Here is a 112,433-nt window from a genome sequence, read left to right as displayed (position 1 = left end):
TGCTCTGGCCGGAGAGGCAAAATTGGATCTTTACAACCAAAGTTTAGGTTTTGCTCAAAAGGCCAAGCTTCGGACAATTTGGTCCGTGACAGATTTTAATTAGTAGGTCAAAAACATATAGCCAAAGCTGCCATGCGTCGCTGTTGAAGGAATAGCTACAACCGTAGCTGTTGATAATTTCTGTTAGGGCAATGGGCCTGTAAGTAGTCTAGCTATGTAGCACGATGGTCAACTGCTATATTTGATCACAAAACGGTAATTCGTTCCAACTAGATAATTTTCTTCTTTTCCAAATAATGTTGCAAGTACAAATGATTAAAATTAATTGCCTGTGGAAAAAACTTGGAAAATAATACTTGGACCCAAGAGATTAAATTCCCAAAAAAAACCACTCATCCATATCAGAAGTCAATCCAAAAGAGGCATGAGAGGGATGGTAAACGAGGTTTTTTTTTTTTTTTTTTGATAGAGAAATGCATGATTTGGGATATTTTTGTTCGACTGATCCTAATTATGTTTCTACGGTACACTTATACATAATTTAACAAGATCAAAGATAATTCTATGTTTCACTTGAAAAAGATATAAGTATAAAACATGTAAGTAATCTATATAAAACATAAATGTTAGTTACTTATGTCTATATATCAGACTAGGTCAAGTTAGGGTTAGGGTCAAGGTTGGGTTCGGTTAAAGCTCAATCCTAAGCTAATCCTACTTGAGATCAGGCTGGAATTGTTGAGCCCAAACCCCGTGGGTGGTTGGACGGTTGGATTCAGGTTGAATACTATCCAAATTATTTTGTTATTAGTATCTACATAATTATGTTTCTTTACATACTTAACATGCATTGCCTATGCAAATGGGCTGACAATTTCAAATTATTAAATTATTTAAGCCTCACGGCAATTTTATTATGATCTCTTCATGGTCCCCCTGCACATCACCATTTTTTCAACATTCTACTGCTTCAAGACTTGTTCTAACCACTTTCTTGGACCACATTTGATTCCAGTTATGGAAAGGCTGGTTCTAGATTCATTTTAAAACTATATTCAAGCCAGCACTCCCATGTTGACTTTCTTTTGTTCCCCTCGCTATATAATAATATTGCGCCATCATCACCATATCTCCTTGATAAGTGAGAAGGCCTTCCAACTACGACCTTACTTCACCTTCCTGATGACCCGGTCGAGTCGCGAGCCATGGTCCAGATAAGCTCATCCGCGACGACTTCATCGGTCCTTGAGACGCTGTTACTTTTCGTGAACGACCAGTTCACCTAAAAGAAATTGCAAGTCTGTTGTTTCCTTTCGTTCTTCCGATCATTTCAAGTTGGCCACGCTCTCGGCCAAACGTTACCCTCCATCTATAAATTCTCCCTGATCCCTCCGATCCATAACCCATTAGCCTCAGCCTCTTCGATCTTATTGTTATAATCTACGTACTCTTCTTTGCTCCTCTTCCAACCACCTGCTTGTTTTCTAGTAATCACGCATACATTACCTAGGATGGCATCCCAGACCATTGAGAGCTATCGTCAGGGCGCCGAGGTCCACCGCGGTGACGACCTCTGCAGGACGAAGTCCATCCAACTCCTCGAAGAGCTCGGCCTCCCTAGGGGCTTGTTTCCCCTCGAGAACGTCGAGGAGTTTGGCTACAACCGTGCGGCTGGGTTCATGTGGCTCGTCCACAAGAAGAAGAAGGAGCACACGTTCAAGAAGATCAAGCAGACGGTGTCGTATGCCACCGAGGTGACAGCCTTCGTGGAGCAGCGAAAGTTGAAGAAAATAACTGGGGTGAAGACGAAGGAGCTGCTGCTGTGGCTCTCGGTTGTCGAGGTGTACATCGATGATCCCTCGACAGAGAAGATCACTTTCAAGACTGGCACTGGGCTGTCCGACAGCTTCCCGGTGTCGGCTTTCGAGCTTGAGTAGATTGAACGAGGGGGATCCAGGAAAGGACTAGAGATTTGCATGGTTCTCTGTCGTTGCAAAATTTCTTGTTCTTTTCTATTTTATTTTTGTCTTTAAACAGTGCTGCTGTATCAAATAAAAGTTGCAATTAATGGGTTATTCTAATATATGTTTTGCTGAATCATTTGAATCAATCATATACATTTTCTTATCAGCTTTGGATCTTCATCTTCGAACATGAGCTCGTTCTCTTTGTGCCGGTCTTCAAGAATCCATTCCGATTCTGAATCTGATCTGATCCCGTCCTCCGGAATAAGTCTTTCGAGCTCACGTAGAATGATCGATGAAACCAACTGAATCCACTCTCGTGACATGATCAAAGTTCGATCCACCACTTTGAGGAAAGAGATGAGACGGTCAGTTCATAAGTACAGCAATGAGCACCATAGATGTACATTCTTGGTGATGTGTGTTCTACTACGATTTTTACCTGATATTTCCTCTGGCCAAGTGGCAAAGTATATATTGATCCTTTACAACCCAAGTTCCAGGAGTATTCTATATCTTGGCTGCATGGCAGGTCTTAAATAGATCAAAAACTATGTGGCTGAAATCCTGCTTCCTTCTAAAACTGGCAAGTCCTAGTATTTGGATGTGGCCAGGGGTGGCTCGAGGCCGCCTAAGGCCCCGGCCCGAGGAAGGCCCATTTTTTTTCCGCCTTAATGCTGCACAGCTTTCACATCTGAAAGGTAGGATAGGAGGACACCGCTATAGTGTCAGTGCGTTCCGGCGGTAGCAGGCTACGAGCTATAGGTGGGCGGGCGGAATTGAAACAACGGTCATTTCCTCCCCCTTCTCTGCCAGAGCTTTTTTTTTCTTTGCTGAACCTTCTTTTCCATTTCCCCAGGTCTCCTCAGCAGCTCGGCTCCTCCGACCTCCGGCTCCACTCCGGCTCCGCCCTCCGGCCTCCGGGCCTCCAGGCTCCCTCCATCCCTCTCGATCTCGTCAGCGCCAGCAGTCCACGGACCACGGTCCACGTCCGCCGTCCTCCGGCAGCCCGGCTCCGGCTCCAAGAAGGCAAGAACCTGGGCTCCCTCCATCCCTCTCGATCTCTTCAACCTCCCCTTTTAATCTTTTTTGATCTCTAATCTTGTTCTAGTCTTTTTTCTTTTTTTTTTTTGAGGAGGAATTTGCATGTATGGAGGAGGGCGATGCACCGCTTGAGGGAGGGGGGTTTTGGGGCGAGCGAGCGTGAGGGTGAGGTGGTGAGGGAGGAGGGGGTGGGGACCGTGGGGTGTCTTCTCGAGAGGAATGGAGGGAGCCAGAGAGGAATTGGTCAGGATGGAGGTTGAGGGGTTTAGTATGGTGGTGCCGTGGTGGAAGGTTTGGGTTGCATCTGGCTATTGAAGTAGAGGTGCATGGGGTAGATTTGAGATGCATTAAACTCAGAATATGGTATCTACTTCTCTTGATTCCAAAAGTTACAAGCTAATAAACGAAATCAAGCCAACCTATTAGAGTGTCAAAAAAGGTTAACTGATTATGGTCCTCAAGTGGGCAAGTTAGGTGGGGCAGATTTGTTTTAGTTTTTTTTGTGATTAATTAGCTTTTCCTCTTTTTTTCTGTATCATATTGTGTGGTTTGATGAGCTCAACCTCCCCTTTTTGTTTGTGATTGATTAGCTTTTCCTCTCTTTTTTTGTATTATATTGTGTGGTTTAATCATGGAATTGGTGTATGCCAGGTCCATAGGTCCACATCTACTAACTCTAAGCCGGTACCCGGGAGCATCCAAGTTCCAAAGGGATTACAGAAAGCATCCAATTTTATCTTCGCTGCCCAACTTCGGCGGTTCGGGCCTCTTCTCGCCGTCGAGTTCGACACTACTTATCGGGACCTGAGTTCGTTTTTTTTTTGACACAATCAAATTTTATTTTTTTCAACTTTTTTATATTTTGATTTTTTTAAAGATTTTTTTACTTACTTTGTTTGATATATTATTTTTAGATTAAAATGTCGAATAGAAAATATGAATGTGGGTACGAAAAACTAAAAAAAAAAAATTGATAAACTCATTGAATCTCAAAAGGAGCTCTAGACAGTATTTTAATGGATCTTCGGTATAAAAGTTTGATTAGTAATTTTGCATCTCAAAAAGCTAAACGAATAAATTTTAAATAAAATTTTAAAGTATTTTATATTTATTAAAAAAATCATCATTAAAAAAAAAAAAAGACCTCCTTTAGTAAGTCCGTCTTAGGCCCCCAAATGTTGGGAGCATTTTTTCATCATTTAAAAAAATTGATCGTTGGGAGCATTATTGATTACAATACCTATAAAATGATTTAGCTATCGTTCTTTATTAGTATGGGATACTGGGATCAACTGCTGTACCAGCTGGTTGCACGACCACACTTTGCTCTAACTTTCTCTGTAGCACGATGGTCAACTGCTGTATTTCATCACAAAAGGGTAATTTGCTCCAACTCTTTAGGAGGGAGATTAATTGTTCTTTCTTTTTTCCAAATAATGTTGGAATTGCCACTGATTAAAAATTATTTGCCTGTGAAAAAAAACTTGAAAAATAATACCGCCAAAGTTGAACCCTTTTCCAAAATCTCCACCCATGTGCACAAGAGATTAAATTCCCAAAATACCGCACGTCCATGTCGAAAGCCAATCCAACTCTCTTTACAGCACTTCATCCAAAAAGGATATCCCATAACATATTATTTAGATTTTTTGATACTATATAAATATCCAAAATTTATCCAATGCATTGCCGATATAAAATTAAACACATATCCGTATGGGTCCTCACATATAGGGGTGGCGATTGGGTCAGGTCAGATCGGACAAGAATATTGGTCGGATCGGATACATAATAAATCAAAAATTTATCAATTCGAACCCAATCTATTATTAAGTAGCGTTAACAACTCAGATCTAAATCTGACCATTTTATTAAATAGGTAATCTACCTTGATCTACAACGGGTGAAAGTACATTAAACAGGTTAAATGATTAAGTATTGCCACCCATACTTACATACTCTCTCTGTTTAAGTTCTAAGTACCTTCATTGGCTAAGGGTCCAATTCAGTCAAATTCAATTACAAGCATTATGATCAACCAATGGTCGGCTTTCAAAGGATATAGAGCACCGCATAATCAAAGCAAAATTCTATAGTTTGAGCCTCGAAACAGACCGATCAAACTAATTTTTTTTTTCAAGAGACTTTCCATAGGCACATCTCCCGGTCGGAAAAATTTGTGGGTTGTTATTGAGGCATAAATAGAGATTATATATTGTGCTTATTATTGAGATATAAATAAAGGTTATGTATCTTAATTTATTACCAATAATCCTTGATTTAAATGGACAAGCCGTTTAAAAACCAAGTTAGAATATATATATATATATATATATATATATATATATATAATATATATATATATATATATATATATATATAATGAGTTTATTTGACTTATCATATATATTCAGGTCATTAAATAATACTGCGATATTTCATATGTTAATCGTTATTTCTATAAAAAACCATTTTCTCTTTCATAAAAAAAGAAGAATATACTTACTTTATCTTATTCTTTATGATATTTTCAAAGCTTTATTGATAAAAATATCTAAAAATTAACTTTTGTGTATTCCTATATTCATATATGCGAGATGGGGTGCTGAAGGCTGAGTCTATCTTCTTTGAAGAGGACTCAGCTACGGTGATTGAATGGGATACAGGATGAGGAGCGGAGGCGGATGGTAAACCCATTGCTCGGCAATATTCATTGGTTGGCAAGCAATTGTAGTGCTTTTCAGCCTGTACATGTATAGCGAGAGGCGAACAAGATCGTAAATTGGATCGGCCTCCTTTGCTGCCCAATATTCTGAAAGAGGTCCTATAGACATATCATTTTACTGCCCTTCCATCTCTTCGTTCATCTTCTCTCCCTTGATTCTACTGGCTATACTCACGTTAGAGCTATGTGATCAGTCGTTCGTTGTACCAAAAAAAAAAAACTTGATTTGCACTGCAACTCTGCTTACAGCATACCAAAAAAACCTCTTAAATTAAAGCTTTATGAGTAGCCATCTTAGAAGTCATTATTCTACCCTTTAATATGCAAAAAAAACAAATTTTCTTTTCCCGGAAATATATCTTAGTTGATCCATGGCCTCCTTTCAGTGTGGGTGTCCTAAGTTTGAATAAACTTGTACGTTATGTAATGCCCTCAGGAACTCAAAATGAGAAAGATACCAGAAAAAAGGGAAAGAAACAAGAGATAACAAGTAGTTGGTAAATTATAAATCTCCCTAAGGTTCCTTTTAGTTCCCTAATTCTTTAGTTCTAATATTTAAACAACATTTACAAAGGTGTTTATTCATTGTTAACTAGGTAAACCATTAAACCTCTCTTATCATATAATTTTAATTTGGTTAAAATTTAAAATTGAATGCCTTAAAATGGTGCTTGTCATTTTTTTAAAACTCAAAACTCATTATTGGAATTTTATTTAAGTGCCAAAAAATATTTGGCTAAATAAATCCTAGAAAATCTTAAAAACTAGATTTTGTTCAAATTTATTAGAGAACAAAGCAGTGTCTAGGGTTTGTTTGGAAACATATTTAGAAAAATGCTTTTGAGAATTCATCTAATATGGGTGACTATGATTTGAGTTGGATTGGTACTTTTAGTGGCTTGACACTTTGTTGTGGGAGTTGGATCTATTACAGCTTTGGCCCTGATGCCTGAGCTGATCGGAATCTCCTGGTTTTTCCACATATTGTTTTATTCTATTTCATTTATTTTTTATTTCTCTTCTCTTATTGCTCTTTTTATTTCCAATTAAACGCACGGGTGGAATACTTCCACCGTTCTGCCTAAAAAACAAAAGAAGAAAAAGAAAATTATTGGTACTAATAACAAGGCAATTAGAATGAAATTTTCAGCAAATCTATAATATGTCAAAATTAAATAACAAGTTGGTCCCATGGGCTTAATATTATATTTTCCAGCAACATCACCATCCAAGTTTATGTAAAACCTTAATAAAATTTCATCAAATAGTTTACGCGGTGACTTGTTAAAGCTAGGAAATGGAAAAAATATGTACGAATTTATATTTTTTTCTTATTTTGACCAAAGCTATATCTCGTAATCCATTATTAATCTCATGGCTACCATTTCATCTTGTGCTCTTTGCATAATTGCTCCATGTAAGAGTAATCTAGAACTACTTTTTTATGAATATTAAATTTTATTTTTCTATTCGTAATGCGAATTGTGTATGCATGTTGACTAACACCTAGAAAACTATATTGCACGCTAGCACCAAAGCAATTTAATTATGATATCTCATTGTTTCCCCAGCCTTTTAACACTGACTTTTTCTAGCCCTTGCTTTGTATCATTTTTGGCCTGGGATAGCCGGATCTCAAGTGGAAATAGAATTACGTTAAAACCAGCCGTCCCATTCTGACCACTTTTTTTACGTTTCCCTATGCATTTATAATTGGCCTTCTTATTGAAAGATTTTCGTTGCATTCATATACGTTATGTATGATATTATTATTTTAGCAAAAAAAACAAAAAATCTTCTGGCATGCCTTGACATTATGTTCGCATGACCAAGCTGAGCTCAAAATATTTGATCGTTTCCAATGGAGACTGTGACCTAAAGCTTAGTAATGAAGCTCATCACCTTAAACATGCCTTACAGGCTTAAACCAAGCGCTAACCTTCATCTATAAATTCTCCCTACTCTCTTCAACCTTCAGCTCATCAGCCCTTCATCGTCCAAGCCTTTGCTTGTTTTCTTACATTGTTCTCTTAGTGAAAGCACAAATATCTGAGGTAAGATGGCAACCCAGACCATTGAGAACTACCGCGAGGCCGCCGAGGTGTACCAAGGTGATGCCCCCTGCAGGGAGAAGTTCACCCAACTCCTCGAAGAGCACGGCCTCCCGAAGGGTCTGTTTCCCCTCGAGGACATCAAGGAGTTTGGTTACAACCGTGCAGCCGGGTTCATGTGGCTGGTCCAGAAGAAGAAGAACGAGCACACGTTCAAGAAGATCAAGCAGACGGTGTCGTTTGCCACCGAGGTGACAGCCTTCGTGGAGCAGCGGAAGATGAAGAAGATAACTGGGGCGAAGGGGAAGCAGCTGTTGCTGTGGCTCTCTCTGGTCGAGATTTACATCGATGACCCATCGTCCGAGAAGATCACTTTCAAGTCCGGCACCGGACTCTCTGACAGCTTCCCGGTGTCTGTCTTCGAGCTTGAATAGCGTGTGTGAGAGAGAGAGTTGGTGGAGGGACTAGGGCTGGTTCTCTTTTCTCTGGGTCATGGGAAATGGAAATTAGCCTTGCTATCTATTGCCCTTTTTTTACTATTTCTTTGGGTGGAATCAATCGCTATCTGTCGTCGAAGTTACTAAGGTTATCTTGGGCAAAGCTGCTGCATCAACTAAGTGTTCCAGTTCATCATCTTAATATAAATATATTTTTAAATATACCAAATGATTCAATTGTATACACTTTGAGTTTGAAGTACAGCTCCGTACGTATTATAAACTTATTCTGACGATCGGTCCTTTAGGAACTTAATCATCTTAACCACGAAGTCCCGAAGTGGTTCAGCATGGCGACAGATCATTCCTTTGGCTTGGCAAACGGATCCTCCGCAACTTATGATTTAAGAATAAACCTTGATACATTTAATCCGAAAGTGATGATAATTACATATGAGATACTTGAATCTGGTTGACTTTTTTTTGGCGTTTTGGATAATTATATTCTCCTTACTTATTTGCAGTCATAATTTGGAGAGGGGGATAAATTAATGTCCAACATAATGATGAAGAGTATAGGATATTCAAAAAATCTTAGCCTGCTCTTTTTTCTCACGAGAAATCGATGTCCAAAATCTTAAAAGAGTGATCCTTGACTGTTCCATCAACCTGAAAGAGCTCGATGAATAGCATGTGAACCATAGGTCGGACGCCCCCACAATTTGAACATAAATCTGATAAACGATGCATAGCGTATACCTGAATAAATAAAGAAAGCATGAGTTAAGTGCACAATATCAAATGCCAAGCTTTAAGAATGTTTTAGCATCCTGGTGTCACACTAATTTCTGGAGAGGACGCAACAGAACCATGCCTATTGATAATAGAAAATCCTTAACGGTGATGTTGTAGCCAATAAAAAGGAGCATCAGAGGACGGTCGTTTTACCAAATAGACCAAGAATCTGATTTCCAGATAGGCAAGCGCGTTGGAGCAAGAGGCATGCAAAAAGAGCATTGTTTTGGGCTGCTAGCTTTACTTTTTGGGATTGTTGATGCATTCTTGGAGATGCAGAGGAGCCAAGTGGCTCTGAAATGTCACCTTGGTGAATGTAGAGATCCTCTACTGTGAGCATTCTCGACCAACTTCTAGCAGATTTGGGATGGTGTGGTTTCATTTCAATAACGGTATGAGCTAGTAAATGAAGGCCACTTGAGGTCACAAGCAGATTAGAGAAAGAAGCAATGCACTGCCAATGGGAGGCATGGAGCTGGTGTGAGGAGGAAGAAGATATTTTGCTTGCTTATGAAAGCTGGTATCCTTGACAACTATCTCGGCACTGACAAGGTTTAGAGCTAAGGCGAGTAGCTTAAATGAAGATTGAAGCTTTTTAGAGGACCAAAATCATGACATAAATGCATCACTAACCAAGAGAAATACTAACAGCCTCTGAAATACTCAAATTTTCTGAAGTGGATGGAGACGCTTGCAGTTTCATAGCATGCAAGTATAAAGCTCTCAGGCTGAGTGCTAATTCTTATTAGCAGACAAAGTCATCGAAAAGTTGGAATCCGCTTATATTGTGAAGGTAATGAGAGTTGCCTAGAAGCCAAAGATCTGAGGGCATATAAATGGCTCCATTCATGCCTTTGGAGAGGCATAATTCAAGTTATACATGGGAGGTGCATCAGTACTTGCTTTGAAGCTGACTTTTGGGTGCTACAGGTTGCATGCTTCGAGTTGGAGTCGGAGCTAGTTTGGTCATTCTGATGTTCAAAACTAAGCTTGGAGTTTTAGTACATGAAAGGAAGTGGTGTTTTGAGTCGAATTAAGAAACATTTTTAGTGGATTTTAGTTGAATCGATAGTCCTAAGCAATATAGGTTTGGTGTTCAAGTGTTCAGCATGTATTACAGGTAGTCTAGGAGCTAATTAGTAGCTTCATATATGAGAGAAACCATACCTCTGAATAATTATCTAATTTGTAAATAAGTTTTCTGCTTTATTGTATATTCCGTGAAACTTGTGGGTGCCCTTACCATTACCATACAGTTGGCCTCACTTAATGGTGCCTCATGTTGTGACTACTTGCTTGTTCCATTAAGTTGAATGTGCATTCGAAGCATACATGTGAACTGCATTCCGATGACCGATGATAATCTGCAGCCACAAATTGCAATTCAAGGCACAGAAGCATGGCAAGAGAGTATTACAACACTTTCAAATGGGAATACATGCACGCAAGGCAAAAGTTGATGCAGTAGATGGGTGAAAGGAAGTTAGAATAGGTTTCATGGCACCATGTAGAGTGAATGGAACAGAAAACCAGATCCAATAGTAGATGAAGAATGAGGTCGCATTGGTGTGGGGAAGGAACAGAAAGGAACCTTCCTCCATAGCTCCTAAAACAAAAGAACAAAGTTGGTGAAACTGAGAGCCAAGGAGAAATGTCATATATTCAGCAACTGCAGCCATTAAAAAGAAGTTCAAGAAGAGAATAGTTGAATCTGAGAATAGTTGAAGGGAAAACAGGGTGGCCCTCTAAAATATGTGCACATTTTTTGCACGCAAACAGGAGCACAACTAGAATATAGCCAGGAAGCTGCAATCTCAGAGAAAAATGAATGAAAGAGTGCAAGAGGGCAATAAAGGATGAGTTGAAGAGGAAATTCAGCTTAAGGAAAATAATTAGCTGATTTTGGGTGAAAGTGTGAAACTACACTGATATACATCAATTGGTTGGTGGCAGAGTTGTGCAAGTAACTATAGCTTTTGTTCTTTTAAGAACCTGATGAAATACCAAGTGACTTGTTTACTTGAGAAATAGAGTTATATCTCATCCTAATTGAATTCCAACTGTGATGTGCTGATGGTTAATTGAATTCCAACTCTGAGCCTTCTTAATGACTCTAGACCCTGATAATAACCTCATTTATAAGGTTGGACAAATTCTATTTTAAGTTACTTGCATAAAGTAAAACTGCATTTATCTTTTTTACATCTCAGTTTAGACTTGCCCTCTCTGAGAGTGTCTAATTTGGTACATTGAGTGCAAGAACTGGATGTGATAGGAGAAATTAGGTTCCCCATTTTTTTGATAGGCTTATCTTGCTGGTCGATAAGCTGCAGGTTTAAAACAACCTCAGCATTCAATCCAGTACAATTTAAGTCTAGGATTTATTCTCTCAAAAATTTGACTCTAGGGTTTATAATCCGAGTCCTCCAAGTTGAGTACAGATGGCCAATTTAAACCAGGCTGTCTGCCTTTCATTTTCTGATCATAGTTTAGTAAAGGTTATGTTACAGCATTGATTATTTAACATAACATTGCTGCTATGGAAGAGAATTTGAGGCATAATTTATGGCAAACACAATGATACTGAAGGATTTTATAGAGACACCCTACAATGTTGAGATAAGGCTTGTGGTTGTCTAATTGTAGTTTTAGTTTCCTTTCTTTCATCCTTTTTCTTTGCCAGTTTGAGAGGGGCATCTAATTGTACATTTTACAAGATTTTATATATCACATCAATATGCACATTCTGCACAATAATCATTTTCTCCTGGTGCTTCAAGCTGGTTAGGCAGCCATTCAATCAACCCCCCCTGAATTTATGAGCAATCATGGGTTCCATTATAGTGCTTACTTTTTGATATTAAATTGTAAAACTAAGACAAAAGTCTATGTCAAGTGGTTGAACCCATCTCCATATTGCTAGCTCAGCTCCATATCTATGAAATGCAGGACTTTGTGAAGCTTATAACGAGCTTTCACTTTGTCAAAGGAAGAAGAACAGCTGGTACCCTTTGGAAGCAGTTTCTAATCATGTAGGAATCCCCATGCTTGCAAATTTGTTGTAGATGCAGCTATTGGATCAGTTTTAAAGAATTCCACCATTGACATGTATTTGATCTACCCATTCATTTAATTACAGTGTTTTGACAATCCAAGAATATAGTTTTTGTTTCTCTTTTCTTTTGTGTTTCTTTCTTTCTTTTTTATTTTGCCAAGTGACATTGAGTTGACCATTACCAAAGAAAATGTGTGAGAGAAATGAGACTGTGGAGAGTTTAAAATGAAGTGACAGAGAGTAAAATAAAAGTGTAAGATCTGATGCCTCGTAGCCTTACCAATTGGGTCTCTAGGTTCATGGAGCAATGATAAGTAACATCAGTAGCTGAAAAGCCAACACAGGGGAGGATCAAAGCCCCTTCCTTGGAGGAGCCTTTTAAGGGTGCAATGATGTTGGCGTTGGTGGGGGACAAAGTATAGCCGAAAATGCTGCAAAAGGGATAAATGGGTCTGGTGGCATTTACTTTGCAACCTTGAGTTTATTCTCGCTCACTTCTTGGTGGAGCCCCTGAACCTGCTTTGCAACCTACCAGGTGGAGCCTGCTGGCAAAGTCGATCTGATGCAATACTAAATTAACAAGCGATTTTTGAAATAGAGGTCTAGGCCCGAATTATAACCACCCATGATCTTATCCAAAAAGACTTGCTGGAAGACATTTTTTTCAGTTCTTTAGTCCCATATAAATATTCAAGATCTCTCGGGCAAATAACTCATGTAGGACTAAACACATGCCCATACAGGGTCCTCACATACTTCTCCTATTTAAGGGTCCAAATATATTTAAATCTAATCATAAGCACCGCAATCGATCCGTAGTCAACCTCAATGAATCTGTGATTTAGTATCTCCTAGTCTACATTGGTTATCGGTAGAGTTCACTCTGATACTATTTGTAACAACACAACAAGATCCACAAAAAAAAACTAGACGGAAGGTATTTTTTGGGTTCTCTAGTCTTGTATAAGTATTCAAGATTTCTTCGACGAATAATCTATGTGGGACTAAATATACGCACTCACAAATCCTCACTAAACTCATGTTGAACCAAACATATGCCCGCATGGTCCTCACACAAATACTAAAGAAATAACTAACATTAAATTATTAGGTGATTATTGTCCGTAAGCAAGTAAGTATGACATCATTATGGAAAGCACCATGCTCAACCGACGGATCGAGATTCTAACTATTTAAGCCTTGGCAATGCTAAATTAACAAACAATTCTTACAAATACCAGTGTTTAGCCTGTTCAAAATTTCTCTTTGTAAGGGGCCCCGTCATCCAAGCACTCGATCCTTCAACTTAAGTATAATTACTTGGGAACCCTACTTTTCTTGTGGCTTGCTTGTGTCACTCGACTCATCATTTGCAAAACCCTAGTTTAACGAGCTCTGGTTCAGTCTATCAGGCATCATGGGTACGAGTAGCAGGTGTGGTTAATTAGAGCTTCTTCTAGTCCCAAAAAGATTAAAAAAAACAGAGCTTGGTTCACTCTAAAGTATCGACAACCCCAGCTATGATACTAACCATTACCTTGGACCATGCTCAAAACCTTAGACATGACACACGAGTGCCAAACACCAATTATTGGTGCGAGTGCCCCAACTGTTCAAATTGCAAAAAACCGCTCCATCATGATGAGGAATGGAGTAGCCTTTCAGATCAAGCATGTATTTAGAGAGGCCAACATGGTTGCTGACTGGATGACTGCTTACATAACTAACCATTTAGGATATATCTTATGGTTAGGAGAGGGAGAGCTGCCTCGGGCACTCCGCAAGTTAGTATTTTTTGGTGAATCCCCCGCTCCATCTGGAACCAAATGAGATAGAATCCGGACTTCGTGGCTGAAAGAAGCCGACAAGATGCATAGGTCCATAGCCCATTCCACACGGATAACGACCGAACTCGACCTTCTAGCGCGACAAAATGCCATGCCTACGGCATTCTGGGGACATTTTAAAAAAAAAAAAAGGGAAAAGAAAAGGTCCACACCACCGACACCTCTACATGGTTTCTTCTCCACGCCTTGGAAGCTAGTTTTCTTTAACGTCACAAAGACGTGACTTTAGTATCAACATTATTATAAGCTCATGTGTGATTTCTGTTTCCGACTAAGGGAGAGAGAGTGACCCCACATCTCAAGAAATCTCCCATACATGGAAAGGGATTATACCCCATATCGTATGCAATTATAACCACTCATCCCTATAAGAACAAGATTGGCGGCATGCATGCTGGATCGGTATAAAACATAATTTCTTTTTTTTTTGGTACAACAGCAGCTCACATATGTCAAATATGGACACAGCCAATAGAATTAGGCACCGCCATGCAATCGACCCTGATGAAGTATTTAGCATAGTGGGCTGTGAATGAAGCCACTCAACCAATCACACTATTCGCCTCTTTATAGACATGTATGGCTCGCAAAAGTTTATACTCAACTAAGAACCTACTAATATCGTGCGGTAGGGGTATAATTGATCGCTATCCTCATCCAATCAGTCGGCCTCTGACATCGTTGTCCGCTTGCCACCTTTAACGTGGTCCGAAGAGCACGAGAACGAAAGGTGGCAGCGACCCTCATCGGCGGAGTGGCAAAGTAGCGAGTTTGGTATGTTACGAGCTCCGCTTTCTTCTACTTTTCACGTGATGGAGAGGGGAAAGAAAGGAGATGCTTGACGTGCGAAATTAATAAATGTATAGGGCTCGTAAAAGAGCGTGGAAAGAAATGCCTTGCTACTGTGCTACGGGACCCAAAAATAGACGTTTGGAGCGGAGGAGCTTGGCGTATCTCACCTCCGAGCATCATACATTTGATCATCTCAGTGTTTCATATACTGACCGTACGATCCATGATGTTCATATGAATGTGGGGTTGTGATTTTTAGGGACAGAGAATCAATTAGTGGAGGTTATGCAGTGGAAGCTTCTGACCAAATTAATGAAATGGAGGCATATCGAGCAAGTAAGGTGAAAGGTCACTTTATCTTTGTTTATTACACACTGGAATGAGCCAATTTGTTTGTGCAATATTTGTGCTTGGTCTCAGGATGGGTTTTCTCAAACTAATTTGTTCGGACTCAAACCATTTTATTGAGTTTGAGCTTAGCGCTTGAAATGCTTGCTAGGTAGTTGAAATCTGAGTAGTAATTAGTTGACTTACATCATTAACTGGCTTATTTAGTATTTGATTCGCCTAGTTTGATCATTTATAATAGCTGAAACTCAAATTTTATTTTCCTTAAGGTACATTAATTATACATGATCCAAGTAGTGACTAGATGATTTCATAGGAAATGTCAATTTATACTGCCAACATGTGTCATTTAAATTTAGAAAAGAAACCTTAATTAGGTGCTCTTATATTAAAATTTATAGCTTTTTCACTTTGAAACATAAAAATTGATGATATAGATATTATGATGATCTGATTGTACTATCAGGTAACATCCAAATCTCACTCTTTGCTCCAGTAACTTAATTGTGCTTGATTGTAACGACACTCTGCTTAGGTTTTGGCTAAGATTTTTATCTTAACTAATATTTGTACCAGTATCATACACCTCTCTATATACTAAATAAATCTTGGTCACTAAAATTTGGGCCAGTGTAGTTTTAGAAATCCCATAATATTGAGTGATATCAAATCAATATATTAACTAGTATTTTAATTGTTTTATCTTTTATATGAAATATGGATTTGCAGTAGAATCCTGATCCTGACATAATTTTCATTCTCTCCGAGATGGTAATGATTTTAATGTTTTTTGAAAAAAAAGGTTGTATATTTTTGGTAAACAAAAAAAAATCTCAGTTCCAAGAACCACACTCTGAGGCACCTCTGTTCATGTTCTGTACTCTGGGACATACAGCTAATCTTCAATCTGGTAATGAGTATGGCGATAGGAGGGAATGACAGAAAAGTTGAACCAAAGATCTTAAAAGATTAAAAAAATGGATTCCCTGCCACGTGTCCTCTCGTTGGACCAAGCACTCTGCACTCCGACCGACGGCACCGAATTTACGGACCAAATGGCGGCATTCTCTGACGTCACATCCCCCCGCCGGTGAAAACCAATTTTGCCGACCAGGGAAGTTTCCACTCCCTGTCTCTCCTTCTCTGACTTCCACCCATGTCTCCACCCCGACACCCCCAGTTCTCTCTCTAACCTCTCTCCCAACCGAATCCCAAAGCCATGAGGCCAAGCCCTCTGATCCCATTCTTGGCCTCACTCTCCCTCCTCTTCTCCACCGTTCATTCATCATCCAACGGTCGGGGAAGCCGCAGGGTCCTCCACGAGCCCCTCTTCCCCATCCAGTGGACGCCTCCCCCTCCGCCTCTCGACTTCTCGGACCCTCCCCCGGCCCCCGCCGGCCCCTTCTTCCCCGACTCCCCCTTCGCCGGCCAAACCCCGACTGCTGCCAATGTCTCCACCCCATCCCCACCCTCCATTACCCACTCCACCGCCACCAAAAACATCGCCATCGGCATCTCCGTCTCCGTCGCCGCGTTGGCGATTCTCTTCTTCTCAGGCTTCCTCCTCTACCGCCGCCGAATCAGACGCCCGCGGGATTCCGCCAAGCTAATCACTGGCGAAGATGGCAGTGCCCGCCGGCTCAGAAACCCGGGCCGTCCTGCCGCCACCGCTGCTGCGTCGGAGTTTTTGTACCTCGGGACGATGGAGCCGGCGAGCCGGCGGGCGAGCGGCGAGCTGAATGGCTCGCCGTATCGGAAGCTGAGCTCGGAGCGGGTGGTGGAGGTGCACCACCCGAGCCCCGAGCTGCAGCCGCTGCCGCCGCTCGCCGGACCGCCGTCGCGGCGGGGGGTGGTTCATCCGCCGGCGGGGTCCTCAGACGATGAGACGTTCTACACGCCGCACAGGTCGGTGGCGTCAATGACTAGTGAGAGTCCGAGCTCTCCGGTGTCGCGGCACAGCCTCCCGAGCATGGGAAGCGGCGGGAAAGAGGTGCTCGTGCTGACGGTGGACTCGGCTCCTCCCCGGTCCCGGAGAACTTCGCCAAGAAGGAAGCTTTCTGGCGGTTCGGCATCCGAAGTCAAACAAATGATACCTCCAAGTACCCGACAACCTCCACCGCCACCTCCTCCTCCTCCACCACCGCCGCCGCCGCCGCCGCCGCCCCCTCCTCCGAAAACAGAAAAGATTGTCGGAGTACGGCCACCTCAGCCGCCACCGCCACCTTCGCATGCTGTGGGGAGAATTAAACCGTCTTCAGAGGCTCCTGCTGCGCCACTCCCAGCTGAACTATCTCAGAGGCGTCGGTTATTGAAGCCTCTTCCGCCCGAAGGTGCTCGGATTAACATCCCAGTTCCTGTTTCCAAATTTAGCAACGGAGATGGCTGTTCTTCGTCACAACCAGCTGATCGAACAGGGGACGATATGGAGGGTGATACGAAGCCAAGGTTGAAGCCTCTGCATTGGGACAGAGTTAGGGCGACTTCGGATCGGCCCATGGTCTGGGACCAATTGAAATCCAGCACATTCCAGTAAAGACTATAACTTTCCCCTGAAAATGCCACTTTTATGTTCTTTTCTTGTTTGTATCTAACGAAGCTCCATGGTCTCTGTTCTGTCTGTGTTTTCGGCAGATTGAATGAGGATATGTTTGAGACCCTCTTTGTAAATAATGCTACTACTCCAACTCCCAAAGACAATAACAGAAGGCCAGTTCTTCCGCTCCTCAAGCAGGAGCACAGAGTGTTAGACCCAAAGAAGTCGCAGAACATAGCAATACTTCTGAGGGCATTGAACGTGACACGAGAGGAGGTATCTGAAGCGCTTTTAGATGGTGAGGACTCTGATTCTCTGTCCTGTTCTTCTACCGCTATTCTTTGCTTCTCAGATCATATCATGTTCTTCATAAAAATGAAATAGGCTAGAAGCGTTTTATATCTAATCTTCCATGTTGATTGGCAATTGTTTTCTCTTCTTCACTGATGAATGGAGGTAAGTTGGCCGATGTCCTTTATTTAGGAATTGTATCTCATGGTCACTGTCTTTTGGGAGGAAGTTATTTTCATATCAAAGTGACTTGGAATATATTTGTTTGTGATATAGTTCCTTTGGCATAGAAATATCATTTTTAGTACATTCAATCTAGGGCTAGCAGTTTGCTATTGAAGAAGATTTCTAACACAAAAAGTTGGGCAGAATTCAGTAACAGTTACAAACCATGAAGGTCTAGGACAGCATTGGAGTTAAAAAAAGTTAGTCATTTGTTTCTTTTAATAGGATTAGGCAATTGGTCCGAACAAGAAGTTTCTGTTAATTCAATTGCTCCATAGGAAGAGAATGCAAAAAAGAACTTATTCTCCAAATCTACAATCGACGAATGGATGAAGCCAAAAGCTGCTTTTGATTTCAACCTAAATTTCTAGATGTTAGTGTTTAAAGTTTAATAAACCGCTTCAAAGTTCAAACCTTTTTCATATCACGTATTTTCATTTGTGTCATATCATCAGTTCGCTTTTCCCTAAAGATACTACAGCTTATCCCACAGTTTAAGAGTCTCTGGCCAGGTAAACAAGTCAACTTCTTTCATAGCGGTTTAAGGCGATAACTGATAGCTTTACAAATACTTCTTGACCAGCTTTAAAATTGTCTTTACAATGAGTAGTTTGGTGCCGATGTTAGTTCGTAGCGGTTTAAGGCTATAAATGATAGCTTTGCAAATACCTTCTTGACTAGCTTTAAAACTGTCTTTACAATCAGTAGTTTTCTGCCAATGTCAATTATTTTGACAGACTAGCACCAACAGTAAGATTGTTCCGCAGGAACATTTATTATTTTTGTTTACTCTCCGTCAAAGATTCTCCAAATTCCTCCATCAATTTTTCTGAGCTTGGAAAGATATCGGAGTGCAGATGGATTTTTTTTTTTTTGAATTTTACCCATAAAGGTTTTGTATATAATTAAGCTACACTTAAGAAGTGCTTATCAGTATAAGGGGCACAATGATCTTTTAGAACAACACTGAGACCTCGTAAAATTCAGAAATCCTATTAAAGAAACTTTTAATCATCAGCCAGAAGCACCTTTCATGCTCTCATATAGCATGACATCTCCTTTTAGCGAATCTGGAATACAATATCCTGTAGTTTTGTAATAGATCCGCAGCATAGTCCAGGTCAAAAGGAACCGATACAACCTTTAAATAATTTAATCATATAACAATAGAGATGTAAAAATTCAATGATATTCCTATCAAAAAGGGAATAAATTCATTCATTTAATTCTTTGAGCTGCTTATTATGTTTAGTTGGTTGCAACTTACTGTAATTTTCTAGGATAGGAAACACAATGTCAAAATGGGATAGAAACATAAACAGTGAACATGTTATGTTGATGGGTTGATGTTTTCTTTGTATTGGCACTTGCTTGATTAGTGTTAAAGGAGCGCCCTTGTCCTTGGGTTGGAGTCCATACCAATCCAATTAACTTATGAAGACATTATGAGCTGCTATGAAAAAGGAAATAAGCTAGACAAAAAACTTGCATTAAGTTCTAAGGGTTGTCTTTTGTCTTCCTACTCTCATTTTCTCTCCAAGATAAGTATTTTGAGTGAGAATAAAAGGTCATTAAATCATCTCTTTTAACAGGAAGAGCATGGCCACTAGTTCGAATTATATGCTAATAGTTCAAACAATGGATTTTTTTTTTTAAGAGATCAAAATGGTCCAAGATATGATTTTAATCTTTCAGACTCTTGAATGCATGGAGTCATGAGACATACATATCCATTAACCTTTAATGCATAAAGGTACTCTGGACCAAGATTTAGTACTCATGCTGATTGTGGGCTAGTATCAGTGTCATGCTATGCCAGTCATATGGCTGATAATATAGTAGGGGTTTATACCAACGCATACCATCCCAAGCAAATGCATGCCAAATTGGCACTGACTGGTACAGATGGATATGCACAATACAACGGCGCATATCTCTCTATTTTGCCCATAACTCTATGGAATTTCTATGCAATTATATGGTATCTACCAATACAGTAATTTCCGCTCACTGACAGACCAATACAGACTGGTATCCAGAATACATAGGTGCATACTTTTGTATTGTGCTTATTCCTGACCAATATAGTACATACCATATAATATGGTCCAGTAAAAAACAATGTTAAATATTTGGTCTGAAGTAAGCAACATACTTGGTACATAGCCTAAGATGTGAATGGTTCAAATCATTTCATTCAGGCACTTTCTCTGTGCATATTGTACAATACAGTCCAATTTATTTGCTATTTCAAACATTGCCATTTTTGTTCTATGACTAAATCATTTTTTGGGCACTCAGGGTGCATACCTTTTAGGAATCATAGCATTCCTTTTTAACAATTCCACCTTCTTTTTGACTCTTGTCTAGACTCTATATCATCAAGATGATTTTATCATGAAAAGCAATACAATTGGATATTTTTATATTGCATTAACATTCACACAATCTTTGATCCGCCATAAGTGTGAAAGCGGAAGGGGGCATAGAGATGTTGTATTTCTCAATATATTATAAATTTACATAATTGTTTAACCATGCATTGAAAAATCAATGTCTTAAGGATATACACCTTCAGAAGATGGTGATCTATGAAATCAAGCATGAGCCAAGGTTTGAAGTTTTGACTGCAATCTAGTTGAAACTAACTATAGTGTTTTTTCAACCACATTTTGTAAACTAACCAGAACTTGCTATGGATGTTATGTTTGTTCATTATATTGGTATATGGTGACATTATGAGTCGCTCATTTTTAAGCATATTTGGATAATAAATTTATCCTCTGAGAAGTATTTCTTAAAATTTAAGGTTTTCATCTCAACCAATATCTCAGCCAAAATATTGGCTCGTATCAATATCGAACAGCTACTAATACAAAATCTACAAAATATTGATATATATCATTTTGGTTGCTATAGACCAATAGATCTTAAAATATTGGCTATTACAATATCAATAAATCCGCCGATACTTGTAATCTCCATTAGATCATTTTAGGAGTTTCTTTCTTGTTCCAATTCACCTTTGACCAAAGAGGCATGGATCAGGTAAGGAATGTAGACTCAGCAATCTCCAGCATAAGGCATAGAGGTTCTTGCAAAGAGGCCAATGAGATAGGCCTTCACTTCCTCATGAGGTCCACAGAAGTGGAGCCCAGATCAGTTATTGGAAGGGCAACTTTTGATGAGGAGCACATCTCCTTCATTACCTCTTTTCTATGTCATAACTGGTGTGCCTCTCCATGGTGCCTATCATCAAAACTGGTTTCTGCCCTGCCTTCAATGCTATCTTTTCCAAATGGGGTCTTTAATCTTGCCCATGATTGAAAAGGCAATTGTATAATGGTATGTACTATGGTATATACTATGTCAAATTGTCCCATCTTAGCAAAACATGAGCAGATAATGGGTGCACCGTATTATATATTGTATTAAATCATAAACCTTACAAACTTATATATCGTATTTCAAACCAAGGTTTACTGTTTCAGTATCAAATCCCGTACTGGTACTATGCTAGTATAGTGTTGGCATGCCCATTATGGGGGGTGGTTCAGGGCATTACCAAAACTCACTGTGCCCCCATATTGAGTCTCAGTTCGGCATTGGTATGGTTCGGTACATCCAGTACAGAATGATATGTACCGGTACTATGAACCTTCTTTCAAAGCTTGATCTCGTTAAATGGCATCTTGAATGTGAACAATGGTTACATTTGCACTTGCCCACATATAAAGGATTAGTTAGATTTCATTAGTCTTGATGGTGGTGCACTTAGCAAAAGGCATAGAGGTTTCTGCAAAAGGTGCATGAGATAGGCCTTTGTTGCCTCAAGGTGGGCAGCAAAAGTGGAGTCCTGGAAGCAAAGTATGCTCATGTATTCCGCCATCTCCCAGGCAAGTTGCTAGAAGGACACCTTTTGAACAAGGAACATATCTTCTTCATTGCCTCTATCCTACATCAGAATTGGTGGTGCTCCTTTATGGTGCCCATCATCAAAGCTGATTTCACTGGCTTTCAGTGCAATCTATTCCATATCGGGTCTTTAATCTTGTTTAAGATTTAAAAAACCAAATGTATAATGATATCTATTGTCTTGTATACCATGTCATACTATTCCATCACAGCAAACCATTAGTAGATAATGGGTGTACCCTGTTACATATTGTATGGATACATAAACCTTACACATTCATATAGTTTTGAACCTTGATCCCATAAAATGCCATCCTAGATGAGAATTGTGGTTTCTTACATAGAGAGAGAGAGAGAGAGGCAAAGATAGGAAGAATGTTTTGAGAAAATAAAATGAAATCTAGTAAGGCATTTTTATTTGTAAAATGATCATTAATTATGATTTTTTTTCCAAATCATAAGATATTAAAATGCTGTATATGTGGAAGCAAATGCACCCACACATATGGTCCATTGATTGTGCCGCATTGCTTATATGCGGTTAATATATACGGTCATACTGCATATAGGATGAAAAGGGAGCCCACTAAGCTTCAAGCAATAGTATGTGTAGTCTATTTAGCACTGTAGGGCCAGATGCAACCAAAAACTCTCATATGGGCCCATGTGGACGAAGTGGCTTCAAGTTGATAGTTAGATGGGCCGGTTATGGACATTAATTATATAGTCATGTTAATTATCTTATAACTATTCCTATTAGATATTAAAGGCTAAATAGTAATCAGAATTATTAGTTAATATTATTATTTATCCAAAACATATTGTTGACATTATTGTTTCTTCTTTTGTGTCTAATATATTTTATTTATTTTAAATAGTTAAAAATAGTAACAGTATATGCTTCCGCATATGCAGCATGCATCGTGCATATGCACTATACAATACCTTGACCGCTAATATATGGCAGTTGCATCTTAAAATAACAGATATACTAATTTCTTATAGTTCGATTTTTGCTGAGATCCTAGGCTTATCATGCTTATTTTAATTTTTTCCTAATCTAATATCCGCCTTGATAAAATGGTATTTCTTTCCATCTTAATACTGGTCACCAATGAGATCAATATAAGAACCAAGAGAAAGGTAGCTTTTTCTAGATACGAGGGACTTGTTTGGGTCACAAGGCTTATGCTAAAGTTTACTAGATCTTAGATTAAAACATATAAGCATGTAAATGAGATTTATCTACTTGTGATTTATTTCATACTTCTTTAGTTATAAGTTACATGTTAGTATTTGATGAAATCGTAATACATTATCAAGTTCGCATTCATATTTGGTCTTATATTACTACAGAAAGAAAATCCAACATGGTACGTCGTACTGGCCCGAACCGGGCGGTATAGAGAATACCGTACTATATCGGTTCGATACCGGTACTCGGTACGAGTGGCATACCAACACTCAATACGCCAAAAAAATTTCGTACCATACCATACTGACACTATACTAGTGTGGCACCGATACAGCCGAGACAGCAAAGCTTGAAAGCCAATTGGAATCCATTGAAATGTCGTCGTGAAGGATGCCTTAGAGATTTCTTATCCAGTGGATGACTAAACCCCTAAAGTCCCTTGAAAAACCAACCATCGTAGTTGCCAACAACTATTAGCATAGTTTCTTGGTTCCTCATTCCTAAGGGCTTGCCCTTGCAGAGGTCCAGGGTTCAAATTCTAGGAATTACCATGAAAAAAAAAAATAGTGGTTTTGAAAAAAAATTCCAGACACTAGCCAGTGGACAATAATGAAATTCAGGAAATTCTTAATCAAGGCTACATTGACAATTATCTAGTATCTATTCTTCATGAAGTTGATTCTCACCATGTAATGATCATCATTAGTATCTATTCTTGTAAAATTTTAAATTTAGACAAGAAGCAATAGACTAGTACCTTTGTAAACAATGTCTGTCATATCTCTATTTGCAAACTGTTTTCTTTCTTACTATGATATTCTGTAATTTTCATTTATAAATCACACAAGAATCTATATATCAGTGGTAGAGTAATTCTGATTGTTACCTCTTACAGGGAATCCTGAATGTTTAGGTGCTGAGCTTTTGGAGACTTTGGTCAAGATGGCTCCCACAAAGGAGGAAGAACTAAAACTCCGAGACTACAATGGTGACATATCAAAACTTGGTTCAGCAGAGCGCTTTCTAAAGGCAGTGTTAGATATACCTTTTGCCTTCAAAAGAGTTGATGCAATGCTATACAGGGCCAATTTTGAGACAGAAGTCAATTACCTAAGGAAATCTTTTGAAACTCTGGAGGTAAAAAAAATTCCTGAATGCTCTGCCCATTCTTCCCCACTAGAGCTTGTCTACAAGTTAACATTCGAGGTTAGAACGTAGTAAGCAATATGACATAAAACCTCTTCCAATTAACTGTCCACATGTATAGACTTGTTATCAACACTCATCACCTCTAATTAAAACTAGTAGATGGTGCATCTTATGCCTTAATATATTAGCGATATGAACTACATCATATAGGACAGCTTGAATCATGACCTTAAAAAAAAAAAAAAAAAAAAATCTAATCATATTGCAACAACATCAGAAGGTCAGAGCTTTTCTGAATATAAATTTGTACACTTACAATTATAATCTTATTAGCTTTCTTCACAAAAGAAAAAGAAGAAGAAAATATAGTACTCTATGCATCAGACAACTAATATTTTCTCAAACATGCTTCAGGCAGCCTGTGAAGATCTAAGAAGCAGTAGGCTATTCTTAAAGCTCCTGGAAGCTGTTTTGAGGACCGGAAACCGGATGAATGTGGGCACCAACCGAGGTGACGCAACAGCCTTTAAGCTTGATACTCTTCTAAAGCTTGCAGATGTGAAAGGGACAGATGGGAAGACAACACTGCTCCATTTTGTTGTCCAAGAGATCATCCGAACAGAAGGATCAGGTTCTGAACCAACAGGAGAAAATCCTCCTAACAGTGCCAGGGAGGAGCAATTCAAGAAACAAGGCTTGAAAGTGGTTGCTGGGCTGAGCTATGAGCTTGGGAATGTTAAGAGAGCAGCTGGGATGGACTCGGATGTCCTGAGCAGTTACGTCTCGAAGCTAGAAACGGGGCTTGAGAAGATGAGGTCAGTCTTGCAGCTCGAGCGGTCATGCACCCAAGGTAAGAAGTTTTTTGAGACAATGAAGGTGTTTCTTAAGGAAGCAGAAGAGGAGATTGAACGGGTTAAGGATGAGGAGAAGCGGGCGTTAGGCCTAGTAAAAGAGATTACTGAGTACTTCCATGGGGATGCAGCAAAGGAGGAAGCCCACCCTCTCAGGATCTTCATGGTGGTGAGAGACTTCCTCTCAGTACTAGATAACGTCTGCAAGGAAGTGGGAAGAATGCATGAGAGGACAGCGATGGGGTCTGCTAGATCATTCCGCATCTCTGCAAATGCCTCTCTGCCGGTTCTCCATAGGTATGAAGCCCGGCGAGATGGAAGTTCAGATGATGATAGTTCATCATCATAGAACAAATGAGGAATATAACTAAACCACACAAAATTTATGCGAGGTGAATCTAATCAGCAGGAAGGTGGTTGCATGCCTGTACAAAAGGAAAAACAAATCAAGTTTTTGAAATTGTCAGGTTCATATCTGTACAAAAGGAAAATAATAAGCAATTCCACTGTAGTGGAAGGTGATATCATACATTTGTTCATCACATATCTGAGGTATAGCACAAGGGGAGAGTATCAAGGAAACATAAACTTCGCATGAAGGAGAATAGGAAGCATGAGCAGTCTTCCATGTAAGAGTTATTTACTGATAGTTACATTTTTTTTTTTCCCATTTCATGTAATTCTTTTCTACTTGGTGTGTCCTGAAAAGGGAACTAAGAATGAACTGCCTGAGCTTTTTGAATCTGAGAGCTGACAGGTGTGGTGCAGATAGTTTTCTGTAATGCTTTGCATTAAAAGAAGCTAGTACATTTATAGGATCCTAGAGATTTCTTTGGTATTGACCAACAGTTAAGTTTACAGAACAAGACCAAACCATAAATAGTAGAACTGGATCATTATATTTGGTTCATTGGATCTTGAGTGATCTATGTTTGATCCAACTAGATTTCAACTTAGCTTTTCTACATAGTCCCTATCTGCTAGGTCGAGGAGCCGTCCACATATAGAATCCATGGCTACCTTGGGATCTCCTCCATTGGCATGAGTGGGAGCTCGGGATCGTCCGGCAAAATGCACTCCACGATGAAATCGACGAGCGCTTGGGCTTTGATTGCCGGCCTCGGACGGTATTCGAGGTCGAACTTTCCGAGCTCGACTGCCCACTTGGCAATCCTTCCGGCGCGATCCAAGTGTTGCAGGATCTGCTTCATAGGCTGGTCGGTTAGTATGGCGAAGTAGGGCCGGAGCCTCCGAGCCGAGATGACTAGGGAGAAGATTGTTTTCTCCAGTTTGGAATATCGAATCTCGGCATCCCTTAGGACCTGGCTGGTATACAGAAATAAAATATTTAAGCACATATACCAATAACCTTTTATCTGTCAAGATTATATAGAGGAGGTTTCTACAAACTATAGTCACCTTTATCCATCTATGAATAGAAGCTTTCATGCATCATCCTTCTCTGTTCTGTTCTAACAGAGGGTGTGATAAAGAGAAAATAGCTGTTGTACTTCTCGAGAGATGAACCATTGTGATGGGAACAACTGACGAAGCTTCACGTTGCTCTCCCCTAATCATCGATATAGAGTGGACGTGCAAGGCAGGCGGGAAAGACAGTAAAAGAGGATGTAGATAAGTCGCAGGTGAATTAAAGGAAATTTTACGACACCTTTCCTTAAAACCCAATAAGGGTGCTCTAGCAATTAACCATATTAAGGCTAGCCTAATTATAGTTCTATAGAGATGCATGGGATTAATGTCCATCAGACCAAAAGAGGGACTAAGTTGGTATTCAAAGGAAAATGAGGAAACGTCGTATCAAAATCCCTTTGCATGCTCATGCAGCGAAATCCATCTCTACGCAGCTTGAACCGTATCTACCTAGACCTGACCACGATTCTGGAACCGGCGGTTCCATAACCACCTAGACCTGACTATGATTCTGGAACCGCCGGTTCCGGTTATGGAACCGCCGGTTCCGATTCCACAAAAACCTAGAACCTTAACTTGTAACCGAAAATAGTCAGTTTGGTTCCAGTTCTAGAACTGCCGGTTTTAGTTCCGGTTCTAGATGGTTCCGGTTCCGGTTCTAAATGATTTCGATTCCGATTTTTCAATATAAATTATAAAATTTTGAAAAAAAAAATAGATTGTGTAATTAATTTAGAAAAAAATTATAAATACAAATAGATTGTGTAACTAATACAAAATGATAATTTGTACCTCATTTTATTATTTACTATCAAAGTAAATTTTAATAATACAACTAGATAACATTATAAAAAAATAATAAGTTACATTAAATAAATTTGGAACTAATTTATTTTATTATAAATGAAAAAAAGAGAAAAAATTAGGCTTGAACTTAATTAAAATTAAGCTGCCTACGCATCCTCTTGGGGTTTAGAGGAATCAAAGCCCTCGTAGTTCACTTACCTTCATGGTTGAGCAATTAACTCCCTTACCTCAATGATCAATCACTATCATTGCTGCCGGCTGTAAACGATCCACTAGTTCCAATGTAAATAAGTCTTCACTGTTCTCAAATGTGTTATCTTGTAATCTACGTTCTGCCTTTCTCCAATCTTCAACACATGTTTGGGCTTCCAAGTTATTCGGCCTTAAACAAGATCGTCGCTCACCTAAGATTTGACCTCCAGCACTGAATGTTTGCTCAACAACAATTGTTGAGCACGGGCAAGCTAAAATCTCCTTAGCAATTGTTGAGAGGACTGGAAATTGGTTTGAATGCTCCTTCCACCACTTTAATATTGAAAATTGTTGATCTAAAATGCTATCACCAAACTCAAAAGAAGTGGTTAGATAATAATCAAGTTCCACACTAGAACTTGATGAACTCCTCGGGCACTTTTGGCGTTGCAAAATCATTTGCTGTGCAGCGCTAAGATTTGCAACATCTCCAATGCCTCCAATATTACTGGATTGTTGAGAAATGACATTTTACCATATTTTGCATTGTACTCATTATATAAATTAATAATATTATTTTTAACAGTAAAAATAATATTTAAAACATCAATATCGTCTTCAAAAGGACCTAAACAACTATAATATGCAAGCAAATAATCTGTCAAACCATCTAATTTACTATGTGGATCAAAAATAGATGCAACAAATTATTATCTTTCTCAAAAGTTTTAATAGCATCAGCAATATTAACACATTCTAAAACAAGTAAATGAGCAATAGGATAATAAATACCAGATAAATTATTAGTAGCATCATTAAAAACTTTTAAAACGGCCATAATTTTTTTGCAAACATTCCACTGCTGGGGAAATAAAACCACACTAAAAACATTATTTACAATAAAAGTATATAATAATTCTTTGTAAAGAAAAGTTTCATTTAAAATTTCATACGTGGAATTCCAACGATTTGGAACATCTTTAGAAAATTTTTTTGGCCTCATATTATGAAGCCAACAAAAAGAAAACCACTCCTTCATAATTTGTGGACGAAACCATATATACTCTAACGCATTTTTAATTGGCTGAGGATACTGACTACGGGATTTTAAAGCATCTTGAACACATAAATTTAAAACGTGACATGCACATCGTATATGAAAATATTTACCATCAAATGAGGGTTTACAAAGTTTTTCAAGATGAGGAATTGAAGCAGTATTTGATGGTGCATTATCATAAGAAATTGAAAATACTTTATAAACTAAATTATACTCATCCAAAACACACTTTATTAGTTTTCAAATATTTTCAGCAGTATGTCTTTCATCAAAACCTCTAAAAGTAATAAGTCTTTTTTGCATTTGCCATTCATCATCGATCCAATGACATGTGATACCCATGTATGAATGGACTTGCCAATGATCACTCCATATATCAGAACACAAAGAAACATTTCCATTAAAAGATGAAAAAAATTCAGATAAATCATGCTAGCCTTTTTTATATAATTTAACTATGGCACGTACGAGTGTAATCCTAGAAATTCGTTTAGCAGCAGGTTGTAAAGCTTCTTGAGTCATAGCAACATATTCGGGATGTTCAGAAAATCTGAATGACAAATGCATTGCTGAAACCATTTTTGCTAATGAATCCCTATATTTCGCATCATTATATTGAAATAATTGAGGAGAAGAACTAGATGCAGTGTACCCGGTCATTTGTGTTTGTGAGCGATCGATGCCTACTTCTGTTGCATGCTTGCTGTTAAGGTGCTTGGTGAGCGATCAATATCTACCATCGAGTTTAAATTTGAATGTATGACTGCAGTAGTTGCAAATTACTTGCCATGAACCATCTGTAAGTTGCACTTTCTTGAAATGCTTGACAAATATGTCGGATTTTGGAGACCTTCCTTTTGATTGTAGATTTGATGGCGGAACTGTAGAATGACTTTCTTGAGTAGCTGCATTTGGATGCGATTCTTGTGAATTTGCCTCATAATTTGGATCAATATCTTCGGAAGATTGAGTTAAATCAAACTCATCAATGGAGAGGGGTCGGTAATTTGGATCCCAAAAATTTGGGTTTGGAACATATTTTTCTTTGCCTTTATTTGAGCGGGAGGAAGACATTTTTGATAATTGGATTGGGAAAAATGAAAATATGAGAAGGTTATGGAATGTGTAGAGAATTGGAATAGATTGAATAATTGAGAGAGTGAAAAATTGAGAGAGAGAGATTGAAAGATTGACTAGTGTGGTGAAAAAATTGATTTGGAGAGGTATTTATAGTGTTGGGGGTAATTTTCGTTTCCCAAAATGACCCTCAAACTAGCCGTTTTTTAGTTGTTAGGAGGGGTAAAATATTCTTGACCCTTAAAATAGCCGTTGGCCATTTGGAAATTCAACGGTTGGCCATTTGGAAATTCAAATGGTCATCATGACCATTTGAATTTTAAGGAAGATGGCGCTATTTTTTTCATTTCTTTTTTTTTTTTCGGGTTCAAACCGGAACCGAACCGCCGATTCCGGTTCAAGTTACGGTTCGGTTCCATCAAACCTGAAACATTAACCGAACCGTATTTCTTAAGGTTCCAGTTCGGTTAAGAACCGTAAGACACGGTTCCGATTTCGGTCCGATTTTTTTCCGGTTCAGTTTTGGTCTGATTTTTCGATTAGAACCGGACGGGGGTCATATCTATATCTACCTCATTTGCCTTACCATATTGTAGGTCTAGTAGGGTTCTTTAGAATAAAATAATTTTGTTATAATGGCCATTTGCTTTGTGGGTCACCGTTTTGTACAGTGAACTTTTTTAAAAAGACAAAAGCAGCACCAAGCTCGTCCTTGGTTGTTTAGCCAAGCACGGCTGGTGCCTGGCATCTGTAGCGTCCTCAACTCCGAGTGACAGTTTGGGTGCCTTCTGCGCTGTATCTAAGCCACATCACAGTGTCCATTGTATGATGGCCATTATTAGCCAATAGAATGGAAAACATTATTACTCGTTATATCATGAAACTATATAGATCTTATGTACTTATATAGAACCAAAAAATTCAAATAATATCTTTCAACTAATTTTTTTCGGTGAGATTATGGATTGTTATAAATGATATCAGAGCAGACTCGGCTCATAATCTATATGGACTAGAAAACACTGCAGCACGAATCTATTGAAGCTGACCACAGACTGATCTTAGTATTTATGATTAGATTTATATAAATTTGAACTCTTAGTCTGACGATAACATCAGGACTTAAACGAGGCATCCCATGGTGCTCCTTTAGTTGGTGCTCAGTTGGCGCTCTCTCTACAATGACATTTAGATAGAGCTATGCTCCTAGCTCATTAGCGAGCATAGAGGGTTTCAAGCAATATGTTGCACGGACAACCACTTTAAACTTACAAATTTGCGCTCAAAATGAGCCAAAAGTATAACAACCCAGGATCTCACCCAAAATGGCTAGCCGAAAGTTATCATTTGGGTTCCTTGATACTGTATGAATACCCAAGATCTACCTAGCGAATAACCGATGTGGGTCTAAACACACGCCCGCACAGGTCCTCACATACTCCCCCCATTCAAGCCCTGACGTCCTCGTCAGGCTAATGGTTCAAATCTATTCAAATCTAATCACAAACACCACGATTGGCCCGTAGTCAGCCCCAATAGATCTGTGCTACAGTGTCCCCTAATCCACATAGGTTATGAGCCGGGTCCGCTCCGATATCATTTGTAACAATGCAGGATCTCATCCAAAATGGCTAACCGGAAGTTATTATTTGGGTTCCTTGATCCTGTATAAGTACCCAAGATCTACCCAGCGAATAACCGATGTGGGACTAAACACACGCCCGCACGGGTCCTCACATACTCCCTCCATTCAAGCTCTGACGTCCTCGTCAGGCTAAGGGTTCAAATCTAATCACAAACACCACGATTGGCCCGTGGTCAGCCCCAATGGATCCGTGCTGCAGTGTTCCCTAGTCCACATAGGATATGAACCAGGTCCGCTCCGATACCATTTGAAACAACCCAGGATCTCATCCAACATGGCTAGCCGGAAGTTATTATTTGGGTTCCTTGATCCTGTATAAAGTACCCAAAAAGCAAGCTCAGGCCACAGTTAATATTTTCGCAAATAATTTTAACCATCTTATTTCTCTATACTCTACAACTTGAACTCTCGAAGCCAAAACTTATTCCACCTTAATCCATGCATCACTTAATATACATCCCAGATTGTATCCAAAATTCCAGCCATCACTTCGCATGAAAAGATCTGCCTTTATTAGACACCATTACCTTTATAAATGAGAAGCCATCTTTTAACAAAATGGGAGCATATTCTTCTTGCTTTCATGTTGCAGTTCTGCCTTAATTCTTGGGATCCCATGAAGAACTGAAGCACCTATCTACATATCCAGGCCCTTTCGAAAGGCTTGATCCAAGCTAAGGCAGGCTGCATTACACAGTGGCAAGTACAGTAATGCGAGGCGCAGCACCCACTTCAGCTCAAGTATTGAGGTAAATGAGATGAAGGGCTACATGAACATCAGATGGACACTGGAGTAGTTGATGCGCCATGCGCTTGAGGCATGATAGAGTCAGCAACACCCAGCTTCCAATATTAATTACAAAATTATTAATCATGCTCGGTATCAGCATCTCTGTAAACCGTTCAAACCTGCTGCTTCTTTTTGGGTAACGAAGACCGAGTACACATAACATTGTAGTCACCCCTCAAAGTCAATATCGATGGCAGCATATCAGCGGATGGAGTATATGGAGGAATGGGCTTTGTGATTAGAGACCACCATGGTAGGGTAATTATGGCAAGAGGCCGCGACACTCCGGGCTTGACCGCCATTGAGGTGGAGCTTCGGGCAGCATGAGAGGGTATCTCTTATACGAGGAGGATATTTGGGGCTGATAGGGCATACCTCGAGGGGGACTCCTCGACGGTGATCGATTGGATTCAGAGGGTGGATCGCTATTGGGAAGATCACCCGATGATTCATGAGACCCGCAGACTGGTCAGAGAGATAGACTCATTCCAGATAGCACATGTTTACCGGAAGGCGAATAGAGTTGCAGACTAAGTTGCCACCTATGTTTCTCAGCACTCCAGAAAGGTCATCGGACTAGCATTGCGGATATACCGCCTTTCTTATATTTGTTACTTTCTTCGGATTTGGCAAGTTGTACTCATTTAAGAGCAATATAAAATGCCGCTTTTTAGGGATGCAAATGGGTCGGATCGGATCGGATCCTGAGTGATTCCGATCCGACCCGATTTTTTGTTCGGATCCTAATTTTGGACCCAGATCCGACCTGATTGAAGATCGAGTCGGGTCGGATCAGGTGCAGGTCGGATCCGGATCCGAGTCGGATCGGATCCGGATCTCGGATCCATTTTTTTTTCCACTTTTGAAAAAAAATTTGGATAAATCTAATTTGGTCATATTATAATTATGAGGTGCTGGGTGACCCATGACTTGAAAGATTTGTAATCGACCTCCCGTCAGAACAGATGACCCATGACGTACTAACTAAGTCGGTCTGCAAGCCAAATTCATATCACACTATTTTTTATCTGTATGACTGATTGGACGGAACTTGGTGTCTCCCAGCTACCCTCCCACGAGGGCAAAAAAAATCCCAGACCTTCCAAAATCCAATTCCGTTGCAGAAACTAGGCACACGACCCATTTTCAATTCAGCGTTCCCTCACTTTCTCCCTTCAAAAGTTAAAAGAAACAAAAACTAAAAAATAGAAGGAAAAAAAAAACCAGCTACCCAGACACCAAAAGTATCAACAGTGTAATAGATCGAGTGAGAAACTGAGAATCCTGACGAGCCGAGGTTCCTTTGGATTCTGTGAACCTATGCCTGTTGCTATCCTTTCAGGCTTCAACCCAACTCCTTTTAGATTTTTTCCTCTCTCTCTCTCTCTCTCTCTCTCTCTCTCCATTCGGATCGGATCAGATCCGTTCGATAAACCTAAATTCGATCCAGAAAATAATTCGGATCTAATTTTTGAATCCGACCCAAACCCACGGGTCCTAAAATTCGGATCGGATCGGATCTACGCGGGTCGCGTCGGATCGGGTCGGATCTACACGGGTCGCGTCGGATCGGGTCACGAATCGACCCGACCCATTTGCAACCTTACCGTTTTTACCAAAAAAAAAAAAGAAAAAAAAAAGCCGCGTACACATAACATTGTAGCAACAAATATTACATGTATAGTCTTCCAGAGGAAAGGCTTGAAAATCATCAGTTGGTAAAGAGAGAAATGTCTGTTTTTTATTCTAAATTTTGGCACGAAAAATTTAGAATAAGCGAGGATAGTATTAGGAAAGATGACCTCTTGAGAAGTTCTCGTGTTGTACCTTTTTATAGAACTCTGTAATTAAATATGCTTGGGCAAGAGTAGTACTAAGATGGATGACCTTCTAAAAAGTACTCGTATTGCACCTTTTTATAGCAGGCTTTGCCTCCCTCTTCAAAAAAAAAAAAAAAAAAAAAAAACACAAAAAAGTAACATAACAAAAAAACACAAAAAAGTAACATCTGCACCACCAATTTCTTCTCCTACGGATACTATTGCATGACTAAATCCATTCAGGAGATTACGTTACTCACCGCTTCAGCAGTTGCCGATAAAATAAAATCATCGAAACACATAAGGTGCTTCGCACCATTAGGGGCAATGGTGATAAGCAGCATAAACAAAGTGAAATAATACAGTAACGCTATGCTTGGAGGTTCTTAATTTCTTATGGACGATTCTGTTTAATTTACTCGATTCAAAAAATTTAGATTTTGAAAGCTGATTTTTTTTTCAATATAAGTTGTTTGGTTGTTAAAGTAAGAAAGATCTGAATTAGAAGATCGAGAAAGAGATGGAGAAATCATTAGGTGGAATTTTTCAGTTCCCTGATATCAGGCATTTTTGTATATTTTTGAGGAAAGGGACGTTTGGATTTTCACCTCACAACCTAATATGGATTTCTAAAATCATTATGTTAATTTCCAAAAACATATAAAATCACATAACATCATGACCTGAAGTACTTCTGTGCAAACCCTTAGAGGTACAATAGTCAAGCTTCGGGATGCAGCGAGAGCACCATTCCACGAAATTCATGCAGAGTCACACAACCCCCATCAGATCCAAAATTATGTTGAATCAAAACAAGTTCATTCACGTTTATATAATGTTTTGTAGAACCAACAAAATCTATTAAAGCCAACCTGACCTGAATAAAAGAAATTCTTTCAAGTACATCAAACAAAAAGTAAAATGCACTATTTAAAACATTATGTCTGTGGTGTTTTGTTTTTTCATATAGTCTCTTTAATAAAAATATAACAGATATTTTATATAATTTTTTTTAAAAAATACACATTTAACTAAATATAAGTCATTTTAAAAAGTATGTTTTCTATATCATTTTTTTATGGTCAACCAAATATGAAAATATCACTTTCTCAGATATTATGTATTCAGACATCAATTTTCTAGAAAAAAATGCTCCAATGATGTAAAATTCTTCCTGTAAACTAAATGAGTCCTCACACATTAATAGGCCGGGCCTTGGATATAGTGAAGCCATGATGATTAGATGCTGGATTAATTTCTAGATTATGGGCGGCATTTTTAGTTAGATCATTTTATCCAACCCAACCTAAACCCAAACTACCCAATCTGATTTGTTGGGCTCAGGTCAAGTATGGGTTAGTTGAACCCCAACTAGGCAAGGGTGTTAGGTTACGTTCGAGTTAGACTCACAACCTATTAGAACATGAGGTACATATTGAAAAACATAGTATATGATATAATTTTTTAATGGCTCTTTTTTTAAATGAGAAAACAGAGATAGAGAAGGGCTAAAAAATAGAAGTCCAAAATAGTATCTAGAAAATATAAAACTAATAATATAATATAATTTAAAAGATCTTTTTTTTTTGTATCTAGGTAATATTGCATATTTAGGGAGTATCTCATACTCCGTTCCTTCCCAATCATCCCTTTATGTATATTGATCAATGATAGTGCGACTCATTAATGCATGCATTGATCAAGATATTATCCTATTTTTTTCTTTTGCAGTTAACCACCATGAAAACCCTTAAGCTAAGCATGTTCTAACCTAGAGGAGGAAGAAAATATAACGAACTTTGATGATTAACATTAAGGAGGTGTCCCAATGGTCAATGATCAGGTGGCAAGCACTTAACTTTGATGGAATAGGGTCCAACATAAAAGTTCAATATTATATAAGAGGCCCTCCATAAAAAATGGAGAGTGATATAGCAGGCTTTACAAGAAAAGGGTAAGGGATCCTGAAGTTGGGATTGAATGCAGAGTAATTGCCCTAAATCTAATAACTATAATAGAGTATGAAAAAGCTTCTTCCTATTAGGTCTTAGGCTTTAGGAGGGATTAATGAGGTGTAATCAGTTAAGAACTGAGATGGTAGGAGGTTGTAGTTGTTGTGTTTGTGTACGATTGAATGGCTATAATTATATAAAGGAGAGAAGTTGGTTTAATGGCTTGGATTGAGAGTTGTAGGATCTAAGGATGACAATGGATTTGAGGTGGTATAGTTCTATTGGATGGAAGGGAAAAGGAAAGGACTCTCTCCCATCCATCTCCAGCCAGTATTGTGCTTGAATCTTTTGTGTGAATGAAGGATTCACCTTCTTTGCATGAATCTACCATCGAATCATTCACCACACCCATCTCAAAGCACTCTAAGTTCCATCATTCATCTGCCTGCATAAATATCAAGTGACCAATGGATGATCCAACTATAGATTACCACGAAGGAAGGTGAATTTTTCTTTTGTACAAAGATATAACCCCAACCCCTCTCAGTCCTAGCTATTAAACTGATTCCAATCCTCACCCTTTATTCATGTGATTTAATGACTATCATAGAGAGTTGAAAGATCTGCTATATCCTAATGCTTTTAGAGCTACTTTCATGAGAATTCTTAAATTTTCTTTCTCCTGCTAAAAAATGATATTATAAATTTTTTTAGCCATCGTAAGTTTGAAAAGTAAATTAATGGTGAGCATTATACCTAGAATGGCATTTGATTTTTTTCATTTTACAATACAGTTTATGAAAAAAAATTGCATGCTTGTGCATGAAGAGAGAAAAAGAGAGAGAGAAAGAGGCCATCTTAACATTTTAAAATTCGATATGCTATCTCTTTTGTGTACATGGTTGTATTTATATTCTTTGGCACGTTATAAGAATAAGACTTTTTTCTTACTTCTAAAGGGACTATATGTTCATTTTCTTAGTCCAATTATCTTCAAAAAATTATACATTTGCGTACAAACAATTTGAAAATATTGTTTACAACACGATTTGTCTCAAAAAAGCAAGGTAGTTTTTGAAGATCTTAATATACCTTTTTTATGAACTTATGCAATTAATCTTCAAAACTTTTCCTGTCTCTATTATAAAACTATGCAAATGTGGTGGGGTGCCTAGAGGGCTATTTTGTGATAAAAGTTTGCTCAATTTTAAGTATCAATTACTCAAATTTGTACAAAACTATTTCAATAATTTTTATTTGGATTTCTTCTAGTAACAATACGGCCGCCAAGAAATATATTACAGTGGTGACAATCTAATAGAACTTTAAAAAAAAAAAAAAGTTGTAGGGAGCAATTTGTTAATATTTGAAGTTGATCAACTTGTATCTTCAAGTCATATCATCTAAATTCTAAATGTTAATTAATCCAAAATTAGGCTAGAAACGATCAACCTATATTCTCATCTTTACATTGGATGATTGTATTGATAAATAGATTTATTGAAGGAATATAGCAATGCAAAATGAAGTATTCGTGAAGAAATTGAAAATATAACTAATATAGATAATCATCAATATCATCCACACTTCTCTTTGATGTACATTGCAAGTGAACAAAACATGTGCAACTTTGATTGGTATTCTTGAATGATTTGACTATAATATTTCTGAAGAAAAAAAAAGAGAATGATTTGACTATAATACAAGTTGATTTTTATGTATTTCTCATGGCTTGTGTTTAGCTTAAATTTTACCAGCTCAAGCTAAAAAATATATTGAAAAAACAAAATTTCAAGTCTTCCATCTTCATTAAAATGAAAATTGGATGAGTTTACATCTAAATTTTGATTTAACACAGATGAGACAAGAGCTGAATTCAAGATGCGAAATAACAATATTATTGCATCACAATGGGCCTCCATCAAAACCGTTATCCCCTATTATAATTATTATAATGAACATTATTTACCTTAAAAGCAAAAAATCAATTTTTTTATAGTAACATAATCACTATTGCAACAATATTATAACAAAAAATAATGGATAATAATGAAAATAATGAGAAATAATGGTGTTATATTTCCATTCATTTTTTATTATATAAAAATATTATTTTTCAGATAAAATAATAAGAGAAATTTAATACAAAAAATGTCAACTCTTTTTTAAAAAATTATTTAGAGAAATGTACAAGTAAAACTATTGATCATTTACAATATAAATTCTTATAATGTTATATATGTAATATAAACTGTGATCATAAATGGTTCTAACACTTATTTTAAAACTTGAAAAATTTGTGGCCAACTTAGGTTTGGTTAGAACAGGCCATCATTTTCTTTTGGCAGAGAAAATAGGCCATGGTTCGACAATCAACTGCATGAATGATGGAGCTTGGAGGCCACAGTGACATTATTGCTGAAATCCTGCACACCATCAGATTCCTTTCCTTATTTGGGCCCCGGGCGGCCAGGCACGAAGACCGCAAAACAGCTCAAACCGGGAAGTGAGCAGCCGCATCCGTCAACGGTTCATTATCGCGCAATAAGAGATCGTTTGACCGTTGGATGGCAGCTGGTTAGCGGAGACAGATATAAATATTAATCAGGCACAAAAATTCCTCTCCACAAGGTAGTTAAATTTTGTAATTATAAAATCAAAAATATTATTAAAAAAATAAATTATTTAAAAATAAATTAATCAAGTAATCTATTAATATGATAATTTAGTTTTTTTAAAAAAACTTAAATAGAATTATAAATAGGACAGGATATTCAAATATGAATCGAATATTTATACAATTGTATTCATTTTTTATTTTTATCGATAACGATGTAGATATGGATATTAGCGAGGTTTTTAAATTTATACTTGTATCTTGGTAGATTTAGATGAAAATAAATATGATCGATCCACTTCTACTCTCTCATGGCTCAATTATAACTCTTTGCGGTGTAAAATATGCACGATCGAGTGTCTTTAGCTTTATTTTCAGTAGCCTTGTAAAACCTGGTTCACAAATATCTTAATCTTATTACCTGCAAATGTCTAGCTATGTTGTTTTGATGATAAATGCAATGCATGTCACGTCCCACAAACTAAATCATTTGATTGCACTTGTGGATGTTAGTTTGCGTGTTGAATGAGGGGAGAATACGCGTGAAAGTGCCCGTCGCTATCAGCCATTGGAGGCTAAACTCATTTATACACAAAATTTCGTGGTTCTATTGTAGCTTGTTTCTTTTCCAAATTGTGGTTTATGATCAATTATTTTAGCTTAAACTAATCAAAATATAGTCTATTGCAAATTAGATGGTAAGATTTTATTCAAAAAGAACATTGTAGGATTCACTTGAGCTTCTATTAACGTTTTGCTACCCATTCCCCTATATTTTCCCCTGATCTTTATGTTGCAATAGAGAATTGACATTATAAATAAGAAATAGAGGAGCATTGGCTGGGATTTGGCCATTTCCATTCTAAAACATCATTTTAGAACTTAGTTGGCTGACTTATCAGTTGTGAGGAATACAATAGTGATACTTTAACATTTTTTTTGTTATGCGTTTATCCAATTAGCTGCAAGTTTTGATAAATGACTAGATGAAAAATTGGAATTTAGAAGGAACATGAAAGGATGCATTTATATATATATATGATACACCTAGCTATAGCATGTACCTTAAAGCCACTCATAATTTCAACATTGTCCATGCAACAGTAAGCAAAGAACTCCATGTCGTCCTTGTTTTTGGCCGTGAGGGGGCACACTTCCCATGCGTCCGTCCTTGGCCTCAGAGGCACACTTACCAATGCCTTTTGAGCACTGAGGACAGGCATAAAGCTCACCAACTTACCCTCAGCCATGGCTTCTTCCATCTCAAACCCCACTTATTCCGCCTGTGACAAAAACCACCTCCTCTTTTCCTTATAGTCCCCCAACCACCCCCTCCTCCATTCCAAGGGTTTAAGCGGGGTTTATCCCTCGCCACCTCTCCCTTCCGATCCTCGCAACAAGAATAAAAGAAGAAGATGGTGGGCTTCTTCCTTCTCCTCTCCCTTCTTCCTCTCCTGGGTCTTACTGGTAAAAAAATGGACACCATCTGTGTTTTTTTCCCTTCTGTTCTCTGTTCTCTTTCTGTCATTCTCTCTGGAGGCTATTGAGTTGTTATTCTGCTTTCAGTTGCAGGTCAAGAAGCCATTGAGTTGGTACACCTCCATGAACCAAGCCAACTAAGCCTTCAGTCACTCTCCCACACCACAAGCAAGCCATCCATTGGAGTCGCAGTGAGTGAAGTAGACCTCCCTGTGGTATCATCCAGTGTCTTAGCGGCAGAAGGGTGGCTAAAAACCCATGTCTTAGCTCACTTCCCATCCACCAATATCACCACTATTGTGGTAGGAAAAGGAGTCCTTTGCAACAGAGGGCAGGAGCACCTCTGGGGCTTGGTCCTGCCCTCTGTGAAGAACCTTTACTACTCTCTTGTGAGATGGGGTATGGTGAAAGAGATCAAAGTCTCCGCTGCCTTCTCCTCTGATTGCTTGCAGTACCCCTCCTCTTACTCTAGATTTCGAGGTGATATAGCTCAGAACACACTCCAACCTTTGGCGAGCTTCCTCCGAGAGACTAGCTCAGGTTACACCATAGACCATTCTTCCAAAAGAACCAACTTGGTGTTCTCCGCTTACAGAGAGGCTTTGGAAAGGTTGGGTCGTTCCAGGGTTAGAGACATCAGAGTGGTGAGAAAGCTCTCTTCTTTGAGTTCTCTTCTGTCCGTAGAGGGGGCGAAAACATTGGGCCTTCAAGTCCCTTCTCATTTAGCTAAAGCCCCAAGGTTCCCATCTGTCCCACTTGCGCCGCCGCCCCCTGATGCCTCGTTTTCTTTTCCGCCTGATGCCTCGCCACCGATGGTCACCGCCAACCCACCTGATGCGTTCCCGGTCCCTCCGCCGCCGTGCTTGGTGGCGCCGACGGCCTCTGCGCCGGGCCCAGGGGAGGAGCAGAAGGGGGGCTTGTGGTGTGTAGCTAAGCCGACCGTTCCGGCAGAGAAGCTGCAGGAGGCAATGGATTATGCTTGTGGGGATGGTGGTGCTGACTGCGGGGAGATTAGGCCAAATGGGAGCTGTTATTACCCTGATAATGCTGTGGCCCATGCTTCCTATGCTTTCAATAGCTACTGGCAGAAGATGAAGCAGAGTGGAGGTAGCTGCAACTTTGATGGAACCGCTGTACTTATCAACTCAGACCCAAGTATGTAAATCATTTGTGTTTTCACAGTCTTTGCTTATGATCTTTCTCCACAACACTGTTTTTTTTTTTTTCTGGCTGCCTGTGGATCTATAACTCTGATAAAGTAATGCTAGTGTTGTTTGTAGTGGTTTTAGTGCAAAACTAGTAGTATCATATTGCTGTTCCCTTGTAGGTTTGCCAGCATGAGTGATTTGAGCTGGGATTTATTTTTCAATGAATGTCCTTGGATTTTTGATCTTTTGACTGGTGCAGGAAAAGAGATCACATAAATGAGATGTAGAATGGATTAATGATTCTTCTGGTTGAATTGCATATACTAAGCTAAGAAATTTTGGCATAAATCTTAAGCCTACTTATTATTTGTTTAAAAAATAAGGTTCATAGCTGACCATTGAGGCAACCAGCATAACAATTATGAGATTTGGTTGCAAAATTGAAGATGAGGAACAATCATAACATAACATTGTAGCTAAACGTGTATTGACATGATTATATAGATGTTATATTAAAGTGCATCACTCTTGATGGAACCACCTTTACATCATTTTATATGTATATTTTGTTACTGCCACATATGAATGATATGGATGGTTGCATTTTCCTGACACTTACTCCAAATAAAATCAAAATAGTGCTTTATAGCATAATAAGAGTTGGGAACATCATTAGCAGGAAATTAATTTGTTAACTGATTCATCTCCATGGTCAGGTTGATCATCATATCTTCTTCACTATGTCAACCAGATAATACTGCTTCTCCTCTGGATCTTCCCAGATAATACTACTGCTGAAAATCTGAGTCTTGAATAAAAAAAATGACTCTGTAATTTTATGCAAATATAGGAAGGATAATAAGAGAATCCATTATTTCTATTGAAACTTCTCCTGCAATCTCTCTCTAGTTTCTCTAGTTCCTCTCTCCCGCCGGCTCTCTCCTACCAAATAAATAATGGGAATTAACTCCCATTTCATGATTTCATTATTTCCAATAGACTACTCACCTTCTGTCTCTTCGTCTTCCGTTCTCCTAAACAAAAGGAAGGAGGAAGAATACATCTATCTCCATCCCTGTCTTCCTCTCACATCTCTCCCTTTGGCTCCCATTGAATATCACGAGTTGTCCATTCCCAAATATTATCCGAGTTGAGTTATGAAGCACAGTGACTGACATCAGGGTAACTTTGGAATATGCAAGATTGAAAAATTTTCTGTTACGGGGGAACTTAGCCACCATGCCCCACGTGACCGGCACACGCGCTCAGGAAGACTACGGCTGCCCGTTGATCCAGCAATCCGACCCCGAGTCGGATATCTTCGGCTCCGCAGCCCGACCCCGAGTCGGCTGCCCCTTGATCCAGCAATCCGACCCCGAGTCGGATATCCTCGGCTCCGCAGCCCGACCCCGAGTCGGCTGCCCCTTGATCCAGCAATCCGACCTCGGGTCGGATATCTTCGGCTCCACAGCCCGACCCCGAGTCGGCTGCCCCTTGATCCAGCAATCCAACCCCGAGTCGGATATCCTCGGCTCCGCAGCCCGACCCCGAGTCGGCTGCCCCTTGATCCAGCAATCCGATCCCGAGTCGGATATCCTCGGCTCCGCAGCCCGACCCCGAGTCGGCTGCCCCTTGATCCAGCAATCCGACCCCGAGTCGGCAATCTCTCGACAACAACAGACTGTTCCTCTGAGGCACGCCGCGGCCCCCTGCTCCACTACTCCCTGCAACGGCCGTATCCGGCGCTGCCCCACGATCTCCTGTAACAGCCGTACAAAGCGGAGCTCCACTATGCCCTGCCATGGCTGTACCCAGCGCTGCCCCGCGACGCCCTGTAACGGCCATGTCAGTGGCAGCCCCATCGTGCCACACGATGACGAATCCCCGGAAAAACTCCCCAGCCTGATATATATGAGGCTGGGGGGGAAGGGGGAGGGTAAGATATATCTTCCAGAGTATCATCTCACCTGCTACCTTCTCCTTCTCCTTCTCCTTTAATCTCCTCTGACTTGATCGTCGGAGGGCCCCCACTACCCCGGTGGTGGTGCGAGGCTTGCTTGCAGGTTTCACGGCGGAGGGCGGAGCGCAACCAAAGCAACTCAAAGGGAACCCCGTTCACACCGCTGTGCCAATCGTTCTCGGTTTGGACCACCAGCAACAGTTGGCGCTAGAGGAAGGGCCGCGCCCCTTGCCGCAGACTACCCCCTAGGACTGGGAGGCGCCACAGGAACCTTCCCGCTAGGGGGGCTATGTTGTGGGGGGGTGCACCCGAATTTAGTCCCACATCGGCTAGTAGCGGAAAGGTTCTGTGCCTTAAATGGGGGGTGGAAATCCTTTCCTCTCGAGGGCCCTTTTGTGGGACAAAACCGTGAGGGCACCAGTCTCCCCCCGTCTGCGCTGGACGCGCGGGCCGGAGCGCCCAAAGCGGACAATACCTCGGGAGGAACGCAGTCCTCTTTCTCTGCTAGCTTAATGTGGGCTAACTGTTGCGTGAGGCTCCGACCAAAGCGTCCGTCCCCGGTGGTGGTGCGAGGCTTGCTTGCAGGTTTCACGGCGGAGGGCGGAGCGCAACCAAAGCAACTCAAAGGGAACCCCGTTCACACCGCTGTGCCAATCGTTCTCGGTTTGGACCACCAGCAACAGTTGGCGCTAGAAGGAGGGTCCGGATCTCAGAGCGATCGTAATGGCACGGCGAGGTGGTCGTGGAGCTTCCAATGCTTCCGGTCGCGGGACCTCTCGCGCCACTGGCTGGGAGGCCGCTGCATCTCCAACACGCTCTCAGCAACACTCCACCGCCCCACCGCCCATTCAGATGGTCGAAGCCGCCCAGTTCGACCAGCTAACCCAGCAGGTTCGCACCCTCGCGGAGGCGGTGCAGAATCTGCAGGGCGCGATGTCCCGGGCGCCGTAGCGGGCTCAGGAGCCACTGCTCCCTGAGCGCTCGCCTGTCCTCCTCAACCCGCGCTCCTTCCTCTCCCATGGGGAGGAGCGCCGGCGCGAGGAGGATTCTCGAGCACGGTCTATTCTGCCGGGACCTTTCCATCGGAGCTGCGCGGGGTACGAGAGGCGGGCCCGGGCGCGTTCCCAGACCCCCCAGTCCTCGAGGAACCCGCGCTCCAGTCGGTCCCCTACTCGCCGCTCCTTGTCTCCCACCCACCGGTCGCGCTCCCTGGACCGGCGGGTGGACGATCTCCACCGACAACTCCAGGTCCTGAAGGGCCATTCCAAAGATCCCTTCGCCGACTTAGAGATCTCCTCCCAGCCGGCACTTGCCTCGAGGATCCTGCGAACTCCGAATCTCCCGGGGTTCAAAATGCTGGCGATCGAGCCCTATGACGGGGCGGCAGACCCGCGGGATCACGTCGAGAGTTTCAGGACCCTTATGCTCCTCCACGGAGCATCAGATCCCCTTCTCTGCAAGGCCTTCCCGGCAACCCTCCGTGGCCCGGCGAGGGCGTGGTTCGCCGGGCTGGAGGCTGACTCAATCCGGTCTTTCGACCAGTTCACTCGCCTCTTCATCACTCATTTCGCCGTCAGTAGCCGGCGGCGACTGGTCTCCGACTCCCTCTTTGACGTCCGGCAAAACGAGGGAGAAAGCCTGCGGGATTATCTTACCCGCTTCAACAGGGCTACGCTGGAGGTCCGGAACCTGAGTCAGGAGGTAGCTCTTTCAGCCCTGAAGCGTGGCTTCCGGAAGGGCAGGCTCACCTTCTCCCTGGACAAACGCCTGCCGCGGAGCTTTCCAGAGCTGTTGTCCCGGGCGAATCAGTATGCGGACGCCGAGGAGGCGGCCGCCCACCGGAGCAAGGAGGCTGCCGAGATCCCTCCAAAGCTTGGGAAGAAAAGGCGGAAAGAGGCACGCCAGAGGAGGAGCCCGACGCCCCAGCGTCGGCGCAGAAGCCCGTCGCCGGCGAAGAACCACGGCGCCCCACGCCCTCGTTCTCCGCCCCGACGTTTCAACCGGTACACCCCTCTCCTGACTCCCCAGGCCCAGATCCTTATGGAGATCAAGGGGCGGGAGGACCTCCCGGCCCCGAGACAGATACGAAGGATCCCTGAAAAGAGGCCCTCCCGGGCGTACTGTGAGTACCACCGAGACCACGGCCACGACACAGAGGACTGCTTCCAGCTTCGGGACGAGATCGAGGCCCTTATCCGTCGGGGGCGTCTCGGTCGATATGTGAGCGACCGACGTCCCCCCGCAGACCCGCGTCCGGCCGATCCGGCTCCTCCGGAGCCTCGGGAGCAGAATCGACCCGTTGCGGGCGTGATCCACACTATCACTGGGGGCTGCTCTCGGCCCGTGAGGAACGCAGGGGGCTCGACGGAAGCGTCAGGGACGGCCGTCGTAAAGAGGCAGAGGGTCGGCAATGTAATCACCTTTTCTGATGAGGATGTAAAGGGGGTTCAGACTCCCCACGATGACGCCATGGTGATCTCCCTCACTATGGCAAACTATGATGTAAGGCGTATTCTTGTAGATAGTGGAAGCTCAGCTGATATTTTGTTTTACGAGGCCTTCCAAAAGATGAGCTTGTCCAGACAGTTGTTGCACAAAATGTCCACCCCCTCGTAGGATTCACCGGTGACGCTGTCCCGGCGGAAGGTGTCGTTGAGCTGCCTGTGACTGCGGGCGTCGCACCCGCAGAAGCCACGGTGCGACTCGGGTTCTTGGTCGTCCGTGTTCCCTCGGCCTACAACGCTATCCTCGGGCGACCCGGGCTGAACGCCCTTCGCGCGGTGGTCTCCACGTACCACTTGCTCATGCGGTTTCCCACGGCGGTCGGGATCGGAGAGGTCCGAGGTGACCAACCGACCGCACGGCAATGTTTTCTAGCAACCCTCAAAGGGAAGAAGCCCGTGGAAGCCCTAAGCGTCGAGTCCCTTGATGCCAGAGACGAGGTGGCCTTGCGGCAGGGGGAGCCGGCCGAGGGTGTGGTCGAAGTCCCCCTCGAGGAAGGCCGCCCCGACCGGGCGGTCCGGGTCGGCGCCAATCTCGATCCGGGAGCTCGGGCCCGGTTGGTGGAATTCCTCCGAGCCAATACCGATGTATTTGCCTGGTCGGCGGCCGATGTACCTGGGATCGACCCGGAGGTCATTTCTCACGCCCTCAACGTCGACCCGACCCACCGACCAATAAAGCAGAAGAAGAGACACTGTGCCCCGGATCGGATCCGGGTGGTCGACCAGGAGGTAGACAAGCTCTTGGAGGCAGGATTCATAAGGGAGGTAAGCTACCCCGAGTGGCTGGCAAATGTTGTACTTGTCCGGAAGGCGAGCGGGAAGTGGAGGATGTGCGTCGACTATACCGACCTGAACAAGGCGTGCCCTAAGGATAGCTTTCCGCTTCCGCGAATAGACCAACTGGTCGACGCGACTTTCGGATATCAGCTGCTGTCTTTCATGGACGCCTTCTCCGGTTACAACCAGATAATGATGGCCCCACAGGACGAGGAGAAAACTGCCTTTATAACAGACCGGGGGCTGTACTGCTACAAGGTAATGCCCTTCGGTCTGAAGAATGCTGGCGCCACTTACCAGCGCCTCGTCAACAAAATCTTCAAAGAGCAAATCGGCCGGAACATGGAGGTGTACGTGGACGACATGCTGGTGAAGAGCCGCCATGCAGACCAGCACATCGCGGATTTGGAGGAGACTTTCACCACCTTGCGGAAGTTTCGCATGAAGCTGAACCCAGCGAAGTGCGCCTTCGGCGCTTCGGCCGGGAGGTTCCTCGGTTTCATTGTCAACCAGCGGGGTATCGAAGCCAACCCGGACAAAATCAAGGCCATCCAAGGTATGTCCCCTCCGACCAAAGTAAAGGAGGTTCAGGAGCTCGCTGGAAGGGTCGCCGCGCTTGGACGATTTGTGGCAAAATCGGCCGAACGCTGCCAACCATTCTTCAAGGTGTTAAAACGCCCGAAAGACTTCCTCTGGACGGCCGAATGTCAAGCAGCATTCGACCAGCTCAAGGAATACCTGGCGTCTCCTCCCCTACTGTCCAAGCCGCAAGAAGGGGAGATGCTCTATCTCTATCTGGCGGTCTCCCCAACCGCGGTCAGTGCGGTGCTGGTTCGGGAAGAGGCAAAGCTCCAGAAGCCCGTGTACTACATCAGCCGGGTCCTACGGGATGCCGAGACGCGGTATACGAAGGCTGAGAAGATCGCCTTCGCGCTGCTGACCGCGACCAGGAGACTCCGCCCCTATTTCCAGGCCCATTCTGTTACCCTCTTAACTGATCAACCACTACGACAGATCCTCAGCAACCCCGGGAATGCGGGACGGCTGGTGAAGTGGGCAATAGAACTCGGTGAGTTCGACATCCGCTACCAGCCTCGACCCGCCATCAAGGCCCAGGTACTCGCGGATTTCCTCGCTGAGTGCACGGTGCAGGAGGCGGAACCTAGACCGCCGGAAACGCCCAGCCTCGACCTCCCGACCTGGACGCTTCACATCGATGGGTCGTCGAACCCCGAGGGTGGAGGAGCCGGGCTGGTCCTTACCAGTCCTGATGGAGTGATAGCCGAGTATGCCTTGAGATTTGGATTTCCAGTGACCAACAACGAGGCGGAGTACGAGGCCCTAGTCACGGGACTCAAACTCACCAGGGAGCTCGGCATCCGGCGTTTGAAGGTCTTCACCGACTCCCAGCTGGTGGTCGGGCAGGTCCGTGGGGAGTTCGAGGCCCGGAGCCCGACCATGCAGAACTACGTCCGGAAGGTGCAAGCACTCATTTCCGATCTCGGCAGTGTCGACATCCAGCAGGTCCCTAGAAGCGAAAATGCTAGGGCCGACAGGTTGTCCCGCTTGGTGTGCGCAGAGGCGCACAACTTGTCAAGGGCAATCTACCTGGAGACCCTGGAAGCCCCGAGCATCGGCGAGGCTGGAGCGGTGATGGCGATTGATCCGGAGCCGTCTTGGATGGACCCGCTCGTCGCCTACCTCGCCGAAGGGATCCTCCCTGAAGACGAAGACCAAGCTCGGCGACTTGTCAAGAAGTCCGCCCAGTACGTACTCTATGAAGGGAAGCTGTATCGGACCTCGTTTACCGCCCCCCTCTTAAGGTGCCTCCGCCCCTCGGAGGCGGCCTACGTCCTCGGCGAAGTCCACGAGGGCGTTTGCGGATCGCACTTGGGGGCTAGGTCCTTGGCGCACAAGATCATGAGGCAAGGCTATTATTGGCCTACCTTGTTGGAGGACTCAAAGGATCATGTACGGAAATGCGACGCCTGCCAGCGCCACGCCAACGTCCAGAGAGTCCCTTCAGTCCCCTTGGCACCAATCACCGCACCCTGGCCCTTCGCACAGTGGGGAATGGATATCCTCGGACCATTCTCCGTCGCTTCAGCCCAGCGGAAATTCTTGATTGTTGCAATCGACTACTTCACCAAGTGGGTGGAGGCAGAGCCGCTGGCCACTATCACGGAGGCGCAAGTCCGAAAGTTCGTGAAGAAAAACATCATTGTCCGATTTGGGGTACCCCGAGTCCTCATCTCGGATAATGGTCGACAGTTCGACAACAAGCATTTCCGTGATTTCTGCGAGGAGTTCGGGATCGAGCATCGGTTCACATCTGTGTCGCATCCCCAAACCAACGGTGAGGCCGAGGTCACAAATCGGACAATCCTCCAAGGAATTAAGGCGCGAATCGGTCGGACGGGGCAAGCTTGGGTCGAAGAACTCGAGAATGTCCTTTGGGCGTATCGGACCACGCATCGGACCCCTACCGGGGAGACACCTTTCAGCCTGACCTATGGCACGGAAGCGGTTGTTCCCGTGGAGCTCGGACTCCCCTCGCCCCGGGTGGCCACGCACCGACCCGAGGCCAATTCGGAGCAACTCCGAGGGAACCTGGACCTCTTGGAAGAAGCGAGAGAAATGGCGCAGGTTCGGATGGCGATGTATCAGCGGAGGGTGGCCCGATATTATAACTCCAAGGTCCGACCGAAACTTTTCGGAATCGGAGATCTGGTGCTAAGGCGAGCCAAAGCATCTCAACCCGCGGAAGGTGGGAAGCTGGCGCCAAATTGGGAAGGCCCGTATAAGGTTCGCTGGGTAAACCGACCTGGCTCCTACCAGTTGGAGGCCCTAGACGGTCGAGAAATTTCGAGGAGCTGGAATTCCGCTAACCTGCGGGCGTATTACCAATAGAACGACAAAGCCAGGAAGACAGTTCGAAAAAATGTACAATTCTTTTCATTTCAATAATTCCTGGTTACAATGGCGTGTTCGTGTGATTACAAAGAATTCCCAGAGGGGGATTGGGGAGAAAAGAAAATAAGGAAGAGGTGGGGACTCTGTAGAGTTGAAGATCCGGGATCCCGAACCCTCCACCCGAAGCAGCTGCAATCCCACCAGGCGTGGGTGCTTCTCCCCGGAGGCGCCGTCGACGCCTCACGCAAAAGACGAAGAGCCGGCACGGACGAAGAAGAAGTGGACGAAGGAGGAGTTCACGCTGCCTCCAGAGGAACGCCACCTCCAAGGGATATTCCGGTCCTCCCCAGGAGAAGGGGAGGGAAGGAATACAAGGGAGAAGAGCGCGAGGAAGCGTGATCCCGGATGAAACGCCTAGAGCGGAGTTCCGCCGGGGAGAACCTCCTTGTTGATCCCAGATGAAACGGCTAGTTGGCGGAAGTCGCGAGGGGCACGCCTCCCGTTCCTCCGGCAGGGGTTTCCCAGCCACACGCCGGAGAGGAGGTCCACGATCCATGGCAACCTGAATAGCTCCGGCTTGGGAGGCTCCACCGCACCTGCACTTATATTTATAGCCAAACTGTGGCCCCCCGGTCGTTCCGATGCGGGTGGCTCCAATAAAGGCGGGCGCACCGAATCCGGAGCCGTTCCAGCTCTCGAGGCGTATCCTCCCACGATCTCCTAAGCGTCGTTCTCCTTAATTGCATTCTTTATGCAGGACACTCCGGGCGGTGTGTATCCCACGGCCCACGTATCTCCGCTCGCGCCCAGGCCGCATCCGCCTCGAAGAACGCGCGTATCGCGGCCGCTTAACTGACACTCCTTACAAGCAGCAACTGGCGATCCGATTTTTCAGGTAACGCCTCAATTAGCATTTAATACCCTTCTGGTGTTCCCCAGGCGACGCTTGGAGAATAGGAGAAACACGATCGTAGCTGGCCACGGAGAAATCCCGTCGAACGGCAAGCGACAGGCGCGTGGCCAACGAGTGGAATTTTCCGAGGCTCGGCCTTCGGATGCCAGGCTAACCCGATGATCATCCCGGGAGCAGACTAGCCTGAAGCCCCGACCGGTCGCCTCGGCTTGCGCCAGCCTTGGCCGACCAACGAGCAGAATTTCCCGAGGCTCGGCCCTCGGACGCCAGGCTAACCCGATGATCATCCCGGGAGCAGACTAGCCTGAAGCCCCGACCGGTCGCCTCGGCTTGCGCCAGCCTTGGCCGACCAACGAGCGGAATTCCCCGAGGCTCGGCCCTCGGATGCCAGGCTAACCCGATGATCATCCCGGGAGCAGACTAGCCTGAAGCCCCGACCGGTCGCCTCGGCTTGCGCCAGCCTTGGCCGACCAACGAGCGGAATTCCCCGAGGCTCGGCCCTCGGACGCCAGGCTAACCCGATGATCATCCCGGGAGCAGACTAGCCTGAAGCCCCGACCGGTCGCCTCGGCTTGCGCCAGCCTTGGCCGACCAACGAGCGGAATTCCCCGAGGCTCGGCCCTCGGATGCCAGGCTAACCCGATGGTCATCCCGGGAGCAGACTAGCCTGAAGCCCCGACCGGTCGCCTCGGCTTGCGCCAGCCTTGGCCGACCAACGAGCGGAATTCCCCGAGGCTCGGTCCTCGGATGCCAGGCTAACCCGATGATCATCCCGGGAGCAGACTAGCCTGAAGCCCCGACCGGTCGCCTCGGCTTGCGCCAGCCTTGGCCGACCAACGAGCGGAATTCTCCGAGGCTCGGCCCTCGGATGCCAGGCTAACCCGATGATCATCCCGGGAGCAGACTAGCCTGAAGCCCCGACCGGTCGCCTCGGCTTGCGCCAGCCTTGGCCGACCAACGAGCGGAATTCTCCGAGGCTCGGTCCTCGGATGCCAGGCTAACCCGATGATCATCCCGGGAGCAGACTAGCCTGAAGCCCCGACCGGTCGCCTCGGCTTGCGCCAGCCTTGGCCGACCAACGAGCGGAATTCCCCGAGGCTCGGCCCTCGGACGCCAGGCTAACCCGATGATCATCCCGGGAGCAGACTAGCCTGAAGCCCCGACCAGTCGCCTCGGCTTGCGCCAGCCTTGGCTGACCAACGAGCGGAATTTTCCGAGGCTCGGCCCTCGGATGCCAGGCTAACCCGATGATCATCCCGGGAGCAGACTAGCCTGAAGCCCCGACCGGTCGCCTCGGCTTGCGCCAGCCTTGGCCGACCAATGAGCGGAATTTCCTGAGGCCTAACCCTCGGATGCCTGGCCTAGCGCCGGAAGAATTTCCCGAGGCCTAACCCTCGGATGCCTGGCCTAGCGCCGGAAGAATTTCCCGAGGCCTAACCCTCGGATGCCTGGCCTAGCGCCGGAAGAATTTCCCGAGGCCTAACCCTCGGATGCCTGGCCTAGCGCCGGAAGAATTTTCCGAGGCCTAACCCTCGGATGCCTGGCCTAGCGCCGGAGGAACTTCAAGAGTCAGGAGTCGGCGAGACGCTACCAAGAGTTAAAAAGAGGAAGGACGAAAGTGAAATGAAGAAACACTTTGTTTGCATTAACTTTGTTTGCTTTGTTTGCATACAACATGACAAAACGCCAACATACAAAGAAAAGAACAAAGAAAAATACAGAGGGTCAGCTTGGAGGAACCCCTGGGTCGGGAACGGCGAGCACACCCGCAAGGGGTAGGGAGACAGTTGGAGAATCAGCAGGCAATGGCATCGAAGGGGAGTCGAGGAGGGAGACCCCACTCAGGTCAATTTCGGGGTATCTAGCGGACACCCTCGCCAGGCCTTCATCGAAGCCTAAGACAAAGGAGTCGGACCCCGCGTCCGACATGTCACGGATGAACTCGGCGGACTGACGATAGGCCTGTACCGCCTGACGCCCGATTTCCGCGCTCTTCTCGGCCAGCGCCGCCTCCGCTCGCTCCGTAATCTGAGCTTTCGCCTCCATGACCTTCGCCACAATCCGGTCGTCCGCCTCGGAGGAGACCCTCAGCAGATCGGCCCGAGCCTCCATGTGCTTCGCCTCGGCAGCAACGCGAGCAGCCTCAGCCTCCTCCAGGCGCGAATGAAGCTCCTGGTTGCTCGCGCGGGACTCCTCCAAGGCCGATTCCAATTCGGCCAGCTTGGCTTCAAGAGATCGGGCTCGGTTGCGGGCGTTGTCGGCTGACTGCTGGGCCTTCTCCCACCTCTTCCGGAAGTCGGCAGCCTTCCGGGACTGCTCTTCGGCCCGCTCCTCCGCCTTCCTGATCTCGCCTTCGAGACCCGAGGCAACCTTGAGTTGCTCCTGAGTCTCCAATAGTTGCCTCTCGAGGGCGGCGAAGCCGAGTACCCGCTCTTCGGCCACCTGGAGCCTCGTCTCGAGGTCCCTGGTCGTCCTCCCCGCCGCAGCCTGGCCTCCATCCTCTACAGCTTTTAGTCGGCTCTCGGCCCTCGCCAGAAGCCTCGCCTGTTCCTCGTGGCTCTCCTCCAGACGGATCATGTACTGGGCGAGCTAAGAGATAGGAAAAATGAGGGCGTCAGGCGGGGATCAATAGAGCCTATAAATGACGAAAGCGGCCAGAAGAACACTCACCGACATGAGACAGACGCAGCTGGCAGCCCCGACGTCAGGGATCCCCATCTGCCGGACCCGCCTACGGTCACTCTCCAGCAGCACCGTCTCGATGAGGTTTCGGGCGCCGGCGAAAGTGAAGGCTGACCCCGACTTCGCCCCGGAGCCGGACGGTGGTTCTGCGGCCTTACCCTTACCCATTGATTGGGGGAGAGTCGTGCTGACCGTGCTCGGGACGGGGGCCGCTCCAGAAATCGACAGGGTCCCGCTCGGCCGGGGCCTCGGCGCGCTCCTTCTCGTATCATCCGAAGCCGACCGAGTCGAAGGCCGGGCTGGGGACCAATCGCGTCCGACCTAGCCGTCTCGGGCGCGCCCGGGTGACGCCTCCGGAAAAGCGGTAGTCTCATCACCGGAGGGCTGATACGGCGTCAACTGTCGGTCCAAGCCCGCGGCGTCCCCCTGACCGGTGGGTCCGGACCCGTCTGTCGGCGTCGGAGTCGCCTGCTGGCGGGACTTCTTCGCCGGTGGGACCCCGCTCGGAGGAGTCCGTTTCTTCCTCCGGACCGCTTCCAGTAGCGACGCCCTACTGACAGCCGTCGCCTTGTCCGACCGCATGACGTCGTCGATTTCTGCAAAAAGGACGAGATGGTCGGAAACTGAGAAGCTGATGGAAAGAAGAAACGAAAGAGGAGAAAAGAGCTAAAAAAGAAGTGGTGGCGGGCTCACGGCGGCGGGGACCGAGCTCAGACCGACGTTCACCAAGGCATCCTCGGAAATAAGGCGGGCCACCGGGGGAAGCCGGCCCTCGGCAACCAGCCCCCTCAAGACGGCAACGCCATCGGACTCCTCCCTCGACAACCTCGATAAACCGATCGGGGACTTCATCGGCGTCTCCCAGGTTGCCCCGATTTCCCAAGAGAGATCTACGTCAATGAAAAAGAAACGCTCCTTCCAGCCGTGAATGGAGGAAGGAGCATCCTTGACGAGGCCGCACCCTCGCCGCGCCGCAAAGCACCACCACCCTCTGTCCCGGGGGTGGCCGCTCAGGCCGTAGCATTCCCAAAAGACGTTCAGGGTGGCGGGAACCTCGTGCATGCGGCAGAGAACCTGGAAGGCCGTCAAGGTACGCCATGAGTTCGGCACCAGTTGCGTCGGCGCCATTCTTAAACCCCGAAGCACCTGCACGACTAAGTCCGAGGGGGGAAAGCGGAACCCAGCCCGAAGGATGTCCTCATTGATGGCGACCTTCCCTGGAGGAGGATGGGACATCCTCTCCTCAGGCCCCGGGAGCGTAATGTTGCAGGCTTCGGGAAGGTGGTACCGGGCCACGAACCTATCTAGGTCTTCAGGGACCAGCTCCGACCGAATGCCTTCCGCCCTTACTTCGTCCATCCCTAATGGCCAGTGAACCTACGGTCAGGACGGGGTCACGAGGGGGGAAGGCACCGGAACGACTGGAGTACACTAAAACGAAAGGAGAAAGTACGGAGAGCCCTAAATTGAAGAGTGGGGCAACTCACCGGAAAGGAAGGAAGAACGGCTCCGAGAGCGTCAAAGGAGGAGCGAACGAACAGTTCGGCGGCAACGGCAGCGGCACAAGGGAGAAACTTGAAGATGCCTGTGAAGAGAGAGGCGGACAGGGGAGGGCCCCCGGTTAAATAGGCGGAAAGGCGGGTGACGCCTCAGTGACGCCAGAGGACGCCTGGCTGCCGAAAGTTTGTTCGCGCCCCAAAGGCGAATCGACGCCATTAAGGAAGGATGTCCGCCGAAATCCGCTGACCGCCAGATCAGCGACAACTGCCATACGCCATAAAGAAGGCGGGAAGCTCGGAGCGCGCGCGCCGTTCCGAGGGATGGCGGCAATCTCGAAGCATCACTCCCTTCACCCGTTCCCCTCCTGGTTCCAGGCTCGGGAGTGGGGGGCTACTGTTACGGGGGAACTTAGCCACCATGCCCCACGTGACCGGCACACGCGCTCAGGAAGACTACGGCTGCCCCTTGATCCAGCAATCCGACCCCGAGTCGGATATCTTCGGCTCCGCAGCCCGACCCCGAGTCGGCTGCCCCTTGATCCAGCAATCCGACCCCGAGTCGGATATCCTCGGCTCCGCAGCCCGACCCCGAGTCGGCTGCCCCTTGATCCAGCAATCCGACCTCGGGTCGGATATCTTCGGCTCCGCAGCCCGACCCCGAGTCGGCTGCCCCTTGATCCAGCAATCCGACCCCGAGTCGGATATCCTCGGCTCCGCAGCCCGACCCCGAGTCGGCTGCCCCTTGATCCAGCAATCCGACCCCGAGTCGGATATCCTCGGCTCCGCAGCCCGACCCCGAGTCGGCTGCCCCTTGATCCAGCAATCCGACCCCGAGTCGGCAATCTCTCGACAACAACAGACTGTTCCTCTGAGGCACGCCGCGGCCCCCTGCTCCACTACTCCCTGCAACGGCCGTATCCGGCGCTGCCCCACGATCTCCTGTAACAGCCGTACAAAGCGGAGCTCCACTATGCCCTGCCATGGCTGTACCCAGCGCTGCCCCGCGACGCCCTGTAACGGCCATGTCAGTGGCAGCCCCATCGTGCCACACGATGACGAATCCCCGGAAAAACCCCCCAGCCTGATATATATGAGGCTGGGGGGGAAGGGGGAGGGTAAGATATATCTTCCAGAGTATCATCTCACCTGCTACCTTCTCCTTCTCCTTCTCCTTTAATCTCCTCTGACTTGATCGTCGGAGGGCCCCCACTACCCCGGTGGTGGTGCGAGGCTTGCTTGCAGGTTTCACGGCGGAGGGCGGAGCGCAACCAAAGCAACTCAAAGGGAACCCCGTTCACACCACTGTGCCAATCGTTCTCGGTTTGGACCACCAGCAACATTTTCATTTAGAAGTAAGGCATGCATTCTATGATGACTAATCACATATTGTATTTATCTTTTGGTTACACATCTAACTACATTTAATACTTTTTCTTTTTCCCAGATTTTATTGACTGCATGTATCTATTTTCTTTAGTTAGTTTTGTAATTTTAGTTGCTCTTTAGATTATGGGTTTCACATATCTATGACATTTGTTCTCAGAAAAATGCAAAATACAATGCAACACATATTCATTTTTAGTTTAACTAGCATCTATAACCTTTCCTAGTTTCAGTTCTTGAAGTATAAATTATAGATATAAAGCACCGATTTAGGAATTTGAGTTAGCAATATAATCCTGCATATTCATAGCTGAAAGAACTAGGGAACTATTTTATATGATTTTCCTTGTACAAAAGGACAGCAGGCATGACGTCAATATTTATTAGCATTATATTTTGATAGTTTGATGCAAATTTTGATGTGTAATTTTTTTCTTTTTTAGTGCCTAGTGCCCACCCCCTGCCCCCCACCCTGTACAAAAGTTCTGGTGCTGTGCTGATACAGCCCAAATGTTTATTTATTTGAATACAGAAACATCACAGGATCATAGAGAGTTGACTTGTATTCATTTTGTTTGTGGTTTGGTGGCCAAACTTATGACTGAATGATATTACGTGTAAAATTTTTGAATCTGTGATGATCTAACTTTTAAATTATTGCTATGTAAAAGTTACATAGTGAAACAATACTGGGTCAAGATGATGAGACCTTTGTTGTTAAAAGAGGGAAAAAATATGACATTTCCACTAGCAGCCTCTTTTGTTGTCGGATCACATGGGGCTTAGGGATTTTAGACTCACAATGCCTGACATTATGGAGGTTGCATGTGATGATCAAAATGAATTTGCATGATTACAGCAGTGTGAAGATTGTATTGCAAATTGTAATGAGTCAGAAATATCATGAATTATAAATGAGAGTGGATCCTGAACTCTACATCATAGCCTTCATCCCACTGCAAGAGCGTTTAATATATTGTCATTGAGGAAATAACATAACAAGATGGTTTATCACTTAATGATCATGACAAAGACTTGGTTTAGGTTGTGTGACAAATTATTTGTCATAGTTTGGCTTGCATAGTTTTTTCTTTTTTCAATATTTTGCTTTCACATTTAAAACAAGGTTGAGGAGGCATTTAAATTATAGCATATACAGCAGTTTTATAAAAATTCCTTTATGTACAATCCTCATTGTTTTATGCGATAGTAGTTATTTAGATTGAACCTGTTTAAATACAGACTGCACTTTTTGTTGACCCTTGGAATATTATCCGCAATGGGTTGCAGGCTTTCTCCAGTGTCATTTCGAACTCAGTTGAGGAGGGATCAGTGCTTGGGTGCTCTATCGTTGCTGAAGAATCCAGGCAAACTTTTCATTTTTGAAGAATATCTTTTAAGTTTTGACTGCATTTGGTAAGAAATTTAGAATCTGACATCCTTTTAAATGACCAAAAGCGTGATAAAATTATTAAGGAGAACTAGTGATTCACAATATAGCATCTCTTTCAGGTTCAATCCTGGTTTTAAGTACTTGTAAGAACATGGGCTGTCAAACAGGTGGTGTGAAGGGTAAAAAAAAAAAGAAGAAGAAGAAAAGGTTTGTTTTTTTCGAAAAAAGAAAAGGACCTTTTAAATGCCTGGAGGCCTGATAACATCACTAAGGTGAACCAGTGCTTCAGAATATAGCATCTCTCTCAGGTTAATATGGTGGGGACCTTCTTATAGGTAATTAGAAGAATATGGGTTGTCAAACAACAAGTGTTATGAAGGTTTTAAAAAGTAGAGTACTTTAGAAAAAAGGGACAAAGCAGTGTCAGAAATTATGGGCCCACCATGCTTCCGTTGCGCGACTCTGATGTTGTTCAAGCTGATGTTATTTATTTCTAATATTGTGCGCTGCTCTGATGTCGCTTCTAAGCGCTGATAAGAAGATGGTTGTCAAACATGTGGTGTGAAATGGTAAAACAGAGAAGAAGAAGAAAAAGAAGAGGTTTGCCTTTGAATAAAAGAAATGGGACTTTTTAATGCCTCTTTTGGATTTAATACAGTGGGACCTGCTTTTAAATACTTACTATATGACTATGGGTTGTCAAACAGGTAAATGTGAAGGTAATAGAAAAGGAAAAAAGGGAAAAAAAGTGACGGGAAGCTCTCTCAATATCAGAGCCAGGTTTCGATCCTGGGACCTGTGGGTTATGGGCCCACCACGCTTCCGCTGCGCCACTCTGATGTTGCTCAAGTTTATATTATCTATCTATATATTACCAAATCAAGTCTCAGGTTCAAACAGGGAAATGGTTTTGTCCGCATCTATGGGTACAACTAGGTCAAGTAGGCAGAGATCTGACCAAAACTTTGACATGATTTGGAACTATCATAGACTTGATTCCTTATACAGCAAAAAGATAAGAATAGGTCTGAATGAAATTGGCCTCTATCCAATTGGACTCCAACAGATAGTTCAAATCAGCTGGATGTTGGACAAAATTAAAATAGTTCAAAGCATTTTTTAGAGCATTAAACTAACCCGACCGACATAAGCAAAACATTGATTGGGTGGAAGACAGTTTTTAGATGTGTTATAGATAGGAACCTCAGTGAAATGAGCTATAGCCAAGAGTTTGCATCCCTCCCAATGTTTTCCAAAGTATTTGATTTGAGTTATTCTCGAATTTGAAATGTTGGTGGTACCCCCACCATGATACACAGAAATGACACAGATGGAACTCTCTGAAATTACATTGTCCATTCATGCTTCCATTCATGTGGTGGACAGGAATATGGACATGGAGATGGGAAGGTGGATAGGTGACTAGGTGGCATCATTAGAAATACATGGCAGCCTACCATTGTTCATTCATGTTATTTGTTATAAACAGGGGATTTACAATTTGATGGCTTTATAGTTGCTAAATGAGTTGTGTATGAAAACTTAGATTGAGATTTCTTTGCATTGCTATTTTTGGTAAGAATTTGTTGAAAAGGATATGTGGAAGTGAGGTTATCTCTTACTTGCCTTTTGAAGTTTATATGGATTTCACAAAGCTGCTGTTTTGATGGATTCGAAAGAGAGGTTCTGCCACTTAAGCATAAACCTAAAATTTGGTGCATCATTACTTTGAATATCTGTGAAATTTCTATGCAAAAATCACTTGCAATGTGATGTACAAGATGGATTGCAAGGTTTAATAAGCAGAAAAATAAGCACAGCTCAGAATACAGATGATGGATCACTTCGCATGAAACTTGTCATCCCATTTTAAAAGCTTCTAACATGTAATCCAGGAAGTGACGTAACAAACTTGGAGAGATTATTTCATATCGGCTTTTGAATTAGATGAAGGGCCCAAGGCTCTATGTTTCAAAATGTACCATATTTTTTTTTTTCTAACCTTTATTCCAATTTAGTATTTTAGGGTGCTGCTTTGCAAGTGAATCATCATTTGCTGTAATGCTTGTTAGTTTTTACCATTCTTGATATAAATTGAGCTCTTTTAGGTACATCATCATGACATTTGTAATACGAAACGAATTCTTTGAATTGCATTATGCAACTTATGCTGAGTGATTGCTGTTGTTTCATAGGCTGCCCCCATTGATCTGAGCTCATTCTTAGGAGGAGATGGAAAGCTTCGGTGCTAGTTTTACTATGACTTATTCTGAGGTCATGTATGTCTGTTTTATGAATGTATCTAAGTAATTCAACTCTTGTTTTCATATTTAGGCCTTGGAGCCCAGGTTGTGTTTTCGGATGAATAGAGTTTAGAGCGTATCAAAGACAATAGATTATCTTTCTATCTTGTTTTCGGGTCTGCCTTTAGCATCTCTGTGGAATACTGGTAGTTAAATTCAGGAAACTGCTTGCATACGCATGGTTTTATAGTTTTCAATTATATATATATATATATATATATATATGCATGATGTTTTGGAAAACTGAGAAGGAAAAGAAAAAACTTTAGAAGGAAGCCACTGTCATTGCACCAATCCAGTGGATGATTCCAAGATAGTATGGATACCTTTTTCTCTTCCGCTTTTGATCTATTTAGTTGTCTTCAGAAAACAAAAAGAACAGGAGGTGAAAAGAGTATACTTGGGTGTATTCAAAAATCAAAGGAAGCAAGGATAAAAATAAAAGATATGAATTCAAAAACCATAAACGCAGGGAATCTGAAAAAAACTGTTATTTTCTTTTTTTTAAAAAAAGAAAGCCACTCTAATATCAGAGCCAGGCTTCGGTCCTCGGAACGGTAAGGGAAAAACATTCACTCGAGTGATGAGGCATCAATCCAGTTGAGTGTAGGACTGCTTGGTTATGAAGGCAATGCATGAAGCTATGGAGTTGATTGTTTTGGCGGACGCAATCACATAATTATTTTTATGAAGATTTGAAGCAAGCAGTCCTTTGTAAATGGGATATGCTAATCAAATGTTTTGCTTAAAAAATGTCATTACCTACAAGTTAAGGGGAAATTTCTGCTTAATATTCTAGCCATTGACCCTCACTTTTTTTTCCCATTTGAAATGTAGAAAGCCTATACGGATTCGTGTGGCATCTACTCATGGCTAGTGTGATAGACAATCCTCCATCTTGAATTTAGTTTACCTACTAGTATATAACCTGTGCAATATATGAGGTACAATTTTTTTTTTCTCTTTTCCACCATTCTTAAAATGCAAAATAGCAATGCAATGAATCATGGTAAATGGAAGACTTTAACAGACAATTTTTTGTTGCATATTAAATAATAAATTTTAATAATAGTCGAGCAGAAACACTCAGTATCATTGATATCGTATATAAGAGCCTTTGCCTATCAATATTAGCAGCAGCGTGGGTACATTTTTTTCTCTGAACAATGTAATTATAATATATAAAAAGCTTCAATAGCTAAATATCTCTTACAATGAACTCTAATGATGCCAAGCATATGAAGATTGATATCTCTTGCAATGAACTCTAATGATGCCAAGCATATGAAGCTTGAGATCATTAATATCTGTTGCATACTAAGTAAAAATAAATAAATAATGATAGCTGAACGCATAACGGGTGGCATCCACATGGCTCAAAGGGTGCTTAACAAAAACTCTGCAATTCGACCAAGGAAATTTTGAACAGTAAACCCAGCTCCACAACCATCCATATTTAGAGCACCACTAAATTGGTTCAGGTCCAGTCATTTGGAGGGAGGACCCAACATAAGGGCAGATGAGGAGCCGTTGCTCGCAAGGGGTTGAAAACCTTGAAAGACTTGCATATTTTTCACTTTCGGTGATTAATTAGGAGCCCTGTATTTGTCTAAATATTCGAAACAATTGCAAGTACTAACCAATTCATATATGCATTGTCTAGAGCAAATTATGCACTTCCATCTACTTATTTATAAATAACTCAAACTTTGTTCACATATATATTCATATATATATTAATATTACATAAACTTATCTAAGATTAGAAGTAATTGCAAAAACCGTCCTTTTTTTTTAGTAAAAGATGATTAAATATATTAATTGAAACTTAATTTTCAAGGAGTTAAGAGACTTAATTTTCAAGGCAAAATATATGAAACTTTAGCACCTTAGTAATTGAGGGTGAACCATTTGAATCCATTAAACCTCCATCCAACCCACTTTGTCGTATCCAACAAACAAGAGGATAAGATGGTCGTCGGTTCGGTTGAACCAACTTGCGTTTCCCGAACTCGAACCTCGTTTTGTCAACCGTTTCTGACCGTTAAATTTCCTCCTCCAACTTCCTTTTGAATCCACGCGCTTCCCGCCACCAAAACCGGACGCTTCTTCCCCTCCAGGTTCTGGTTTTCCTAACGCCATCCTCTCCAACCCTTTCAAGAAAAGGTCAATCCCCTCCTCCTCCTCCTCCTCCTCCTCCTCCTCCTCCTCCTCTCCTCTCTCTCTCTCTCTCTCTCTCTCTCTCTCTCTCTCTCTCAATTCCTCCATCCCATTGATCCTTCATGGCGTCCCTAAGCTCAGGAGTCCTTGAGAAGCTCCTCCAAGACATGGAATCGTCCATGGTTTCCAATGACAAGGCCTCCCCTGATAAGCCCTCCGCCTCGGCCCTCCTCCAAGTCACAGCCATTGTCCCTGCCCTCGCTGGTCTCGACCTCTCGCCCGACCATGGCTTCTACCTCAGAGTCTCTGATTCCTCCCACTCCGCCTACGTCTCCCTTCCGGCAGAGCACATCGATCTCATCCTCTCTGACAGACTCCAGCTTGGTCAGTTCATCCAAGTCCGCCGCCTCAAGCCTGCCTCCCCCGTCCCCGTCCTCTGTGGCCTCCAGATCCTCCCTGGTCGCCACCCTTTCCAGCAAGGCACCGCCGACCTCCTCACCACCGACCCGGCTACCAGTTCAAGCTTGGATCCTGGTGACCTTTTCACTCCAAGTTCCACCCCTCCTCTTCCACCGCATCCTCTGCCGGATAGGAAGAAGCAGCAGCGCTCGGTGAGTGCTTCGAGAATGGGGGAGAGGAAGAGTGGTGAAATTGGCCCGCGGTCCAGGTCCATTCCCACTTCACCGGAGAATGGAAGGGTGAAGAGGAGGGAGCTGGAGAGGAAGAGCTCCGATGTTTTGAGCGAGCTGAAGAAGATCAGTGTAATTTGTGTGGACGAGGATAGCTCCGATTCTGATGAATCGACGCTCTCTTGCACATCCTCATCTTCGTATTCTTCTTCATCTTGCGTTTTGAGGCCAAAAATGATGAGAAAAGGCTGGGAGGCCCCAAGAAAGATCAAAGAGAGGAGGCCTGACACAAGGCCTCTATCCCGGAGTCGAAGTGCTAATGTGAGTTTGCCCTAGCTTTCTCCTTTGAAAGAAGTTAGATGCCCTTCAATTATGGCTTTAAAGAATTCTTAGGATTTAATCTTTGTTTTTCTGGGCCCTTTATTAGTGTTCAAGTCCCCTCTTTTTCATCTCAGAATACTTACAAGTTTTCATATTCCATTCCGATTATCGTTATGAGTTTGGTCACCAATCAATCATATGAAATATTTTGACTTTAGCTGCTCGCAAGATTGGTGCAATGGGATACGTGTTGATTTCCAATTTGCACAAAAGCTGTTAGATATTCTTGGGATCATGGTTTCGACTAATTGATGCAATTTAGAGTAGTAATTCCATCTTTCTTTTTGAATGCTCTGTCTAAATTCGTTTTGCCTTAGGATTAGGGAAATCCATGCTGATTTGATTGTTTTGTTTTCTATACTCTTGCTCTAATAGGTTTCTCCTGATAGACCAACTCCATCTCATTCAAAGATATTCAGAGATGACACTTCAGATAACCTACTGACAAGCAAAAGAGATACTGAAAGAGCTTTTAAAGTGCTATGTGGTACTGCAAAGAAGAAGCCGACTGGTGTCTCGAGCAAATCTTGCATGGAAAGCTCATACACCACAATTTCTTCCAGTCGATTCAATGATATAAGGTGGCCGGAGAGCACCGTGGTATGGGCATCACTTCCATCAACCTTAGTGAAGCATGGAAAGGTATTAGGACTGCTGTATAATTTGTGATAGGAAGAGCTCACTGTCTTGGTAGAAATGATTGTTCCAACAATTAGCTTTGCAGGACATCTTGAGGCAAAGAGATTTGGCACTGCATGCTGCTGTGGATGCATTGCAAGAGGCATGTGCTTCAGAACGACTGATTCAATGCTTGAGGTAAGTTAATATTAACCAATCCATTTTTTGAGGGAAGAAAGAAGGGTTGGACAGGTACCAATCTGGTTTTATTAATGCAAGAGATAGTAGCACAAAGAAGTGCTCATTTTCTTGAGCTCAGCTCAACTGACAGAGAATTACAACACTTAGTAATACTAGGATTAATTTCTCTGAATTTCTTTTCACCCGTCGCACTTGTCTGACTCATCGCTAAAAACTTGGTTAATGATTCAGTATGCAGAAGTTCTCATGAAATAATCTTTTGTTTCTCTCCAACCATACAACCAAACAAATCACCACAACCAGCACATCCCAACCCTTTCGCCACTCAGAATTGACGAAAGCTTCCCTCCATGAAGTCTGTAGAGCCAGCAAACTCTCAGGAAGGAATGTACCCCCAATGCAGCCCCCAAAGAACTCAATATTGCACCAGAAAATTCCCATTTAACTAGAAGATAGTTGGTGGTCTTCCCTGTTGCATTGCAATGACAGCATCAAAATGGGCCATAGAAACTTCTTTTCATCAAATTTTCATCAGAAATAGTTTGGTTCTGAATTGACAGCCATGAAAATACAATAGCCTTTGAAGGTAAAGAAACCCAAGTTAATCAGAAAACTGCTCCCCTTGCTCCCTCTTCTGTAAAAGTGTTTTCTGGTTCCTCAAATAGCTCTGGCTGAGAAGCATACAGAGTGTTCCAGTTAGCCCTCACTGATATAAAAATGGCATGAGCTCTTGATCTAGGATGAATCTAACCAGTATAGATGATTGTAAGCTGAGATCCACGCTTGGATTTTACGTGACTCGTATTCCTTCATATGGAATCAGGCTGTGGTAAGCTTTTGTTAATTCATATATTCTACTGCAATTCCTGCTCCAAAATACCTCTCTTGCCATATATGTTGAGCCTGATCCTTCTCTTGGACCACCAAGAACCAACTATGCTATAAATATGCCCACACTAACTTCACCTATGTTAATCATCTATACATTTTGTTAATTTTGTATCCTATCATATTCAGCAATAACAAGAAAACATTTTTGAAGCAAAACTGTGGGAGACCCACCTCTTCAATAAAAAAGACAGCATGGATCCATCACCATTCATGAAATAAAAGGGGAAAAACTGAGTATTGGAGAACATTTTTTTTTTTGGTTCTAAGAAATATGACCCCTTCAGAGACAAGGGCAGCCAAGCCTTGCTCAACAGACTAGTGTTCTTTCTGCTTGTTAGACAGCCATGGCTCACCTTGTTTCAATTCATGGAAGTTCAAGGAACAAACCAGGGCTCAGCCAAGTTCCGGGAGAGCACAACCAATTTACATCAAAAAAAGTTAGAGCTTCCAATTACACTCCCACAAGGATTATCCATGTTTCTGATCAAAAGAGTGGTGAAATGCCTTCAATTAATCTTACTTTGTATTATCAAAGCAATTCCTTTAGCTTTTCATTTTAAAAAAAAAAAAAAACCTTAAAAGTAACATTATGTATTATTTTCAGTTCAAACTTTGAAATTCCTTGACAGTTCTCATCCAGGAATTGGTATTGGGGTGATTTGCCCTCTGATTACCCTGCTTTATCTTGTATCTGGTCTCATGCTTTTCTAACCATCAAATGCTGCAATGAAGACAGCAGTCATTAATTGAGCATGGACTACCATGGCAACCTCAAAATGTTTATAGTCTCTCTACCCAAAAAAAGGAAGAAATAAAAGAAAAAGAAAATGTTTATAGTTTAAAATATAGTTCATTCTCAACCTTCTGACTGCGTTTCATATCAACCAATTAGACGGTGAGGTACATAATAAATATGTGACGCATGTAATATACTAAGAAGTCCACCCCATGCCTACCTTCAGTTGAACCAAATAGATAGACAGGTGCATATTTTGTCTGTGAAGCATGTAATATAGTTTGAACTTCCCTTTAACATTTTTTTGATATTCTATATTTTTGCTATTTTCAGCATGTATTCAGAATTACAGTCTGACAAGGAGGGTGATCCGCAGTACGTAGTTGATAAGTTCTTGAATTTTCATCAAGACCTTACCCAGGCTAGATTGATCATTCAATCATTAACCAGACTGACCTCATCAAGAACATGTGGTCATAACTCAGCCAGTTCAGCTTCTATCAAAGCAGCAGCTAAAGTGGTGTCGGAGAGAAGAAGATACGCAGTTTCATGGGTCAAGGCAGCTTTGGAGTCAGATCTTTCACAATTTCCAACTGAAATGAGGGAATCATCTGAGCTAGTAGAGGATTCCATGACACATGGAAGGCTTCTAAGTATCAAGAAGAGAAACAATACTTTGCACAAGTGGAGCAATCTGTTGATGGCTGCTGACTCGGCAAATATATTGCAGTCTGAAAGCAATAGATGGTTCTTAAAATATATTGACAAGTTTCTAGATGTTGTTGAGAGTGAAAGTGGTTATACTGCATGCGAGTCTCAGGTTGCCAGCTTACTTTGCCAGTTGAAAAGAGTTGATGACTGGTTAAACACAATTACAAACAAAGAGAGGGCCTGGCCAAGTGATCGAAACAAAGATGGCATGCTATCAGAGGAAGAAGATGCTGAAGCATGTGAAAGAGTGAGGAAGAAGATATACAGCATCCTTCTAAGCCATGTATCAAGTGTAGCCTTTGCTCTGGAGAGCATGAGTGCAACTGATGAGGACAAATAGCAAGGGTAAACTAATTGAGGGTAAGGTATCATGGTCCAAGTAACAAATAAGTTTGGTGTAACTCGGCTATCTAGGTGTTTGCTAGTATCTTTTGTATACTTCACAAGCATTAAAGTTAACAATGTTCACCTCTGGCTAAAAAATTCCTGCCTCCTAAACTAAATTGTATATTTTTGTTGGGAAGCCTTGAGTTCCAATAACATCAAGAATGAAAGGTATCAATTTGCCATCCTAGGCTTATACTATTTGAAGTTATTTCTGGTAGAATTTGAATTCTCTCATGGAATTTTTTGCAAGTGGGTACATGTAAAATATACACTCTCAACCTACCTGACTTCTAAAGGCAAAGCCAGCTATAAAATTCTGATCAGGAGCAACTCAGGTCCCTTTACGTACTCCATTGAAGATGAAATAGCTTTTTCCTAAAGCCAAGGTAACACTAGGAAATTGTTTGAAGGATCTATGGACAAGGCTTGATAATACTCAAAAAGATTTGCATTCGCATGTTGACATGCAAGCAGGTTCCACTGATTTTTGGACCACTGGATGCCTTTTAACAGGGAGATGAATTTTAATTTAATAACTTTCGCAACCCCCTACCTTTCCATCACACACACATACACACACACACAGAGAGAGAAGAATTTTAACAAACAGATCTGTAATCTCTCCAGCTCTTCTTCTCTCTCTACTTCCTTTGATTGATTTCTTGTTCTTTTTTCTTGGGAAGCACTATTTTTCTGAGACCAATTTAGATTAATGATTGGAAAGCCACCATTCAGAGCTGAAGTCGAGCCTCTGCTCATTGCAAATGATGAGGAGAGTGGCGCAAATCCATATGTCTTCGATTCATTCAGAATTTTCTGATCTTTTCATCATTCTTCTAATAAGCAATAAAGATATTCCAAAATATTAACTCTGAGATGAGCATCATAGTGATCAGAATGGATCACCAAATTTCGAGCATTGAGGTGTCTTGAGCTATACAGAAAGAACAGATAAAAGAAATCCATATGTCTTCAATCTCCCTGAACAAAAAAGATAAGATCACATGAATGATGATCTAACCAAGTTTTATTTTTCTTCATTTTTTTCAATAGGAAGATGTAAACATTGATGTAGTTGAGTTAGAATTTATGCATGAATTGAATTCAAAAAAACTCTGGAGTATCTGCCATCCACATCTTCTCAGCATGAAAGTCCAGGTTGTCATATAAGAGTGAACCAAAGAATTCTTAGATATTTTGAATGTCTCCAATTATAATGCCCATGCAGGAGAAGCTTGGTCTTTTAAATAGCAATCCTTAAATAATTGCCAACTAATCTCCTCCTAAGCCCTTTGTTTCAAAGACGAATATCAGTGCTGAAGCTATAATTTTCCTGCAGTGCATGAGCTCCAAATTAGAACAATGTAAACAATATTTTCCGCAAAAGATTTTCTCACAATGTTTAAATCATCGAATATTTAATGCGTTTGATATGAATATCAAGTGATAAGGAAAGCCAACGCAACAGGAAAGATTAAAAAAAAAAAAAACACCAAAAGTTCATGTAGAACTCTGAATCACCTGTATTTTTAATCAGAATATACCCATGCACATGCTACTCGTGCGAAGAAGGAAACTTAACAGATGATTTCAGGCCAAGAAAAGGTTATGGGGCATACTGAGGTTGGGGTCCTCGAGTCCTCGCTCGATATATATAATATATATACATTAGAAAAGAAGAGTTTACAAAACTTTTTATAAAGAATGCTAGAGCTATATCAATCACGCTCGAGTGCAAAGAGCAAAACCAAGTCTCTTAAAACCTCTTGATAAAAGAATTATTACTAATAAAATTTGAAAAAATTGAGATGACGAAAACACAGCGACGCCAGGGTGAAAGAGACAAATTATTGCTTCTTAACACACACAAGTTTGTAAGTATAATGGAAGTTGCTTCTAAACAAAGTTGCACTAATATACTACACTATACTAGATATTATACTATATAGTACCATACTATGTTACATTATATTATATTAGATATATACTGTATTGTTTCTCTCTCCAAGCCTATGTCTACTAGCTTTTCTTCTCCTCCTCCTCTCTCCACTTGCACTTAATCCTTTTTATCATTATCACAGTCACACACTCACACCTTCAAACTCCGCCATCTTAAACCAAGTTTTAAGTTCCGACGCCGGCAGCTATCAACCATACTTGCCCTGGAAGACAAGTTTTTGGCCCGGGACTGGATGAGCCCATTCGCGCGCGCGCGAAAGAGGAGAGGGAATGCCCCCTTCGCCTCCCTCCACTCCCCTCCTTCCCCTCCAATCTTTCGACATCGCCAAATTCGCCAACCGCTTCGCCGCCCACCTCCAACTCCTCGCCGCCGCCCTCCACAAAGCCTCCGCCTCCGCCGCCACCGGCCCCACCCCCCTCCTCTGCCGCCTCCGCGCCCTCCACGCCCACATACTTGCGTCCGGCTTCAAGCCCCGTGCTCACATCCTCAACCGCCTCATCGACCTCTACGCCAAGGCCGGCGACCTCCCGTCTGCCCGCCGCCTCTTCGACGCCGCCTCCCCTGCCCCCACCGACGCCGTCGCCGCTACCTCCCTCGTCAACGCCTACGCCGCTTCCGGCCACCTCCCCCTCGCCCGCTGCCTCTTCGACCGCACTCCTCTCCCCGCCCGCGACACTGTCTTCTACAACGCCATGATCTCCGGATACGCCCGCGCCGGCAACGGCCTGCCGGCTCTCCTCGTCTTCTGTGAGATGCTCCAGGATGGCTTCCGGCCGGACGACTACACCTTCACCGGAGTTCTCAGCGCCGCCGCCGCCATCATTGGTCTGGAACCCACCCACTGCGGGCAGCTCCATTGCTCCGTGGTGAAGTCCGGCACGGAGCACGCCATCTCTGTTTCGAATGCCCTCATTGCCCTGTACTTCAAGTGTGATTCCCCTGATACAGCGGTAATTGCTCGGGAGGTGTTTGATAGAATGGTCGAGAGAGATGAGCTCACTTGGACCACAATGGTTGTCGGGTATGTCAGGAGAGGTGATATAACTGAAGCTCGTCAAGTCTTTGATGACATGGAAGGAAGGTTTAATGTCGTTTGGAATGCGATGATTTCGGGGTATGTGCATTGTGGGCTTTTCTTGGAAGCATTGGAGATGTTTAGAAAGATGAAGTCAATTGGCATCCCGCTTGATGAATTCACCTACACGAGTGTGCTCAGTGCTTGTGAGAGCGCCGGGCTTTTCAATCACGGAAAAGCTGTTCATGCTCACATCATTCGTTCAGGGTCTGATCTCAATCCTGTATCAGCATTACCTGTTGAGAATGTATTGGTCACCCTGTACTCGAAGTGTGGAAAGATCGATGTTGCAAAAAGAATTTTTGATGATATTGAAAGAAAAGATCCTGTTTCATGGAACTCCATCTTGACAGGGTATGTAAATTGTGGTCACATTGATGATGCGCTTGCAATATTTAACGTTATGCCTCATAAGCATGAGTTGGCATGGCTGGTGATGATATCAGGTTTTGTACACAATGGGCTTGCCGAGGAAGGGCTGAAGCTATTCAGTCGAATGAGGGCTGAGGGTGCCAAGCCTTGCGACTATACATATGCAAGCACAATTGCTGCATGTGGTGAGCTCGGAGCGTTGAAGCATGGACAGCAACTCCATGCACAGCTCATCCAGTTTGGCTATGAATCAAGCAACTCAGCTGGAAATGCTCTTTTGACAATGTATGCAAAATGTGGGGCTGTGGAGGAAGCACACATCGTGTTCCTTGTGATGCCCAATCTGGACTCTATATCTTGGAATGCAATGATTGCCGCCCTTGGGCATCACGGACATGGGAGAGAGGCAATTGAGCTCTTCGACCAGATGATTGGGGGCGGTATATTTCCAGATCACATCACTTTCCTCACGATCCTATCCGCCTGCAACCATGCAGGCTTGGTAGATGAAGGCTTTCGGTACTTTGAATCCATGAAAAATGATTATGGTATTAGCCCAGGGGAAGATCATTATGCTCAGTTGATTGATTTACTAGGTCGGGCTGGACGTATTCGAGAAGCTTGGGATATGATTAAATCAATGCCCTTTGAGCCAGGTCCATCCATTTGGGAGGCTGTTCTATCAGGCTGTAGAATTCATGGGGACATGGATCTTGGAATCCATGCAGCAGAGCAGCTCTTTAAGATGATACCTCGACATGATGGAACATATGTCCTTTTATCCAACATCTATGCTGCCATCGGGCGATGGGAAAATGTTGCAAGGGTTAGGAAATTGATGAAAGATCGTGGGGTTAAGAAGGAACCCGGATGCAGCTGGATTGAAGTTGCAAATAAGGTTCATGTGTTCCTTGTCAATGATGCAAGACACCCTGAGGTGCAGGAAGTATACAAATTCCTTGAGATACTTGGAGTCAAGATGAGGAAGCTGGGATATGTCCCTGATACCAAGTTTGTTCTGCATGATGTTGAGTCTGAGAAAAAGGAATATGCATTATCTACTCACAGCGAGAAGTTGGCTGTCGGATATGGGCTTCTAAAATTGCCTGCTGGGGCTACAGTTATTGTTCTTAAGAACTTGAGAATTTGTGGGGATTGCCACACTGCAATCATGTTCATGTCAAAGGCAGTTGGTCGAGAGATCGTTGTCAGAGATGTTAAGCGGTTTCACCATTTTAAGAATGGAGAGTGTTCATGCGGGAATTATTGGTAAAAAACAGTTTAATTTATACAAGTGGCATGTGCTTGAGATGGCGAGCTTCATATATAACACTCATATTCATGCCATCTCTCAAACTGTTGGAATAATTTTTGAATGCATTCCAACTGTGAAGAAGCTCCCAACTAAGGATCAGCTTAGATTTTAAACTTCCAGTTTGGCCGTCTACAGATCTGACAATCCCTCTGTTGCTGCATCAGTAAGTAGGACTTTAGGATATGACAGTTGATTAAATAATAATTTATCAGACACCTGAACCTTTCAGACTTGCCTATTGTTATGCTGACACTGGAAGTTTAATGCAGGTTCATCAATTGCTGAGACCTAGATTAGGACAGAAGAGATTAGTCTTACCAAATGTTTGGAGGCTGTTTGGAGATAGTTCAATGACAGTGATATCTCCTGTGAGTCATAGTAACTTATTTACATTCAGTGTTCACATTATCATTATTGATTCATATGTTTGTCATTCTTTATTCATAAACTTGATATTGCCATGGACCACTGGTTCCATGGGAGTTGCCTTAATACAGTCTATTGCCTTAATTTTTGAAAAGACTTACAATATTAAATATAGGTCGCCATGCTTTCAAGTATCTTTGTGTATTTTATCCTACTAGTGTGTCAAGAAATATGCTAAGAACATAGAGTAATTAATTGTGATGTTGATAGCTGAATGCATATTGGACCCAAAACTTATGAAAATACCTTTATATTTTGCCTTCCCATGCTCTTTTGTTGTTTAAAATAATAAACATGTTGTAATATTTGTTTTGGCAATTTGGGCTAGATACATAATGCATATCCAAGATTATCTGGTGGACATGACTTGCCAAAACATGTACGTTAGAGATTCAAAACAAGCTAGATCATCGTCATAAAACAACTCAAAATACTTTAATTCAGAGTAAAAGGTTCATACGTTAGTGAGCACTCATGGTACTCTTTTATGTGCATAATCTTATGTGCTAATCGATATGTACAGATAATTGGTATGGTACATAATATCATAGTAGGTATTAATTCATAGGATGATATATGCAACTAAGAAAAATATTGATAGTCTTACTCGTTTGTGGAGCAATTGTTTGTCTATGAGGACACTAAAAAAAAAGAAGTGTTTGTTTCTTTGATGATCATCATCCCAAGGTGTTCTAAAAGTAACAAATTACTACTTGTGAGGACCAAGGGAATCCATGTAGGATGGAATTAGATCAGGCGAACAAGATTGCAAGGAGAAGAAATTGGTCATGTCATGAAATGCAGAAATCTTGCTATAATGCTAGTTTAATGAATATAATGATATGATGATAAGAAGAGAAGAGGTGAAAACATTGGTTCAAATTTGTGGACCCATGGCCAGCTTTAAACAAGTAGTGCTTCCATATTAACTCCTCGAGACCACTCTGCTTTATTGTAAATAAAAGAGGTCAGTTGGCTGGGTTGGCTAGGTAGCCTCAATCTGATTTTATGGATCCACTTAAAGTTGGGCCAGGTTCACAGTTTCAAGGTTTAGGTCTGCAATAGATCCAACTTGGGCCATGTAGAACTTTAGTTCAAGATTAGGCTGAACTGAGTGCCAGCCACCCCCGCTTGCCCATGTCCCATTTAAGCATTGATAAGAAACTATAAAACTATATTATTGGTTCATGATTTAATTTTAAACATATGACCTCCTACATGCAGACAATGTAAAAAGTAAGATTTGTGCTGGTCGAGGAATCTATCCCATAGATGTTGTTCTTTAAAAACATTTGATGCTGCAGTTAGGAGCTTCACACGAAGAAGCCCTCCTATAAAGATAGAATATGGCCTTCAATAACTCTTAAGAAGGCATAGAAGGTGTATCTTCTTCTCTGTATTTGATTTCATCTTTCCTTTGATGCTTGCTAATGGGCCAGTTTTCCAAATAAAGGATGCTATGTAATGAGTTATAATCTCAGATACCCATCTGACACACGTCATCTGGATGATTTCAGACATGATATTTCTAAATGTGAATCTATAAAATTTCTCATTGTTATGCTCTCATAGATACAGTTCTGTTTTTTTCTGGAGAAAATGTTTAGGTGACTGATGAATATATATGCAACAAAGTTAAAGTAGGCTGACTTGATTGACATGTGATGTTCCTCTTTTTAAAAATAAAAATTAAAAAAAAAAGTGAGAAATGATTCTTTCTCAAAGGCTATGGCTCTTCCGAGGGAAACTGAATTGCGAACGATCAAGATTTTAAATATCGGTAGGATGGGGGTACATCGCACAGTCCCGAGTGTTAGGGGCACCATTCTATGTGTCAGGGCGGGATGAGTTTGGAAACAGGCCGGGACGGAACTGGATTTCCACCGTCCTAAGTGTTAGGATGCGGGGCCTCCCATTCCGGATGGCCCTGTCCCATGGTATTTAAAACATTGCAGAAGATAAATGGCTGTTCTTTACAGACTTGGCTGGAAGCCTTGGAGCAGATACACATGAAAGCTGTAACACTGTGACAGTGAGAGTGGTGATGTGCTGCTTCTGAATGGTATGCACTCAGATTTCTCATATGCAATCGCTCATAGGAGAATTCCTGAACAGCCAGAAAGTTGATAACTGCCTTCTTTTCTATATAATCCACCTTGATTTGTATTCAGATGGTTCTGCCTATTTATGTGATAGGGCTGGTTAATTATTAGCATGCAGTCAATGTGAACAGACCAACTTGCTAGTGCTAAGTTTTATTCTTTGCTTCATTGGGTTCAGAAATAGTTCCAAAGGGTTTAAAACTGCTGTCCTATGTTCTTGCTTGTGAGAGTGGCAGTTCCAGTGGGTATGACCAAAAGTGCTAAATGGAGACTGAAAATATTAGAAGATGGCTGCTGACTTGGCCTTCAAATGAAGCATTCAACTTGATGCTTGGATTTTATGAAGTCTGAAGCACTAGTAGCACTATAATTGTACAGATCTGTGTTTTTGAACTCAAATTTCTCAGATTTTGATGGTCAACCATGCTGCCTATCTTAATTGTATGGTACGTATTTGGAGCTGGTAAATTTCAATGTGTTCAATTTAGTATGTCTAATGCTAAGCACCATTGGAAGAGTAAGGCTGAAGGGTGTGAAATGGATAATGAAGTGTATGTGCCCTCATAAAAGATAAGAAAGCATGTGAGCTAAACCACTAGGGGGTTTACAGAGATGAGGACTGGAAATTTTACAAATTGAATTTGCATCAAGTGGACTTGATTTGTAGTTTCCTGGTTAATTTAGAGATGCAAGCGTTCTTCAGGGAGATTTCAAATTTCTACCTATAGAGCCTGGAATTGTGGGAAGCTGCAATGTTACTGGTTTTTCTTGCTGCTGCTGATGCTGCTACCTCCTGTCTCTCTTAAGCTAAGGGGTGTTGCCAGGGAGGTGTTCTAGCTGTTAAGTGCATGAATTGATGCATTTGGCTGATGAAACCCAAAGTTCAGAGTGGAAAGGCTGCAAGAATGACCAAATGCTTGGGAAAGGATTGTGTATCCATTAACATAGATAATGCAGCCAGGGAAGGTAAATTTTGGCTGGTCTGGAGCAGAAATTGCTATAAAATGAACAAGATACGGAGATTTGCTCAGGCTTTATCTTCTACCTGTGCCGTGAAGGCAAAGGCAAAAGTAATTGGGGAAGCTAATATGAAGGCATCCAGAAATCACAACTGGTAACCAGGGCCTTCAAGACTGACATTCTCGAGTAAAAAAATTGTGGAAAACAGTTATCCGGGAGGTTTCTGCTAGACTTTTGTAAAGAAATTATCATTTTTGCTTTGGAGGTCTCTAAAGCCACATGCCACCCGTGATCATGGAGCAACCAGTCTCAAGGTTGACTGTAGGAATTTTAATTTCATCTGATAGTTACTCATGACATCTATAACATTTACAAATGGATGATGTTTTGCTGGTGATGATGGTTTGTCTTTCTCATCTAATTTACATATAATTTTACATATATAAAAATTATAATCATCAATTGAATTATCTTATTTGCCTGGTTTCTTTTTTCCTAAGCTGAGCTCTCTGATTTTACTTTTCCGAACTTCTGTGAGTTCTTTCAATTCTTCTGAATTTTGGATCTTTTCACCACGCTTAATGGCTCCCAAACACTAAGCATGCATGTACATGCACCATTAAAGCTTTGGATGATGTACAGGATCTTTTGCATTGATGTGCAGCAATACTCCTGACACATCTCTTGAAATCCTGTAAGTACATGATGGGTTTTATGTGAAGGAGAGTAACCTTTTCATTGGCAGTGCTGCCAACAATACATTGTCTTGCCAGCAGAGTACAACATCTCTAAATGTCAGGGTCCTGAGGCATCTCAACAAGATAGAAAGCAAAGACCCCCAAACGGAGGGAGACAAGCGACCTGATAAATCCCTCGGTAGTACATAACCAACTATATTACTCTTAAATGCCAAGAATTCCATGACTAGCTGTCTTATGAGTGCAACAGGTTATTTTACATGCACATCTGGTGAGAAATATGAAAGAAAAGTTCATAGTAGTCATGCGCCCTGCAAGTATAGAAGCACAGAAATCCAAAATTACAAACTGATTATGTTTTTGTTTTTCCTATTATATGAGTGGTAAATGCCCACAAACTTTTGGCAGATCCACTGCATTCCTTCACCTGGAAAGCACAATCTCATACAGAGGATGGTTGTAAAGTTGTAATCATTGGATTAAAGAATTTTATCATTCATATCAATTGATAAAGTTTTCCTCCTTTTCTTGCACTCCCTTTGTTCCTCAGAGAAAATAAGAAATATATAAGAAATGACTTTTGGGGGGACACAGGTTAGGCAACTTGATGATCATGACAACTGATTCCTCAAGAGTGCAAAAGCTAAGCAATGGGGAGCGACAGCAGCTTAATTTCAACGGTTGCACCTTATGAAAGGCAAGCCTGAGGAATGAGACAGCACCAGTGTGATTTTCCGGTTTATCAAGGTGCCTGTGGGTGATATACTCTCACCCTTTTTTTGTATTATTTTCTCCTTTATTCCCCTGCAAAAGAGAATGGGGGCAACTGAACTAATTGATGAAAAAACGAACAACTAGACAAAAATAACAAACAAGATGCTTATATCAAAATTATTATAGAATGCTTTCTACCTTCCAATTCCATCTAAGATACCAAAACTGTTTTGTGGAAGCAATCAGAGTGGCATGCAAATAATTGTTTAGACATATAACCCTATCTTCAAAGACATCCAGATCGTTCCAGACAATGGTGATCCTATATCCACGTATGCATGCTCATCAGTAGGCTATATCATCTGAAGAGGTGATCGCAACTGATTTGTCCAACCAATTGGTGATATATGGTGGTTTGAAGAGGCTAGTCCAGAGGATCTAATGGAACGAAAAGGTGCTTTTCATGATAGGATGATCGTGTTGGGCTACAACAATATGACATTTTTACCAGATTATTACTTGAATTGATCATATATTGTTTTTCTTTTAAAGTCCCCACTAATTCTATGCAATGTTTATTTGTTTCAAAGAAAAATGCATGGAAAACTGACCCTCATGGTCTTAGCCACATGAAACTATGTATCACAAAGCCGGTTTCTGGATATATCTCTACTGGAAAAAATAGAAATTCAAAAAGGACACAAAAATGTAACATGGTTGAGAGAACTACAGACATCTGCAAAATCTTCTTGAAAGAAAAATGATATAACCGTGCATGTGAATAGATAGTCAGAAAGATATTAAATATGCAGAACACCAGCCGCATGCATAACCCCTAAATGTAAAAATGGGCATATTTTAGAGGCATAGTAACAACCAAGCAAAGCAGCCCAGTCCAAGCCTGAGACCACTCTGGTCTAGGCCAAGCTGTTGATGAGCATCCTATATGAACATTCTTTGCTTCAATGGCGACTACAACAATACCACAATAATAATGAAGTCAATGGCGACTACAACAATACCACAATAATAATGAAGAGGCACCCACTAAGGAGAGGTGCTTAAAATATAAGTTAAGAAACTAGAAAACTGATTTCCAACCATCATGACATATTTAAGTTAAAAGCTATGAAAAGTTACATCAGCAGTGCTGTACATCTGCAAAAAGGATTTAGTATGCTTAAGATAGCAGAGTTATATGAATAGAACTTAGAACTGACTAAAGCAAATTACAAGCACATATAGCCAGCCTCAGCAAGCCCCTCCAGACTTATAAATGCATCGTTTACCAATAGTACAATACAAACTACTAAATGTTTAAAGCACCAAAGGTATCTATTGATCCTTGTATTGTTTCTCATATATTTAGAAAAGCACTTGGTCCTGTTCTGATATTATAAGAGTTTATTCATCCATCTGAACAATCTAATTTGATATTCATATTTTTCTCAAAAATTAAATTGCGACCTCACACTAGGTCTAATGTTTTAGATGACTTGAACTTTGTCCGAAAAGAGTTAATATTTTGATGGGTCAACAGGAGTTTCAGCTGTCATTAAGTCAGCTAAGTGCTAAAATTTGAGAGTGTCCCCCACTTCATGTCAGTAAGCTTTGATTGCTGACATGATTTTAGAGATAACAATAATAAAAATTTTATTACTATAAGAAACAAAACAAAAATGTTCAGCCATGTTTATAGCACATAGATTCCACTCAAGTGTATAACTGCCAACAGCAAAATAGAATGGCAAATATACTACAACAGCAATCATCCTAGTCCAGATTTCTCAACAAAATGGTAACAGAATGTACCTTTTTAATTAAGCCTTCAGCAGACATGACTTCGTACAGTTTGTGCATAAGCATTTCTTCTTCAACCTTCACATCGATAGGCATAAAATCAGCAAGATAATGAAAAAGTAACCATCAAATAACTCATATATAGCTAGTATATAGAACCTAACAGAAGAACTTCTAGAACAGATAAATCAACCTGAAGTCTATGTAGCTCATGGGACATTGCACGATAAGCTTCCATAAGGACTTCACTTTGCTTCTCCAGATGTCTGCATATCAAAGGATGACATAAACATATATAATGGTACTACAAATGTTCAAAGAAGAGTTGCATGCGAAAAATTTACTTGAACATTTCGGTTGAGTGTCTTGCATCCATTTTTCAGACAGAAAAATGATCCTGTAATATAAGGTTTCAGAGGTATGAGTAACAGTTAGTCAGAAAATTCATGGCAGAGATCGCATATTCGAGGCAAGAACAATGAAATTTCAATAGCCATAGCCAAACATCTGGTTACCATTTTTAACTGTGATAATGTCAAATATGACTAGCAAAAAGGAAGAAAAAGAAAAGGGAAGAATAAGGAATAACTAACGATTCCACCCTTAGTAGTAGAAAGCTTCACTCAAAGATCTCTTCAAAAACTCGTTCCTACACAACTTCCTTAGTTATTTGAAATTCTTTTAAGAGATCTGCATACTCACATCTGCTCCTCTACTTCAGGTAACTAAGATTCCACCAAAACCAAAACTCAGCCTTATCCTTATTTAACTTCCTGATCCTTGTTTTGATCAGAGAAAAAGATTAGTTGTCTGAATAAAGTTTTACATGATAACCAAAATAAACTAATTCTAACCATCAAGCTAGAGCTCAAAGTTCTAATCTTGTTGAATACTTTCTAGCCCACTAAAATGAATGAAACTAAAAATTTTAAGTGTTAGATGAATCGAAAGTAATGATTTCAGACCACCACAGCAGAGCCGGCAGCACCCTCATCATTGCAAAGGAGGCACCACCACTATCACAGCAGCAGCACCACCACCAGCAGCAACAACTTCTGCTGGTGACACTACCACAGCAGCAACCGGCAACAGCCCTAGTTCCTCCAATACCATCTTAAAAACCCCCAAAAAAGGAAAAGAGAGCTAGAGAAGAAGAAAATATTTTTTTTAAAAAAAAAACATAAACAACTTAGCTCTAAGTGTCAACACCCATTGCCATTCACTGACTGCTGCTCACCATTTGTCAATCTTCGACCAACAACCGCAACCATCGCTAGAGCATGCTTGTTTAGGGTTAGAGAGAAAGGTGGATTTGGAGGAATGGAAGAAAGAAAAAAGTGAAAGAAGTTAAAGTAATTTGGATCAGGTACCAGATTGACTCGTACCAGCTGAACTAGTACCCGATCCATTTACTTGACTCCAATTTAGTGCCCAAGTAACTGTTCAAGTCTTGAAACTTAGGTTCATGAAAAATGTGTACTGGTCTGCTCAGTAAGTTTCATAATTTTTTTCTCAACTTCTGGGGCTTATGCCTTTAATAGCTGCTTCTGTTGTGAATAACTTGCTTTTGAGTATAAATGCACAATGGCATATTTTTATTCTTATAATGATCCTTTATATGGTCCAAGAATCCCTTCAGATATGGACATAACTTATCATCTTCATTTTAAAGTCATGTCAACCTTAAGTTTTAGTGATATTAATTTTATCATGGTAGTTGAAGGAACAGCACTAGCACCATGGGTCATATATTCATCATAATCGATGGTCCTATAGACAAATGCCCTCAACTGTAGCTGGTAACTAGTTGAACATTAATTAGAAATACTAAGAACATCAACATTGAACTATAATGAGCAAGGCATGCATGCATGGAAAGAGTGAGGGATTGCAAATGTTAGTTAGGCTATCGTGCCCAAGAACTTGTAGCTAAACACGCTATATCTACCAAGGAACCATGGCCAAAGAACACGTAAATCAATTGAGAGCACAGAATCAGAGGTGCCAATCCATTATGACCCTTGACTTTTGCAAGTTACTGAAGCTAGATATGTCTCAAATGTTATCCTTGGAGGGACTCCTTGAAGATTATAGTTGGTGATTGCTTAGAGAGGTAAAGACTGGGAAGTGAAACTACACCCTCTTTTCCAAGAAGCTAGCACTCATCATCACCAAGGTTTCCATTTTGTCCACTACAGACATGGACATTATAACCTAGGCTCTAGGAAGATTGAGAGGTTTCAAGGAAAAAATATGTATTTGTTCCTCATTGGGTATGATAGCCTAAAGCACAATTGCGGTTACACATGAATATGGAAGTTGAATGTCATATTCCAAGTATGATCCTTCATCATTAGACTTCTAATATTTCCATGACCACGTCCAAAATTAATAGATAAAGAAATAAGAACGAAGACCGACTACCCTACTCCAAAAGCCTTCACTAAATCTCTTTCTTCTTCAGTCTTCAAAACCTCCACCAACCCTTGTCCAAACAAGAAAAAGAACATAGAGTGGGAGGGAGGCTAGGGAATTTGCTCGGTAATGCATCTTAGAAAAGAGTGGTACCTGAAATGTGTTTGCCAATGGCATGGGGTCATAAGCAAAAGCCAAAGGGGCCAAGGGAAAAGACGGAGGCCCTATCACTCAAACTGAGCACGAGGCTCACGCAACCTCCCTAGTATAACGGAGTCGATCACTACTCTTTCTAGAGATCAACCCGCTTCTTCCTCCAATGGTGGATGGGAACTGCCTCTCCTTCATTAGCAAATAAGAGTGCCTCTCCTCTCCTCCACAGCCAAGAAATACATATCTATAGGCGTGGAAGTTCCATTCTCACAAAGTTTTGAGTTTCTCGGCTTTTGTACAAACTCCTCGGTGCCCATCAAAGAGAATATTTAGCCGAGATTTCAAGGTTGTCCTCTTGTTTTTGCTCTCTAATATGAAGCTTTAATTATGCATACTAGTTTTTATAGGATGATTGGTCATAGATTGCCTGCAAGTAGATATAGTTCAATCATGCATTTAGGATGTTCATAAGTATTTTCTAAAATTCTTCCATATCAGAATGAATTATCTTGTGCTCCAACAACTTGTCATTGGATCCTATGACAAAATCTTGCACCAGGTATACTTACATCTTTGACAAATTTACATAATCTAATAAGTTAATACCTATTTTTTGGACTTTGATTTAGTTTCGCGTATTAGGAAGCCATATGCCAAATGTTGCGGCAATGTGGTTTGTCAATGAATGAATATAGTTAATCAATGGACGATTTTGGGTTCTTGGGATCTGTATTTATTTGTTGAACTAAATGGAGGCTTCTTTAGTAGCTGAATGTATAGATAGATGGCTTGCTTAGCATGATTCATGAACATGGTATCTCTCTTCATTCCTTGTTCTAGATTGAGACAACATGCAAAATTCTACGTTGATGCCTGTTTTCCATGTGGGTTGTAAGTGGCTTCTAACATAGGATGGCTGCAGACCTCCCTCTCCAGTCCTAGTTTTCGATTTTGTATATTTCATGTGAATGGTGGCAGCCATGTCAAGTTCACAACCAACTCATTGAACTAGAGATTGGACTTATATTTTCTGGACCGATTGGGTCAGGTTATCATTGCTCTGATGCAAACCACTAGCATTGGAATTAATTAGAGCATGTCCTAAAACATTGCCTGATCTTTAACATGCAAGACCTCCAATTTTAGAAACCAAAATGTGACAAGAATACAAAAGACATGAAATCATTCTCCAACAGAGAAAAAGGAACATTTTTTTCTTCCTAATATTCTATTCAGGTGTTCATCAAACATACAGATGCATAACAGTTCTACGCTAGGCCACATAAAGACAAGCAATTGAGCTATTACCTACTGTAACCTCTGGAATAACAGCAAATAATGCAAAAGCTCCTGATTCCTCGGATAGCAAGTCCAATCCAAGGAAGCAACCCAGCGTTCCCGAGGAGAGCACTCAAATGAAGATGCAACCAAGAAAAAGGCAAACTACCGCCAAACCCAGAAACAGAGAAGAAGAAGAAGAAGACGACGAAGAAAACGAGGAGAAATCCCAAAGAATGAGGATAAGATCTACCGTGGGGACCTAATCTTAGAGATTACCACGATGATTCCACTTCGCCATCGATGGGAACAACTACAGGAACCGCCATGGAACAAGGTCTTGAAGGAGATCGTCGCCCCCTAGAAGAGTGGCGATGATGCGGTTGACGGCATCACGGCGGCAACAGATCCGTTGGAGTTAGGGTTGGATAAGGGAGAGGATCCGAACGGGAGAAGAAGAAGAGGAGGAGAGGGGTGGCTGCCACGGCTGTGATGGAAGAAAAAAAGAAGAGGAGGAGGAGGAAAGGGGCGGCTACCGGCTACGATCGGAGAAGAAGAGGAGGACGGGTTCTTCTCGAAGAGGAGGAAGTGAAGACGAGAGCCGGCGTTCTTCCTTCCCAATCTCTAATAAGCGGTGGCAGGTGAACCGGCCGTGTGTCAGCCGCGGGACAATCTCTAATAAGCGGTGGCAGGTGAACCGGCCAGCAAGTCTCACCTGACGGTTTGGCAAGTCAACCGGGAGGTCCGGGATAGAGAGAGGATAAACCCCTTTATCCCATTCCCAAATGTATCCAAATCAATTAAATATAAATAAAATTTTGAGCAACGGACTAATACCTTTATCTATATTTATATTTATTTTTATTAAAAAAATAATATAAATATAGATAGACAACTATATCTAATTTTATTTATAATCCTATTTAATTTTATAGCACCCATAATCTTTAAGATAAATAAATGATCACATTAATATGATATTAATTTGGTTTATCATCTATTTTAGTAATACCTTTGATTATATAATTATAAAATTTAATTATTCAATTTATATTCGTATTTATATCTATACTTTTGATATCTAACATATATTCGTTCAAAATAAATGTGGAAATAGATTTTTTACATCCGACTAACATTCATATCCGTTATTCGTCAAATAAAATAAATATAGATATATATTGCTAGTATCCGATTTGTACCCAACCTGAGTTCGGCTCTAAAAAAAAAAAAAGCTTCTTCATAATGCAATTTGGTAGAGCAAATAATTTTTCTTTCTCAAATTCAACTCCTCATCAACAGACTCCTCAAACGCTTTCCCTCAAGCACCCACAACAATTCCATCAAACTTTTGACTATTAAATTTCAAGTTAACTTTTGCCAGACCTGATGGGTAGCAATTCAATTTGGCATGATAGCTTTGAACTTCGAACATTGGGTTGCGACCATCAGACTTGCTTTCACTTTAAGTCAGTCAACCAAACTTGTTTCCATTTGGGACTTCGGACTAGGCAAACAATTCATTTTCCAGTTCTAGGGTCAAAATTATATTTTAAAAAAAAATTTCTAAAACACTGTATGGTCCCATAAGAACTTCCGTCTCTCACCGACATTTGCTAAGTTAATCAAGCCTCGCAAACTCCTCTCCTCTCTCCACCTCCTCCCATCTCCCCAACTTTTTCTCTTTTCATTCCCTCCATTATTGAGGGGACCGAGAAGAGCTTCCAAGTTCTGATAGGTCCAGTTCCTTTGCTTCTTCATAATTGAATAAGATTCATAAGGTTCTTATGCTTAGTTTCTGCTTCTAATCATAAAAATTTGATCTTAATTTCAAGCTTTTTAATGTGTTGTGGGGTGCATAGAATTAAGAGGTTGATTCAAGAAACTGCACTCATTCTCTATGCTAATAGGATCGAAAGACTACTCTTTGTAATCATGTATGTTAATCATCATCGTAAAAATTATAAGTGTAGGAATAACAATGCGAAAACTTTCATTGCTCTCAAAATGGCCCTATCTCATATTAGGCTTATAATGTTTGAAACTCTTTACTGTTCCTAGAATGCCCCTACCAAGCTTTATTATCTAGAATACCAATATCCTCTTGGTTAAAACAGCCACAATCTCTCTATTCAAACATCATTCTTCTAATCTCTTGAAGACTCAAACTCCTCTCATTTCGTATAGTTTTTCGACACTCAAACTTCCCCCATCTCACATACTCTTGCTAATCTAATAAATCAAGCCTCATAAACTCCTCTCCTCTCTCCAACTCCTATTGTCTCCTGATCGTTTCCTCTTTTCATTTCATTCATGATTATGAGAATTGTAAGGAGCTTCCAAGTTCCAACTAGTCCAGTTCCCTTGTTTCTCTATAATTGAATAAGATTTATAAAGCTCCTATGCTGGCTCTCCATTTTTGATTAATTTTAAAAGTTTGATCTTTGGACTTTTTAACGTGTTGTGGAGTGTACAGTATCAAGAGGATAATTCAAGACACTCCGCTATTTCTTTTCTGCTTCCAGGATCAAAATATTACTCTCTATAATAAGGCATATTAATTATTACTAATATTATTAGAAGATTTAATCATCTATTTGTAGTATCTTTTGAGATGCCTCCAATCTATTTGTTGCATTTCATGGGACAACATAATGTGAAAATTGATGGTTAACTATACCACAAACTTAATGGCATCAATATCTTATTTAATTTTGTTGAAATGATATCGAGATATATGATTACTGGAGCTATTTATTTAACAAAAAATAGACACAATGTTGTCTCAATGGATATTGAGAAGAATGTCGATGTAATACTAATAATGCTTGAATCTTGTAAGTTTGGTCAAAGATTATTATTCAAAAGAATTTAGGTTCACTTTTGAGCCTTGTTAATGATAAACGTCCTTCATCACCTAATCTATGGCGGATAATTTTTTTAATTTATTTGAAGTTTCTACTTTTATTCTTCTATTTTGTTACTTTTTCTGTGTTCAAAGTCTTATTATGCATTCATCGAATTGTATAAGATTGATTGGGAAATATATCCAAAAGACCAAAATTTTTACTGTAATCGAGTATTAGATACTTCCTTTAAATTTTTAGTACAATATTCCTATGATTCTAGCAATTTCCATCTAAAAAATTTTAAAATTTTTATTCCATTGCTTCTGAAAGATACAAGTTTTACTTTTTTTGAGGTACAAAACAAAAATGCATTCCATTGAGCTAACATGGATGCAATTGTATTTCGAATAGCGATTTCTCTGACAAATCACGCCTGTTTTTGAGTTTTTTAGTTCTTTTTGACATCAAATTTTTGAGTTCTTGTTCAGGTATTTGTCCCTTAAATGGTTGGATTTTGTATGCTATTTCTGATTGATGTTTTCTAATGTATATTATTTCATTCTATAGTTTTATTTGAAAAGCACTTCATCCATATATATGCATTATTTACTCATCATTGTATTATGTAAATACGTATTGATTCACGAGGTTTGTATAACAGGTTTTTGTTTTTGTCTCTCTATACTACAAAATCAGCATGATGTTAAAAATGCTTGAGTATTACATTTGCTTTGGCTATTGATGGATCTTCAATGCTTATTAGTCTTGTCAGCTTTTCACTATTCATGTCTGATTAGAATGAAGTGCAGCAAGTTACAAATGACTATTATGAACAAGGAAAACAGAATATTGATAATAAAAAAAAATTAGTAAGAAAATATTGAGAAAATACTAAAGTTTGTAGTTTTTTCCTTCTTTTTTTTTTTTTGCTGCTGCTAAGATATGTAATTCATATCACACGTGTACGAATACACCCAATAAAGTTGAAAAACAGAGTATCACGGAGCTCCCGAGGCAGCTTCCCATCCTCTGCCCACACGATGCTATCGGCGTGGTTGACTACGTAGGTAATCACCCAGTCCGCAGCTCCATTGGCTTCTCTAAACACGTGCTTAGTCAGGGCAACCCCTCCATCCCTCATCATCAACTAGATGTTTGGAAGCAATGGATGGTCGTCGGCAGCAACCCTCGGTCCCCTTGAGATCCAACTAATGACCATAGCTGAGTCACTCTTTTAGAATTTTTTGAAGTATTATATAGTTTTGGAGTATTAACAAAATATTAAAATTTTGTGGTCCTTCCCTTTTTAAGACCTTTTTGGATTGTTCCATAGTTTTGAGAGTTGCAAGCCAAAGTGGTTGAGGGCAGCAGTAACAATCATGTGGAATATCATAGAAGGGTGACTCTAGAGGAATTTGCATGGTTCTGATATGTAGGTATGGTAATAAGATCTTTGAAGTATCGAACTACACTTTATTTTCTCAAAGGTTGTTGAGATTTCTTCATATATATGGAGGCTCACTTTGATCAACATTATAGTATAACAAGACCTTATTCATTCGAGTCATAGTGCACAAGCATGGGCATTCTAGATACCGGCAATAAATGAACAAAATATTCAAAAGCAATTAAAAACTAGATATCTAGAGGGGCTTTGTTAAATTACCCACCTACTTGGAAAACTGCACTACCAAATTTATTTTTGAAACTAAAATCATGAATTTGATGGAGATGGACACACTATGTTATGCGAGATTAAGCATATGTATTGTAACTAGTTGTGATGAATGTTCCAAATATTCAAGAGCAAGTGGAAACTAGATATCTAAAATAGAGGGGCTCTCTTAAATCACCCATTTACTTGGAAGATTGCACTATAAAATTTATTTTTAAATTAAAATTATAAATTTGAACTTTTTTTTTGGTAGGACGGACGAATCATACATATCTAGTATGAATATATTTCATAAAGTCAAAATATCCCGAAGCCGAAGTGGGATGGAAGGCAAACCAGTCTACAAGATAGAGTGCTGACCTACATAGAAAGCAATCCAATCGGCCACCCTATTGGCTTCTATGTAAATGTGTTTGGCCATCAAGGACGCACAATCCTTGGAACTCCTCCGAATGTCATGTAGAAGTGGGTGGGCAACAGCTGACCTTGCCTGTCCTTGAATTCACCCAACCAGCATCGCCAAGCCACCTTCGACAATAATGCAATCAGCTCTCAAAACCCATATCGTAAAGGCAATACTAGCCCAAGTTGTTCTCAGCTCCGCCTCAGATATGAGGTCTAAAAGATCAGCATACCATCTGCGGCCACTAAGCTTGAATCCAAGCCTCAGATAACAAAACCCGCTCCCCTACACCCGCCACCATATTGTTATTGAAATTGACCTTGAGGAAACTCCGATACGTGGGCTCTTAGGTAAAAAAACATCACCTAGATTGCTGTAGAAGTAAAAAGGAAGCTCCAAATATCTCGAGCAGTAGAGATATGGATAATCTCAACAGCCTATATCAAGACCCTCCCCAAACGAACCTCGCTGTGCCCTCGAAAACGAAACTATTTATGGCCAGCCAAAAATCTTGGTAGGCAACGAAGGTGGCCTCAAAGATGAAATTGATCTCCGCGGGACACGCAAGAGATAGGAACAGGGAGCCATTCATAATGACACAGATAGAGACAAGCAAACATAACGAGTAATTTTTTTATTAATAAACAAGGACACCAATTCTAAAGAGCACCATTATTACTAATAACTAGGAAAATTTTATATTAATAAACAAGATTTCAGGGATTTACATGCAAAACAATTTAAGAAACAACTATAAATAAAATATTTGAAATAAAAAAAATCCAGGCCTTTTACCTTCAACATGCCCAAAACGTGAGTCACGGACGGTGGGCCAGACCGAACCCATAAACTCGCGAGGATCAACTCCCAAGACCCGTTTTCAACTCCGACGACCAAAAGTGATAACAACAAACGGTTACGATGAAAACATCCACCCAAATCTCCGTGCTACTTAAGTAACGAAGAAAGAAGAAACCAGCTCCAGTACGCCTTTTCTCCCTCGCTAGTCGCTCCTTCCCTCCCTCCCTCCCACGCCTCCCCCCTCGGGCTCCCAAAACTCTCTGTTTTCGATCAAAACCCTCTGTTTTCGATCCACGCCAATCTCTTTTAATTATCTTGTTCCCATCGCTCTACTTCTCTCCGGCTTCGGTTGGGTCGGGGAAGATGGGCCGATCGGACGGGCTCCTCCTAGGGTTTCTCTTCGCGGTTTGGGGGCTGGGGCTGGGGTTTTTGGCCTTGCCGGCGGCGGGGAGGTTCGTGGTAGAGAAGAACAGCCTGATGGTGACCTCGCCGTCCGAGATTCGGGGGAAGCACGACAGCGCCATCGGCAACTTCGGAATCCCGCAGTACGGCGGGAGCATGGCGGGCACGGTGGTGTACCCCAAGACCAACAACTACGCCTGCAAGGAGTTCTCGGCTTCGGATTTGTTCAAGCCCAAGCCGGGGGCGCTCCCCAACTTTCTTCTTATCGATCGTGGAGGTAAGCCTTTCCGATTCCCTAGTGTTCTCGAAAAGGAACGGTTGAAGTGCGAATCTTGTACAGATTTCTGTTGGCATTCAATTTGCTGCTTTTAAAAGCACAGGCTTTTCTTTAGCGGTTGAAAGGCATAAGCTTTGGATTGGAAAGATGTGCATGAACTGTAATATGATGGGGTGACACTTATTTGATGTTCCATGATAACTGCGGTTAATTTATATATGCTGAGTTTGCCCCCCTCTTTTTGATGTTTGATTTGATTGAATTTTCCTGGAAGTTTGTTTATTGGGAAGTTGGTATCCAAATCAACTTTTAGCTGGCGAAGTGACCTGCAACAGATGGAAGTTGCATGGAGTGATTTTTACTGTTGCATTAGGTTGTTTGTGGACTAAAGACCTTGTCAATCAACATAGGATTTTTTTTTTTTTCTTTTGATGCAAAAGATTGTGGGTGGGGGGGTGGAGTGGTACCTGAACATAAAATGCTTAGGTTACTTAATATTGTGAACAAATAACACATAAGGGTACTGGATAGATATTACATTTGTCTTCCATTTATTTGTAGGAGTTTCCATTAGAGGCACTGAATCACATGTCATGCCAGCATTTGTTAGTTCACAACCTACATATCATACTGTTCTAAATAGTCATGTGATTTGAACTGAAAGGCATAACCATGCATGTAACTATACTAACCATATGATTGAGAAAATTGTCCCTTGTGACAACTCAAGAATGGATATTTTTTTGATATATTTATGTATCTAAGCCGAACAATTTATTCATCAAAAAAAGAAGATTAAGTAATGGGTGGTTCAAGTTAAATGAATGAGATATCTAGAGACACTATAAGGTCCATTTACTAGCATCATGCAAGATGGATTATGTGTGCTTGTGGATAGGTACCTAAACTAAAAAAAACTTTGGTGGCATCTTGATATTTTTGGGAATTTTGCTAAAAGTAGCAATAGGAAAGTGAGAGCTTGTAAGTTCAAAGATTATCAAAGAGATGAATAGATCCTTTAAGCAGCACGGAATTCTGGGGAGAGGAGGGGAAACTTGGAGTGTTAATTCATATTATTTATTTATTTATTTTTAAATACTGGGTTTTAGGAGGATTTTTCTGTGATCTCAAGTAGGTTATATGAATCAGTAATATAAAGCCTGTTTGAGAAAGATTAGTAGGTTTTATTGTCCATTGATTAGGTTTCTGTTTTTCTGTTGACCTGCTAAAGTGGTTTACCTTGACAGCTATCTTAGCCTTGAGTTGACTTTGTTACTCCTCTAGGAAGGGTTGAGCCCAAGCTTCATTTTTTTCCAAAAAAAATATTACAGGTGGTTTGTAATTCCGATATCAATTGTTAGTGGGAAGTGGGCGTGCATCAAGAAATTGGAAAACTCAATCAGTGTTTTGCTTAGAAACCTTAGATATGTGAAGAGCAAGTTGAAGGAATTGGGGATTGGATGTGCTTAAGATGTCAATGGAATTTGAAGTATAAATTTTCAGAACATTTGCAATTTTGGCATTAAGGTGAGATGCAGGAAATATTAGATTTGAACAGACCCAAAAGGGAGGAACTATTGATTTGAAAAGAGAGTAAAAGTGACCTAAAGAGGAAAAAAATTGCTTTGAGGCTTAAATCAAAGTTAATTTAGCTTATAGTGAGAGAGAGTGAAATTGAATGTTAAAGTGGTGAACAAAAGGATCATGGTATTCAGAAATATATTTGCTTAGATATAGAGAAAGGGGTGTTAAGCTATAATTCTTGAGATGAGGGGACAACAGTGAGAACGAGGATTTTACGGCAGAATAGATGAAAGATGCATGTTCCATACTTTAGGAGAAGAAAGTCCCTAAATAGCTATACCCTTGTTGCCTAATCCAGAACTCTACATAATATGAAAGGCAAAGTGATGAATCTTCTTAACCTTTTAACAAAGAATTTCCCTTAAAAGAATTTTTGTGCTGCTTAATATTCTCTTGAAAGGAAGAAGTCATGGATAGGAAGGATGATCGACCAATATGTTAGGCGGTGTTTAGCATCAATTTCAATTTCAATTTCTTACAAGCTAAAAATATTTGTTTTTTTTTCTTTCTGAAAACTGAAAACCCAAAACTTGTTTGGTAGTCACTAATTGCATTTGCTGGCGGTGGTGGTGTTGGAGACAATGGTGACAGCCACTGGTTAGTGGCCAATGGTCAATCAATGGTGGGGGTGGTGACAAGTGGGGGGTGACAAGGTTGGTGATAATGGAGGCAATGGTGGTTATGGGTGGGTTCAGTTTTCAAAAGCTTTGAAACTAGAATTTTAGTTTCTGCAATTTCTAGTATCTGAGAAAGAGTTTTCAAAAAACTGAAAATAGAAATTGGGTTACTAATCATCATTTTTGCCTCACTTTCTTTTTCTTGAAAAACTGAAAATTAGAAATGCGAAGTGATGCCAAACAGGGCCTTAGTTAAGCAAAGTGTTTTAAAGAGGTTGAGAAGGAGTTTGGGTCTGTGAAAGAAATTTCCCTTTGTTGAAGTTAGGTGCATGGGTAACAAGTTTCTACCCACTCACGGTTGCATTACTGCTCAAGTCAATAAAGGCAAGGTTGGTTTCTGTTGCGGAAGTGACCCTCATAGAGAATGATTGATTCATGAAAAAAATAGTTTTGGACAGAGATGACTAAGGTGGATGATGAACAATTGTTATGACATCTTCCTTCCGTGAGCTTGTTGATGACCCATCCACAGGTTTCTTTTGCAAAATGATCCCATTTCCTCTTCATTTTCTTTAATGTGGTCTCTACAATGTTCATTAACTTAATTTCATTGTGCTCGAGGGGGGAAGAGTTAAAGAAAATCTTGTAACAGGAGCTTTATGATTGCAAGGACATTCAAGTATCTTACATGTAAATCCAAATAGTGCCCGCATCTTCGTGAGGATTATCGTTCATAATTTTGGATATTGGGAAGGAACGGGTAACGCCATATATTATGCAAATGGTGGTTGAAATATGTTATTGGGAAGAAAGGCTTGTAAGACATTGGTATATAGGAGCATATGAATGGATTGGCATTCGGTGGTTTTATAAAATATGTCATGAGAAAAGAAATCTAGAAGTGGAATTGAGCACAAGATGGGGAAGCATGATAGGGTAAATTTGGCTTGACCGATAATGCGTCTAGTTCTCCTTGACATCATTTGCCCCTAAGCTATTATCTACTATGCTAATCCTTGGGCGAAGGCTTGAGATGATTGGTCGATGGCGTTTATAGTATAATGTGTAGATATTCTCAAGAGAGATCTTAGTCGGATAAATGAGGTGGGAAAAAATTGCTGCATTTTCTTTGATGAAGACTGGTGAGGGAAGAACAATTCTTGTATGTGGAGACAGGATATTAAGCCAACTCCACTGGTTTTTGGTGTTGAAAAGTTGCTCCTTGGTTTTATGAGCTTGATTTCTAACAATTGAGGTCGGCTCCTTGGTTGTCTGGAAAGATCAAATATCATGACTAGAAGTTGTAAAAATCTGCTTAATCCTTACATGGATCCTTCTTAACTTGGTGGTCTGCTAATGTGCTCCATAATTGACCTCATGGTGAGAAAGGCTTGGATGATGATGTAATGGTGTCTACTATCCCAATTTGGAAGGAGTCGCATGTGTATTATCTCTTTGTTCTCCGTATGGTGGTACAGCATCTATTTTGTTTGGTTGTTACCAGTTAGACTCCTTTTATTAGCTTATTGGTCTAGAGGCTTGCAGTTTCCTAATGTTCTTTTGCCTTTTCCTTTGCTGTTATTTTTCATCTTATCATGAAGGCGGTGGAACTACCTTTTGATATCTAGTAACACCGACTTAATTTTTTCAATTAAAAAGATTAGGTCAGTCTATAACATCTGAACAAATAATTGCATGTGACAAAATTATTAACACCCCAATTCTTTGTCAAAAGTCTTTTAGAAGATTTTTAACATGCCTTGGAGTTGCAATTCACTTCAAGAAGGACTACGTTGTCAAAGTTGGAAAATCATCCAAAAAATTAGTCTATATTTATAATCATGAATTATATAAAAAAAGTCATTATTTTATTGCAATGAACTCATTTTTCTCATATAAATTTAATGTTTATCATCATCTAATGCACTAATATTTCATAAGCATTTTTTAAAAGAAATATTTTAAAAAATAAATCTTAGATTCTAGATTTAGTATAAATTTCCAATTAATGCAGTCGTGTGGAAAAACAGGTTTATGTGGATTTCAAGCAAAAAAAGGGATTAAAGAATTAGCTTTTCCTTTCATAAGTAACTTAGCATTGTCTTGTGGTATGTATTCCATATTCCATATTCCATTAGATATTGGCGATGCACACTGATATTTTGCAATATAATTAAGCTGTGGCTCTATGTAATATTGATATTCAGTAACCCCCAAAGCTGGTAGACATCATCCTGTGCTGCATATCACCTTTACATATTTTAACCCAAGTTTAAATGCTAACAAGTTTTTTCTTTTCAAAGGTGTTTCCTGTGTATTATATTTGTATTGATTACTCTATTCTTTGACAGAATGTCTTTTTGCTAAGAAGGTTTGGAATGCTCAGAATGCTGGTGCCTCGGCAGTGCTTGTTGTCGATGACAAGGATGAACCACTGATTACAATGGATCTGCCTCGAGAGGATGATGAAGCTGCAAAATATATTCAGAACATAACAATTCCCTCTGCACTCATTGATAAAAATTTTGGTGAAAAGTTAAAGAAGGCTGTTCGTAGTGGTGAAATGGTCAATGTGAACCTTGACTGGAGAGAAGCTGTTCCACATCCAGATGATCGTGTGGAGTATGAGTTATGGACTAATAGCAATGATGAGTGTGGGCCTAAATGCAACATGCTGATGGATTTTATAAAGGAATTTAAGGGTGCAGCTCAACTACTTGAGAAAGGTGGTTACAGTCAGTTTACACCCCATTATATAACATGGTATTGTCCTCAGCCATTCATTTTTAGTAAACAGTGCAAGTCCCAGTGCATCAATCATGGGAGGTATTGTGCACCTGATCCTGAGCAGGATTTCAGCACTGGTTATGAAGGAAAGGATGTGGTTGTTGAAAACCTGAGACAGCTCTGTGTGTTCAAAGTTGCAAATGAAAGTAAAAAACCCTGGATCTGGTGGGATTATGTGACTGATTTTCACATTAGGTGCCCGATGAAGGAGAAAAGATATAACAAGGAGTGTGCTGATGCTGTTATCAAGTCATTAGGTTGGTTTATTTTCGAAGTTGACTAATATAATTTAATTGGTCTGACTTAACATGATAGGGAGGTGCTATAATTCCAGTTCTATTATTATGCCTAAAAAATCCTCTTTCATACTTCGCATATGAAAATATATCTAAGATGGTCTGATATGTTAGAGCACTAGGTTTGCTATGGTGTGTGACACCATGAATGTAAATTTGGTAGCAATTTCCATTACAATATCTAAAAGCATCAATTTATCGGTTAGTAGGACAATTATAATATTCTTACATTTAAGCAGGGCTAGATGTCAAGAAGATAGAAAAGTGCATGGGAGATACAAATGCAGATTCTGAGAATCCAATTTTGAAAATGGAGCAAGATGCCCAGGTCAGTATTTCATTATGTATTTGGTAGATTGATCTGTCAAATCTGTTATGAACTTATGATGAATTTCATACTCTGAAATTGATGCCTATATAATTCATTCTGAGTTTGTATTGCTAATTAAATTCCCCACCTAAATGTTAGACAATGAAAATTATTTGCACAGGTTGGAAAAGGTTCGAGGGGAGATGTTACCATATTGCCTACTCTTATTGTTAATAATCGACAATATCGAGGTTGGTCTTGGATACATTATTTATCTAATTTTTAGGCTATTACTGGTGCTAACATATAAAATTGCAGGAAAATTAGAGAAAAAAGCTGTCTTGAAAGCTACTTGTGCTGGCTTTGAGGAAACTACTGAGCCAGCTGTTTGTTTAAGTGATGGTAGGATCCCACAGCTGCCAAGTTATTTTAAAAATGTTTTTCCATTAACGTTGTAAAATTTTATATTTGAAGCATAGGTTTCTTATTTGTATACGCTTTCAATACAGATATACAAACAAATGAATGCCTGGACAATAATGGTGGATGCTGGCAAGATATAGCCTCCAACTTCACTGCCTGCAAGGTTTCAAGTGCTTAAGTGTATAGTTCACATGCTTCTGGTTGTTTCTCTGTCCTAATGGCCGGATTGCCTTTCAGGACACATTCCGTGGCAGAGTTTGCGAGTGTCCGGTGGTTGATGGTGTTCGTTTTAAGGGTGATGGTTATAGCCATTGTGAAGGTGATCTTTTTTTTTCTCTCCACATTTTAATTGAAGTCTAACATTTTAAATCCCAGTAATATGCTTGAGTAATCAATCCTATATCATTTGGACATCATCATCATTATTTTATTTTCATGAGCGAGTGCTTATCAAAGCAAAACCAAGTTTATGTAAAAAATTCATGTTATACTGGGGTTACAATCTATGGGTTTAATTGATAGGCAACTTTTAAGTTCACAAAGATATTACCTTACTGTTTCTGTTGCATCTTTTGATCACTTTTTCATTTCTTTCTTGGTATTTGAATGTATCAATCAGCTGCTGGTGCATGCTAAATGAAACTGATTATCTCCTGAAAAGGGATACTCTCATTTTGCACAGCTGATTGGTGGTACTTTGTTGAATTCGTGCATTTCTTTTCTAGCTTGTAAACTGATCAGTATAAACCATACACGATGTGCCTATGAACTCATAAAACAGAAAAAAATCTTCCAAAAATAACTAAGGGCCTGCTTGGTATTCCTTTTGTTTTCTGTTTTGGTTTTCAAAAACCGAAGAGGAAAATGAACTAGACTGAAAAGCTTGTATGATGAAACCCTGTTGTTTTCTTGAATTGTTTGTAAACTCTTTGGACCTTTTGGTAGCAAAGAGTTATTGCTTTAAAACAAAGAATGAAACTAAAAGCAAGGAACAACAGAAGTTTTGTTCAAATGCTACCTTCAAAATCAATCTCCATGCGATATTTGACTATTTTGTAGAGAAACCAAAACAAAAAAAGAACAAGAATACCAAACAGACCCAAAATATTGTACTATGAAGAATTCCCAGAGGCATAAATTGTCCAACCTCAACCTTTATGAAATTGAAACTACTCAAGCGGTCAAGCCAGATACTCTGAGGTTGTACATTTTATATACAATATTTCTGCTGTTATTTACGTTTATATGTGGTTCTATTGAAGCACAAATTAATTACAGAGCACTTGGTAATGATTCTAGATGTTTTAGAGCCTTTGGGTTTGAGAAAGGGTATATTTGTTGGAGAATTAGTGTTTTGAGGTATCAAGATCTGTTATATTTATTGAAGAATAAAAAGATGGTTAAAGGGTATATTGCAACTTATTGAAATTGTGCATCTCAAATCTAATAATAAACGGTATGTGATGCTCAAGTATATGTTTACCCATAACAGTTGGAGCTCATTTCTATGTTTGGAGCAAGGGAGAAAGGAGGCGGAGCAATGACAATTAACTAAGATCCTACCAATGCAAAATGACAAAACTTATGTTCAGCCTTTTGATAAGCTAGTTATAATGCACGTGCAAATGCACATGGTTGCTAGTAAAGATTTAGATATATGACAAATTTTAAAAAGATGTTAGTATGGATTATGTGCTAATATACCAAAGTCTTTGGTCGGAGGGCAGGAAAGAACTTGTTTTTGCTAATCAGCAAAACAAAAGTGACAAAAAGTGGACTCCAACAAAGCACTATCTGCCAAGCTGTTATGGACATTGAAACCAGAGGAGAGAGGGCTTTGGAGAGATACTCATGGGGATGGCAAGAAAAAAGGATCAATGTGTAAAGGATTTTTTATGTTATATTCTTAATGTTCATGGGCTTAAGTTTTTCTATGACCAACGAATCATTATGAAATTGAATTTTGAAGTATATGGGACTCTTTTAATGCATAGAGTCATGGCAATCCCAAGTTGAGGAGAGTTTTTCCCTTGGCCTCTTTTCTAGAGTCCATCAGCATTAGGATCCTTCTTGTAGAAGTTCAGCATGATAAACTTCTAAAAGAGATATTTAATTAGGCTTATAATGAGAATTGAAAACTTGGAAAACATGGCCACTTTTATATAGTGGTAGGATAACTCATCTTTTCTGACAGTCTAAAATGCCTAAAAGTTACAATTCAAATGCTTTGCAGGTTTCTGCAAAATGCATCAAGTGGTCACAGAACCACTTCAGTAGTGCAACACATAAACCAGTGGATATTTGTCAGTTCTGGTTGAAGAAACGACACTAATCTCAGAAACATCCGAACCAACCAAAGAGCTGTAACTTATTGTCAGTCAACCTTATGATTATCAACTAACAGATCAAGTGAAAAAATGAAGTGGAAAAAGAGATTAGATGATCTTGTGGAATAGAAAAGCAAGTATATGGTGATCTAGTGCTTAATTGATGCTGATACTTGGCATATTTATACGGCCAACTGCCATTCTGGGCTTGCCTCTGTTTCAAGGAGTAAGAGTCCTCATCAAATGAGTGAATGTAAGCCCCTTCTCTCATCAAGTCAAAATTGAGACGATACAAAGGGATTTTGAGCCCAAAATAGGTAGGACAAGAGGAGGAAGTGAGAGAGAATAAAGGAGCAATATGCAGGACTAATTGGGGATGGTCTGCAATGTTTGCGAGGAACTACAGGAAGGATCTAATTAGGGTTAGGTCTAACATTGCTCACTATCCCAAACATATATATGGACATCAGTGATCGATCTTTGAGACGAAGGGCAAGTAGATGGTCAGATTGATCCAACCTAATGTTTGGTGATTGGAAAGGATAGGAGAAACAATGTTCTAAAACAAGGTTTGCCGAACCTATACCATGTGCCGTACCGGTCGCTGACCTATACGGTATGACATGGTGTACTGATCATCTGATAAGTATTCCATTTTCTTTTTTTTCTTTTTTTCATTTTTTTAGTTTTTTAATTTATTTTTATTTTTAGTATTATTTTTATCATTATGATTGTTTGATTTAGTATTTTGATGTTGTTTTATGTCTTTTTTGTCATCAAATGGACTTGAAGTACAATTAAAGTACTTATATTTGAATATACATATAATATAACAAATGGAGTCTCTTTAATGGACTTAAAGTATAAAATATGTACCGATATCTAAAATTTTGTTGAATGTCTATGATGTCCAATTAGTTTTGGCGCAAACTAGATGCAGATTTTTTTAAAGCTTTGTTTTGGTGTTAGCTATTATATTGTTGTCATTTTTTTATTTATTCAAGTACGTAAGCTATGTAGTGTCAATTTGAATTGTTTTTCTTTTCTTGAGTTAAAAGAGGGGATAGATAATAAATATAACATTTGACAGGCCAAGGCTTCTGAGAAGGCCTTTATTGTGTGTGTCACAAAGATTATTTTGAATTATAGCGCATTTCAAAAGAATGATATTTTTACATAAAATAAATACATCTCATAATTACATCAAGGGTGCGAATTGGCTCAATTGGTAATATCACTGGGTGTTGGATTCCAGTAACCTAGGTTTGAGCCTGCCCCCATGCTGATTTTGGTCAATCTTCCTCCTACCACAATTTTTCAAGAAATAAAAATGATAGAAAAATCCATGGCTATATGCATTTGATTCAATAGCCCCTTCACCTCAAATATATGAGAAAGTAATTCCTAAAACAAATGTACTTGGGGGTTTACTAAAACATAAAGAAAACTATGTGATTGTTCTATGCACTTAAAAGGCTCCACGTCTACTAAATATATTGTTTTTAACAATTAAAGTCAAGAAGTAATAGCACTGTAATTGATATTATTCTTCAAGAAAGCAGAAATATTATTGTAACTGGAAATAAAACTTTCAGGAAGGCAATAAAACTGGCAATCTGTTCTCAAACTTCGTTTAGCCTCTTGGAAAGACTTAGCTCCTCCTTAAAAGGCCTCAGCACATTCCTCCCTTATGTTTAAAATTGCATTTCATTTTCTTTTTTCTATGTTTCTGAGATTCTGCTCCGAAACTTTTGTAACCTTCATTCCCTTACTGAAGTTTGGTGGAGTGCTTACTTCATTTTCTATTAAAAAAAGAAATAATTTAGCCTAAAACTTGTCGAAACTATGCAATAAATAATATGTATCAAGGTTTGCCAAACCAGTACTAGAACCCGTATCGGTTAGCGAACAGCTCGGTACGGTATCAGTTCGGTATCATACCGACACGGTATGCCAAGGCATGCCAATTCTGAATTGACACGCCAAATCTTTTTTAAAGCTTTTTAAGTTTGATTTATTGGTAATTATTTTTTTTCATTTTTTCAATCATTTTAAGTATAATTTAATGTTTTTTGATTTTTTTTAATGTTTCTATGATTCCGACATAACCTAAATGATGCATCTTGTTGTTTTAAAATGGTACAAAATATAAAATGATTAGTGAGATGTTGCATGCTACAAGAAGCAACATGAAATATCCTAAAATCAATTAATGTGATACAAAATACAAAACGATACAATCAATTACATATATTTAAAGTACAATATACATATTGATATTTAAAATCTCGTTGGGTGGAAATGCTTCTCGTAGATATCCAGATCATTAGCATAATCAGAAGGCATATCAACCCATCCCTCTAACTAAACAACATTGTAGTCTTGTACACTCATCCTATAAAGAACGCACTCTGGATTATAAGAATATCTCGCTGAAGTTCTAGCTCTGAGAGATGTCCTTTGGCTGATAATACGGCTATGGAGGAGCCCATCCGAATATGCCAGCAGCAAAATTTGACCTCTAAGATGCTTCGGGCTACATAGGATAGTTGCCATCGGAAGACAATGCCTCAGACGTACCATATCCATATCCGTATCTATATAGGTCATAGGTGCGGCGCCTACGGCTGCGGATGATAGGATCTAATATACAGCCACCACCTCTACCGACAGCCTTCCTAACTGAGGAAGTTCTTCTGAACTCTAGATCGCAAAACTGGAGCCCGACACGTAGTGTGAGGGCCCAAATCGAGCCATATGTCTGGCCACCTCATCCTGCTGCCACTGTTCATCTAGGCTCGTCTGAATGACAACCAGGATCTGTCTCATCATCTGGAGCACACGCCTCATATGATTTTCTGGAGTGATAGAAAGGGCTCTGCCGCTCGGCAGTCCATCTCTAGCTTCTAGGAAACCCTCTACTTTGCTACTTTAAAATGAATGAAATGCTTTATCAGCAGCATTTCCGGTACATAGATACGTCGGGATAACTACCAGCTAGGTACTACTTCAACCTGGTTATCCTTCCACCATTGAACTATATGTTGCACTAGTTGCACTTCCAATGGTGCCAACTCAAGAGCATTTACCCATGATCCCAACCAATGTGTCGCTCTAGCCTCTTTCTTTAATAGTTCCATTCTTGCAGATTTATCAAGTAACTCGGTTTATCAATTATTTTAAAATAGCAAAATGTTATGATGATTAAAAAATATTTTTTACTTTAGAAAATACATCTAACTTATCTAATATATGGTACTAATTTTTCATATTTTTTGATTTATTTATATATTTTTAATAATTTTTAAATTTAAAAATATGTTTAAATACTATAAATTTTTAAAAAAAATTACTTCAGAAAATACTTCTAAAATATGTAATACGTACTACTAATTTTTTTATTTTTTTATATTAATTATTTTTTAATATAAAAATATTTTTTAAATATAAATATTTTTAAAAAATATTTTGAGCTCGGATCCATGTAGATATATATAGATTCTTGGTGAAATAAATATATATATATATATATATAGTTTTGAATTTCTCTTCTTCCATATGTCTTTTGTTCACCTTCCTTACACTGACGCTTGAGGATCACCTCCCAAACAAGGACACCTTTGACCCAGGACATGGATTCATTCCCCCACAAGATTTTTCCAGAAAATCTAAAATTATTTCAGATTTAAACATGAAAAAATGGATCTGAGCCTAATTTCTCATTCAATCATCCCAAACTTTTCTGCAGCAGAATGGCTATTATGAAAATTACTTAATGTTGTTATATTGCAATGTAACATGTTTCCAACAGCCATTGATTCTTTGTTATACACATTAGAGCATAACTCTTGTACCCAGAAACTATTTGAATGGCAATTAAATGCCATAATGATGGTAGTTGTAGAGGCTGGAAAACTTGAAGTCAGGTGATTAACTGGAGGAAATCTCTTATAGCGTACATCCTTATAATAGAAAATAACAGCTATCCTCTTTTTTGGATGCATGATTTCTCCATTCTACACTGTGACACCTTTTAATTAACTCCACTTCTCTGCAGCAATTGGTCCAGGAAGGTGCAGGATAAATAATGGAGGTTGTTGGCAGGAAACACGTGAGGGCAAGACCATCTCTGCTTGTCAGGTTGGTTCAGAGAGCTCTAGGTTGCAAAATACTGTTAATCAAATGCAGGGTTTAGGGACAGTGACTGATTAATTTTCATGATGGGCTATTTTTTCTTTTTTTTCTTTTTTTTTGAAGTGATTTCAGCAAATTCATGTTCTTGGTGTGTACAGGATGCTGGAGACAGCAAGTGCAAGTGCCCCACTGGATTCAAAGGAAATGGTACGAAAACTTGTGAAGGTAAGATGCTCAGTTGACTACTATTCATTACAATTATGTTGTATCAGATAATATATATATATATATTTAAATATATATGTGTATATACATATGTATATGTATACCTATATGTAGGTATCTATGTATATGTATGGATGTATAGTATATGTATGTATATTGCAGTCTTTCTTGCGGAAAACAATGCTCAAAATCAAGTAAATTTATTTGCTTCACACCTCAAGTAATCATATCAGCGTTTAATATTGCAAAAATAAATTTTCCTATATGTCAGATGGCAAAACCCTGACAAATTCTTCGCCCTATGCAACCATTTCATTTCTCATCCGCAGATATTGATGAATGCAAGGAGAAGACAGCATGTCAGTGCCTTGAATGTAGCTGCAAAAATACGTGGGGAAGTTATGAGTGCACTTGTAGTGATGGCCTTTTGTACATGAGGGAACAGGACATTTGCATAAGTGAGATTTGTAATTTAGCATATTAGTATATACTCACATCCTGGTAAAACTGTATTATTTGATATTGTTTGGATGGTTTATATGCAGGTGACAGTGCAAGTATGGCCAAGGCAACATGGATTGCTTTTTGGGTGATCCTAATACTCTCGGCTTTTGCTGCTTTGGGAGCATATATTGTGTATAAATATAGATTAAGAGTAAGTTCATAATAACCGGTCCATTATATTTAAATTGATTAATTTTGAAGTGGAGATTTTGTTCGATGTCTCTCTTTGGCTGATAGTTTGTGGTCAATAAAATTAGATGCAGTTCACCATATCAAATCTGTCCTTTATACTTTATATGAACTATTTCATCTAGAAAACCTCAAATTGGCATTTAATTGTTTGCCTTGGCTTAAACTGAATAGAAGGAAGGTTTTCCTATCTGCCAATTAGAGTGGAGTAGATTTAGAAGCCATCGTTGTGCAAAGGTGGCTTAGGATCTCGTGTGAAACCACGGAAGTTCTGCCGATATCACATTTTTGGCATAGAATCATTCATTTCTGACATTTAACATCTTTAGAATCAAGTAACTGCAAGTTAGTATGTCTGTGCTTCATTTTTTTAATGAATTTATTGGCACGATCTTGCTTCCAATAGCTGAAACTTTCTCCCTGCCTCCATTTTCTTGACACCCACTGAAAAGTTTGACGGGTCTCTGAGAATTGTTGTATATAACATCCCCCCTACTACATTGCTTTGACTTTTTGCTCATCTGAAAATTGTTGCTTTTAGGCTATCTATTTTGATAATTCTTGACTCTGCATACCTTTTGCTTTTCGTTGCAGTCATACATGGACTCGGAGATCAGAGCTATTATGGCACAATACATGCCACTGGACAGTCAAGGAGAGGTCCCAAATCATACCCATGAAGAAGATCGTGTCTGAAATGGAGGTTTGGTTTTCATGAAGAAGTACCTACTTATTCACTCTCTGCCCCTGCGAGAAAGATATAGAGGGCTTGGTGGACAAATAAAAGATGAAAGAGAGGAATGCCCATAGGAGGAACATTCAACATTATATAGATTCGTAAGGGCTGAGGAAAATTGTTTGCGACTTAGGATGGATTGAGCGTTGTAAAGATCTTTAATTTTGATCAAGACAGTACATGTATAGGTTTTTGTGCACATCATATCCCAAATCTTACTTGTAGTTTGATAACATAGCCAAAAGCATGAATACTCAACAGAAATTGTGCTTGGTGGTATGATGGCCTTTTTAGTTCATACGGCGATAGACCAGCATGACAATATTCTAATATTTTGTTTATTTATATGATTGTTCCTTGGTTGCATGAGCTGGAATTACAATATAGATTCTTATTCTTATCAGCACAAGACATTTATAAATTCTGGACTTAATCATCTCTATATATGTGATTTGACAACATAATTTATGGAAAAATTCTAGAGATGGTGCTCCATAGGATGGTTTCTTATTTCATACGTGTTGCCAGTGTACAAGTTTAAATTGCAACTAGTAAAGTAGATCAGTAGATTTTCCTGCTTGCTGACTGGACATGTGGTTTTCATTGGTAATCTCTTGTCGGAATTTGTCTTGGCGAATAATCTGGCATCATGTTCAAAGGATGCTCGTTCATAAATTTTACTCTAAAGCTGACCTCTATTCCATGTGAGGGCTTGGAATCGTAATGGTTGCCCTCCTCTCTCCCTCTCTCTCTCTCTCTCTCACCCCTTCACCAACGTTAATGTTCTTTTTAGGGGGACATCCATCCACACTATATATTTCGACATCTGTGCCTTTTGAGAATCTATGCCTTTTCTTATATATATATATATATATGCTAAAATTGGAATCCCTCCAAGCTGTTGCTTCCTAAATCTTTTGCCCAGTTTTCTCTAGCCATTCCCTCTGCATGCTGGCCTAACCATCATCTACCTCCTAGTTCTCCATATTATGTTTCCATGTCCACTATTGAACTCAAGCTTAAAGTCTGCAAACCATGCATGCCACAAAATTTGGAAGTGGTTGAGATATCAACTGGATATTCATTTCCATGGATATGTATACAAATTATAAATTGAAAGTATGGATATCGGATATAAGTTAGATAGTTAAACTTAATGTCATCAAATCAAAATTATCACAGAGTGGTAGGTAAATTAAGTCAATAACAATTTATTATGATTAGTTATTTATTTTTCTTAAAGGTTATATAGGATTATAAATAGAACCAGATAATGTAATACAAATTGAGTAATTGTCTATTCATGTCTATATCTATTTTTCATGAATATGAATATAGATATGGGTATTAGTTGGATGCTTAAATATGCATTCATATTTACATAGATTTGGATATGCATATGATGTTATCTAATCCACTTTCATCCTCATGCATGAATTTCATCTCAGTAATATATGGGTGGGTTTGCACCACTTGCTCCCCACCACCGCCGTGAGTTCAGACATGGTTGATGCCAATGGCAAGCTAAAACCTTTCCATGATCTTCAAAGCTATCACCGCTAGGTGAAGGCCGCATTCCAATACAGAGATTTCTCCCACATTCATTGGCTGAACCATTTTACATGGATTAGGCTAACCCTTAAACTATGGCTAAAATAACACTTTATAGAGCTTGTCCTACTCATTTTAATGACAAAAATAGAACCAAACGAAGCCCATAATGGACACAAAGGCTGCTAATTTTTGAAGAAATTTTACTGAATCAGGGATCAATCAACCTATTTTAATTATTAAGATTCAGTTTTAAGTGTAAGCATGGCTATTTAGGAGAGGGCTAACCCCCATTGTATAGCCCAATCCTGGTGAAACCCAAGTCGACCTGATGCCATTTATATTTTATGGGTCCATTCAGGGTTGTATAGCCGTAATCCGGAGTTGTAACTGTGATTAGCCTCCATTGGTCATTGCTATCTTGGAGGAAAGAGTTTTAGCAGTGCCAAGCTCATTTCAATAGGAAATTTTACATATAATGAACAGAAGAATTGGTGTCGATGTTTTGAAAGTGGGGGTTCACCCCATCTACATCCCACACTCAGAGATCGGTGTAAAAATCTCTGAGATACTGATCAATGTGATCATTAAGCTCAGTCCTCAGATAGAAGAATAGCTTATTTAGATGCACCTATTACTATGTAGTAATGAATCTATAAAAAAAAGAATAATGATATAATTTTGAGAGACTTGCAAACAACATAGATGCAGCACCATCTCTCTGGCTGTGAGTGCTAGTGCAATCTCAAAAGTCTTGAGTCCATTTGGATCTCACTGTTGAAGGTGGAGATATTGTTAGATCAAAGTCCAATGTTAATCCCATTGTAAGCGATGGGAGCATACATCCACAGCTCGTCCGAGCTCAAAAGCTGCACACATAAATTGGAGAAAAATTACTACAATTCAGATATCTTGAGTAAACTGGTTTAAATGCTAATTACATCAAACTACCTTGTCTTAGGATAAAAGAAAATGTATGGTTGTTAAGTCTTCAATAGATTTGGACTTGTTTATGAGCGTGTCCTTTAGTTTTGTGTTGTTGAATTTAGTTTGTACTTTAACACTAAAATGAGGCAGAGAATCCTCACCTTAATTTGGAGTTGGAGAAACTTCACATATTGAACTGCTTCTTCAAGCATTGTGCTAATGTCTACCTGTAAGATCATACCCATTTCAACTCACTAACTATCCGGCATTTTTCAATCTGAAAATTTTGTAGCAAAGCAGGACTAGTGCAGTAACCAAAACTTACTTTGGTCCCATTGGGAACCAAGTTCTGCAGGATCCTTAATCTCTTATTGATTCTTTCTCTCCTTTTCTGTTGAAATTATTGAAGTGGCAACGACATCAGAACCCCAAAAAGTTCGCAGCAGGATTATTGCACCATAGGTTTCAAATGAAATCCAAGTATTTACCCTTGCATAGAGGCTCTGGGGATCAGTCGCCGACCGCCGACCTGCTCTTGTTTTCCTCCTCCGATCAGCTCCTGGGAGGCATTTGAATCATCCTCCGAGCTGTAGCAGCTGGAGCTCTGCCCATTTAAGTCAGCATTGCTGTCTTCCTCATTGCCAGTACATACACTCTTTTGAGCTTTCTTAGACTGAGCATTCTTCCCCTTCTTAGGTACCTAATATATGTAGCACTCTCTTCATCAGAATATCTAGAAAGTACTCCAATGGAAACTTAGAGATCAGATATGTGTAGATTTGTAGTTAGAAAAGAAGTTGCACACTCACCAGTGTCGAGGCCCGAGCCTTCTTCTTAGGACTTCCAATCGAGGTGCCATCTTTTTCATTTGTAGTGGGCTGCTCAGCATCACTTACATGCATCCTTTTCTTGGCGGCTTGTGAGTTCTGATGAGAAGGAAGAGCAGGCACCGATGACTTCTCCTTTGAGACTCTGAATTCGTCGCTGCATGTCTTCTCTGTCGCACAAATTGGCTCATTGAATTGATGACAGGAAACAACAGCAAGGGATGGAGCAATGATTTGCTCTTTCTCAATGCTAAAATCCACTGTGGTGGTGGGACTGATGCTGATCTCTGGAACAGCATTAGAATCACTCAAGTAGCTGCATCCATTGTCAGCAAGGGGAAGAGAGAAACTACTAGTACTAGTGCTACTTGTCCCCTGAGAACAATAGTATGGATTGTAACTAGTTTCATGCAAACAATAATACTGATCAGCACCATGGTCCGGCCCAAAGATTGGTGGCATTTCGATGGTCGGGTCTTGATCAAGCTCATTCAGGAATTGGTGGCCACCTAGCAGGTGTGCAATCATCTCAGACTCCTCGGCCGACATCACTGCATCGAATGAGTTCCAGCTTGCTTCTGAGACCAATCCTTCAGGCTCCATTTCGGAGTTAGAAATCTAGGTGGTGATACAAAAGGAGGGACTCAAGGTGGAATGAGCACTGATAGAATGGCTTGGTGAGGCCTAACGAAGCTGATGATGGTGTACTTATAATGGTTGGTTTTAAAGAATGCGACAAGCATAGAGTTGGCTTCAGTTGGCAGAAAATCGTTTAGTTATCAATAATAAACATATTTCATAGTCCACCATGGGGGCGATACAGCTCAAAGAGTGCTAAATTCAGGCAATGATGGAATAAAAAAAAAGAGAAGGGTTTCTTTGCAGGAGAAGAACAAAATAGCTTATCTAAGACTTTGTGAAGTTGGCATTCACTGGGATTCATATAAGGGCTTCCAGGGTCTAAAGCGAATGATTGGAAAGGTGATAAGCTTATGATTAGGAGAGGCTTAGACTATAAATGTAGGTAGGAAGGACGTGGGGAGTGTTGTTAAGGGATTAAATTAATCTAGGGATGTTTTTTTCTTGTTGTTGTTTTTGTGGGAATAAAGAAAGGAGGGGAAGAGAAGAGGCCTGCAGGAACGTGGGGAGGAGTTCTGGAAATTCTGAAGGGAGTTCTAAAGAAAAAGGGACAGAGCATCAGAAGAAGTGATTTATTGTCTCCCATGGATGCTGCACATTCCCTGGCTTACAGATTGTTAGGATATCATGGTTTTTGGCAGCTACAAACAATTCTAAGCACTTTGTGGATTAAACGTCAGTCCTCTCTGTGAGCTTGAGGTGAAAAAATAAAGCGACTTCCAAAATCACTCTATGAAATTTTTTGTGTTGATTCATTATTCTGCAGCTTCTACAGTTTTAGTCTTTTCTTACAATGAGTATTAGGAATGTGCTAAGTTAACACTTGCCCATTATTTTGTTTGTTCTCTCCATCTCCATCTGAAAGGAGTCGTCTTTTTTCTCTCTACTTATATTTGTAGAAACAACAGCATTTTTTCTTTTCTGAAAAGAAAAAATGCAGAGAGAGAGAGAGAGAGTTGATACCAATATTTTTCACCAATCAAGCAAAAGTGGCTTGGGAGGTCATTTTGGTCACTTTCTTTTGATACACAAGGCTGTAGTAATTTTTTGGCTACACCAATAGAACGTAGCCTTCCTGAGAACTCGATCCTATGTTCGTGGTGCTACCACCATGAGACTTTAGCGAGATCTCAAAGGGATGCTCATCAGTCTTAACAGTCTTGAGGAGCTCATATATGACTTGGTGGATAAAAGTGTTGATTTAAGTAGCTTTATCATGGTATCTTCTTTATTTTTTTTAGGTATCTCCTCTAAGATCCAAAATCAACAATCAAAATTCGAAGATCTACACAATTTATCATAATATATATCAACTAAAATATTTAGAAATAAAAAAAATGCATGTTTTGATGTTCTCTAACTTATATATCAAGCAGACAAAAAGTGGATGGTTTACATTATATAGAGATATTAATCATAATCTATATTTCTTAAAAATTGTAGAGATTAAAATTTAACATATTCTAATACTTAGATTGTATACCCATATCATTTTAACCATTCATTGTTGTATTTATTCGATGCATAGATTAGAGACTCTCAAATATGTGATTTTTGGCTTTAAGGTATTTTTACTAGTATAGATTATGATCAATAGTATGGATTATTGATTTAAGTATCTTATTATTGAGTTTAGACTGAGAGAATTAGATATCCTTCGCTTTCAAAAAGAGTAAAGTCTGTCTACTTGTGCGCGCACGAGAAAAAGAGAGAAAGAGAAAGAAAAGGATGGGCGTGTGTTACATTAATCAAGAACTCAATTATTGTGCAGGGCATTTTCTGTTAACTTTTAAAAAAAAATTGCTCCATAGTCATTTTATATAGTAAATATGTGCCACCTATAAAGCAAGTTATGGCCCATGCGACTAATTGCTAATATCATTGCAAAAGTTTCAGGTCACGGACTGGAGGAGGAAATAAGTTTATAGAGGCAAATTTTAATAATCCTGAGGCACCACCCTCCAATGCCCTGTTACAACCAAAAAAAAAAGAAAGAAAGGTAGGACTAATTTTCTCTAGTAATTATCTTAGCACCATCTCCCTACTTTGATAAACAGAGCTAGAGCTTGTGAAACTGGGATTAAGTTAATTGAGAGTCGAAGCGAGGGCCGGCACCACTCGGAATCGAACCCCCTTCCTCTTTCTTCAAAATTAAGAGATAAATATCATCAATGCAAGAGCTTAATATGAAATACAGTGTTAGGACCAAGAGAATTGTGTCTTAAATGTGTCAGGTTTAGGAGTTCTAGGGTTACACAGTCATGGCCACCTCCATCCACCTCCCTAAATCTTTACAAAGATTGAGTGATCTTTTTTTTAGCCATGAAGATAACATGAAGCATGACCTAGTATATGTTTACTTTTGAAGTAAATGGCCTGCTCCATGTATCTGGCTAAGCATGATCATGGCCTATAAATGCGTCAAGATAACCTGGTCGGTGATCTTGCTGTCTTTGTGTATTCTTTTTAGAGAACAGGCCTTGATAACACAAGTGTTAGAAGTCTTCATTTGCAATATAATAACGCATTAAAATAAGAAACGCCAGCGATATATCTCCGCCACAATTACCGGCAAAGATTGTTTCCTATATGTATTTAATCCTCTAATTCGCTCGAATCTTCGATATATTTAATAGAGATTATTTAATCCTCTAATTCGCTTGAATCTTCGATATATTTAATGGAGATTAAGAGCTGAGATTAGATGCTCAGATCTTATATTTAGTAAATAAAAGCCAAACTCCTTAAGTCTGAGAGCCAAACTGATAGATTATAGAGGATATTAGAATTAGAATCATAAATCTTTGACAACCTAATAATTTAAATTGAAAAATGCATAGGGGCACCTGTTCGTGCACACAAAAAGTTTTTAGAATCTATCTAATGCTGGCTCGGCAACTCTATATTCGACCAGTGTCCATATATTGCACTATAATTCCCATGAGTTGTGCCAATCCACTTGTGCCACGTAGGAAGAGAAGCTTTTGCTGCACAAATTGGGCACCATTTAGCATCACTCACATAGATTAGACATCTAAATTAGTGGAAGTTGGTGGCTTGGCTCTTGCCGGGTGCGAAGTTTTAACAGCCTGCACGGCTCTTGGAGGAAGTTAAGAGTCCAGTTTGAGAGATGCTACCTGGTTGGACACCATGTCTTAGGGGTTTTCATCTATTGAATACCGACTTTGGATTAAGAAACCATGAGATCATAGACTATTTGGTGGTTACATGTACCCTAATTGATTCCTTGGCCCAAGTATTAAGTCACTTTGGTTCGGCCTTTTCTTTGTTGAGATTGCCCGATGTCTTGTAGGGCATGTTTGGTTGGGAGTAGTGGCAATCCGGAATAGAAATTGTTGCTGGAAATTGGACCCGGGGGCAATCGTCGATCGAGGAGAGGGAGCGTCGAGTTCTCACGGTGGGGCGGCGGTCCGTCGGCGGGCGGCGTCCTCCGTCTGGGGCGGTCGGAGAGAAGGGACGGCTGGTCCACGCGGCGAGGCGACGATCCGTCAGCTGGCGGCATCCTCCATTTGGGTGCCTGCACACGAGCCGGTGGCCGGGTTTTCCGGCGCCGGCCCTCCGACGCTCAAGTCAGGGAGGGGGCAAATAGTGTAGAAAGGAGATAAACAGTGTCTGTAGAGTGCATCGATCTTCCCCTTCCTCCTGAGAGGCCAAGGCTCCCTTTTATAGGCGGGGGTCGGTTTACCTGCGATGTAACAGGGCGAAGCCGTAGTACGGCTCGGCATGTCATTCGGGTCGGCGCACGGTCAGGCGAATCATTGCACTGATGTCGGCGATGAGGGCGTCGTACAGCCCGAACTAGCACGCTATCGGGCGAATTATTGCATTGGTGTCGGAGGTATGGCCGAGATCGGAGACTTATCATAGTTGACTAGACTCTGCTCGGCTGATTTGCCGTGGAGAGCTGAGAGTCCGTAGATGACAGGAGCCATGCGCATTTATTGTGGAGTAAGCCGGAGATCCGCATTTATTGTGGAGCAAGCCGGAGATCCGCATTTATTGTGGAGTAAGCCGGAGATCCGCATTTATTGTGGAGTAAGCCGGAGAGTTACAGCGACCATGCGCAATAAATGCCAGAGGGGCGTCAGGGTATGGTCCTCGGCCAGACCTCAGAGGCGCACGGCCGTAGTAGGTGGCTGACAAGAGTAGACCTCGAACATCGGGGTTTTTCTTAGGTCGGAGGTCTCGAGGTCGGTCGTCTTGAGGTCGGGCGTTCCGAAGTCGGACGCCGACTTCGACCGTCCGGGGTCGGAAGTTGTACGGCTTCTTAGGGGCATTTATGTCATTTGGGAAAAAAATCTTATTCCCCCCAACACTACCCCCCGACTTCCGAGTTCGAGCGACTTGTGGGCTCGGACGTGGGAAGTAAGGTCTGTCACTAAGGTTGGGGGGCGAGTCTCGTCCGCCCCCTTGCGCTTCTCGGAGCTTTCATGGTGAAACCTGCGCCCTTTGGCGTCTCGAGGCTGCTTTATTCAGTGAGCTTATGATGAAGCTCGTACCATTACGCTTCTTGAAGCGGAGGTGGCGTCTCTTGAATCGCCAGGATCGCTTTACGGCGGATTAATGATGGGGTCCTTGAGCTCGTCGAGGCGGTGCCTCGATCCCGTAATCGAGGCTTCTCGCTCATTAATGAGTGTGCCGTTACGGGGTTTAAAACGGACACGCGGCGTGATCCGAGGTCGGACGCTTCCGATTTCGTGTTACTGGATCATAATTCCAAAGAGGTGGAGGCCACATCGAGGCTCCACGTGTCCCAGATCTTATTAAATGAGGGGAGCGGGGCAGCGTCCGCTCGTTCCTCAAGACGATTTGATTTTGCGGACCCATGATGAGGCCCCGAGATCCGATGGGACAACGCTTCGATTTCGTACCCGATTTATTAATCCGGAGTGAATACGGTGCCTCGGCTTCCGAGGTCGACACGTGGCGCAACCCGATCGGGGGATGGGAACCGACCCCATCGATCTGGGCCGTCAGGGGGGTCTATATAAACCCCTCGAGGTTGCCCTAAAGGTCTTGTTTGGCTGCTTCTTATTTTCGTTGCCTTTCTCCCTTGCTTGCTTTCTCAACCGAACCTTGCCGTCGGTGCCCGGAGCGATTTCCGGTGATGTCCAGTAGGTTCCTACCCCGTGATTGCTAGAGTTCCTCTCTTCTTCTCCTCCCCAGTTTCCATTCGCTGTTTTTAACTTTTATTTCGTTCTTCTGTGGGAATGGGTTTGGGTCCTGAGGAAGTGGGATCGAGCCTGTCGGGGGAGGAGTTGGAGCTGATCCGCTCCCGGTTCTTCTTCCAGCCCGGGTTTCGTCTTGAAACTGCGGGGCCGGAGGACAGGGTGACGCAGCCGCCCCCAGGTCGGATCGCGGTCTACCGCGAGACACTTTGGGCTGGCCTGCGTTTTTCCGCCCACGAGTTCGTGAGCCAGCTGCTGGCCGAGTACCAGCTCGTCCCGACGCAGTTGGCTCCGAACTCGTGGAGGACCATAATCGGGTTCTTATCCCTGTGCCTCGGGCACGGGATCCCGATCTCGGTAGGCCTCTTCCGCCGGTGTTTTCTGTTAAAGAAGAACCCGGCGGACGCAGGGTGGCTATACTTCGCCTTTCGGGGCGGTATGTCACTCTTCCAGGGTGCCCCTTCCTCGATTCATGAGTGGAAGGGGAAGTTTTTCTTCCTGGCGTCCGAGGCGCCTTGGGGGTTCGACCCGAGGTGGGGGGACCCTCGGTTGAAGACCCTCAATAAGCTCTCCGAGCCCTCGAGGAGGGAGCTGAGGACCCTGGACTCCGTGCGAGCCCTCGGGAGGGGCAACGACCTGACCGAGCTCCTGCGGGAGGACGCCCTGGCGAGCGTAGGTCTGAGCTCGGCGCGCCCCGAGGGTAAGGGTGGTTACATTATTTTATTTTTTCTTCGTTCTTTGCTTTTACTGTCACTGGTCTGACACTTAACGAAATTTTGATTTCAGATATTCCCCGCCTGCCGACCAGCAACACATCACTTTTTTCTCGCCTGAGAAGGCGAGAAGCCGAGACCGGAGGAGCCGCGCCCCAGCCTCGGAAGAGGGCGAGGACGGACGGCGCCTCTACGTCGGCCGGGAGGAGTGGCCCCGAGGCGGGGGCCTCTGCAGCCGAGCCGAGGCGGGCGCGGGTCGCCAGCGACGCGGGCCCATCGGCCCTTCCTTGCCCTGCCCCCCTTGCCCAGCGGGGGGAGTCGTCCATGGCCCGGCCGCAGCAGCCAGAACCCGGGCTTGCCCGAGGCCCCGAAGCGAGCGGCTCCGGGACCTCGGGCTCGATCGTGCCGAGCTCTTCCCGGGCTTTCCGAGAAGAGTCAGTCGAGCCGGACTCCTCTATTCCCGAGGGGAGTTCGGCTTTTCGTAATGCCGAAGGTCGCACGCTC

The 112,433-nt window shown here is 41.5% G+C and overlaps 8 protein-coding genes, 1 long non-coding RNA gene and 2 other non-coding genes across 12 annotated transcripts; 7 read left to right on the top strand and 4 right to left on the bottom strand.

The window, feature by feature from the left end:
- The first annotated feature begins 1,382 nt into the window (after positions 1-1,382).
- LOC103705299 lies at positions 1,383-2,101 on the top strand. Its single transcript, XM_008788960.4, has one exon. The coding sequence runs from the start codon at positions 1,512-1,514 to the stop codon at positions 1,935-1,937; it is 426 nt and encodes a 141-aa protein (XP_008787182.1). The 5' UTR covers positions 1,383-1,511; the 3' UTR covers positions 1,938-2,101.
- Positions 2,102-7,627: 5,526 nt separating this feature from the next.
- LOC103705300 lies at positions 7,628-8,485 on the top strand. The gene has a single exon (XM_017842313.2). The coding sequence runs from the start codon at positions 7,793-7,795 to the stop codon at positions 8,216-8,218; it is 426 nt and encodes a 141-aa protein (XP_017697802.1). The 5' UTR covers positions 7,628-7,792; the 3' UTR covers positions 8,219-8,485.
- Positions 8,486-16,113: 7,628 nt separating this feature from the next.
- Positions 16,114-26,037, top strand: LOC103705301 (formin-like protein 8). The gene is made up of 4 exons (XM_008788962.3): positions 16,114-17,587; positions 17,690-17,889; positions 24,113-24,354; positions 24,781-26,037. The coding sequence occupies exons 1-4, from the start codon at positions 16,278-16,280 to the stop codon at positions 25,564-25,566; spliced, it is 2,538 nt and encodes an 845-aa protein (XP_008787184.2). The 5' UTR covers positions 16,114-16,277; the 3' UTR covers positions 25,567-26,037.
- Positions 26,038-39,829: 13,792 nt separating this feature from the next.
- Positions 39,830-59,737, top strand: LOC103705296 (glucan endo-1,3-beta-glucosidase 13-like). The gene is made up of 4 exons (XM_039122049.1): positions 39,830-40,075; positions 40,175-41,242; positions 57,157-57,233; positions 59,455-59,737. The coding sequence occupies exons 1-3, from the start codon at positions 40,024-40,026 to the stop codon at positions 57,186-57,188; spliced, it is 1,152 nt and encodes a 383-aa protein (XP_038977977.1). The 5' UTR covers positions 39,830-40,023; the 3' UTR covers positions 57,189-57,233; positions 59,455-59,737.
- Positions 58,028-58,099, bottom strand: TRNAM-CAU. The gene has a single exon. It is a non-coding gene; the product is annotated as a tRNA-Met (tRNA).
- A 2,107-nt stretch (positions 59,738-61,844) lies between the features above and the next one.
- LOC103705339 lies at positions 61,845-66,456 on the top strand. Its single transcript, XM_026803919.2, has 4 exons — positions 61,845-62,672; positions 63,108-63,374; positions 63,457-63,548; positions 65,512-66,456. The coding sequence occupies exons 1-4, from the start codon at positions 61,845-61,847 to the stop codon at positions 66,227-66,229; spliced, it is 1,905 nt and encodes a 634-aa protein (XP_026659720.2). The 3' UTR covers positions 66,230-66,456.
- A 1,932-nt stretch (positions 66,457-68,388) lies between these two features.
- LOC103705338 (pentatricopeptide repeat-containing protein At1g25360-like) lies at positions 68,389-75,638 on the top strand. Of its 2 annotated transcripts, XM_026803959.2 has the most exons (3): positions 68,389-71,161; positions 71,268-71,366; positions 73,167-75,638. In XM_026803959.2, the coding sequence occupies exon 1, from the start codon at positions 68,506-68,508 to the stop codon at positions 70,954-70,956; it is 2,451 nt and encodes an 816-aa protein (XP_026659760.2). In that variant the 5' UTR covers positions 68,389-68,505; the 3' UTR covers positions 70,957-71,161; positions 71,268-71,366; positions 73,167-75,638. The 2 variants fall into 2 exon arrangements, with proteins under 2 accessions (XP_026659760.2, XP_008787226.2); XM_008789004.3 differs by having other exon boundaries at positions 71,268-75,638.
- A 2,087-nt stretch (positions 75,639-77,725) lies between these two features.
- On the bottom strand, positions 77,726-82,070 carry LOC103705295. Its single transcript, XR_005509795.1, has 3 exons — positions 81,575-82,070; positions 77,892-78,095; positions 77,726-77,776 (listed from the first exon to the last, which is right to left on the bottom strand). It is a non-coding gene; the product is annotated as an uncharacterized LOC103705295 (transcript).
- A 5,403-nt stretch (positions 82,071-87,473) lies between these two features.
- On the top strand, positions 87,474-102,449 carry LOC120108441 (vacuolar-sorting receptor 1-like). Its single transcript, XM_039122051.1, has 12 exons — positions 87,474-87,951; positions 92,504-93,196; positions 93,475-93,563; positions 93,727-93,796; positions 93,864-93,947; positions 94,055-94,131; positions 94,206-94,287; positions 100,353-100,435; positions 100,588-100,654; positions 100,984-101,112; positions 101,200-101,309; positions 101,942-102,449. The coding sequence occupies exons 1-12, from the start codon at positions 87,636-87,638 to the stop codon at positions 102,041-102,043; spliced, it is 1,902 nt and encodes a 633-aa protein (XP_038977979.1). The 5' UTR covers positions 87,474-87,635; the 3' UTR covers positions 102,044-102,449.
- A 1,979-nt stretch (positions 102,450-104,428) lies between these two features.
- On the bottom strand, positions 104,429-105,084 carry LOC120108440. Its single transcript, XR_005509794.1, has 3 exons — positions 104,887-105,084; positions 104,723-104,788; positions 104,429-104,503 (listed from the first exon to the last, which is right to left on the bottom strand). It is a non-coding gene; the product is annotated as an uncharacterized LOC120108440 (long non-coding RNA).
- A 27-nt stretch (positions 105,085-105,111) lies between these two features.
- LOC120108442 lies at positions 105,112-106,024 on the bottom strand (the record flags this gene model as incomplete). The annotated part of the gene is made up of 2 exons (XM_039122052.1): positions 105,371-106,024; positions 105,112-105,261 (listed from the first exon to the last, which is right to left on the bottom strand). Coding segments are annotated over exons 1-2 (771 nt in total), but the record flags the coding sequence as incomplete, so codon positions are not given.
- Between the last annotated feature and the right edge of the window lie 6,409 nt (positions 106,025-112,433).

This window comes from Phoenix dactylifera, unplaced genomic scaffold, assembly GCF_009389715.1.
Source record: "Phoenix dactylifera cultivar Barhee BC4 unplaced genomic scaffold, palm_55x_up_171113_PBpolish2nd_filt_p 001336F, whole genome shotgun sequence".
NCBI classification, from domain to species: Eukaryota; Viridiplantae; Streptophyta; class Magnoliopsida; order Arecales; family Arecaceae; genus Phoenix; species Phoenix dactylifera.
The sequence above is the reverse complement of the archived record's forward strand: the minus strand, read 5'-3'. Positions and strand labels throughout refer to the sequence as shown.

What these genes read in the sequence shown, in the direction of transcription:
- LOC103705299 (XM_008788960.4), top strand. Translation starts at nt 1,512, where the DNA reads ATGGCATCCCAGACCATTGAGAGCTATCGTCAGGGCGCCGAGGTCCAC.
- LOC103705300 (XM_017842313.2), top strand. Translation starts at nt 7,793, where the DNA reads ATGGCAACCCAGACCATTGAGAACTACCGCGAGGCCGCCGAGGTGTAC.
- LOC103705301 (XM_008788962.3), top strand. Translation starts at nt 16,278, where the DNA reads ATGAGGCCAAGCCCTCTGATCCCATTCTTGGCCTCACTCTCCCTCCTC. An exon ending in TTGAAATCCAGCACATTCCA is followed by an intron (nt 17,588 to 17,689) that starts GTAAAGACTATA and finishes TGTTTTCGGCAG; the next exon opens with ATTGAATGAGGATATGTTTG. An exon ending in AATCTTTTGAAACTCTGGAG is followed by an intron (nt 24,355 to 24,780) that starts GTAAAAAAAATT and finishes AACATGCTTCAG; the next exon opens with GCAGCCTGTGAAGATCTAAG.
- LOC103705296 (XM_039122049.1), top strand. Translation starts at nt 40,024, where the DNA reads ATGGTGGGCTTCTTCCTTCTCCTCTCCCTTCTTCCTCTCCTGGGTCTT. An exon ending in TCCTCTCCTGGGTCTTACTG is followed by an intron (nt 40,076 to 40,174) that starts GTAAAAAAATGG and finishes TTCTGCTTTCAG; the next exon opens with TTGCAGGTCAAGAAGCCATT. An exon ending in ACTTATCAACTCAGACCCAA is followed by an intron (nt 41,243 to 57,156) that starts GTATGTAAATCA and finishes AATGGGTTGCAG; the next exon opens with GCTTTCTCCAGTGTCATTTC.
- LOC103705339 (XM_026803919.2), top strand. Translation starts at nt 61,845, where the DNA reads ATGGCGTCCCTAAGCTCAGGAGTCCTTGAGAAGCTCCTCCAAGACATG. An exon ending in CCCGGAGTCGAAGTGCTAAT is followed by an intron (nt 62,673 to 63,107) that starts GTGAGTTTGCCC and finishes TTGCTCTAATAG; the next exon opens with GTTTCTCCTGATAGACCAAC. An exon ending in CGACTGATTCAATGCTTGAG is followed by an intron (nt 63,549 to 65,511) that starts GTAAGTTAATAT and finishes TGCTATTTTCAG; the next exon opens with CATGTATTCAGAATTACAGT.
- LOC103705338 (XM_026803959.2), top strand. Translation starts at nt 68,506, where the DNA reads ATGCCCCCTTCGCCTCCCTCCACTCCCCTCCTTCCCCTCCAATCTTTC.
- LOC120108441 (XM_039122051.1), top strand. Translation starts at nt 87,636, where the DNA reads ATGGGCCGATCGGACGGGCTCCTCCTAGGGTTTCTCTTCGCGGTTTGG. An exon ending in AGACCATCTCTGCTTGTCAG is followed by an intron (nt 100,436 to 100,587) that starts GTTGGTTCAGAG and finishes TGGTGTGTACAG; the next exon opens with GATGCTGGAGACAGCAAGTG. An exon ending in TGGTACGAAAACTTGTGAAG is followed by an intron (nt 100,655 to 100,983) that starts GTAAGATGCTCA and finishes TCTCATCCGCAG; the next exon opens with ATATTGATGAATGCAAGGAG.